The sequence below is a fragment of the Oryza brachyantha genome, chromosome 8, assembly GCF_000231095.2.
Source record: "Oryza brachyantha chromosome 8, ObraRS2, whole genome shotgun sequence".
Lineage (NCBI taxonomy): Eukaryota > Viridiplantae > Streptophyta > Magnoliopsida > Poales > Poaceae > Oryza > Oryza brachyantha.
The window spans coordinates 4,105,524-4,247,369 of NC_023170.2; the positions used below are offsets into that span (position 1 = coordinate 4,105,524).

Below are 141,846 nucleotides of genomic sequence, written 5' to 3' on the forward strand. Positions count from 1 at the left end.
TTGATCGTCACCACTACTCAGTGTATGGGTACAGATAGAGTCACCGCATAAAAACGATACTACAAAAAACTATTATAGGATAAGTGCTTGGCAGTTCAGAATTTAAACCGCTAAGAATACCTATGGAAAAGTTTTATTGGTAAATTATTTTTCATTTGTAAATATGTTATTTGAATTATTTTACAAACAACCATCTCTAAGTGTGTGGATCATGTTCATGTTTTGCTGTCTTCGCGCTAAATATTTTTCATAACTATATTTCAAAAGTAGTAAATAATAACTGAATTTTAACCTGGTGCAAAATATCTAGTCATGGATCCCATCATCCCAAGGAGTGATGCAAATTATTTTAAACACAGAATTGACCGAACTGAACCTGGAGCTAGACCAAAACATGCCATGCCCCTTGTCCATAAAGCCAAGAGGATCCAAAAAAACCAGAGAGAGACAGAGCGAGCAAGCAAAGCCAAGCCCAGGTACCACGTGGCACCTAAAATTCCGTCGCTTGGACGACGCGCACTGTCCGTACCAGGTGGGGCCCACCCCGGGGGCAGGTGGGCCCGGGGCGTCAGCGGCCGGCGGGCCCGAGCCACGCGCCCATGTCCACATGGTTCCGGGGAGGGGAGGATGGCAACATGGTGTCAACACGCCCCCTAGCAGCGAAAAAGGGTGGGGAACGCCATGTCACTGCTCCTCGCTTGTTCCGTTCCAGGTGGCCATTTTTTCCCGTATTTCTCGAACAGGCGAAACTATATACTCCCTTCCCTCCGTTCCATCCTCGAATATTGGACGCCGTTCATTTTTTAATATGACCGTTCGTCTTATTTAAAAAATTTACATAATTACTAACTATTTTTTTTATTATTATGTATACTTTTATACATATATAACTTTACATATTTTATAAAAAAATTTGAAAAAGACGAATGGTCAAAGGTGTATAAAAAAGTCAACGACGTCAAACATTTAGAGATGGAGGTGGTATTTATAAAGAAAAAATAACTTATAAATAAAATTTTTATACACATGTTTCTGACTATTTAAAAGTCGATGCTGAAAAATAAATTATGATAAAAAATCCAAATTAACTTTAAAATTAATAACTTAGGAAAAATTGTAAGGATGTCATTATAATTTCGTAAAATTTGACATATGTCATACTGACCCACATGTCATTGACTCATGCGGGTCCTACATGTCATTGTGATACCAATGACATATTTCCAACTTTAGAAAATTATAACGGTACGTTTGCAAATTTCCTAACTTAGGCTTAAAAGTTCAAATTTTAGCTTATAATATAAGAGAAATTATGAGGGTAAGTATTTTTAGCATTTGAATGTGACCCAAAAAATGCAATCATTTACAACAATATTCACGGCATTACTTGTTCCATTTTATTGTCCACCTATTCTACTATCCTTGTTCATTCCTTATTACTGAATGACACTATAGTCTTTTCTTCTTAAGCTCAACATCTACCAAAAAAAAACTGGAAATGCTTTTATTTTGGGAAAAAAACAGTATGAGTGATTACATGACCTAAACTTTATACCTACGTTCTAAAATATGTGTGAATTCTATAAATTAAGTTTCATATTCTACTAAATAAGTATTTTTAGGATTGAATTGTTACTCAAAGAGTATCACTACAAAATTGTAAAATACCTTTAGAAATGTTTTTCGAGTGACATAATTGTAAATAGAAAAATAGCCACGGCATATTTCCAAATTCCTCTAATATTTCTTTGAGTGCCGGTTGCAGTTAATATGCGAAATTCTTATTATTTTAATCCAATAGATGTTTGAGAGGAGAATTTATGTCGTTGAGAAACTCAATTTTTCCTTGTTCGATATATAGAAGCGGTGTGAAATAGTAGAGCGATAGAGACTACAACTTAAAATAAAAATGGATGGTTAGTGCTTACCTAGACCACGTAAAGAGGGAATTTCCTCTTAACTTCCATCCCACTTGAACTAGTGTTAAAACAGTGTTTTTGTCTTAATTCACTGTTTCATCGTGCCAAAAGTCATATAGTAGCCCCTAAACAAATTACGAGTGCCATTTAATAGCACCATTTCTCGAACTCTCGATCCCTCCTTAAAAATCATTTCTAGGAAGTGTCTAAAGAGTGATCCTTAAAACTGAATTTTAAACATTAGACTACAAAACATATCTTTAATATACAGGTTCACAAGTATATTCTTAATATTTTTGTATTTCTAAATTTGAGGCAGACACATGTACTCCCGGTACAAATTATTTAGTTTTATGTTTTTTTAAAGTATTGTGTAATCTTTATGTCTAATATTTTTTTCAATGGACCCTATACAAGGTTTTGAGGGGTAAAATATTTGTATTATCTTGTACAACCTTAGTGTTTGGTCGACAATCTAAAGTTAGTTACATATCGTCCCTAACAACTGGATAGGGGCAACGGCCATTCCATGCTAGCTAGCCCATTACACGTACAGTAACTAAACCCTATCAATATTGGTAATTAGGCTGTGGTGCATTGACAATATTTTAGTATAATTTCCTTCAAAGGTATCTCTAGCTTTTCTTTTGACCAAGAAGGTATCTCCACGTTACTTTCGTCTTCAGCTCTATTTGGTTGACATGGTCATATTATAGTGATTTTATCGTCACGTGGTATCAATGAATATATATTAGACAACGATGTTCTTTTTTTTTTCTTCTCCTCTTATATATTAGCCCTAGATCTGCCGACTACTAAATAAAAACATGACATCATATCTAGTTCATCATAATAAGTTAATACTTGACACAACCTTAATCATTAGGATGTGCAAGAACATGGGGTTCTCTTTCCATCATCTTTCATGTCCCTATCTTCTTCCTCTTATGCTGCTATGTTTGTTGTGAGGCTGATATGTACTACTAACTACCTTCATCCTGTTGTAGCTATGCTATCAACATCAAAACTGCTAATACCATACGTTTATATTAATTTTCACCCAAAAAATTGTTTAAGACAAAGCTTCAAATTTAGTAATTATTGAAATTTGATGCTCAATTTAAATTTTCTTAACCATACGTTTTTTTAGTTGATGCATAGTCTTGAGTTCACCGCTTCCGTTATTAAAAAAAGCTCCCCAATTTTGTTACCGGGATAAATCTAAATGACCCTACAACAAGTTATTGATATTTATATACCCTCCTAACCACAACTCAATTTTGTACATAAGAGAATTTGACTAATAGGGGGTTTATGTATGAACGAGGAGAGTAGAAATCCTATGCATCAAGCACAACCCTCTCTAGTTTCCTCGCCTACAACTTAAAAACTAGTAACAGATTCAATTTGTTTGATGAATTTTTTGCACAGTGTTAATATATATATATATGGATAAAATAAATAGTTTACAATATAAACACCAATATAATTCAAAACAAATGTTTTAAACAACTAATAGAGGAAAGTATATCTTTAAAAAATAAATATTCCTAAAGATGGTTATTATATAATAAATGTCGTTATATAAGTTGTAAGGATGGTCATTGTAATATTATTAGCTAAAGTAGTCCACCTCTATATGGATTGCTCATAAGAATAAATGTTTTTATATTTTTTTATTTGGGACACACTTTGTTTTCTACTTTATTCATAAGCATCGCAAAGTTTATCATAGCTAATATCTATATCTATACTAATATAAAAAGGAGAAGTTATAATTTTTTATGGCCACACCAACAAATGTACACATAATTTATTCGATTCATTTTTCACCGTTAGATTTACGTATCCAATGGTCCAGGATGGTCTGAAACAACTCTGTCTTGCAATCCTACATAGGACACACCCCTCGACTACTCTACCAAAATCGCCCCTGACTCCCTCTCTGACTCCTCCACTAAAATCGCCCCCGACTGCTCCACCAAAATCATGACGCTCTCCCGGACGCCAGCAAGCCGCCCAGCGCAAGCCGCCATCGTAGCCCGGCGCTAGCTGTCACTGTGCCCGCTCTCCTGACTGGCCCCGGTACCACAGCTGGTCCCCATCGATTGGCGACTGCCCCCAACCTCCGACCGGCCGGAGCCGCCACTTCCCACTATCGCCCGCCCCACTCCGACCGGCTGGCGCACACCTTCGGCACCCTAGCGCAGGCCGTCGCCGCCGTGCCCGCTCTCTCGACCGGCACTGGCACCAAAAATTTATTTGTTTTGGTTGGATCTCTTCCCCTTCCACTTTGCTATTTGATTTTGTCTTAAACAATTAGCAACAAGTTCTTATTTTATTGTAGATTCACTTTATATATAGTAGGTTCATAGACATGAGATGTTTAAGTATAAATATTGTGGAACGTGCATTGCACGTGCATCACCTATAATGGATGTCACCCATATAATGATATAAACCATAATGTATTTGTACATTGCTCATGCCCTACAAAAGAATCGGGTAAATCTAACGGCTGAGATCCATTACAGCAGGACGGGCATTCCCATCCCAGGCCGCAGAAGATCCGAAGAGCGGAAGCCATGCTGAAGCTGAAGCAGCCGTGGAGGAGAAAAAGATGAGCACACCATGGCACACCACCCCCGCCCCCGCTCACCTATAAAATGGCCGCGCGCCCAGCGCCGCCTACCTCCCCACACGCCACGCCGCGCACGCACGCACGACGAGACGCCATGGACGCCGCCGCGAAACAGAGCTCTACGCGAGCAGTCGTGCTCCTGTGCGCTGTGTCACTCGCTCTGCTGGCCGCGGCGCCGCCTGGCGCTGAGGCGACGGCCGCGGCGGTGGCGGCGGCGGGGACGGCGGGGTGTGGGTGCGGTAATGCGGCGGCGGAGGCCGGGGAGGACGCGCGCGGGGCGCTGCACCTCAAGCTCATCGCCATCGCGTCCATCCTGGCGGCCGGCGCGGCGGGGGTGCTGGTGCCCGTGCTGGGCAGGTCGTTCGCCGCGCTCCGCCCTGACGGCGACGTGTTCTTCGCCGTCAAGGCGTTCGCGGCGGGCGTCATCCTCGCCACCGGCATGGTGCACATCCTGCCCGCCGCGTTCGACGCGCTCGCGCCGCCCTGCGGCGGGAGGGCCCGGTTCCCGTTCGCCGGGCTCGTCGCCATGGCCGCGGCCATGGCCACCATGATGATCGACTCCATCGCCGCCGGGTACTACCGCCGGTCCCACTTCAAGAAGCCGCGCCCCATCGACGACCCCGCCGACGCCCTGCCCGGCGGCGGGATCGTCGCCGGGGACGAGGAGGGCGCCACCGGGCACGCCAGCCACGTCCACGTCCACACGCACGCCACGCACGGCCACGCGCATGGACACGTGGACGACCACGGCCACGGCCACAGCCACAGCCACGGCAGCGGGCCGGCTGCCCTCACCTCGCCGGACGATGCCTCCATCGCCGAAACAATCCGGAACAGGGTGGTGTCCCAGGTGAGCTCCTCACCAATCACCAGACAGCTCAATTTCTTTTTGCACATCACGAACAAAATACTGTAAAAATACAATTTTTTTAAAACATTTTAACTCTTCAAAGAAAAGTTCGAGTTTGGGATATTTTAAACATGAATGGTGAGTACTGGTGGCTTTAATTTGTCACCAATCATATAAAATGTCCATCTCTTTTACGCAAGAATCATTGGAAACATAGATAGAGATGTCATAGTGGCGTTCTGCTTTAATTACCCGATTTGATGGAGAAAAACCTGTCCCCTTTGTAAGAGATTAAAGGTTCAAAGACATGAATAATCCAAATACAGACAATAATATCAATGTTTTGTAGTTGCACTTGCGTGTGTCCACCAACTCTGCAATTGAGGATAAAACTTTTATCCTCACCCTCACAACTGAGCCCACTTTGCAGATACTGAACCCAATATCGCAAAATTGCGATGTCTGAAACTCTGAATGAGCCAACCCTGGGCACTCTTCAATGAGTAACTGACAAAAGAATTCCGTGTAGGTTCTGGAGCTGGGAATCCTGGTGCATTCGGTGATCATCGGAGTTTCGCTAGGCGCGTCGCTGCGGTCGTCGACGATCAGGCCGCTCGTCGGAGCCCTCAGCTTCCACCAGTTCTTTGAAGGCATTGGCCTTGGTGGTTGCATTGTTCAGGTAATATCACAGTTTCAGCTTACAGCCACGATCAACACTGAACATCTTACATTACATGTATCTCGAGGTATCTGGTAATTGGCACAGAAGGGTCGAAACCATAGCTGTGCTCTTGTTTTAGTTACATTGTTACATTGTAAAGTGATAAAATATCTACATGACAGAAAACAGAACGGGAATGCCCCATTAGCAAAAGCATGTGAAAGACGACATATAAAGTATAGACAGAGATATTTAAAGCTCAAATGATAGAACTTATCTTACACGCCTATACTGTACAAAGTAAACTTGAACTAGGACCATCAATCATTGATACCAGCATGTTTCAGAAGTCCTTCACTAACTGACAAGCTAAAACCAGTACACAGATTCTGATTGCCAAAAATTCAGGAGGCACAAACAGGAATTGCCGTGTCATATTTTGCCCTTCTGTTTTCCCAGATGCTTTTAAAATACTACCTCAATTTCACTTTATGATATTGACTATATATATGTGAATGCTGATGAATATATATATATATATATATATAATATGCATTGAGGGGGTAGGATTTAAGATTTAGCTTATACTACCTCTGTTTCATATTGTAACACTCTCTAGTCTTGTCTAGATTCATCCATTGATGAATGTATATAATTTGTATGTATGTCTAGATGTATTAGTATTTATATGAATCTAGGCAAGATTAGAGAGTCTTACATTATGAAACGAAGAGAGTACCTTAAATACAACGTTCTCAGAAACGAGTTGAGACTGGTCTTTTAAGTAAACATCATCCAGGATTCTCAATCGTTTTCAATTGTCATCCACATACTGTATCCACTATCGGGTGCTGGTCAATTTCCACGCAGATACTACCGCGTCACAGCAGAATGACAACATCAACAGTTTACTTTAGTTCATTCAATTAGCGGAAAATCCACTACGTGTTACTATGAAAAGGCGCAGACTTTGAAGTTTCCTTGTATAAGAGACAGTGAACTGACATACTTTTGTCACATTTTCTTGCGCAGGCAAATTTCAGAGCAAAAGCAACGGTGATCATGGCGACTTTCTTCTCCCTCACTGCTCCGGTGGGCATCACACTGGGGATCGCAATCACGTCCATCTACAGCGAGCACAGCTCGACCGCCCTCGTCGTCGAGGGGGTCTTCAACTCTGCTGCAGCTGGGATTCTGATCTACATGTCCCTGGTTGATCTCCTGGCCACAGATTTCAACAACCCAAAGCTTCAGACAAACACAAGGCTTCAGCTAGCAACATACCTGGCACTCTTCATCGGAGCAGGGCTGATGGCCCTGCTTGCCATATGGGCATGACATCTCAAGAACAGGGTTTGTTGCTGTTGTTGTTGTCATAGCATTACTGCAGAAGCTTAGTTTTGTAGAGTCGTCATCAACCATAATTGGAGGAAAAGATGGCCTAAATACGACCGGATTTTGGAGTTATCTGATACGAGTACAGAAGTCAAAAGTTTCAGGACAAATCTGATTCTTGGCAAAATGGTGTGCTTCCACCAGAATGGCATGGCACCAAATGAGGTGGACAGGAATCAAGTAGTAGACGAGCTGGTGGACCTTGAACAGAGTTTCTCTCAAAGTCCAAAAGCTCTGTATTAAAAAGGATGGCATCCTTTTAGGGTCTATGGCAATATACAGATTGTTAGCTTAGGGTAAATCCTTTTTGTATGGCAAGAGCTCTGCTAAATTTGTTCACTTATTCAGTGAAGAATTAAATAAATATAAAGCTCCTGCTTTGTCTCCCGGTCCTTCATATCATAACTGCAAATCTGTAACTTCTTGATCCTGAAATGTTTAGTTTGTTTTCAGACAGATATGCCACCCGCCTGAATGGCTCTCCTGATTCCTGAATTTTATTCCCGAAACCTTTGAAACCTGACACTGATGGTTTAAACTGTTGCCAGCGAATATTTGATTTGATCTGATTCTCTGTGTTTAAACACACACAATGCTGAAGCAAAACAGAAACATTCTCTTAATTCGCCGCGTTTGTTCCTCCCTGCAGAATTGTTAACTGGGGGGAGAATATATGCAGAAGGGATTAAACTGGACCATGATGAGATCAAAAGCCAAACGGAGAGAACGAGAACGCAACCATGATGCATGAATGACGACGTGCCTGCAGCCATACGCCGTCCAATGGTTTGCAGAAGAGAACAGGATGCTACTACTGGAGGACGTGAAAGATACAAGTATCGTGAAAATGGGTTCACGCGGTTTTTCGGTGTACTGATAAGGTTCTTTTGGAACACAGGATCTCAAATACAGGATTATAAAACACATGGGATTGGAGATGGCGTGTCAATATGGAAGAAAAACTACAGAATTGCTCAAAAACATATGTTTGAATGTAGAGCATTTTTCCTATCCTTGGGAGTTAGCATGAGGTATCACTGTTTTTTATATAAAATTTGATACCTTCTAGTATGTATCACATGAAAAACAGTGATACCTCCTAATACCTTCTCAAGAATGGTAAAATTGCTCTTGAATGTATCACATGAAAAACATAGAGAATTTAAGATTAGATATGTTGGTTTGTTCGAGATAGAATGGATAGAAAAAGAAATGAGATGCATTGGAAGTATCAAGATGTTATAAAACCAGCCTTGATTGAAATCGCCATCAAATAGCAAACGTAGAAGTACTAATACAAGATACAAGAAATATGACGAGGACACTAAGGCACAATATTTGTTAACGAGATTCAGTCATAACCTAATCTCGTAGTAATAGAATATGAATTCTCCTCCCTGAACTAGCATATTTATTGTGTACTAGGTTATCGATGTCTTGACCAACGTTACCGTGGGCCAGTCATATCCTTATCTACGCTACACTCGTTTTAGGCGTTATGTGGTTATAATAAGAGTACAAATTTATTTAAAAGAGAGCATATCATAGAGTTTGACTCTTCTACTGGCTTACGGCAACCAACAACATACACTTATTCAATATAAACCTCTAAGTAAACTCTGCTTCCGTGAATATGCCACAAACCTAAAGATGCATTGGAAGTTCCTATAGAATTTTAAATATGAGGTTGGATTCCTCCAAAATGTGGAGCAAAGTTTCCAATAAATTTATACTCCCTCTATAATTTTTATTTAACGTCGTTGACTTTTAGATCTATTTTAACTGTTCATCTTATTCGAAATATTTATGCAAATATGAAAAGTTATAGTTACTTTGTTAATAAATCAAATGATAAGAAAATAACTAGTTAATTATATATTTTTCTGAATAATATTAATAGTCAAACATAAATCGAAAAGTCAATTATGTCTTATGGGAAAATCCAACGTCTTAGAAAACAGAAGGAGTATTTGGTATATATTTCCTTTGAAGCATGCCTACAAACCAAATAACTCGTATAGGAATAATTCCTTTGGATTGGATTCATCCATTTTTTGTCAAAAAATCTTCTTATCCAAAAGAGTAATTAAATTATTGAGAATATATCACGTTTGGCATAACTATAGCTCCTAACTCCAACTTAACTAAAGTCGATGTTGTGCACAATATAGATTCTATATTTTATGAAGCGGAGTTAGCACAATTGCTACTGAGAAATGAACTAAGGGGTGGAGTTGGTTTTTTTACAGCTCCACAAGTCTACTCCTCCTCAAAATACACACCACTCTAATTTTTTGACATATAGTTACGTAAACATGCCACTCAACTGTCCCTAAACCCATAAGGATACTATTGTAACATACCCCATCTCCTCTCTTTCAGAAGTTATCAAGCTAAACAAACTAGCCAAATAGTTTTAAACTAGCATCCAACTCCTATTAGACTTCCCTCACATTGAAATATGAGTTTGAAACGAGCCCTACCAAATAGAGGTATCATTGTACTGCGAGCAAACCATACATAGGGATGGCAATGGGTATATTCCTATCGGGTATCGGTACTCCAGACACATACCCACCGCAAAATTTAATACCATTAAAATACACATACCCGTCACGGGTAAGAAATTTTTCCATACCCGTACCCGCCTAGGTAAATCTCACCCGGCGAGTCATCCATATACCCACAACGGTTTAAAACAATTTAAATTGTATTGTTTCCATATAGTATATTACAGTAGATATTAGATACTTAAGACATCGCACATTCATATAGTGGGTAGAAAATGGATGGATGGCTTAATCATCTAGGGTTTGGTTAATTGGAATGAGCTAATTTGATATTGGGCCAAAACATGCAATTAAATTTGTGGGTATTTATTACCCATGGGTAAATGGATATGAGGTTCATAGAAACGTCCCCATACCCGCGTATCCGTTGGGTGAAGAAATTTGTCCAATTACTTATCCATGGATGATATATTTAGTTTATAACCATAGTAAACACCCACGGGGTCTCGGGTCGCGGGTCCCATTGCCATCTTTCCCCACACACAGAGGGCACCATTAATGGGTAAAGTCGGCCGGCCCACAGACCAACCGGAATGTCACGAAAGACCACAAGGCCCAATAGTTTCGATGGCACGCGGCCCAAGAAAGCGCCACACTGCATTCCTTCCTCTCTTCCTCCCTCCCTGCATTTCTCTCCCCAAAATACCCCCCCGCCTTAAACCCTCCGCCTCCGCCGCCGCCGGCCGGCCACCGCCATGCGCCGCTTCGTCGGGGCCCTCCGCCCGCTCCGCGCCGTCGTCCTGAGCCCCTTCCCGACGCCCCTCCGCGCCCTCTCCACCGCCTCGGCATCATCTACCTCCTCTTCCTCCGCCGCCGCCTCATCATCGGACTCCGACTCCGCGGCGGCGGCGGCTGCCGACTTCGACAGCTCGGAGTTCGCGCTGCCGCCATCCGGGCCAGCCTCGCAGGCGCGTAACCCGGTCTCCGCGCTCCGGAAGCTCCGGTTCGACCCCTCCCTCCGCGCGCGCGCCGACGAGGCGCTCTTCGGGAAGGAAGGGGATGGAAGGGGTGGTGGTGGTGGTGGGATGGTCGAGGCGGTGGAGGAGGAGGAGCGGTCGCGGGAGGTGGCGCTGGCCCTGCTCGAGGCCGCGCTCGAGCCGCCCGACGAGGACGACGACGTGGGCCCCGGCGAGGTCAGGGAGGAGGACCAGATGTCGCTGTCGGTCGGCATCGTCGGCGCCCCAAACGCCGGCAAGTCCTCGCTCACCAACACCATGGTAAGTGTGTTCGCGCCACAAGATAGTACTATCGATGGCTTTAGTTTGTTCTAACATTTCTTAGAGCATTGGTTGTTCGAGGTGTTATTGTGTCAAACAATGATCCTATATTCGTTGGCATTATACAGTTCTTGTGCCCATTCCCCACTTGTATGATAGCACGAGAGTATAGTGGATTTTGTTAACGTTATACGTCTCAATCTCACATTCTTAACCATGTATACTTGGTTAATTTATCCTGGCGAAAATAAATTCTAACTTCGCTAAACCTAGAATTAGCCTAGTTAACAGGAACAACAATCCTGACACCACTACAAATGCACCTAATCTAACCAAACCGTACTTCAGTTCAACAGAAAAAACTGGTTAGCTAACCTACCTGGGTTAATGCTCCCTCCATTTGTTAGTACATGGTGCTGTTAACTTTATGTCATACCTTCGACATTCATCTTATTCAAAGATTTTGTGTAAATATAGAAGTCATGCTTAGTGTGCACTTAATGATAAACCAAATCACATCAAAATAAATGATCATTATGTGATTTTCTTAATAAGACGAATGTTCAAATGTTTGTTTGCAAGGCTTGGTGTCATTTATTAAAAACCGGAGGGAGCATTAACTAAGGTAGTTATTTTAACCTAAACCTTTTTGACGGACTGATTCCCAATGAGGTTTCAACATGAAGGGAATTTGATTATATTCCCTGGGGCTCCCAAATTTCCTCTAGCTCAATGTTGAATAAGTTTAAAAGGTGTGGGCATGGCCATGAGTTGTTGCAAACTGCTGCCTCATGGTATCCTGTTTTATTTGAGTGATTTAACAGAATCGTGATGCTGTTGGTTGTCCAATTTGCAGATTTGGTTTTTATTACTACAATACCTAAACATCAATATATTATTTTTCTGGGTTTAATTTGTATTCAGTTTAGTAAGCAGGTAGACTTACCAGCTGGCTGTTGTATCGAAGCATCATTTCTAGAGATTAAATTGTTAGTAGCAAAGACAACAAATGTAAACTGTGTTTTTTGTTGCCATTTCCTATGTTAATTTGGAACCTTTACTCTGTCATTAATTGAATCAAATGGCAATGCTCCTGTTGTCCTGCTCTTTCTTTCAAAACAAAAGGTTGGTTGTAGTGGAGCTTGATGTTCTTATTCATATTTTACTACAGGTGGGAAGAAAAGTGGCTGCAGTGTCCCGCAAGACAAATACTACAACTCATGAAATTTTGGGCGTGCTGACAAAAGGGAAAACTCAAATAGTATGATCTGTTACCCAGTATTTACTTGTGCTAGTATGTAATGAATTTCACATTTTGAACTTTTGATGGTACCATCATGGATATCTCAAAATAGTCTAACAATGTCTGATTGTATTTCATTTGCAAATAATTGGATTTAAGACAATGATGAATATATTACAGTGTACATTGTGATTTATTTCTGTCATTACTGATTACATTAAGAAATATGTTCAAATCAGTCAGTATAAGCACATTTGTGCCCCATAGGCTGATTATATTTTATTCATAGATGTAACTCAAAGTTATGGAATTTCTTTAAAAAATCTGAGGTGATTGGATTTGTCTGTAGAAGTTGTTAAATTATTGTTTGTAATTAAGGACCTTCTCTAAAAATGTATGCCTATGGTGTTGTCTATAAATTTTTGTTCAATTGTTAGTTGTTTTCACTGATAAAGTGATAATATTCTCTGCAGTGCTTTTTTGACACCCCAGGGCTCATGTTAGGCCACCATGGATTGCCTCATAGGGATGTCACAGTTCGTGTAGAGAGTGCCTGGAGCTCAATTAACCTTTATGATTTATTAATAGTCATGTTTGATGTCAACAGGCATCTTAAAACGTAAGCCTTGCCAAATGTTTGAATTAATCCTTCCCTTAGTGCTGACAGTCAATCTTTGAAATGCAGTTCTTATTTTATGTAGAGATCATGATAAGCACACTTCTAATCAATTTGTTCATTTATACAGCCCTGATTCGCGAGTAATAAAGTTAATCAAACGACTGGGTGCTGAGGTAAACCCAAATCAGAAGCGTATATTATGCATGAATAAGGTTGACCTTGTGGAAGACAAAAAAGACTTGCTTAAAGTTGCAAAGGAATTTGAAGATCTTCCTGGATTTGAAAGGTTCTCCTTAGTCTGCAAGAGTTCTTGCATCTTCCTATTGTTTCGTCTGCCTCATAAAAGAAATACTTGAAATGTTAGGTACTTCATGGTATCTGGACTAAAAGGCAAAGGGGTGAAAGACCTTGTACAGTTCTTAATGGAACAGGTATTTCAGTTTATACCCAGTGTTTTTTTACTTCTGTAAATTATTCAATAGTTGTTATCTCTGTTGCATGCTGTGACAGTTTCTTATTATCAATACTCAAATCATGTCTACTCTGTAGGCAGTGAGAAGACCTTGGGATGAGGAACCAACTACAATGACTGAAGAGGTCATGAAAACTATCTCGTTGGAGGTTGTGCGGGAGAAGATGCTGAACCACATTCACCAAGTAATTTATGGACATATTGCTACTGTGTGATTGAATACTATTTGATTCTGATAGAATTGTTTGTAAGGTATGATTGAAATGTCTGCAGGAAATTCCTTACGTAATTGACCATCGTCTTATGGACTGGAAGGAGCTAAAAGATGGTTCTCTTAGGGTGGAACAGCACTTCATTGCACCAAAGCAAAGCCAACGCCAAATTCTTGTTGGGAAAAATGGCTCCAAGATTGGGTAACTCATTCTCTTATGAAAAAACTGCTCATCACCCACGCCAAAAAAAAGACTAAAGAAAAGCTTTCCATCGCAGATGGTGCCTTTTGTGAAGTGCCTCCAATCAAATTCATTCTGACAGCTATTATTATGCATGATTGGTACAATATTATTGTGTTCTCTCATTTGTGACAACTGTTGCAGGAGAATTGGTATCGAAGCTAATGAAGAATTAAGGTCCATATTCAAGCGAGATGTCCATCTGATCCTCCAAGTTAGAGTTGCTAAAAAGAGGAATGCATAAACAGATTGTGAGTATCTTTCACATTTCATTGCTTCTGGTACAGTACCATGTTTTGTCAGCCGCTATGGTCATCAACTTTGCTTGAAAGGCTAGAAAATTAATATTCTAATATTACCAGCTGTCTTCTGTTGTAACGAGGTTACGGAATTTGATAGTTTGGGTTCTACCACCTTGCTTAATAAACAATATATTTCATTCATGCAGTTCAAGCTCCTGTATAGACAACCATTTCCCAATTTGGGAATATAATTGTGGAGTTTGCAGAATGCCCATTCATGTGACAATATCAATCTGGCAAATGCTTGGATTCAGGGGTTGATGACTATTTTAAATTAATAGCATCTTCGGCAAATCAAGATGCCCAAGCATTTGAATCATGAGCAGCGGTTCCGGATGATGAACTGAACTGCTTGGTAATGTTCGCGGCAATGTTGCAGTGGTAAAGAAATGGCTTGTCAAGTGTTGTGAGCTGCACACCCCGAGTATGTTATTTGTGTTGATATAAAGATATCTGGACTAGACTACTGAGATCAATTCTTTTAGTTCAAATAAGTTACCTTAGCCTGTATCTTGAAAGATGACTGATGCACTGTTGTGACCTAACAGTAACTAACAAAGAAATGGCATTGTATGGATGATGATCTCCGGAACTGTGCCTTGAGACAAATTCCCAAATTTCATACTGTTCTAGTTTTGGTGGAATGTAACTTCGGTGGAAATCTTGTAATGTTGGACATGCCCTTTTGATGATCAAGTGATTAATGTGACTGGTATCTATCTTGGGGGATCGATACTGTCTCGTGAGGCTGATGCTAATCACTGCACTAAACGCAGGTTTGTAACTTGATTTTTTTGTTAGACATGTCCCTGAAGCATGGTGTTCATGGCCAGCGGTGGGCTTCGGCGACGGCGACGGCGACGCTGTGCTGTCTGCGGCAGTAACCTCGGTGGCGGCGCCGCCGTCGTGGATGGTGTTGCCGACGTCGATGACGAAGCGGTACCTGACGTCGGACTTGGCGAGGCTCTCCATGGCCGTGTTCACGTAGTCCGCGCCGATCACCTCCACGTCCGCCGTCACGCCGTGGTTGGCCGCGAAGTCGATCATCTCCTGCGTGTCCGCCATGCCGCCGAAGCTACTCCCGGCCAGCGTCTTGCTCCCTGCCAATCATAAATCACTATTTATTTTTATTTATATGTGATAATTAATCTAGACAAATATACTAACATATATATGGATATATGTGAATCTAAATAAATTTAAAAAGTCTTATAATATGTAACAGATGGGGTACTATCATTGTTCACGGATTTTTTTTTGGCATTTGCTAGATTCGTGTTAAAATGGTCGGAAAATTTATCTCCTATTTTCATTTCCATATTTTTTTTGTTCAAAAACAAAAAATGAAATGGTAAAGACAGAAAAAGAAATGATATGGACGTTGTTGGAATTTTGGAAACGGTAGCAAAAAAACAAAAATATCGATATCAGTTAGTAAGCAAAAATGCATGTGGAAAATAATGATATAACAAAGCGGAGAGCGACGTGACAGCATGACACACGGAGCATCACGGGCACAGGGGCGTGGGCATGTTGCGCATGGCGCGTGGGCCCTATGGGAACACGGCATGGCACATGGGCTAGACCTGGACACATGGGCGTGGCCAAGAGGGGAACGTTCCTGGTTGTTCGCCCAAGTGTGGGTTTGTTGGACCAACGGAGACGTCGGGTCCTTTGAGGATGGGTGTATGTAACATTCTAGCTCAATGATTAATAGGATTTGACAGAATACTCATATCAACAAGTTGTAACTTTTTTTTTGAAAGTTTATCTTAAAAAATCCTGAAATTAAGTGTGCTTAGTCTGAAACAATCTTAGAATGAAAAGACTTGTGTTGGTTATATGGGAGAGATCTTGATGTACTAGAGAGCAGCCTCGTGTTAACGCCCGACGTAGGGTGGCACAACGGTGCGACGGCATAGGGCACGGTGGTGTGGACCAACACAGCGGTGGCATTTACCTTTTACCGGCTAGAACGGTTAGAAAAAATTGAAAACAGTAGCTGGTACAGTACGGTCGGGGTTTCTGTACCGTTTTCAACCGTACTTACAGTATAAAACGTTACAGTATAAAACGGGGGAGTAGCAATGTATAGCAAGTTGTTGCCATGGATATATATATAGAGAGAGCTTATGTATATATAGCTGCATGTGCATGGTGTTACCGATGATCAGGTCGAAGGGTGCAACCTCCAGCGGCATCTCCGGCAGGCCAAGCAGGATCAGCTTGCCGTTGGGCTTCAGCAGCCGGAACAGCGGCGCCATGGGGATGTTCGCCGACGCCGTGCTCAGGATCCCATCCATGGAGGACGTCGCCGCCTGCATATGCATCCCAACAAATTAAAGATCAACATCAGCATACGTGCTTCCCTCCCATCTGCACATATATATCCCGGCCAGCCAGAGGTTGACATCGAATTAATCATCCGCGTGCCTTCATCTCGTCGGCGTTGCTGCTGACCACGAAGGCGTCGGCGCCGAGCCTCCCCAGCGCCTCCTCCTTCTTCCCCGGCGACGAGCTGATCACCGTCACCTTCACCCCGAATGCCTTGGCGAACTTCACCGCGACGTGGCCGAGCCCACCGAGGCCGAGCACGCCGACGTGCTTCCCGGGGACGTTCAGGCCGTGGTGCTTCATGGGGCTGTACACGGTGATGCCGGCGCACAGCAGCGGCGCGCCATCGTCGAGCGGCATGGACTCCGGGAACCCGACCACGATGCGCTCGCGCACCACCACCGTGGTCGAGTAGCCGCCGTAGGTGACGGCGCCGCCCCGGTCGACGGAGTTGTAGGTGAAGACGATCCCGCCGGTGCAGTGGTTCTCGAAGGCCCGGTGGCAGCTCTCGCAGGACTGGCACGAGTCCACTATGCTCCCGACGCCGACGCGGTCGCCGGCCTTGAACCTTGCCACGTTCTTCCCCACCTCCGTCACCACGCCGGTGATCTCGTGGCTGCGTCCACACACAGAAAAATGAAATAGAGAGCAGTTTCACTTCACTCGCTTGCTTTACTCTACTTTGAACTAAGTTTAGGTTGATGCGGTGACTAAGTTTGGACTGAGCGGTGCACATACCATAAAAATTAACAATCTATGTTAGGAGAAAAAAAAATCTAGACCGGATTTATTGTCGATCCTCACCCTATGTAGCTCCGCTTTTGTTCAGTTGTGAGTATAGTCTGTGCATGGATGCAACCAATCGATAATATTGAGAAAAAAAAAGGAAACTGCATATATATCCAAATCCAAATTCACCACACCATGGCTAGTGCTGCATGCGTGAGTGGAACACGAAATAGCTAGCTAGCTCTAGCTAGAACCAATTAAACATACAGTAGTAGAAGAAATAGATTAAGCAGCAGTTAATTAATAACCAAAAGTACTTTACCCCCGAAATTGAAGTCCATTAATTCTCCTTAATTATGGCCGCGCCGCTGGTCAGATCATACCAGGCCAGGTGGCGGCGTGCATGCCTGCCAGATCGATCGAACATTCTAGCTCAAGCATGCGTGCGTGCGTCCGGGTGAGGACGAGCGGGGAGAGGTGGCCGGAGGCGTCGCGCGCCGCCGCCTTCCTCGCGTGCTGATTCCCCGCCGCCGCCGCCGTGGGAGCCATCGCCGGTGATTCGGTGCGACCAAAAAAGTGAGCGCACGTTCGGAGCGCTTTTAAAGATGGGTCGCTGAAGGCTGGGGCCCACTGTGGGCGGTGGGGAGATCCTCCGCGTTGATGACGTGTCGACACGGAGCACTAGTTCTTCGGCCTTGTTGTCATTTTCCTTCCTGCCTTGGCATAAGCCGGCCCCAGAAGCGAAGCGAATTTTTTTGGATTTTTAATTTTATTTAATAAATAATTCCCAAAATTGATTTTTTATTTCAAAAAATCACATATTTAACCTCATGCCGCCCTCTACGAGAGCAGAAAGCCTACGTGGAATACGACGTGGCAGATGGTAGCGGAGACGACGACGACGGCAAGGCGCATTTTTGCGTTTAGGGGCGAAAGGGGTTTTATGCAAAAATGTACATATATAATTGTTTAATCATAAGTACTTTGTTTTCAAATCCCGATAGACCTCTAGGATAGAAGAGAGTGCTGGTGACCACTGAGCTAAAGTAGTACTTATGCATTATAAATATATGTATCAAACCGCGGTTCAATCGAAAAGTTCTCGGACGCAACCTGTAGTTATTGCAAAATTGCCCCCGCGCTGTCATTGCCGGTCCGCAGCTCCCTCCCTATCGTTTGGCACGTCACCTTTCCGCGGAGGGTGGCAGGAGGTTAGATTTGAAAATATTGAAAAAAAATAAATTTTTGTAAATTATTTATTAAATAAAACTAAAAATTTTAAAAATTCCTCCTTTGTTCCCTTGCCTCGAACCGCAAGCCGCCCTAACTCCCATGGCCGGAGTCGCTACCTCCAAGCCCGGCATGCCAGAGCTAGGGTTTTGACCGCAACACCTGAGCTCCAAAATTCGTCGCTTGCGATCACCTTCCCCTCAAATTGAGAGTAAAAATGGGTTCCTCACTCCCCTGTACACCTTTTCCGTCAAATTCTCTACCCAGAATGCCTCCGGAATTCCGCCGGCGCCGCCTCCAACATGCATATGCCACCGTTTCTTTGATCTGATGCCACCTCTGGTCAGCCGCGCCATCGCCCTCGGCAACGCCGACCTAAGCCGCCGCCTCCCTTGGATTTCCCTGGACCCACCGGCCATGTGGGGACCTAGTTGGAGCACTGCCACCATGAGCGCCACCGCGCCTCCCTCCTACTGCTCACCGTCGCTAGGCAACTCCATCGCCATCGAACATGACGGCATGGTCGCCCCGACCTCCAACACCACGGAGCCAACCTCCACTCGCTGTCGGCGCCTGCCCAAAGAAAACCGAAGAAAGGAGAAAAATCGTTCGATTTTCTCTTTTTCCAAAAGAAAATAATTCAGAAAATTATCTATTCGTAGGTTCAAGTGGTTCACTGACTTTTGGACCTCAGATTTAAAATCTGAGACCTGTTCTGGGCTCCATGAATTATTTTCAATCCAATGGTGCTAGTTTCATCACCATCTGAGACTCTAGTGACATAACCCTAATTTTGAACCTACGGTTTACTATTCACTGAAAATGTCAAACTGATCCAAATTATTTCAACCACCCTTATCGTGTCCTCCATCCCTACCAAGGAGCTATCTCTAACCAAGGAGTAATCTCCACTGCCCCCATATTCATGTGACCATGCATCGATATATGAGGATAGGCCGGTTGTCAAAGAAGCTCGAGTTTTCCACAGGGAGGCATGTAAAAAAATACTGAAAAAGATCTGCAAGTTTAACCCATAGTCAATTGACAAGGATAAAAAGAGGATATTAATGGTCATGACTTTAAGGGGGAGAAGTATTCTAGACAAGGTACCATTAACATATGCACAAAAGTTAGCGCTTAGTGCTAAAGAGGACACACAATCAACGTCTCCTTGGTAGTCTCCAAGGTCTGCGGAACGGGAAGACCCTTCCTACTGAAGCACATATTGGATGAACTACCATGCCAAATGCACAAGTTTTATGAATGACATATGAAGGCGACTAGCAAAGGGTTTGAATTTGTAACTGTAAAGATCCATGTGACTGCATTCATGGCTGGACCTCATAGGATATATCAAATCGACCTTAGAGAGATTCATGCCATCTACACTTCTGAGAGAACAAAAATTTACACTTACAGAGAGTAAAAAATTAACACAGTCGGTGAATGGTGCCTGTAAGTGGCAAACAAAAATATTATATTATTTTTACCTATTGTCCATCAAAATAAATAAATCATTCATTATGTCTCTATGTTTTTTCTATAGCTCCCAATTCCATGACATTGAACGAACGTGATCTCCAGTTGGGTACCTCAACCTAAGTAGTATTCACAAGACACAACATATACATGTGCTTAGCAAAAACTCTACGGCGTTAAAGGACAAGACAATTGAGGAGTAGAGATAATACAAAAAATGACTACATGAAGAAAATTAAATGGTCAATGTTGTCACTACATACATGGCAGGAGCCTTCAAGTCAAAGAACTAATATTTGCTCCCTACAATTTCGAGTAAGTTGTACATGTAATCTGATAGATTATTTCGGAGTATTTTTTCATTACATGTCACTATAACGATTATAATACAACTATCATTTTTTTGAGACCACTATATTTTACTTATGATATATTACAAGGAATGCTTCACAGTAGTCCTTGACCAAACAGACTATGGTCAACAAAAATATATGGAAATCCTCGCTATTTTGAACTAGTAAAGTTCAATCTTCATGTACATTAGTTTTTTTTAACAATATTCATATTTCTTTATAAAAAATTATGGGTTTCCCGGATATGGGGTATACCTCTACACTACATGTATTCATATAGGAAGGAGTCATGAATTTTAAAGAAAGATGTAAAGATAGATATTGAGCTGTAACCGGCTAGGGATATGGTAAGGATTAGGTTTTCACGTTCGGATTTCTATAGCTAACCATGTATGAGTTAGATAGGCTTAGTCTTATCAGATTATGCCTCTATCTCTTGTAACCATATCCACCGATATATAAGGGAAGACAGGTGGCCCCTCAAGGATGGAGAGAGAGATAGAGAGAGTGTGGATGAGAAAGATGAAGGGGCACAATGGAATGGAAAGGATTTTGGGCCTTATCTAGGCCTGAAAACGCTGGCTCGTTTCAATGGCACATGATTCAACAAGTGTTATTGCATCCCTACTGGGCTTTGCGAACCATTACCTAGGCATGGTGTTGGTGATGTTTTGCCATGTCATTGAGAACTTTGCGATTTTTATGGTTTGCCCAACGGTAACATAAATATTGTAATTTCTCTCGTTAGGATACCAACGGTATACCCTTCAAATGGGCCGATTGCTATTTTTTTTTGAAAATGCAAATGCCAGTTGGACATATCCTAGGCACACAAGTACAGTTAAGTATGTGCGAGATTTGAGTGGGCCTAGGCTACTCAGGATTTTAATCACTTAGTTGATCTTTGATTATGCTATTTAGCATTATCTTTTATTTGGTAAGATAGTGTTTAATTATCTATTTGAGATGCTATGACATGATTCACATCTTCTAAACCACTCAGGTTGTTAGCACTCAGGAGAGAGCCACTCGGGTTTGTGAGCAATCAAGAGAGTGTTGCTCATATTGGGATTACATCCTATTCTGAGGATGCCTTAGGTTGTAAGCGTTTATTAGACTCTATGTTTAACTATTTTTTATTTAAGGATAGAGTTAGTGGCTACACCTATTAGGTGCATCTACTTGATGCACTTAATTCTTATTTATACTAATATAGTCTTTGTTAGACTCTATGTTTAATTGTTGATCGCTTAAGCATAGAGTCAGGGGCTATATCTAATAGGTGCATTTATTAATTTTCACTTTTTCAGAGCCTTGCACAACCTGTAAAGTCTTAGAGAGAACACACTCGGAGATGTCCAATATGTTATGTCAAGATATTCTCAGCCATTGATTTTTGTTTCTCGCTTGACACCCCTGTATTACTGTCGATTTCAATGATTGACACAAATGTTAATTAATTGCAACAATATCAATTATTACAAAGAAAGGGGAGGTGCAGCAGTGGAGCCAAACAGAAAACTTACGGTCAAAACCAAATGGTCGAAAATGACAGACTGCTTAAATGCATTATTTTATCTTAGTATCAATTCATATATATTTATAAATGTTATACTATAGTGCTTTAAACAACAACCATTTATAGTGCTTTAAATCACAGACTTCCTAAAGTGCTTTAAACAACAACCAGGTACACTATAGTGTGGATACTACGTCTGTGAGATGTTAAACGGAAGATACATTACAGGCCCCCAACACAAGGTTTAAAGTCAACCATTATATTTTGCACATGACTATTCAATAATAGTTGGTGTTTTATAATAACACCAATAATATTTCCTCTTATAGATTGTTCAAATCCCTATTGTAGCACAATGCTTTGATGATAGGACATTAAACAATCTATGCGCCGATATATGCCGCTTCCTCCATTTGGATATATTCAATGTATTAGCTAGTTGTTCTTTAATATGGTTCTGAGTTATATTAATTCATATATATTTGTCCTTTCCGTAATGATATGATTCATTATACATGCAATATTTATTTTTTATTAGAATTTGTTTAAAACTCTGTACTATTTACCATCAGAGAAACAATAAAACATAAAAAAGAGGAAAATTAACCTAGATTTTTATGTCTAAAGCAATTATCGTAGAAACAACTTTGATCACTGCCTGTGAAGATTAGCTATTGTACGTGGCTGCGTAAGTGGACCGCTTGCAATAATGATTCTTTGTATAGGCTCATTTTCACAAGCGTCCTAGGCAGGCGAAGAACAGTTCTCATATTGTGCAAAAAATTTCTACTGTAGTGTGGATTCCTATGTATGCATTACTTAAGAAAAGGGCCAGCTAGATGTCCTGTCCAGAGCAAAAATATGTGGCTTCATCTTCACCAGTTGAATCATTAGAAGGAACCATGTGACAAGAAAAGCATTGATCTCGGACCTCTCTTCGATCAATTCGTCACATTAACTGAAATCAAGTATATACAAGCTAGGAATAATGCTTGCATGTCAGCACAGCTTCTCTTTACTCTTTTGCTCTTTGCTCTTTTGTGCAAGAAATGCATGTAATACGACCGAGGTTACATGGCTCTTTACTCTTTTGATTTGTTCCAACTCAAGATAGGGATCATAGTTCTTGCAAAGGGCTATAAATATGTATTTGTGCCACAAGTAATAAGCATGCCCAGGAGGCACATACACAAACCACAGACAGCACACTTGGCCTGATTAAGGTAGTATGGACTGCACAAGTATTTTAGATTACTTTTTCTCCATTCCTTGTTAAGTTCGTCAACTAATCACTACTATGTAGGGATAAATTATTAATAATGGTTTTTCAGTGGTCAACAAATGTTAATTTTGACACTGTGAAATCCTTCTGGGAAGTGTTAATATATCTTGTTTTCTATGTTTGATGCTACCTTGCTATGTAGGAAATTAAGGCAGCAAGAGTCACAGGGATCGACTAATATTCCGAGTATGTAAATATGCATTTACCCTTGTATTATATCAGGCAATGAATCCTTCTATTTATATCTAAATTGTTACGTCTATATTTCTTTTGACATGTATATATGTTACATATTTTCTTAGCTAGTCGATTTTTATTTTCATGTTCATATCGTTTGAGTCTTCTGGCGACTGCGGAAGTTCTTGTTTGATGACAAATTTTGATCTATAGCACAAAAAACATTCCCGTACCATAATTTATAAAAAATACAAAACTTTTTGCTTCACACTGTTAGTGCAGCTCCTCATTTTTCTTGGTGTCACACCTACCATTAATTTAAGATAACGAATGGAATTATCATGGCTAGCAACATGCAAAGACCAAATTGCCCTTATTACATAGGGCACATCACATACTCATGGGCTTGGATGATCCGCCTCTCTCGTTCCTCGATCTTTCTAGAGCCATGTCTGTTGGCTCTCTCTTTCCCTCGACTTAGACGTCGACGATACACCAATATGGAAGGAAGCTCACAGGAAGCACCAAAGGCACGGGGGTGGGGGTGGGGGTGTGGTGGTGGTTTAGGGAGAAAACCGTGAGTGGCGTCGACGACACCATTGCTGCTAGGTGTTGGCATAAGTAGGTTTGCGGAATGTGGTCTTGGAACGTTCTCATGTTTGATTTATTTAATGGCCTATATACTGTTCAGTTGTGCACAAATGGACGATGGATATAGATAAGGCCAGTCTTGTGCAGAAAGGCTACTGCATGAGCGTCACGCATGGTTTCCATTTTCGGCTCATGTTAAGTGAACTTTTCCTTTTTGGCAAGATCATCAGTCTGATGCCTTTCTGGGCAGATAGAAACTTTCTCATTTCATAAAGTAAGACTTTCTAGTCTTGTCTTGATTCACATGGATACATATATATTCGACTGAAACAACATTGGAGCAACAAAGGATATGTTTTAAGAATTGTTTTCTTGGGCTTTGATGTAGGGTTTTCTTGTGCTTGGTGGAAAATTTTAGTAGTTGTAGAAGGGACTACAGACCTAGTGTGCACCACATCTACACGCTAGTACGAGAGATAGTTCAAACTATTAAAACAAACTCCCCTCTTAATAGTACGGTCTTTTAGAAAAACAAACATATATCTATTGCATTGACCGTACACCTTGAAAGAATTTTCGTACCAAGATTCCTTTGCCCTTTACAGTTTATCTTGACCATCATTGATCTTGATGGATCATTGGATGTCTAACCTTTCTGAATCAAACTTAAAATAAAATATTAGTCGGATTATTATATTGTCATCAATCACCAAAACATCAACACATAGGGGTCTAGAGCTTTCCGATAGTTGAGTGATCTAATATGAAATTTTCTCTTATTTATGCTACATCAGGAAAAAAACCCATTTAACTGTGTGAGGGGTAGGATTTATTTCAAAAAAAAGCAAATAGGAACAAATAGTTGCAAAAAAGCCTAGAAGCCATAGTTTCAAAACTACTTGCACGTAGAAAATAAAGGCATTCACGTTTAGAAATTGGAAAAGTGCCTAGAAGATAAAGTTTTGAAGCTATAGTATTTTACATTTGTTGTCCACCTTCCCTGTTTCTAGCTTATAAGGATAGCCAAAAAAACCCCTTTACTTTCCACTTATCCCCTATGTTCTTGCACCCTTTGCCACCTCCCCCTCTCACCACAAGACATGCCCTGAAGCAAGTGCCCTGCTTCTTAACTCCCTCATTCAAGTGCTTTGGCAGTTACAACCTACAAGCCTAGCAATTGGATATTTGGCTACTTATGGAACCATATGTAGCCATGCATGTGCAACAATTACAAAACTTGGATGAGTGCTTGCCATCTAATTTGCTCCTTGTGAATATTCCATATACCAAATGGATATGTCTATAATACCAACTCCCTTTGTTCCATTTTAATTTTTACATGCCCTTTAGGAAATGGGCATAGTTGCCAATACATGTTTTTTGTCATTATAAACTAAAGTACTTTTTATGACAAATATAAAATATCATTTTTAAATACCAATGAAATCTAAATAGGTTCCCATATACTCGTGATTAATTTTTTTAGATATTTCTGCATGCATCTAAAAATATAGTATCTTTGAGATTAGAAAATATCTTGTGTTTGGTAATTAAAGTGCCACAAATACTGAAATATATCTTGTTTATCACTATCCCTCCAGGGTCAGCAATATAGCAAATAATTCGATTAGCAATGGGTAGTTTGTTGGAACTACTTGATGTGTGGGAGATCCAGTTGCTTGTGCTTGTTAGCTTCATCCTTCAAGTGTTCCTCTTCTTCACCGGCAGTCTTCGAAAGCGAAGCACCAATGGATTGCTCAGGGGCACCATTTGGTTGGCATACCTAGGAGCAGACTTGGTAGCGATTTATGCTCTAGGTTACCTCTCGCGACACGTGGACACCACTGTCAAAAAGGGCTACAGCACATTAGGGGAAAGCCACCCACTTGTTTTCCTGTGGGCGCCTTTCCTCCTGATTCATCTTGGTGGGCAGGACACCATCACTGCTTTCTCCATAGAGGACAATAACCTGTGGCTGAGACATCTGCTAAACTTGGTAGTTCAGGTGACCTTGTCCTTGTATGTATTCTTGAAGTCCACTTCCTGGCACAACAATGTGCAGCTTCTTGTTCCGGGCATTCTCTTGTTTGCTGCTGGAATTATCAAGTATGGAGAGCGGACAGTGGCTCTCATGTGTGGGAGACAAAGCAACAACATCATGTCACCCGCTATTAAAATTAGCAAGGAGATGTTTCAGAACAGTTCAGCTGTGATGTTTACAAGGGACTTGTTTGTGCTGCCCTAGGAATGAAAAAAATGACCGATGTGTTTTTTGGAAGGCGTGCACTTGTGGATTATAAAAGTGAAAATTTTGTTCCCGAACTTGATCCTAGCATGGTGCCCAAAGTCTTGGATATTGAGCTTAGTTTGATGTATGATGATATGTATACCAAGGGTGCATTACTACAGAAAAGAAGTGCCATCGTAACACGGTGCATCTCTCAAGTATGTATTATTGCTGCCCTCGTGATATTTGCTGTCATGAGCAACAAACAAGCACCTGGCATATCACACAGTAGTGTTGATGTTGGGATCACCTACATGTTGTTTATTGGAAGTATTCTGCTAGATGTCTGTGCTTTGTTTACAGTGTTGCTGGCTTCACCTTGGACATGGTGGTGGCTAGAGGATCGAGGATATCATAGGTTGGCTCACATATCATGGTCTCTTGTTGGGAGGCCAGAATCAAGGCCACTGTGGTCAAACAAAATGGGCCAGTACTGCTTTCTAAGCTACCTTGGCTCGTACAATGAGCCAGTTACAGTGTCCCAAAGAGTGGTGGGAATGATGAGGAAGATAGCGAGAGCAGTCGGCGTTGAAAGCCAGGAGATCAACTGGAAATTATTTTGGGTGAGCAAGTTGGTTGACACCAGGTACGAGACGGTCGACAAAGAGGTGATGAAGTGTGTGGTGGATGAGATTCTAAGCCTCACATCATCCAGACAATTCAGGCAGAAGTATCGACACATGGGGCCATTTATCAACTGGTTGTCAGGAATGGGATCACAACTTGGCGGATTTGCTTTTTCCATTAAATTGCTGCATGTTATAACAAATACTTACTTGATGAAAGTCAGTGAGGCATCCAGCTCCTCCATCACCGCTTTGGCAAAAGTCTGCCAAAAATTATCCAACTATATGATGTACCTGGTTTCTGTGGACAAAGATGTTTCTACCTTATTGCAGCGGGGAATTATGAATACCAGATTTTTCTGGACGATTTTGGACGACATCACCGTCAATAGCATGGACTTCTCCCCGGATGATCTCATAGAGAAACTACGATATGGAGACGCCGGCAAGGTATTCCCTTGGATGGAGGAGCAGAACGAGGAGGCGCTGGAGGAGCTGAGAGACGTTTGGGTGAGGCTCCTCATCTACGCCGCCAGCAAGTCCCGGAGGGAGGCACACGCGGCGCAGCTGGCCAGAGGTGGGGAGCTCCTCACCTTCGTATGGCTGCTCATGCAACACCGTGGCATCGGGGATGGCATGCCGCTTCGGCTCGATCTGTCAGCTGCCCCATCTGGAGATGACCCTATATTCAAAGTAATCAACCTCTTCGATCTCTAGTTCTGATGGATCGAGCACGCGTGCGTGTGCGTGACTCTGATCGATCAACGACGTACAACAAGTAATCAGTCAACTGTATAAGCTTTTCAATATCGCTGTGTATCCATGTCGATCTATATCATGGTTAGTTATTACTACGTTCGTTTTTCTGTTCGAAGTTGTTGACTTCCAGATGATCATCCTTCATTTATATATATATATATATATATATATATATATATATATATATATATATATATATATATTATTGTAAATAAATATATTATAAGCATAACTTATATTTTTTTGTATATTTTTTAAAAAATAAATAAGAAAAATGGTCAAAATTTCAAAATCAATGAAGTCAAAAAGAACGGACGGAGGGATTACTTATTAACTAACTAGTGACATCATTCTTGTTTAAAGTGATTATATTAGTGGCGCACACTGCATTAATTTTGGGAATAGGATGAAAAGAGTTAATTTTGAGGTTTTTTCTCCGAAGTTTATTTTACAGCATTATCTTCTAAATTTCTAAGAATACATATATAGATCACAACTTATTTTTTGTTTGCAAACATGCTGTCACTCCAACAAGAGAGACATTGAGTAGACAAGGTATTGGATAATGTTTTCCCTTGTGCTTTTGGGTTGACGTCAAAAGCTGGCCCGATGACGTGTCACACACGAGGCCTTGAAGTCTCTAGGGCCGCTTCAGTGCAAAACCTAAATTCTTACAAAACACGAGCGGACCAGTCAATTTGATCCTGTAACTGACAAGATATGGAAAAACATAAATAAAATGTTAACCCTAAAGATTCTTATTTATACTAATATAGCCTTTGTTAGACTCTATGTTTAATTGTTTCTCGCTTAAGCATAGAGTCCGGGGCTATATCTAATAGGTGCATCTATTAATTTTCACTTTTTCGGAGCCTTCCATAACCCGTAAAATCTTGGAGAGAACACACTTGGAGATGTCCAATATGCTATGTCAAGATGTTCTCAGCCATTGATTTCTGTTTCTGGACTGTCGATCTCAATGATTGACACAAATGTTAATTAGTTGCAACAATATCGATTATTACAAAGAAAGGGGAGATGCAGCAGTGGAGCCAAACAGAAAGCTTATAGTCAAAACCAAATGGTCAGAAATGACAGACTGCTTAAATGCATTATTTTATCTTAGTATCAATTCATATATATTTATAGATGTTATAGTATTCTTCCTAAAGTGCTTTAAGCAATCACCGGGTACACAACAGTGTGGATACTACGTCTGCGAGATGTTAGAGTGAACGGAAGATACATTACAGACCCCCAACACAAGGTTCAAATACAACCAATATATTTTGCACATAACTATTCAATAATAGTAGGTCTTTTATAATAGCACCAATAATATTTCCTCTTATAGATTGTTCAAATCCCTATTGTAGCACAAAGCTTCGATGATAGGACATTAAACAATCTATGCGCCGATATATCCGCTTCCTTCATTTGGATATATTCAATGTATTTGGTAGTTGTTCTTTAATATGGTGCTGAGTTATATTCATATATATTTGTCCTTTCCATAATGATATGATTCATTATACATGCAATATTTATTTTTTTTATTAGAATTTATTTAAAACTCTGTGCACTATTTACCATCGGAGAAACAATAAAACATAAAAAAGAGGAAAACCTACATTTTTATGTCTAAAATAATATCATAGGCACAACTTTGATCACTGCCTATGAAGATTAGCTATTGTACGTGGCTGCGTAAGTGGACTGCTTGCGATAATGATTCTTTGTAGGCTCATTTTCGCAAATGAAAAGTGCTAGGCGGGCAAAGAACAGTTCTCATATCCTGCAAAAAGGGGTTTCTATTGTAGCGTGGATTCCTCCTATGTATGCATTACTTAAAAAAAGAGCCAACTAGATGTCCTGTCCAGAGCAAAAATATATACGTGGCTTCATCTTCACCAGTTGAATCATTAGAAGGAACCATGTGACAAGAAAAGCATTGATCTCGGACCTCTCTTCAATTTGTCACATTAACTGAATCAAGTATATGCAAGCTAAGAATAATGCTTGCATGTCAGGACAGCTTCTCTTTACTCTTTTGCTCTTTGCTCTTTTGTGCAAGAAATGCATGTAATACGACCGAGGTTACATGGCTCTTTACTCTTTTGATTTGTTCCAACTCAAGATAGGGATCACAGTTCTTGCAAAGGGCTATAAATATGTATTTGTGCCACAAGTAATAAGCATGCCCAGGAGGCACATACACAAACCACAGACGACACACTTGGCCTGATTAAGGTACTGAACTGCACAAGTATTTTAGATTACTTTGTCTCCATTCCTTGTTAAGTTCGACTGATCACTACTATGTAGGGATAAATTATTAATACTGGTTTTTCAGTGGTTAACAAATGTTAATTTTGACACTGTGAAATCCTTCTGGGAAGTGTTAATATATCTTGTTTTCTAATGTTTGATGCTACCTTGCTATGTAGGAAATTAAGGCAGCAAGAGTCACAGGGATCGACTAATCCAAGTATGTAAACAATTGCACTTGTATTATATCAGGAAATGAATCCTTGCTTTATATCTAAATTGTTATGTCTGTGTTTCTTTTGACATGTATATATGTGCCATATTTTCTTAGCTAGTCGATTTTTATTTTCATGTTCATATCTTTTGAGTCTTCCGGCGATTGCAGAAGTGCTTGTTTGATGACAAATTTCGATCTATAGCACAAGAAACATTCCTGTACCATAATGTAAAAAAAAATAAAAAAATACAAAACCTTTTGCTTCACACTGTTAGTGCAGCTCCTCGTTTTTCTTTGTGTTACAACAACCATTAAATTTAAGATAACGAATGAAATTATCATGCATGGCTAGCAACATGCAAAGACCAAATTGCCCTTATTACATAGGGCAAATCACATACTCATGGGCTTGGATGATCGGCCTCTCTCGTTCCTCGATCTTTCCAGAGCCATGTCTGTCGGCTCTCTCTTTCCCTCGACTTAGACGTCGACGATACACCAATATGGAAGGAAGCTCACAGGAAGCACCAAAGGCATGGGGGTGGGGGTGGGGGTGTGGTGGTGGTTTAGGGAGAAAACCGTGAGTGGCGTCGACGGCACCATTGCTGCTAGGTGTTGGCATAAGTAGGTTTGCGGAATGTGGTCTTGGAACGTTCTCATGTTTGATTTATTTAATGGCCTATATACTGTTTAGTTGTGCACAAATGGACGATGGATATAGATAAGGCCAGTCTTGTGCAGAAAGGCTACTGCATGAACGTCACGCATGGTTTCCATTTTCGGCTCATGTTAAGTGAACTTTTTCTTTTTGGCAAGATCATCAGTCTGATGCCTTTCTGGGCAAATAGAAACTTTCTCATTTCATAAAGTAAGACTTTCTAGTCTTGTCTTGATTCACATGGATACATATATATTCGACTGAAACAACATTGGAGCAATAAAGGATATGTTTTAAGAATTGTTTTCTTGGGCTTTGATGTAGGGTTTTCTTGTGCTTGGTGGAAAATTTTAGTAGTTGTAGAAGGGACTACAGACCTAGTGTGCACCACATCTACACGCTAGTACGAGAGATAGTTCAAACTATTAAAACAAACTCCCCCCTTAATAGTACGGTCTTTTAGAAAAACGAACATATATCTATTGCATTGACCGTACACCTTGAATGCATTTTCATACCAAGATTCCTTTGTCCTCTATAGTTTATCTTGACCGTCATTAATCTTGATGGATCATTGGATGTCTAACATTTCTGAATCAAGCTTAAAAGAAAATGTTAGTCGCATTACTATATTGTCATCAATCACCAAAACATCAACACATAGGGGTATAGAGCTTTCCGATAGTTGAGTGATCTAATATGAAATTTTCTCTTATTTATGCTACATCAGGAAAAAAAAAACCCATTTAACTGTGTGAAGGGTAGGATTTATTTTTAAAAAAACAAATAGGAACAAATAATTGCAAAAAAGCCTAGAAGCCATAGTTTCAAAACTACTTGCACGTAGAAAATAAAGGCATTCACATTTAGAAATTGGAAAAGTGCCTAGAAGATAAAGTTTTGAAGCTATAGTATTTTACATTTGTTGTCCACCTTCCCTGTTTCTAGCTTATAAGGATAGCCAAAAAAACCCCTTTACTTTCCACTTATCCCCTATGTTCTTGCACCCTTTGCCACCTCCCCCTCTCACCACAAGACATGCCCTGAAGCAAGTGCACTGCTTCTTAACTTCCTCATTCAAGTTCTTTGGCAGTTACAACCTACAAGCCTAGCAATTGGATATTTGACCACTTATGGAACCATATGTAACCATGCATGTGCAACAATTACATATCAGATTGGTGAAATATTTCCTCTAAAGCCTTTCAATCTTGAGAGTAACTTGTGAGTGCTTGCCATCTAGTTTGCTCCATCTGAATGTTCCATATACCAAACGGGTATGTGTATAATAACAACTCCCTTTGTTCTGTTTTAATTTTTTACATGCCCTTTAGGAAATGGCCATAGTAGCCAATACACATTTTTATAAGTTTTAACTAAAGTACTTTTTATGATAAATATAAGAGCAATTTTACAGTACTTGAGAAGGTACCATGAGGTAACAAAAATTCAATGTAAAATTTTGGTACCTCTTGGTACCAATGCTAAAATTTTGGTACCTTTCAGTACATATTTAAGGACTGTAAAATTACTCTAAATATAACATGTCATTTTTACTTAGCAATGAATCTAAATAGGTTCCTATATACTCGTGATTAAATTTTTTAGATGTGTCTGCAAGCATCTAAAAATATAGTATGTTTGAGATTAGAAAATACTGAAATATATCTTGTTTATCACTATCTCTCCAGGGTCACCAATATAGCAAATAATCCAATTAGCAATGGGTAGTTTGTTGGAAATACTTGATGTGTGGGAGATCCAATTGCTTGTGCTTGTTAGCTTCATCCTTCAAATGTTCCTCTTCTTCACCGGTAGTCTTCGAAAGCGAACCACCAATGGATTGCTTAGGTGCACCATTTGGTTGGCATACCTAGGAGCAGACTTGGTAGCGGTTTATGCTCTAGGGTACCTCTCGCGACACGTGGACACTACTGTCAAAAAGGGCTACAGCAGCACATTAGGGGAAAGCCACCCACTGGTTTTCCTGTGGGCGTCTTTCCTCCTAATTCATCTTGGTGGGCAGGACACCATCACTGCTTTCTCCATGGAGGATAATAACCTATGGCTGAGACACCTGCTAAACTTGGTAGTTCAGGTGACCATGTCCTTGTATGTATTCTGAAAGTCCACTCCCTGGCACAACAATGTGCAGCTTCTTGTTCCGGGCATCCTCTTGTTTGCTGCTGGAATTATCAAGTACGGAGAGCGGACAGTGGCTCTCATGTGTGGGAGACAAAGCAACAACATCATGTCACCCGCTATTAAAATTAGCAAGGAGATGGTTTCAGAACAGTTCAGCTGTGATGTTTACAAGGGACTTGTTTGTGCTGCCCTAGGAATGAAAAAAATGACCGATGTGTTTTTTGGAAGGCGTGTAATTGTGGCTTATAAAGAAGAAAATTTGGGAAATTTTGACGTAGAAAATTTCTTTGTTGCTGCTATGCTTGATCACAGGCTGCTGGCCAAGGTCTTGGATATTGAGCTTAGTTTGATGTATGATGATATGTATACCAAGGGTGCATTACTACGGAAAAGGAGTTCCATCGCAATACGGTGTACCTCTCAAGTATGTATTATTGGTGCCCTTGTGACATTTGCTTTCATGAGCAACAAACAAGCACCGGGCATCATATCACACAGTAGTGTTGGACGTTGGGATCACCTACCTGCTGTTTATCGGAAGTATTCTTCTAGATGTCTGTGCTTTGTTTACAGTGCTGCTGGCTTCACCTTGGACATGGTGGTGGCTAGAGGATCGAGGACATCATATGCTGGCTCACATATCATGGTGTCTTGTTGGGAGGCCAGAAGAATCAAGGCCACTGTGGTCAAACAAAATGGGCCAGTACTGCTTTCTAAGCTACCTTGGCGTGTACAATGAGCCAGCTGTTACAGTATCCTAGAGAGTGATGAGAATGATGAGGAAGATGGCGAGAGCAGCCGGCGTTGAAGGCCGGGAGATCAACAGGAAGCTATTCTGGGTGAGCAAGTTGGTTGACACCAGGTACGAGACGGTCGACAAAGAGGTGATGAAGTGTGTGGTGGATGAGATTCTAAGCCTCACATCATCCAGACAATTCAGGCAGAAGTATCGACACATGGGGCCATTTATCAACCGGTTGTCAGGAATAGGATCACAACTTGGCGGATTTGCTTTTTCCATTAAAGTGCTGCATGTTATAACAAATACTTACTTGATGAAAGTCAGTGAGGCATCCAGCTCCTCCATCACCGCTTTGGCAAAAGTCTGCCAAAAATTATCCAACTATATGATGTACCTGGTTTCTGTGGACAAAGATGTTTCTACCTTATTGCAGACGAGATGGTGGACAATGAGGTGATGAAGTGTGTGGTGGATGAGGTTCTAAGCCTCGGATCATCCAGACGATTCAGGCAGCAGTATCGACACATGGGGCCACTTATCAAGGAGTTGTCAGGGATGGGATCACAGCTTGGCGGATTTGCCTTTTCCATTAACGTGCTGCATGTTATAACAAATACTTACTTGATGAAAGTCAGTGAAGAAGATGAGGCATCCGGTTTGGCCAAAGCCTGCCAAAAATTATCCAACTACATGCTGTACCTTGTTGCGGTGGACACGGATGTTTCTATCAGCTTATTGCAGCAGGGACTTATGAATACCACATTTTTCTGGAAGATTTTGGAGGACAACATCACCGTCAATAGCATGGACTTCTCCCCGGATGATCTCATAGAGAAACTACGATATGGAGACGCCGGCAAGGTATTCCCTTGGATGGAGGAGCAGCACGAGGAGGTGCTGGAGGAGCTGAGAGACGTTTGGGTGAGGCTCCTCATCTACGCCGCCGGCAAGTCCCGGAGGGAGGCACACGCGGCGCAGCTGGCCAGAGGGGGGGAGCTCCTCACCTTCGTCTGGCTGCTCATGCAACTATGTGCCATCGGGGATGGCATGCCGTTTCGGCTCGATCTGTCAGCCCCATCTGGAGATGACCCCATGTTCAAAGTAATTAACCTCTTCGATCTCTAGTTCTCGTCGCGATCGACCACGCGTACGTGTGTGTGACTCTGATCGAGTATTCAGTCAAGTGTACATATATGTGCATAGTACTATAAGCTTTTCAACTTCGCTGTGTATCCATGTCGATCTCTGTACATTGTGTATCTATGTCGATTTATATCATGGTTAGTTATTACTACGTCCGTTTTTCTATTTGAAGTTGTTGTCTTCTGGATGATCATCCTTCATCATATATATATATATATATATATATATATATATATATATATATATATATATATATATATATATATATATATATATGAAAACTAATATGTGCACCCATAGAATAAAGTATTTTGCGCCCCCCTGCGCGCGCGCGACCTCTCCTCCCGCCCACCAGCGCGGCTTGCGCTCCCACTGGCCCACTAATAAAAAATACGAAAGATAATATGCTAGGAAAAAAACCAAAATCAGAAAAACCAGCAGTGGTGCGCCCGTGCTCGTGCGGTAAGGTTAGGGTTGGGCGATTTTCATCGGCGGCACGTGGATTCCGGCGGCAGCTACGGGCGGCGTGCGACGGGCAGAGAGACGGCAACTGGCGTCGGGGGCGGATTCCATCACGGGCGGCTGACATCGATGCAGGCCGCGCGCACGCGGGCTGAAATGGTAGGGCAACCGTTGCAGTCTGCCGATGGCAGGGCTGCAGGTGACTGCCGGCGTCAGGGCTGCAAGGGGTCGACGCGGACGGGGAAAATCTTGGGGGAAGGCATCCGGCATCGGGGGAGGTCGGCCATCTATGGTGAGCGGGAGGTGGAGGCGCCCAACCTTGGATGGTAATTTTTTTCTCCCCTTTCTCTTCGCCTCCTTTTTTTCAAACTCATGTTTTCATACCTTCAACTCAAAGTGGTTTTGGGTTGTGATTATTTTTGTTTCGGATTGCATCGCCACACTTTTTACCGAGGTTTCATCATCGGCAGAACTTGGCAATTAACACCATGCTGCATCGCTTCAATCTCTAGTGGAGAGGTAAGTCCTACATTCCACCGGCCCCAGCAATCTTGTCGACTAGATCAGGACTTTCTTGCTTCGGATATTCTGATCTAGTTTAATGGTTACTAGTTATCATATCAATTTTAGCTTAAGATACTTTTGCATCTTTGATAGCTCTGACAATCATCTAACAATTGTATCAGTTCAATCGGGAATTCCTTAGGTAGGTCTAATATTCCGATCAAAACCCATAATGTTGCTAGTGATTATATCGACTCAGCTCTAAGTTATTCTTATATCTTGGGTTGATTTGGTCAACCAATTTAGGTCATTTACATTGACTTGATATTTGTTGTTTCATATCTTCAATCTCATACTATCTCGGTTTAGTCCAATCTATTATATTGTGTTTATCAAATAGCTTATATTAGGTTGATTTGTCTTTCTCACTGTTTTATTAGAGTTTCAACTAATAAGTTATTAGTTATCGACTCATTGGTTTAATAGTAATCTTGATCTATTTAGTATCTTGCATGACATTGCCAAACATAATCATGATCTATCTCAGTTCGGTTCGACCTTCTAAGATTATTCCTAGTAAGTCAGGCTAGATATTTTATAGATCTTAGTCGATCATCAGTTGGTTATAGCTGATGATCCTTGCCAACCTACGTACTCATTTAATTATTTAAGTGTTCAGTAGTTATTTAAGTATTACATCAGCTTATAAGGATAACATGCAAGTTGGTTTCGGCCGATCATAATAAAGAATTCATTGTATATTTAATTATTCAAGTTTATTTGTATCGGAAGCCTAGCTGATCTAAGTCTTCAAAAACCGATTGTTCAACCTATCGGCTAAATGCAGCTACATCGATATCCTATCAAATGGGTGCTCAGTTATTCATTGGCTAGTTATTCATTGGCTCGATAGTCAATCGGCTTCTTTTTACTCTTTATCTTGTCAGTTGCATAATCAAACTGACTAGCTCATCTATACTTCATCAAGATTCAAGTCCTGCACTGGAGCAATGGAGGACTCATAGGCCTTTGCGTGTATTTAGCATGCCAGATTGATCAACAAATTCCGTGTCAACACAAGTACAGTATGGAACAGAAAAAACATGCATCAAATAGATGGAAGTACAGAAAAACAGAAATCAATTTATTTCCTTGATAACATACTACAAATCCAATATAATGGTAGTTTCCATCTCGGAAGGACATGAATAAAACATGAAATTCTATGAAATATCTATCCATCCAAGTGATCTAATATATGTATATATAATATATATATATATATATATATATATATGAAAATTAGATCCTACTATCAGGTGTAGCTACTCCCTATAGGTCCATGATGAAAAATATTTTCATAATTGTTTCTGCTCCCACCCAACAGAAAGTATAGACACTATTAAATCTTATATGAATGATACAACTACATATATAGAGTTTGTACTTTCTGTTGGAAGAGAGAAGAAATATATATATATATATATATATATATATATATATATATATATATATATATATATATAGCATACTTTAGGGGAAAAACATATATATTCAGCATCACCAAAACTGATCTGAAAGAACTGGGCACCATCCATGATAGAATTCTTTGCATGGCTCGTACCCAATAACAGATTGTGGACTTCTGATAGACTTCAAGTCAAGCGACATTTGAGAAAGAAGCGGCGCACAATTCCAACAAACAACAATGCACTAATGCTGGACTGGTGGACCGGCCTAACATCATCTCGCCGGTGAAAGAGGAAAGGCCAGGATTTAATGTGTTCGAATTGTTTTTTTTTTTTGAGAGAGAGAGATTTAGAGAACAGAGAAACAGTCAGATTGTTCGACATGAGGAGGGCAACAAACTCCGAATTGTTCAACAAATATGGTTGATGAAATCTAGTTTCTGACCATGTACAGTACCCTCATGCTTCAATATAAAAAAGCAGTGCAAGCTGATTCGTTTCCATATATAGCGGAAAAAAACGCTATCTTTTTGTAGCCGTATACCGATCCAACATCTTAATCCTCTTGGAAACAAAAACAAAAAGCAACAAATTTGTTGTCGCTCTATATGAAGGCATTTTTAAATGAGTAATTTTATGGTTCTTGAGTAGGTACCGAGAGCTACTAAAATTTACATGTGAAAAAATAATAGTACCTTCTTAAGTACTAGAAAATTACTCTTTTTAATAGGGGTGGCTTGTGCAATATGCCCGTTTTTTCCATAAGATTTTTATTTGTATCAAAAAGGCCACTTAATAAATAACTATTATAAATGATATTAAAAAGATAAAAAGTTTGTTAGACAAACAAGTAAACAACATCTCATTGATTGTTAAACACCAGAGAACAAGACATGGCTACGAAGCATTATACATACCATCCCAAAAAAATTAACTTAACTTGCATAGATGAGAATTTTTTACTTTTTAAACCCTTTTAAGAAATAATTTTATTACAAAACCTCCAGGGAAAATATTTTCAAATCTGAACATTTTGGCCACGCCACCAACATTGGCGTGGCAAGACAACGCTGCCACGCAGCCTTTTCGACGTCACGTGGCATGGCAGTGCCACTGTTGGTGGCGTGGCAAGACAATGCTGCCACACCACCGATAATGGCATGGTAAGCAGTCTGGCCACACCCATGTCGGTGACGTGGCCAAAAGGTTCATACGGTGAAAATATTTTCTCGAAGGTTTAGTAATAACATTATTTCTTAAAAAGGTTTAAAAAATAAAAAAATTTCCATGGATGATCTCGATGTTTAGGTTTATTCTCATCAATTAGTTTTTTTGGACAGTACAGTATCACTCTAATCCTATTGCTTATGCTTGTAAATAAAATTTAAAATTTTTGATTTTAGGGGTTTTCATCTCATCCAATCATGATTTTAGCTCACTAAGCACTTTTTATTCATAAATTATTTATAATTTACAAATATATCGCCACACAATCACCGTAATTTCAACAAAAGCATCTTCACAAAACATCACTCACGAGAAAATCAATCAGAGACCGTTTGTTTTTAATTTTGGCCCAATCCAGCAGAATGGACACAGATAGCAGTGGAGCGGACGTCCGGCCACGCCCGCCCACTCACTCGGCGGCGGCGGCGGCGGGGTCCTTGAGGGTGTTGCCGATGTCGATGACGAAGCGGTACCTGACGTCAGCCCTGGCGAGGCGCTCCATGGCCGTGTTCACGTAGTCCGCGCCGATCACCTCGATGTCCGCCGCCACGCCGTGCTTCGCCGCCAGGTCGATCATCTCCTGCGTGTCCGCCATGCCGCCGACGCAGCTCCCGGCCAGCGTCTTGTTCCCTGCATCATTCACAGCCATCATCCACATTAACAATATGTTAATTCCGTCCGTGTTATCTCTGTTTATAAGATGGCCCGATCCTCCTAAATTTATATGAATACTAGTAAATTTATACGCATATATAAAACATATTTATTACTTTATTTATATATGAATTTAGATATAATCAAAATATCTTATAATACGAAACAGAATAGACATTAACAAAGACGAAGGACCTGTTTCTTTCAGCTCGGGATTATTATAATCTAGATTATTGGAGTAAGCTAAAAGAAACAGATAACTTATTGAAGTAGCTTATTATAATCTGAAGACCAGTTTATTATAATCTGATAAGCTCATTTAGACAAGCTTTTTTAGTTTATTAGGTCAAAAATTACCCACCATGCCACCCCACTCCCTTTTTAGACTTACAAACCTAATAATCTAGGATCTAATAATCTACAAAAGAAATAACTCACAGCTTATTCAATCTGCTACAGATTATAATAATCTAGCTTATAATAATTTGACTTAATAATCTAGACTATAATAATCTTAAGCCGAAAGAAACATGGCCTAAAGAGTGAATGCCACATCATCCACCTAGCCCTGAGGTCTGAATACGATTGAGATTCGGAGCTAGAAAAGTGTGTCAATGGTTGAAAGGACTTACGCAGGACCAGAGCGAAGGGAGGGATGTCGATGGGCTTCTCCGGAAGGCCGACGAGGATCATCTTGCCGTTGGGCTTCAGCAAACCCAGCAGCGGCGCGATGGGAATGTTGGCGGACACGGTGTTGATGATGCCGTCCATGGTGCCCGTCGCGGCCCGCATCTCGTCGGCGTTCTTGCTGGCAACGAAGGCGTCGGCGCCGAGCCTCCCGAGCGCCTCCTCCTCCTTCCCCGGCGACGAGCTGATCACCGTCACCTTCGCGCCGAACGCCTTGGCGAACTTCACCGCGACGTGGCCGAGCCCGCCGAGGCCGAGCACGCCGACGTGCTTCCCGGGGACGTTCAGGCCGTGGTACTTCATGGGGCTGTACACGGTGATGCCGGCGCAGAGCAGCGGCGCGCCCCTGTCGAGCGGCATGGACTCCGGGAAGCGGACCACGAAGCGCTCGTGCACCACCACCATGCTCGAGTAGCCGCCGTAGGTGACGGTGCCGTCCTTGTCCACGGAGTTGTAGGTGAAGATGGTCCCTGGGCAGTGGTTCTCGAAGCCATTGTTGCAGCTCTCGCAGGACTGGCACGAGTTCACCATGCAGCCCACGCCGACCCTGTCGCCGGCCTTGAACTTGGTCACGCTCTTGCCAACCTCCGTCACCACGCCGGCGATCTCGTGCCTGCAAGTACGACGTCGTCCACGGTGTGGTCAAACAGCTGGCGTATCCAGGATTTTTATTTAGGTGGTTCAACTTACATAATTGTTTAGTTGTTATAAGTATAACCTACAATATATATAATATAATATAAATATAAAATTAATTAAATCTGCATTTTGCATATATTAATAAATTATATTTTTATTTTATATTTATTTATATATATATAAATATATATTCAGTTAAGTTAGGAATATTTTAGGTGGTCCTGGGACCACTAGGATCACCCTCTGTCTCCGTCTATGGGGTCAAAAATATGGAGAGTTCCGGGTTGATCAAAGAAGATGTAGAGATTCAGATGTATTAATGCAATTAGCATCAATGTTCAGAATCAACATGTTACCCAGGGATCATAGGGTAGACGGCGCTCTTCCACTCGTTCTTGATGCTGTGCAGGTCGGAGTGGCAGATCCCACAGTAGAGAATCTTTATAGCAACGTCATCGTCCCCAGTGCTCCTGCACAATTGCGACTTGTGAGTGATTGATACAATCAAGGTATTGTGCCTAGCTACCATCTTTTGAAAAGAAAAATCTCCCCTAAATCCTTTCTTAGCTAACTTTTTTTACGGTAAATTTGATGGAAGTAAGATTTATGGCAAACTTGTACAACTTTTTAGCTGAAAAAACTTTTACAGTTGAGATCATGTTGGGGTCCAAATATTTGATATAGGATTCAAGATTTTTTTTTTACAGAATTTTAGATCTATGATTCAAATAAACTTTGATGGACACATGATCCATCTCAAAGTTGTAAAGCTCTAGGATATCTATAACTTCACAGTTCATGACTTCTTTATTTGACATTATTTAGAGAGGCAAATAAGTTTGGAACTGTGGTGATCAAAACAATAGCATTCTGAAAATAGATGACAACTGCTCTATAGTGAGATGGTAATGTGATGTGTGTAGAGAGCAAGAACTGAACTCATGTAGAGAGAGATGTTTTGGGCTCGAATCCTACAAGTCACATACTTTGTATTTAATCCAATACATACTTTGTATTTAATCCAAAAAAATGCCTAAATTGTCAACTAGGATGCACTATTGTGTAATAAAAATCAAAATATTTTTTTGATTCTATTTTCATACCTAAAAATCAAAATAAAAATATGGAAAATAATTGGCATCCAACCATCATTGATCTTTAATAGCCAACGGGACATTTGGCCATTAAAAAATGTGTTTTAGGCGGCGGGAAAAATGTCTTTCATAGTAGTGGCAACGGTTTATAAGCCTAAAGTTATTTCTGAAACTGATTTTATGGTTTTTACCATAATTTATTTTATAACATTCACTTTTAAATCGCTATAAAAATATATATAAAAGTTTTACGTATAAATTGTCCTTCATCGATAAATAGGGTGTTTCTTTTTTGTTCTTCCAAAAAGCAAAATGATGGGAGATCGTAGCCCCCAACTGAAAATAAAGAAAGCATGTGTTCTGCTCAATATTATGCATGAGGATATTTGGCAAGCCAATAAAAAAAAAAGCAAAATTGTCTACACCATAAGATGAGTCGTAATGACGGCCGGCCAATTACTGCTGGCATCATGTGGATGGCACCACTCTACAAACAAGATGCCACCACTGTACAAAACAGAGACCTCTGATCTCTACATTATATGTAACACACAAATTAAATCCAAGTACGTGTGATCACACATGATTGAAACACAATTAATTAGACTAGTAACCCGGCCAGTAACATCACGATGAGCATCACTTTCAGTAACCGGTGCTTACACATCGGTGCGGTTTAGATACGAGGTGAGACGTTTCTGATCCATCTCGATCAATGAATGCCTCATGAGAACAGTGCAAAAAACATTGATTTGTTCCAAACTTTTTCACAGATAAGTTTTGATGAAAATGAAATTTCTAGTAAACTTGTACAACTTTTTAGTTGAACACTTCTATATATATATGCTTCCAAATATTCGTTAGAGGATTTCAGATTTGTCTTACAACATTTCAGATCTATAATTCAAATAACCTTCAATGGACACATGATCCATTTCAAAGTTATAAAGCTATACGATGTCTAAAATTTTATAGGTCATGAATATTTTTCATTTCAAATCATTTAATGAGGCAAATAAGCTTGGAACAATGGAAATCAAGACAATAGCATTCTTAAAATAGACAAGTTCTCCATAGTGATAGAGGCTAATGTGACGTGTGTGGCGAGAGATGTTTTGGGTTGGAATCCTAGAAGTCACATACTTTTGTATTTAATCCAAAAAAAATTATCTAAAATTGTCAAATAGGATGCACTGTTATGTAATAGATGTTCGGTAAAATCAAAAAAAAAATTGATATTATTTTCATACCTGAAAATCAAAATGAAAATATAGAAATTGATTTTTGCTGCCGGCTACATTATGTCGCCCACTAGTAAAACTCGATTTTTGCTGCAGGCATCTGACCGTTAATTGCCAACATGACATTTGGCCATCACAGATGTATTTTAGCCGCCATTAAAAATATATTATGTAATAGTGGCAACTATTCATAAGCCAAAAGTTAATTTTAGAATTAATTTTGTGCCTTTTTATTAATTTATTTTACAATATTTACTTTTATATGCTACGGAAATGTATATAAAAGTTTTACACGTAAATTATTTTTTATTGGTAAATAAGATGTTTTTTTCTTCCAAAAGAACTAAACGATGGGAGCGCGTAGTCCCCAGCTGAAACTCTGAAAGTGAAGCAAACACATGTCCTCTGCTCAATATTGTGCATGATGATAATTGGCAAGCCAATAAAAAGAAGACAAAAAATGTCTACACCATTAGATGACTGGTAGTGATGGCCGACCAATCACTGCTGGCATCGTGTTAATTGTTGATGGCACCTCGTACTGTACAAATTAAATTAATACAGAGACCTCTGATCTACTATATGTAACACACGATCAATCCAAGTACTATACGTGTAATCACACAATTGATTAGGCTGGTAAGCCAGTAACATCGCGAGTAGTTATTTGCGAGGATTAATTAAAGATATAAGACAGCTGAAGAGCAGGTACAATAGCAGGCTATAAGCCAACTATAAGTATATTTTAAAGAGATAAGAGGGGAGAGAGAAGAGAGGTAGACTACTAATTTACAGCCAACTGTACACGGACTCTAAGACAAAATATGTGTATGACATGTGGGATCATATATTGATGTTTTGTAGATAACTATTGTATGAGTTGACTATTAGATTGGCTATAGATGAATTGGAGCTAATCTAGCTCTAACTACACTCTCCACACGTACGTACGCACGTCAATTAACTGTTGCTGCCGAATTCGATCGGTCGATTGCGCCACAGACTTTATGACCCTGTTCAGTTCCCAGAATAAAAATTTTGACGCTGTCTCACGGAAAGTTTGGACATATACATAGAGTATTAAATGTAGAGAAAAAACTAATTATATAGATTACGTGTAATTTGTGAGATGAATTTTTTAAGCCTAATTGTATGATGATTTAGCAATGCGGTGCTACAGTAACATTTGCTAAATTCGTCCAACGGTTTTTTGCGGAATCTATAATTTATTTTGTTATTAAATTATGTTTAACATGTATGTATATTCGATGCGACAATCAAATCCAAAATTTTTCCACATTTAAACACGCCCTATATATGCATTCCAAATGTAAGTAGTTTAGTACTTGCTAGCTCCGCCCTCATCGAATCAACCATGTTGTTAATTAGAATGACAATTAAACGATCCTTAAACTGTACTGCTAGAAAAAAATTATACGACGTATCTATTTTACTTTTTTGGCTCTCGAAGCAGGCGGCGTACATGATCTACAAAAGATCACGCGCGCGAAGACGAAGAGTTGTTGACAGAGTTCATCACCTACCTAATTACGCCGCCGCCAAACCCTAATTGACATCACCGGATCCGGCGGCCGGTTTGCAGCGCCGCCGACGCGAGCTCCGGCGTGTTCGTGCAAGTGTAGAACAAGCATGTACCCCTAGAACCCTAGAGCCGCTAGCGTATAAATGCGCGCACCTGCGGTCGATGGTGATCGGGGAGAGGTGGCCGGACGCGTCGCGCGCCGCCAGCCCCGCCGCCTTCTTCCTCGGCTCCGGCCGCTGCTCCAGATCCATCCCGCCCCGCCGATGAATCCGAGGCGGACGGCGCGAGAAGGAGATCGGGAGAGATCGATCGGAAACCGATCCGATTCGATTCGATTCAGCACGTACGTATGCTGGGATCGAGCGAGCAGCTGGCGCCGTGGGATGATCAGGCGGGCGGTGAGCGAGAGACTAGACGAGACGAGACGCAGGCGGCCGGGGGCGCCGTTTTATAGCGGCGCGGCGTGGTCACTGCCGCGTGGGGCCTACCATCAGCCAGCGTCGTGCATGCAGTGCGTGGGCTCTGCAATCGCCGCAGGCTTGATCCGATCATGTGCTTCTGATTTCATGTCGATCGCGCGCGTGTCCGTCGTGCCAGACAGATGTCGATTTTGATTCATGTCGATCGGGTCACACGTGAAGAAAACTCCCTTCTTCGTAAATTCGTTTAGTTTTGTATAAAGTCAAACTTGTTTCGTTTTAATTTTGTCTAAGATCGCAGTGAATATATTAGCATCAACAACGACAAATTAGTTTCATTAGAGTCTACCGTAAGTTATATATGTTGTCTCCTGCGCACTTTTTTTAAGATAAAAAAAGCTTTTATTGATCTCAAATGATTATATCAAGGTAATACAATTACTCAAATACCACTTCCAGCCTCTGCATAACTAAGATGCACACAGTCAAAACTATACATAAGTGTAACTAAGTAATAAAAAAAGAGGAACTCCTACCTAACAAGAAACTCCAATTGCTGAGACACCATAAGCACTTTATTCCGTGATCTAGGCTTCTGGAGGATAGCCCATGTACGGAGCTAATGAATAATCCTGAAAATAACCTGTAAAGGAGAAGAAATTATCTTTTTGTCAAATACTATCTCATTCCAGCATAACCATAATGACCAATAAGTTGACGCAACCCCTAGCAACATAAGTCACTTTATATCCTTCGTAAAACCAAGTAACCAATTACCAAACAAATGAGTAACAGAACGAGGTTGTGCTAGACCAAAAGCCATATGAATTATGGACCACACTGATATTGTAAAACGACACTGAAAAAACAAATGAAGAATTGATTCATCTTTATTACAAAAACAACAATTCTTACTACCCTTCCAGTTTCGCTTTGCAAGATTATCTTTTGTCAGGATTACTCCTCGACGCAGATACCATAAGAAGATTTTTACTTTCAATGGAATTTTTATCTTCCAAAGCATCTTGTTGATATTGGGAACATCATTATGAACTAACACCAGGTAATGAGATTTCACTGAAAATTCTCTATTCGTAGTTAAATTCCAATAAAATTCATCTCGAAATTGCGTGAGCTCTAAGTTCGCGACTCGTGGTAAAAGATTATTCCACGCCACTAACTTATTTCCAATTAGATCCCTTCACCAAGATATATTTGGTGGGTGATCTTGTAGCACGTTCGCAATAGTATCGTGTTTATTTCTAACGATGTTGTAGAGGCAAGGATACTGCTCATGCAATGTTGTCCGATCTAACCAAATATCTTCCCAGAATCTTATTTGAGAGTCATCTCCGATGGTAAACGTACCAAAGCGTAGAAAATCACTCTTGACTTTCATAAGACTAGCCGAAAAATGTGAGTCCCTAACCTTCCATTGGACTTGTGACAAAGGTTTTGATCCCAAATACTCATTCCGAATCAATTGTTGTCATGTTCCTTCAGTTTTAAGTAACTTAAAAAGCCACTTACTAAGGAGGGCAATATTTTTCATATTCAAGTCATGAATTCCTAAACCCCCTTGATCCTTTGGACGACACATAATGTTTCACTTAGCCAATCAATACTTTTTCTTGAGATCACATTGCCAATAAAATCTAGACCGAAAATAATCTAGTTTTTTTAGTACTCCCCTTGGAATAGCAAAAAAGGACATCATGTACATAGGAAGGCTAGTTAGCACTGAGTTGATCAGAGTCAGCCGTCCACCAGAAGATATATGTTTACCTTTCCAACTACTTAGGTTTTTCTCAAAACGTTCTTCTACCCTTTTCCAATCCGCATTTCTCAATTTTCTAAAGTGAATTGGTATGCCTAGGTATCGAATTGGAAATTCACCAATAGTACAGCCAAAAAGATCTATATATTGGTCCTCTATGGTCGTAGCCTCGTCAAAACAGTACAACTCACTCTTATGAAAATTGATTTTAAGACCTGAGAGTTGCTCGAAAGCACAAAGTAATAACTTCATGTTACGAGCTTTATCTAGGTCATGTTCCATAAAAAGTAGTGTCGTCAGCATACTGTAGGATAGAAATGCCATCATCCACCAAATGTGGTATTATTCCACCAATCTGCCCATCGGTTTTGGCTCTATTGATTAACACATATAACATATCTGGTACTATGTTAAAAAGAATTGGAGAAAGAGGATCTCCTTGCCGAAGACCTTTCTTAGTTTGAAAATAAGGACCTACTTCTTCATTCACCTTTACGACAACACTTCCCCTTGATATAAATGATTCAATCAAGAGATCCATTTGGATGAGAATCCTTTCATTCGAAGGGCTTGTAATAAGAATGGCCATTTGACTTTATCATAGGTTTTTTCTAAATCAATTTTGAAAATCACCCCATTTGCTTTTCTTTGATGTAGTTCGTGTATGGTTTCATGTAAAATGACGACCCCTTCAAGGATATTCCGTCCTCTCATGAAAGCAGTTTGAGTGAGATTGACGATATGGTCAGCCACAACATTTATTCTATTGGTGGCAACCTTCGTAAAAATCTTAAAGCTGACATTCAATAAACAAATAGGCCTATATTGTTGAATACGATTTGCCTCTTTGACTTTAGGAACTAAAGTTATAACTCCAAAGTTCAAACCAAACGAAGGTAGTTCACCATTATGTAATTCATGGAATAAATTCATCAAATCTTGTTTGATGACATCCCAGAATTTCTTATAAAATTCTGCCGGGAAGCCATCTTGTCCCGGTGCCTTGTTAGGTTCCATACTAAATACAGCATCCCTTATTTCTTTCTCCGAAAAAGGAGCCGTCAAAAATTCATTCTCCTCTTCTGTAACCTGTGATATATCCTCTCTCCTAGACTCATCTAGTTGGAGATAATCGTTTTCAGGTGGTCCAAAAAGTTTTTTTTTGTAAAAACTAGTAATATAAGTCTTGAGAGCTGATTGTCCCTCTATTTTCCCCTCATCTTGATCTAGATAGAAAATAAGTTTCTTCCTTTGTTTGCCATTAGCAATCATATGGAAGTATTTTGTATTACTATCTCCAAGAGAGATATGAGAGACTTTTGCTCTTTGGTACCACTTTATCTCTTACTAAATGATCTTTAGAAAGAGCAAGTTGCTCTCTCTCAGTCACTGTCAAGCTTTGTACTTCCTTTATTTCTAGATGCTGCTCGCCATCTATCAACCTCCATATGTTTAATTTTATCTATCGATATCGCTAGATAATCATTTCCACTAGAGACTCCTAGTTTGTCTAAGTTGGAAATACAGCTATCATTTGGTAATTGAGAAAAAGTACCTAGAAGGGATGTAGACGATTATGGTGACTTTAATGTTTCCACCTCTTTGACATCATTGGGCCATCCAGATTCCTTTTAGTTGCCAATCGCATCGCCTTGGACAAAGAATCTTCATCTGATGCCACAATACCATCAAAGGATATCACTGCGTTGCAACGCCCACTTCGATGTACTGTTACTTTCTCTTCCTGCAGGTTTCCACGACCATCAAGATTATAAGAGTAGTCAGAATCAATAGACCTAGAATTAGGTCGTGCAGATTTACTTCTCTTACGCATGTATACCTTTAAAGGAATACTAGTTGGCTCTAGAATAGTGTTTGTCGAAAGTAAAGGAGGTGACGGTTGTAGATTCCTCTGTAGAGATGTCATCGGTGTAGGAGATTCCAATGCCCCTGGAGAAACCAATACTAGCGTGTGGATTGGTAGAGAGACAACTGATGAAGGAGTGGCTTTCTTTGTTTGAGTGCTACATTCCACTTGTGGAGATGACGATAGCACATCCTCAACAGAACCCATCTTCTCTTTCACCTTCTTGGGAGTTACCGCCAATAGATGTAACTTTGGCTCACCCCCGTCACAAACTATTTCTTTTCCACGTTGCATAGGGCAACAGTTCCCCACCGGAGTAAGGGCAAACTGCATAGGACTAGAACCTCCCACTGTAACATTGGAACTTCCAGATGGTGTTGTATCTGCCTTTTGTTTTTTAGTTGTATGATCAGCCTTATCTCCACCCGTCTTACCGTCATTTCTAGATGTGGAAGCATAATGATCCAAATTATCAGTCTGAGTTGAGACAGCCGGCTGAAATTCTTTGGGCTCAAGAGAATATGTTATGCCATATCCATGTTTCCCAAAGACTACATCCTGAGTGAAAGGCAATTGATCCCTGTTCATCAAACCAACCTTGATTCTAATAGTGCCGGTCTTCCGAAATGTGAGCATATCCACATCCAATGTTGCCCCAATTACAGTGCCAATAGCCCAGAACCCCAGATAGTGGCGCCAAGCATGTGGAACTCCAGTGATATGCACCCACACTTCATCAAGCTCATAAAGAGGAGATATATCTCCTGCATCTTGCCACTTTGATATGGACAAAGAGACACCATGATTTTTAAGACGAAATTCTACATCTTCCGTCCTTTTCAATTCTTCCTCTGATGGAAAAGTGACAAGAAAAGAATTTTCATCATGCGGCAAAGCCTCCCATGACCAGTCCGCTCTAACTAGCTTAGCAAGCTCTGTCTGAACTACCTCTGCTGCAATTTTCCGACCAAAAATAGAGATCAAACTATGTGCGGTAAGCGCGTGCTTTAACGCATTTACTTCGGTTCGGTTCTACGTTTTGAAACAGTTTTGTGAACAAAAGAACCCAGCATGCAGTTGATGCATGACTTTGGCCCAGCTAATTTTCAGATCTTGGCCATTCTGTCTGAGATTCTTTTGGAAAAAAAACTAGCTGCAAAAATGGGCTTTCTACGATCTAGACCAGTCTAAAACTGAAGCACAATGAGATTAAAAATAGTAAAAAATATATATATAAACAAGCAAGGAAACAAACTCCATTTGTGCACACCACAAAAGCCAGGAATGAAAATAAAAAGTGCACACAAGATCAAACTTTCAGTAGCCGGCCAAAGTCTCGGAGATGGAGCTTCTAGATGAATTGGGGGAAAGTGGGGAACAGACAACCTCGTCTTTTCGCTTATGTTTACGATGATAAGCCAAATTTTAAATTTGCAATGTTAAAAGTTTATTTTTCAATCGCAGTTTATTTTTTAGTTTTTGCTTTTAGATTGCTAAGAACACATATATAAAAGTTTTATTTGTAATTTATTTTTTATATGCAAATAGATCGTTTGGGCAAAAAATGACCCTCAAAGAAAACAGAGATATGTAACTATAAAATTTTAAAACAACCAGCTAAATATCATGCTTTACTATCGAGAAATATAAATTATATATGTGCTACTATTGTTTGGAACTTATTTGTAGAGGTGAAAAATAGAACCATTATATAGGACTATTTCAAAATAATATATATAGTTGGTGGTGATATATTCACTATCACCATCGTTGCCTTCTTTTAGAATAGTACAGATATAGATGTGGAGGTGGTAGAAACAAGACCGATTAGAACTTATACCTACTAGGTGAGATTATCGGTACTGTTTAGAGTTAGCATAACAAATATGAATACAAGAACTAAGTGCTACTTGCTCATAAAACTAGCAAAATTCACTTCATACATATCTGACAAAACTGATAGAACTCTTACTCTCTGACCTTGACATAGGCCGGGTTAACAATGGGGCGTGTCAGGGGAAGGGTTGGTCAAGAATGGCCCCGACACCAACGGGACCCTGTCCTCAATCGGGGTCCCCATGGGGACGACGCGCGACAGCAGCCACTAGCAAGCAAGGGCGAGCACGGGGAGGATGGTGGTCAGTCGAGGCAGAGGTCGGTGCGGGCGCAGGAGGGGAGGAGGGTGGCCGCCGACAATGGTGGCGGCGTGAGGGGAGGAGGGCGGCGACATGAGGATAGGAGGAGGCAGGAAGGGAGATGAGATAGGGTTTGGGGTAGTTGGGATTTACATATGAAGTTGCTAGCATGCCAATTTGGCTTTAAAACAAAAAAAAATAGTGTTGGGCTACTAGGCTATTTGGCATTTTGAGGAGAGAGAGTGTGTGGCCATCATGTTATTTGGGTTAGATTTTAACTTCTGATGAAAATTATGTGAGAAGATACAACTTCCAGAAGCTCCTTTAAATAGGTCCTTAGCAATAGTATTTGAAAACGTAATCGATAGCGTGGGATACCGGGGAAGTGAAGGGAAGGAGTACAATGGGGCTTATCTAACATATATTGAATCGAATCTCTTTAGAAAGAAGGCCGTTTGTCTTAAGGTAGTCTGCCCCTCTATGATGTGGGTTATATATTCCTCCTCATTTGTGAATTACTGCTCCCTCTGTCCCAAAAAAAAACTAATTCTTCGGTTTTTGTGCCCAACGTTTGACCATCCGTCTTATTTGGAAAATTTTTAGGAAATTAAAAAAAATTAGTCACAAGTAAAGTACTATTCATGAGTTATCATCTAATAAAAACAAAAATATCAATCGCAAAAAAAATTTAAATAAGACGAAGAGTCAAAGATTATATGTAAAAAATGAAAATTTGGTTTATTTTGGGACGGAGGGAGTACGTGGCAGCTCCTCCAGACATTTGAGGTATTAATAGTATATATATATATATATATATACTATTAAAAAGTGGTAACGATTCTGCCTGGATTTTTGGTGCGTCACCTGGGCCCACCCGCCGCGCGTGGTCCGAGCTGCTTCCCCCGAGAGTGCGTCCACCTGTGTTGACCAGGCCACCGTCGTCCGCGTCCACCTGGGCCGACCAGCCATGCGTGGCCCGCAGCTCCAGCAACTTAGCCCTTTCTCTGTTCCGTCATATGGGCCACGCTTGTTTGAAAAAAAAATCAAAAAGCCATAGATGTGGGGTATCGAACCCTCGCATGCTAAGCCAGCGCCATCTAAGCTACGGTACAACGTCTCCAACTTGATGGTAAGGCTACATCCCAACTTGAATTCTTTCGGATTACGTTATACTCCTGCTACCTCTGCCCCATATTAAATTTATTTTTTAGTTGTTAGATATAATGTTTTGACTCTTCGTTTTATTTAAAATATTTTTACGATTAATATTTTTAAAACATGAATAATACTTTATGTGTAACTAATTTTTTTTACAAATTCTTGAAATAAGACGAATGGTCAAAACATTAGACACATAAATCAAAAAATAAATTATTATGGGACGAATGTAGTACGTGATATCAGAGAGATACACTAAACTGAAATTAATATATGATTGACTGAACAAGACATACAGGCGCAGATAATCATCTAACAAGTCCATTTTGAAGTAATCCCCCTTCAAATATGCAGCATCTTGCAAAAAAAACCAGTGCAAATTATTAATAGTGTTTTAGTTCGTGACATTTAAGTCGTCGTCTTCTCCTTTTTTTCTGCTTCTTATAATAGTATAGATAAGCCAAAATTTATTTTTTTAATCTTAGATTTATAGTTGATTTTAGGATTTGTTTATCATTGTTTATTTAAGAGAAATTTACAAACGTGCTATTATAATTTTACAAAGTTAGAAATATGTCATTAAGATATCAATGACATATGGGGCCAGCATGAGTCAACGACATATGGGTCATGATGGCATATCTTTAATTTTATAAAATTATACTGACATCTTTATAATTTTTCCTTTATTGATATTTAAATACAACATCCCCTCATTCAATTTCTACCGCCTCTCGTAAGCTTCCAATTCTAAACAATGCCCACGAGCAATCACATCGGAAGCAAATAAAAAGACCAAGAGTGATTGTTTGGGTGTTTCATAAAAAATGCCAAACAATATATTTTTAAACAGAAAATAATTTATAAATAAAAATTTTATATACGTCTTTTTACCGATTTAAAAGCCAATGATATATATATATATATATATCATAGCTAACTGCACCGAGTGCGTTAGTGTACAGGGAATTTTTCTTGCCTCGTCATATGACCAGTTGAGCAAATATTTTTGTTGACTAATATGAAGTTTGAACTTATCAAGATTGACCTAGCTAAATGCACACTCTCGATTTAAGATACCACTGAGAATTGATAATGGTGCCATTTGTAGCTTTACAAAACAAAGTGGACCGACCAAACTTTTACAGATGGCATCGTTGATCATTTAGGATGAAGCCTTTGTGACTAAGGCCGCGTTTGTTTTAACCCTGGTAAGTTAACTTACCCTGGTGCAGAAAACTTACTAATAGATTAGTACATAATTAATTAAGAGTTAATTAGATCCTTGCCATTATAAATTTGCCAGTTTTGAAATATGTCATTACAATTCGGCTAATTATAAAGATGCCACTATAATTTTTGAACTATTTCAGATATATTATTTTTTGACCAAATTGCCCTTTGCACATGTCAAGGGTGCAGTAAATAGCACATGGGCAAATATGGTCCAAATTTTTTAAAAAATACACCGAAAGGGTACGGAATGGCATATTTCTAATTGTTCTGAAATTATAATGGCATCCTTACAATTAGTCGAATTGTAATGGTATATTTCAAAACTAGCAAATTTATAATGGCATAAATCTAATTAACCCATTAATTAATTATTAAAAAATATAAAATAGATTAATATGACTTTCTAAAATAACTTTCCTATAGAAATTTTTTACAAAAAATACACCGTTTAGCAGTTCGGGAAGCGTGCGCGTGAAAAACGAGGGAGGTAAGGGCTAAGAGGCAATCGGTGGAGGCACTGGACAGCAGTATACGTGACATAATGAACAAACTAGATCTTCCTTTTGGTGGAGAAACAGTTGTGTTCGGAGGTGATTTCAGGCAAGTTCTTTTGGTTGTTCCAAAGGGGTCAAGGGGTCAAATAGTAGACGTTTCATTGCACAGGTTTAACCTGAAAGTCCATGTGTATCTGGTGCACAACATGAGGACACAAAGCGATTCGTGGTTCGCGGAATACCTACTACGGATCGGTAATGGCACTGAAGATGTCAACGATATTGGAGACATACATGATATATGCATGCCACATATCGGGGATGACAGTGACATAGACAAACTAATTGAGAGTGCTTCTGTTCATTTTCATCCCTATATTTGGAACTGTCAAATTTCTGTGTTAAAATAATTCAATCTCGAATACAAAATCAAAAAGAGATTACATGCCCGCTATAATCTTTAAACAAGCATGAGTCAATCGAGCATTTTTACAAATTTTCAACTTTTGTTTTTAAGTCCGTTGCAACGCATGGGCATTTCGCTAGTGTGTGTGTATATATATATATATATATATATATATATATATATATGATTATATATTTCATCCCAACTTTTATAACAAAACCGTGTCCTAATTGTAAGTTGCTTCAAGCTGAATTTATTATTTTAGATGATTCTTCTTTTCTTCGGTTCAATGTTTTTCCAGTTGCAATGCACGGGCATTTTTGCAAGTGCGAATAAAGTTTTAGTTCATTCTTGTATTTTTTTTTTACTGTTATTGTCATTAGTTGAACGAATTTTCGTGGATAGTTCTTGCCTTTACTTTAAGCCCGAGGTCCTGGTTCCGCTACTGTTCATATGGTTGATCAATAATAAACATATATACACGCGCAAACGATATTCATAGAGGGAGTATTTAAAGATATCACTTGCGGCGATACTCGCTTTGTAAATGAAATTTAGGAAAATAATCAGTTGATAGATGATTAGACACCCTCTTTTATTCATCTGCATAAACGCTGTCACACGTATTATAAGCGTATATACTGTGCCAAAACAAAAGGTATTCATGATACGCTAACAAGAATGGATTACATACATACTCCATACGTATAGTTGTACGTATATATACTAACAGATACTCTCGTCGAGTCGGAGCATCACACGGTGGTGGTCTTGAGGGTGTTGCCGATGTCGATGACGAAGCGGTACCTCACGTCGGCCCTGGCGAGGCGCTCCATGGCCGCGTTCACGTCGTCCGCGCTGACCACCTCGACGTCCGCCGCCACGCCGTGCTTCGCCGCCAGGTCGATCATCTCCTGCGTGTCCGCCATGCCGCCGATGCAGCTCCCGGCCAGCGTCTTGCTCGCTGCATCATTTCCATCATTGTCACAGCTCGATCGCATCAGCCATGGTGTTTTGACATTGGTGGCAAGATTAAGTTGGAAGAAAGAAAGGACTTACTCGCAACCAGAGCGAAGGGAGGGATCTCCATAGGCTTCTCCGGAAGGCCGACGAGGATCATCTTGCCGTTGGGCTTCAGCAAACCCAGCAGCGGCGCGATGGGAATGTTGGCGGACACGGTGTTGATGATGCCGTCTATGGTGCCCGTCGCGGCCCGCATCTCGTCGGCGTTCTTGGATACGACGAAGGCGTCGGCGCCGAGCCTCCCGAGCGCCTCCTCCTCCTTCCCCGGCGACGAGCTGATCACCGTCACCTTCGCGCCGAACGCCTTGGCGAACTTCACGGCGACGTGGCCGAGCCCGCCGAGGCCGAGCACGCCGACGTGCTTGCCGGGGACGTTGAGGCCGTGGTACTTCATGGGGCTGTACACGGTGATGCCGGCGCAGAGCAGCGGCGCGCCCCTGTCGAGCGGCATGGACTCCGGGAAGCGGACCACGAAGCGCTCGTGCACCACCACCATGCTCGAGTAGCCACCGTAGGTGACGGTGCCGTCCTTGTCGACGGAGTTGTAGGTCAGGATGATCCCTGGGCAGTGGTTCTCGAAGCCATTGTTGCAGCTCTCGCAGGACTGGCACGAGTTCACCATGCACCCTACGCCGACCTTGTCGCCGGCCTTGAACTTGGTCACGTTCTTGCCCACCTCCGTCACCACGCCGGAGATCTCGTGCCTGCGCCAGTCAACAAAGTGCATGTTTGTTTCATCAGAAATCAGGAGAAAGTATTTTATAAACTCTTAAGGGGACATTTGCTCGTCTATTCCATGTTTATCAGGTGACATATCTCATGTTAATCCATTTTTATTTTTTTAATTTTTTATAACTATTTAGATAACGTACAATAGATGAGAAAATGTCTCTTCGGGAGTATAAAATCCACCCTCTGAAATCAACATGTATGTTATCTAGCAATATAGATTTGTTACGAGAAACCAAGAAGACATCTATTCCCTCCAGATCTTTTTACTTGACACTGTTGGCTTTTCAATTTATGTTTAACAGTTTATTTAATTTAATTTTTTATGTAAATATACAAAATTATAAGTTTTTTAAAGTGTTTTAGTAATAAATCAAAATAACAAAATGATTAATAATTATATAATTTTTTGAATGAGACGAATAGTCTAACGTAAACTCAAATGAACAACATCAAATAAAAAAGCAGAGAGAATATATGCAATTGCTCACCCAGGAACAATGGGGTAGACAGTGTTGTTCCACTCATTCTTAATGCTGTGCAGGTCAGAGTGGCAGATACCACAGTACAGAATCTTTATAGCCACATCATCGTCTCCAGTGCTCCTATATATAATTCCAAACTAATTAGCAGAAACGCCATGGTTGAAAAATAAAAACTAAGAAGCAAGAACTGATCAGGAACAAGCCTGTTCTTCTGAATATTAGGCAGGAAAGGACCCATTTGGCCATTTCCACTCCAAAACCGACAAAATTAATACAACTGGGCTAAAAAGGCAAATCGTATTCCAGTAATTCACACCATAATAATTAAGTACAGGACAGGTCGAAGAATACAGCCCACCAAACATAAAAATGCCAAGTACTCCGCACTACAACTCTATCAGGCCACTATGTATAAACATAGTGACAACGACAAATTGCTGATGTGGCCTCGGTGCATGTACAGTCATACAGAAAACAAACTATACATAAAACGTCCAAAGTCCAGATATGTAGCACAGTACTACACAAATGACTGATCCAAGAGGACATGATCACATAATCACAAATAATTGTATTGCTAACCTCCTCTACGTAATAGACCAGTGGAACTGACCTACTAACTTCGTCACATAATAACTTTATTTTTTAATTTATGTATCCAAAGTTTAACTATTCATCTCATTTAAAAATTTTATACAAAATTAAAAAAAATGTTACGTATAAAGTACTATTCATATTTACCATCTGCTAACAATAAAAATATTAATCACAAAATTTTTTAAATAAGACGAACAGTCGAAAAATAGGGGACAGATGCAGTATAACAGATAGTATAACAGTGCATGGATGCACTTTCTGCAATTAATGTCAGTTAATCAAGTTTTAATCAAGTGAGGTACTGCTATGCTAAGTTGGACGTGATCACGTGAACTAGACAGACTGTGCCATGAACTGACGTGCATGACTAAGCATGTCGCTAGGAAGAGAATCGAGTAACCCATAAACCGACACATATATACATTTTAAAAGGTAAACCGACACACATATCCATTTTAAAAGAGATTATGCATACTCAAATTAAAAGGTTATTATTTAATGGATCTGGTCGTATGGATAACCGAATAGATTAACTGAATAGCTACATATTGGTTCTATATGTTTCAAATAAACCAAAATTTGTATAAAGTTATTCTTCTATATAATAAATCATCCCTCTTAATTTTAGTTAAATTACAAATTTTTATAGTGTGAATCTGAGTTTAAAATTTTAGCTCCGAGGTAATAAATATCAAATGGGTTGGTAATAAATCACGTGACAGCCCTATGTATGATGTTGTCGTACACTATGCATGCACGATGAATCAAGTATTATATCTGTCATAAAATATAATTATTGCTATGTTATTTAGTATAGACTAAGAAGATATTAAAAGATTCCCTTTAGTTACTTTAGTTGTTATATTTTCAAACTTTCAATTGATTAAATTAATCCTCTTTCTAAACATCTAATTAACTCTAAAATCATTCAAATGATATATAATTTAAATCATATAAATACTTATATTTTGAGAGGGGAAGTAACAGTAGTATATTATTCTGATTAGTTACTCTTACACCACGCTCTTTTCACTTATGAGTTAAAATTTGAATTCAACCTTAAATTTAGAATTATTTTAGAGTTTTTTTCACCAAAGTTTATTTGCCAACCTTAGCTTTTAGATTGGTAAAAATACATATACAAAAATTTTACTTATAAAATTATTTTTTATCTGTAAATATGTCGTTTGGGCTTTTTAACCCCTTTATTTAGGGGAGTGCTCTCTTCATACGTTTTGAATGGCTTCTTACTGAACAAGGTTCGTACAAATTAGTAGGACATGTTAAGTATCTCAATGTACTATATTTTTTTCAGTGTAAAATTTTAGTACACGAGGTAAATGGTACCTCGTGGTATCGCAATTTTACACTAAAATAATTTTGGTACCACAAGATACTTTTTAAAAATATTAAAAAATCCTTATTATTATGTACTTGTTGGGATGAAATTAAGTCGTGTTTATTATGCTGATGGACTCAGTGATGGATCTGGTCAATGATATTGAAAGGTTAGATAGAGTTTCAGTCCTCATTTCTATTGATGTTTGTCATAAAATTTTAAAGAGGATTTTATATGGGCGAGCATCTGCCGCACCCACGTTAAAAGGCTTCAACTACAACAAGCACGCACCGGCGTATAGCTAGAATTATAGATGGCCATATGGGCCGGGCCTTATTGAAAGCACGAGCACCGCCCGGTAAAACATGGCCCGAACACGGCCCTGCCCAATACAATTCGTGCCCGTGCCGGCCCGACCCGAGGAGGGGTGCCGTGCTTGGGCCGTAACCCCAGCACGTTGGGCCAGCACGAGCACAGCCCGATAAAGCCGACGGCCCGATATGGCCCGCTTCAACGGTCGGATGGGCTGGCGGCAGCTAGCCTGGGAGGGGAGGAGGCCCGTTGGATCGGCCCGTTGGAGAGGGGGAGAGGCCATCCGCCGCCGTATAAAAGGGGGGCGCCGAATCGGCAACCCTAACCCCCCTGGCCTCGTCCCCCGTCTCGCCTCTCCTCTCCTCTCGTCTCTCCTCGGCTTTCTCTTCCTGTCGCGGCATCGCCGTCGCTGTCTAGCGACTCTAGCCCTCACATCCTTCCGCTCCCTCGTCATCTCTGGCCGGCTCCGGCAGCCCGACTCCTCCTGTGACCTGTCGGCCGTCGCCGCTGAACCTCGACACGACGCCGCCACGCACGGCTTCGTCGGTCGGCACTCGGCTGGAGTGAGCAAAGTCGTCGATTCGGCTCTTGTATCCCCAATCTCGGCAACTCCGGTGCTCCGGCAGCGCAGGTGAGCTCTCCCTCTCCCCTTCTCGCTGCTCTCGGGTCTCGGCCTCCTAACCCTAACCCTAACCCTAAACCTAATTTTCTAATTTCTTCTAGGTCGTTGGCCGATGCTCCTCAGAGTGTCTGGCGAGTGCGACGCGCGCCGTCGAGGAACCGAAGGGCCGACCTCGACATGTCGGACGGTGGTGACCCGATTTTGTGGTTGTTTTGCCTATGACTTGTGACTGTGAATTGTGAGTTTGTGACTGCCTAAATGGTTGAGTGCATGTGCCATTGTCTGATAAATGATAATTTTGTTATTTGCTTGAGTTGAGACGGTCTGGTTTGGCTGATAGCCTGATAAACTGATAATTCTATTATTTGGTTTACTGCCTGTTTGCCCGAGTTTTGAATTCTAGTTTCTATAATTCCTGTGATTGTGTCTATCAAATCTGGTTTCTGTATTGAATGAGTGAATATTGATTGTATTGCTGATTTGTGTATGTACTCGGACTGGCACGGCAGGCCAAACGTGCTGACACGGCACGCTTAAACCCTTTCTGTGACATGCCTGTACTTGCTAGTAAGCACGGCACGCGACACGGCATGGTCAGTAAGTCGTGCCTATCGTGCCCGTGCCTTACCGTGCCGTGCTTTGACGTGCCGGGTGGCCCATATGGCCATTTATAGCTAGAACTCAAACAGACAGCATTAATATATTATTTCTAGAACCCTAGGCTGGTCCCAAGCTACGCAGTACGTACGTATTCCGGTAGGTGTGTTGTACGCACCTGCGAGGGATGGAGAGCGGGGAGAGGTGGCCGGACGCGTAGCGCGCCGCCAGCCCCACCACCGCGTGCTGGTTCTTCTCCGCCTCCGCCGCCGCCGCCGTGGGAGCCATCTCGCGATTCGAACACGGGAGAGAGAGAGAGAGGAGAGATCCAGAAGACGGGAGAGAGATCAAACCGAGCCGACTCGATTCGATGCAAGGCCTTCGAGGGGGTGCGGGTGCGGGCCTCCCTTTTATAGCAGCGGCTCCGCCACGCCCACGCGCGTCGAGGCGAGCACGAAGGTTCGCATGGGAGGGTTTGCCCTGCGGGTGGAGTGGGCTGGGTCGGGCCGGGCTAGCTTCGTCGTGGGCCGAGACGGGACTCGTCCCGTCCCATCGCTCCTCAGGCTGTCCTGCTGCGGATGGATCGGCGTCCGTGAATCCGGCCGGCCGGCCGGCCAGCGTGGAACACGTATGATGCGGCGCGCCTCTGTCACGTTAAATTGGTTAAGGCCTCCTCGGATTCTCAACCCATCGTGAAAATGTGCGATTGGACTGTCCTACCAACCCAAATATTATGGATCGAACGAAAAAAAAGTATTACCTCCGTTATGCCGTTCCATAAGAGACTAATAATATAGCCAACAAACTAATTATAAGGCTTCTCGTTATTTTTAATGCATGATTCACATGTCTCTCATATAATTTTTTCGTTCTGGTATCCAAACTGGCTATAAGATTACAGCACCCTACTCCTCTCTCCTTCTCTCCCTCCTCCACATAAACATTTAGCCAGTCTGCTATTATACTTGCTCTAATGTAAGATGTTTGAATTTTTTACTTGCAATATTTAATCATTTGTCTTATTCAAAAAATTATGAAAATATCATTTATTTTGCTTGTGACTTACTTTATTATAAAAGAACTTTAAGCACGGCTTGTCCTTTTTATATTTCTACTAAATTTTTAAATAACATAGTGGTCAACGTTGCAGTCAAAAAAGTTAAACATCTTACGTTACGAAACGGAGGTAGTATGAATTAGAAGGGGTTGCACCTTATATTAAAAATCCTTTAAAGTACATGTGATTAAAAGATTCCAAAGGACAATATAAGAATTTTTTTCACAGAAATCTAATCATCAAAATTCCTTCGTTCCAAAAGAAACCTAAAAGGGTGTGACATAAAAACATGTTCGTTTTGTCGCCACTTTACTAATCAATTCATTCATGTGTGATATTACCAAATCGATCTTGGTAGATCAGTAGTGAACTAAATCTTGGTAGTTATGAAGTTACGTACCTCTTTAAAAAATTCACGATAATTTGGCGAAGATATCAAACTAAATATATCCAACACTAATAATTATCCCAACCTAACTATTACAAAATATGGCACCCATTATTTGCCAAAATTTAGTAAGCAATAAAGTGAACAAGCCTCGAGTGGCAAAATTAAATGCGGCTGGCAAGGAAAAAAAAACACCTTCTAGACTTGGAAAAGCTAGAAAAGATTGAATTGCTTCCTTCTGCTAGCTAACCGGTTGTATGCAAGACTTCCTCGGGTTTTCAAATAGACACACTTAACTTTTGATAAATATATTTTAATCATATATTTTATTCAAAGTTTTATGTGTGTCTATATATATCATGTTTAAATAAATTTAATAATAAAAATAAGTCACAACAAAATAAATACAAATTAAAGTATGTTTTTAATAAAAATGAATAGTTAAATATAAGTTCAAAACTCAATGATGCCATCTATTAAGGCCATGTTTATTTTAGCTTGGGATTATTATAATCCAGATTATTGGGAGTAAACTGAAAAAACAGATAACTTATTAAAGTAGCTTATTATAATCTGGAGCCCAGCTTATTATAATTTGATAAGCTCATTTAGGTGAGCTTTTTCTAGACTATTATGTGAAAAATTACCCACCATGCCACCCCATTCTCTCTTTAAACTTACAAAACCAATAATCTAGGCTCTAATAATCTAGGAAAAAACAACTCACGGCTTATTCTACTACAGATTATAACAGTAATCTGACTCAATAATCTAGATTATACAATCTTAAGCTGAAAGAAATAGGGCCTAAAAACAAAAGAGATATTCATATCCATATGCTTCGTTGAAAGTACATGGATTTATTGACATGCATAGTCACGAATCACAAGTTACATGCAGACATATAAAAAGCTTATTTATAGTATGATTACAATGTAAAAAAACGTAAACATGCAATTTGCAATATAAATATATGAACTGTTTTTTGAAAATATGGAAAGGTTTTCTTTTGTTCGACTACAAATCATATCAACACTCCAACGAATTCTATTTTCTCACCCTCCGATATAAAAAGTGACAGGAGTATAGATATTAGATAGCTGTCTATACATAACCAGCACTGCCGGCCTCATAAATTAATTTATTCTGCGCGGCAAATATGCATGCCGCTAGCTCTACATATGCCTTAGAGCAAGTATAATAGTAGACTATAAGCTGGCTATATGCTTATGTGGATGAGAGAGGGGATGAGAGAGAGTGTAAGCAAGCTGTAAGCTTGTAGTCAGCTCGGGCACATGAACCAAGAAACTCTGAGAGTGACATGTGGGTCCTGCATTAATGATGAAGAGCTAACTAGTATATGGGTAGGCTAAGAGAAGGCTATAAGAAGTCTTATAGCCAGCTTGTTGGCTATATTATTAGCCCTGCTCTTAATGGTAGACTATAAGTTGACTGTAAGCTGATATGGAGGAAAGATGTAATGTAAAAAAAGTCGGGTTGGCTCTCATACAAGAGACAACTATTCACCAACTCTAAGAAAAATGTATTAAATACAAAGGTAAGAGAAAAAGATCAGAGATAAAAATTATATGGGTTGACTATAATACAAGCTTATAGCGAGTATGTCCACGTGTGCACGTGTAAACGTACGACGGATGTTTACACTGCATGCTCTCACTTAATTACCGGGTCAAATATAAGGGGAAAAATATCCTTGTGTACACTCATTTGATTTAGACGTAAAAAGAAAGCATGCCTAATTAAATTAATTTCTTCCTCTCTCGATCGGTCGCGTGCGAGTACTCGTGAACGTCCGTACGTACGCATATGCACACGTACGTACGAGCATGCAGTATATATGCATGCACGGTCAACCATGCACGTGGCACGCGTGCGGATACACAATGTCGTCGTAGTCGTGTAATAAACTTCTTTACAGTATCTATGTATGTCAAGAGACTAAATAGATACGGCGGTGGCTGTTTGGATTCAGAGATTTTTTTCCCTTCTCACATTGGATGTTTGGATGTTAATTAGGAGTATTAAATATAGATTGATAACAAAATTAATTATATAATAAATGTTATTTCATTAGATAAATTTTTTAAGCCTAATTAAGCCCCGATTAGCAATTGTTTACTGTGGCAGCACATTCACTAATCATGAACTAATTAGGCTCAATAGATTCGTCTCGCAAAATAGTCAATAGTATGAAGTGAGTTTTATTAATAATCTATATTTAATACTTCTAATTAGTGTCCAAACCTTTGATGTGACGTAGAGCTCTCAACAGGGTCATAGAGTTGATTTTTATAGCCACGGAAAAAAATAAATTATGAATTTATTTGGCGTTTTCTGCAGCCAGCAGCCCAGCACATGCATCCTAGAGAGAGCTAGCTAGCTCACGTGTGGAACGTCAGCACGGACGTACGCAAAGCACGCACGGACGTCAGCAAGTAGCTGATTTGGACGTGTCTTTCTGGTGAAGATTAAGGGGTGTTTAGATCCAGAGATTTTTTAGTCCGTTGTCACATAAGATGTCTGGATATTAATTAGGTCTATTAAATATAGATTGATAATAAAACTAATTATATAAATAAAGACTATTTATAGACAAATTTTTTAAGCCTAATTAAGCCACGATTAGCAAATATTTACTGTAGCATCATCTTCGCTAATCATGAGCTAATTAGGCTCAATAGATTCGTCTCGTGAAATAGTCCAGAGTATAGTATGAGTTTTATTAATAGTCTATATTTAATACTTCTAATGTCCAAACATTCGATGTGATAGTGACTAAAAAAAGTTCTATGGATCCAAACAGGGTCTAAGGTCCCCCGCATTGTACACGTGGGTCTCTCGGCACTCCGGATGTGATCGCCACCCCTAGCCGCCTCCAGTTCGGTCTCTAATGCCTCCTCACAAGCCTCACAGTTGCTTTGAGCTCGCCGTATCGAGCAACGATGGCAGCGTCGTAGGGTAACAAAAGTCGCGCTAGCACACACGAAGGCATAGGAGAGATTAGGTTAACTCCAGTACCGGTAGTATCAACTTAATTAGCGTTCAGAGCATACAGTAAATTTCACCTCTGCAATTGACAAGGAGAACACAAAGAATTAAATCAAGCAGTGAATCAGTCGGTGTGCCAATAAGACTTGCTAAGACCAACCGATTGGCCTATGAGCATCATATACATAGTTAACAATCGACAAATACAATGATTATGTGGAGTGGCAATCGATCTGATAAACCGATGATTGATAACTTATCAGTTAGAACTCTGATAAAACAATAAGCATGATAAATCAACTTAATATAAATTATTTAATAAATAAAATTTAATAGAACATACCTAACTGAGACAAAAAGAGATCGAAGAAATCAAATAGTGAATAATAAGTCAACCAATATCACTCAAAGTGGTCATCCAGATAAATTCAGGATACATGAGTAACTTAAAAAATCGATTCTAAAATAATCACTAGAAATAATATAGGTCTCGATCGGAATATTGAACTGAACTAAGAAAGTCCCCATCTAGCTAATACAATTACTAGGTGACTAACCAAAATAATCAAAGATACAAAAGTATCTTGAATTGAAACAAAAATGATAATGAGTAACTATATAAGTTCGATCGTAATATTGGACTAAATCAAGAAAGTCATGATCTAGCGCAAACGATTACTTCTACGAAGATTAAACCTAACCGATATAGTCTAGACTAAGCTCGCTCTATCAAAAACTACTATGAAGGGTGGCAATGTGCCGAAAATTGTATTGATCAGTGGTGATAGGTTCAAAGGCCCCGAGGTGTACATTTTTATACCCTTGGGTTGATACAAATACGAGATAATATTTTCCTAGAAGAAAAACAAAATAACTAATCGTGTGTAATTACAAGAGATATTTTAAGGAAGTATAAAATTGTCTTGTCGTGGTTTTCACAATTTATTCTTGAACTCAACCTTTCTATACATCAATCGGCTTTTTTACTTAACCAAATCAAATAAAGAACCATACCAAATTTTGGTGGTAACAATATGATCCAACATCACCCTTGGCAGATCTACTACTTTGCGGTCAGATCTAGCTAGAGACGACAAGCACGACTGGCACGGTGAGTAAGGTGTCAATGCGAGCGACATTGGGAAGCCAAGGATGGCAAGAGGGAATGTGTGATGCAGGTTCTCGGTGTTGTCCCCGTATGTGGTGGGTGTGGTGACCTACGTCAAACGGATTTTCCTAAATTGGTTGGACCTGAATCCCAGGAGAATATTTATCTCTGAAGTTCAACCTATCCCTAAACCAAATAGAATTAGAAATAGATTGTCTATGTTCTAAGAGCAACTCCAAGAGTTTGCTACCCCTCTTCCCCATCCTTGATTGTTTGGCAATTTGAAAGAAAACACTCTTCAATGATCTGTCACTCCAATGGTTTGTCATCCGATTTCCTCAAATTTGCCAAGATCTCATAACTTCTCGTTTGCGCATATATTTGGGATTCGACATTTTGCGCGCATCCAGAGGGGAAACATGACACTGACTCTTTCCCGCGCGCATGCACACTCTTCTCGCACGCCCCGCCTCCTGCCTTGCGTGAGGAGGCGACAACAGGCAGCGTAGGGTGGTGGTGGCAGGGTTCGCGTTACCGCAGTGGTAACTGGGCTCTCCACCAGGGCACGACTTCGGCATGCTGTGGTTTCACCATACGATATTGATCCAAATTCAAAAAAAAATTAAGGAAATTTGTGGAATATATATATATGATGTAGAGATTGATTTGTAATGACGTTTGGTGAAAAAAATTGATGAAAAAAAATAAATTTATGAATGAATAAGAATCCAGTACGAAAAAATGGTTGGGTAAAATAAAAACCGGCATTATTCACACCACCTAGTTGAGTACGTATTTGATACATGTGGCACATATTTGGATGTTTGCAGCACTTAGTTGACTAAGTAGTTGATACTTGATACATGAGACATATTTTTATATTGCATTAGCAATTTGTGACATAGATAGCTAGTAATATTTTGTTGTAGGCTTTTTATTAATTCCCAATATCCAAACTAAGGTAAATTACATATATAGTCAAGTCACTTGTTTGTAAACATGTAATAGTTTTGAACGTAATATTTGGTCGTAGGTATACTTGCGATGCCAAAATTATAAAAAATTAGAAAAGATTATGCCAAAATTTTCTTTTTTCCCTATAACATGTCCTAAATACCACTAATATAGCTACGCACTATTTTCCTATCTTGTATTCTTACACTTTTTTCGAAATTAATTTGCATCTAACTGTCAAATTGAACTAGTCATGGTTTTGACCCAAAACTACGCGATAACCACAGATTTTGAATTCAAATTTATCACGGTTTTTACGGTGTCTATGGTTACCGCACATCCGATATGCCACGACATGAATGGGAAGGACGGTAACACGAACCCTGGGCGGCATGGCAAGCAGGCGGCGACGCGTGCAACATCGTGGCGTGCGACGGGTCCCGTGTGATTTCTTCTGCCACACGCACGATGGGAGATTTTTCAACTTTCCAGATGAAAATAACATATTATGGGCTCAATTTTATTTTGCTGAGTGAATTATCGAAACTATTAGAAATTAAACTTATTTTCCTTTATCATATTATTTAGAATTGCTCTAATCCATCCTAATCATGAAACCAAACTCACCCTTCGAGGCGGTCGATCCGCACGAAGCCCATACTTAGCCTGTGCCCTGAGTGAGACTCCTTCCTGGCGCCGGTGCCGCGACCCCCGAGCCGTCTCCTCGCGAGTTCGCCCCCCTGCGGCACCGACTCACCTCGCCGTCGCGTCGATCTCCATCTCGCCAGCAGCAGTGCCGGCCGTCTGCTGCCTCCTCCGCATCCTCGCTCGCTGGTGAGCATCCATGCTCTCTCTCTCTCTCATCCCGCTCTACCCACGCCTTTTGTTTTCACGAATTTGCGTTATCCGTAGCTGTTCTTCTAGATCTGGAAGCCTTTCTATTTCCCTTTTGCCTTAACCCTTTTAATAATCACAGTTTAGTAGTTTGCTCCCAAAAAAAATTGGGGGGCAGGGTGGTGGAGAGTTCAACTGAACTGAACCCCCATATCCCACTTAGGTCCTCCCTTGTCAATGGCGCTGCTGACCATTTTTCGTTATCTCCACTATTCCTAACCTGTCCAAGTGTACAATGCAATACGATAAGCTTTTGTTCCCTGCAGAGGCATGGGTCAAGAAAAGTTGGGTTCTTTTTGACTGGATGTGCTTAAGAACACCGTCGAATCTACCGGTTTCGCATGGTAGGGTCATACCTTTTTCTGACTAAAGCTGTTGATTTTGTCCAGTGTTACCCCATCATTTATGAAATGTTTACATGCGCCAAAGAACTTAGTTTTATTGTTTTCTCCAACCATTTAGAGACCCATGTTTAAGAAAGGTGATGACGCTACTGTAGACAGTAGAGACCTGGTAAATTTCTAATAATGCTTCTGCAAATGAAGAATACTGTTCATCTCACGCTATTCCTATGTTCTTTCTCAAGAATGTTTTATTCCTATTCTTTTCTTATCATCTATTTGTGTTATTCTCTTCCCATTCCTAAGGTGCTAACAAGTTCAATTTTTTATATCTTAGGGTAGGGAGGTTTTCTCTATTACCAGTGTTTGGATTTCCTCGAGGCAAATGAGCTTTCACGGGTGGGTGTAGTGAGAAAGTCCTGTTTTCAGGTATACTCTAATTGTAGTATTCTGGGGGTATATGCTACACTAATTAATCCTTATTACAAACTGGAGCTACCGTGGTAGTGTTTAGCCAGATTTGGATGACTAAGATCAAGTGTTAGAAATCATTTGGAATGTTTCAAAAAGGATCATTTGGATCACTATTCCGTAAATGCTCTCTTCCACTTTCTACTTTTCTAATGGCATAACTAATGTATCTTCCTTGATTGACACCATCAATATCTCATCCAACAGCTAATACTGGAGTTCATGTTCCATGTTCCTGAAAACAGTGGTCCTTCAATTTTGCAGTATCTGTCCTGTGAAGCAGAGTGATAGAGATGCCTTTATGATAGACAAATAACTAAGTTGGAGTTTGCTAGAACTGCTTGTGAGGAGGATGCCATTAACTAACCACATGGAATTGTGTTTTAGTGTCATTGCATAACGTTTATTTTAAAGTTTCTCCAATTGAAGTTGTATCTGAATTTGCATACTAATATTTTGTATATGTAATGTACTATTTTGAATTATAAACCTGTCTAGAATGTTGTTCACCAATCAGTTTGGGAAGCTTAGGTTTTCATCAAAGATTATTAGTAAAATTTTGGTCATTGTATAAAATTTGTGGTATGGTATAATTCCTTTAAAAGTATAGAAAAGTTGATCTTACAAACAAAAGTTAGGGCCATTGTATACTGTATCAAAGGATTGTTTTATTGTGTTGCTGAAGCAATAACAGTTGCTCTCTACCATAGTTTGTGTGGACTCCACCCAAGAGTGTATGAGTGTATCAAAAGATTGTTTTATTCTGTTGCTGAAGCAATAACAGTTCCTTTCTCAAAGAATTACTCTAGATGTTGTTCTCTACCATAGGTTGTGTGGTCCATCCAAGAGTGTATGAGCAACCTCCAAAAGGCATCCAAGTTTACAGGGGTCCCAAAGCCCTAGTATTGCCTTGTTCACTCTTCGTTTTTTCATCTGTGTTGAGCTACTTTCATTGGATGGACAATTGTTCAAAAACTTGGATTTGTTGGCCAATTGGGTCCTACACTCCAAATTTTCCTGAAACTCCAGAAGATGGTAGACTTCAATTTTGAAATATTTTTCAGCTGTAGTACAAAATACATGATTGAATTAAATTGGGTTTTGGTTGTCTTACGAAGTTATGAGTTGTCCATTGGATTGCTACCCGGTATAGTTAGTCTATTGTGTATGTGACTCAACTATACATTTTGTTGGTATCAGTATATGATACTATAAGTCTATAACTCATTGTGTTCTTTTGATTTCAATGTGCATGTTTACTCTGTCCTTTGCAGCACATTTGTTCTGTTTCTTTGCAGCACATTTGTTCTGTTTCTTTGCAGCACACTTTTCTTTCCTTATTTGTGTACTCATCTCAATTGAATCCTTGCTAGTTGGTAGTTGCTATAGGCTTGCACCTCATTATTCTATTTTCCCAGGATTTGTGATGGATTCAGGAAAACGTAATGGAATGAGCCTGAAGGACAGAAGAGAATTAGTATATGAAGTTTCACAATGGCCACAAGGTGCCTCTGAGATTTTACAATGTTGGACTCGCAGGGATCTTCTTGAGCTTATCTGTGCTGAGTTGGGCAAGGAGAGGAAATACACTAATGTTTCAAAATCTAAAATGATAGCTTATCTGTTGAAATTAGTTTTACGAAAGAATGGACAGCTAAAGAACGATAATGCAAATGCTTCAATTTTGGGACAGAATAACGAAGATGACACAGAGAAAGAAAATGGGGAACAACCACATCATTTCAGTAGTAGCACAAATTATGATTCATCAATGTGCAAAGAGGCCCAAGCTGGCAGCGTAGCGGTATGCCAAAATGTTGCATGCCAGGCCATTCTGAGGTCTGAAGATGCATATTGCAAGCGTTGCTCTTGCTGCATTTGCCATAAATATGATGAGAACAAAGATCCTAGCTTATGGTTGGTTTGCAGCTCTGATACACCTTACTCTGGCTATTCATGTGGTACATCATGCCACCTAAAGTGTGCACTAAAGAATAAAAAGGCTGGCATTCTCAAGAATGGGTGCAAGAAATCAGATGGTAGCTTCTATTGTGTTTGGTGTGGGAAGATGAACTGGCTAATGAGGTATCCCTTGGCTATTTTAATCTTAACATCCCAGTTATTTATGTGAAAACAAACACATCTAAAATTGTGCTCTGCAATCTGCATGGTATCTTAATTCTGAAGTGGCATGTGTGGTACTGATACCTGACAAAAACTGTCCTTTTGTTTTGGTAGAATGCATTGCTCAGCTGTAATATCATGCTTTTGTGTAAAGCAACTCTTATGCCACTTTATATTGAAAATTTGTGGCAGAGTTTCTCAATCTACCCATACTCATTTTGGCACTTGCAGTTTTGTCTTGTACTAAATGAAGAGTCATTTCTATTCCTTCACAGTGAGATAGCTCATAGCTCCAGTTTTCACCTCTTACCCCATTGCAGGAGTTTGCGTAAGCAACTGGCAATTGCAAGAGGAGCTAGAAGAGTTGATGTGCTGTGTGAGCGTTTGTCATTGAGTTGTAAAATGGTGAAAGGGTCTGAGCGTTACAGCGAACTAGCAAACATAATCAACTCAGCTGTGAAAATACTTGAGAAAGAAGTCGGTGGTGCATTAGATCAAGTGTCTGCAATCACAGGACGAGGCATCGTGAACCGGCTTTGTTGCTGTGCTGATGTTCAAAAACTTTGTTCACGTGCAATAGAAATGGTAGATTCCACATTGACTAACACCTTGGACCTTGAAATGGACAATAATCTGAAAGCGGGAGGTAATTTTCTTAATATTATTGACACAAAACTGCAGCTCTACTCTGCAAAATTATCTTTGTAGAATTAGGCATTATGACGCAAAAAGTTATTTAGGATCTTAAAACACATTCCGAAGTTTTGCATACTAAAGTAGACAATGATGTTACGTGTGAAGAGATGTTATCCACTTTTGCAGGTTCCCAGCCTCAAGTCTTTTTTGAGGAGATCACTCCATTTTCTGTGCTTGTTGTATTGAAGTACCAGGATAGTATTGCTGAGGAGATTGATGGTTGCAAAGTTTGGCACCGAAGTGCAGACATGGCAAACTATCCAGCAGAGCCCACTTACCACGTTCTGAGACCAAATACAAGGAGTCTTGTTTCAGGTCTAAGCCCTTCAACTGAATATTTCTTCAAGGTTTTGCCTTTTGGCTGCTCACAGGGATATGGCGACTGGGAGGGAAAATGCTCTACACTGAGCCTTGACCATGGCAGCAGCCAGTGCTCAACACAGAATTCTGGGAGCATGTGCATCAAGGTGGATTTGATGCAGCATCAGAAAAATGAGTTGAATTTGAAGAACAAGCAGCGGAGGGCCATTCAATATGACTCGCCCTCGACAAACTCGAGCGAGAACAATGTGTCTGTTGACCTGTATCCTAAGCGAGCTAAGTTCGCAAGGTTGGATGGTGCAAGTGACAATGACGAAAGCCAGCTGCTGCCAACATCAGAAGTTTTACCATTTGTGAGCTCCAACTCCTCTCTTTCAGAAGTTCCAAGCAAACCTGATTGGCTTAGCAGCACACCAGATTCTGTCTGCAAGAACCATGTCGAGAGGCAGTACGAGTACAGTGTGAAGGTCATCAGATGGCTGGAGCACGAAGGGCACATGGACAAGGACTTCCGTGTGAAGTTCCTCACTTGGTTTAGCCTGAAGGCATCGGCACAGGAGCGACGCATTGTGAATGCCTTCATAGATGCTCTGATCAGCGAGCCGGCTAGCCTGGTAGCACAGCTGATTGATGCATTCTTGGAAGTTGTCTGCAGCAAGGAGAAGCCTTCTCAACCGAATGGTGGGTGCTGCAACCTTTGTCATTAGAAAGTTCCTATGCTACCCAGAGTCCTACGGGTGTTGATATTTTTGCCAATAATCATCTGCATCGAAAGCTGAGCAATTCAAGCTATGGCTCATTGCTTCATTTAGTTAATTTAACACCACTTGCTGATTGCTAGCTAGTCTGAATTGTGGTAGTGGTGTTGGTTATGTTAGGCGCATGAACTAAGCTCTCAAGTTACTGACAAGTGATTCCTGGAATGCTATAAATGGAGGTAGCTTTAGATGCTTCAATTCTGGTTTTCTGATCCATAATGATTATATCATTGTATTTATTAGCAAATTTTATGAAACCCATCTTTTATAGTTGAAGTTGCATAAAACCTCATGTTTTATGACTCGGGACACAACCCCGGGTAAACCACATCCCTATACATAGTTCATTCTTAAAATTTTAAAATATAGTATATATGAAACTTTTAATTGTTAATTTTTCTATTAAGGTTGTTGGTTTAACTTTGAAAAATATTGTTTCAGATATGCTGAAATTAGTTGAAAAAGGTGTGGGGATTTTATGTGGTTATGTGTCATAGTCATAATATATCTGGGCCTGCCGGGGGAGCTTAAGATTCTAGGAACCCAAGTTTCTCAGAATCTGAAAAAAATCTAGGTTTTTCAACTTCTGGTTTCTAGTTCGTTTTTTGGATTCTGCAATTTTAGATTCTCAAAAGCTTATACTGTTTGAGAGAGACTGTTTGAGAGAGTTTCTAAAGCTTATGCGAGAAGCTTTATCTACTAGAAGCTTTCCCAATATCTACTAGAAGCTTTCCCAAACATGGGCATGGTTTTATGCAACCTGAACCATAACATGTTTGGTATTATGAAATTTACTTTCTTTTTTTTTTACAGACAATCTGGTTGTTTAGTGAATGCTGACTGAATCTTTCGTCAGTGACACCTATTTTAAGAACTTTTAGCTGCCGAGACAAAGCATGCTATCATTTCAGCTAAGGTTGCTATGTTAGCTCCGGAATCATTTCATCATGCATGTATCATGTATATACTCCACTTCCTAGTCTTGTCTAGATTCATATATTCCTAGTCTTGTCTAGATTCATATAGATACTAATGAATCTAGACATATATATATATATAAATTATATACATTCATCAATTGATAAATTTAGATAAAACTAAAAAGTCTTACAATTTGAAATTATCACTGAACAAATGCACCTAGACACAAATGCTTCATGTATCATCCAAAAATACGGACTAAGGTAGAAAGACAGATAAAACAATCAAATGTCTGTAGATCATCTCTCTTCCTTTTTGATCCAATGCGCTCCCGAGTATCCTGACTTCTAAGTTCTAACTGCTATAGGAAGTGCAAGGTTGCCAAAAACATAGTACATTGAATTTGTATCAGACTCCCTCTGACTTTTTTTATTTATGTTTGACCTTTCGTCTTATTAAAAAAATTATATAATTATTGACTATTTTATTATGATTTGGTTTATTACTAAAGCAACTTTAAGTATGATTTATAATTTTGTATATTTGGACAAAATTTTTGAATAAGATGAATGGTTAAACATAAATAAAAAACTCAACGACGCCAAAAAAACCGGAGGGAGTAATCCAGAATTTGGGAGATGTTGAAAGGGATTCAAAAGTGAAAAATGAGAAAGGAAAATGTGTAAACAAGTGGTTTGAAGTAGTTTCTGCGACATTCAGTGACGAAAATGCCGTTCCATCCTTGAGGCATGATCATGCAATTGTATAGAGCAACAGAAAAATGGAATTTTCTAAAATAAAAGTTATTACCTGCAGCAAACAACCTGCATGACTACTTAATTATAAAATCTTATGAGAGGCCAGGGCCGTAGGGCACTGTCCTATCAGAGCGAAAAGCTTAATGGACAAAAGAGGTTTTTAGTATATAAATTTTATAGATATATATTTTTAAGATGATATTTTCTATCTGCATAATTTTTTGCTAAATACTTTATATGTTACAAAATTTGTTTCTTTGTATAAATTTCTATCCATAAACTTTTCCTGTAGAAAGATGAAACTTTACACACACATATAAAAATTATGCGTTAATTATATCCATGCATTATAAATTTGTTATTTTTAAAATATAACATTACTATTCGACTAATTGGAAGGATGCCATTACAATTTTAAAACTATTCGAGATATCCCATTGCGTACTCCTTCGATGCATTTAGAATTTTTTTACCAAATTGCCCTTTGCACTTGCAACAGTGTCCCAAAGAAAGTAGTGAACAACACGGAGGGCAATATGATTAAAAAATATTTTAAAATTGCACTGAAAGAGTACACAATGGCTATTTTGAATAATTCTGAAATTGTAATGACATCCTTTCAATTAGTCAAATAGTATTAATATTTTTTAAAACCGATAAATTTATAATGACATGAATCTAATTGACCCTAAAATTAAATAAGTTATATATAAAAGTTTTTCAGTATATGAATATGTTCGTATGGATTAACGGGCGCGCGAATGTAATCATGGGCCAGAGATTGCAATCCGGCCCACACAAGCCCAACTACCAAACCCAAAGCGTCAGCCTAGAAAACCCGCACCGCAAGCAAAGTCCGAACCATTAGAGAGAGTGTGCGAGAGAGAAGGACAACGGACGCCGCCGCGACGAGCTCTACTCGCCGCCGCCGCCGCCGACGCCCGCAGCAGCAGCCATGGATCCGAAGCTGGTGGAGGTGACGCAGCTCTTCTCCCGCTTCAAGGCGGCCTTCGCCAGGAACGACTTCGACACCTGCGTCGGCCTCCTCTCGCAGCTCAAGGTCCGTCCTGGATCTCGCCGCGCCCCCCCCCCCTCCTCCTCCCTGGGGCTAAGAGATTGGGATTTTTCTTGCGGGGGCACTTGGATGTTTCGTTGGCTAGGGTTCGATCGGATGGCCACGGTCGCGGTGGGTTTGGGGCGCGCGTCGATTGCGTTTGGGTTTGGTTCTAGGGTTTCTTACCTCGGATGGAGGATGTAACGCCTTCTGCTTTATCTGATTAGATCCGAGTGCGTAGATCCGCTTAGGAACTCCTCGGCTTTGCTGTGTGCAGGGGTTTTTACTAGGGTTAGCTGAATTCCAGTTCTGATTTGGCACCGCAGGGAGTGAGGGAGGTGAATTTTGTGAATTTCATGAGTGTTGACATGTGGAGCCCTTTTCCTTTTGCAGGTCCTCCTCACCAAGTTCCCCAGCCTTCCTCCGTTGTTTCAGCAGACGCCGAATGCAGTGGAGGAGCTTAAAATAGCGAGTAAGATTATTTGGATTGTTTGCCTTTTGGATTAATTACTGCCTAAAAATATGCTGCACTTGCTACATTTGATTCTGTAAATGGTCTGTTAAGCTGCCCCTTTGCACACTATTATACATTATATAACTTCTGATGCTAAAATTTTGTGGCTGATTCATTAGCATGTTTGCTCACATGCTTTTGTGGTTATTGACCTTACCTATATTGATATCTGTTCTTCTCAGGAAACTGTGTATGTATATGTTTTATTGACTCATAGTTATAATCTAACTATTTAGCAATAGACATTTGAGCGAGTATTTTACTCAGTTAATTTTTAGGTAAGTCTTCCAGTTATCCATGAAAGAACACATACTAATATAGATGTGTAATCTTTCAGGGGACATATATGAGCATGCAGTTGTTTTGAGTGTGAAAATTGAAGACCAAGATGCATTTGAAAGGGACTTCTGTCAGCTCAAGCCTTATTACATGGATACATGGTTAGTTCCTGTGACTTCACATCAGTTCTCTTTACTCTTGATATTTATTCTGTAGGTTATCATTTCGATGCATGTAATTTTCTATTATCTTCCAATAGTTTTTAGCAATTATAAATGGAAGAAGTAATGAAGTATAATTTGTTTTCCTTGTGTGCAAGTTACTTAGTGATTCAGCTCATACTGGTCTGTTGGTTTATGCTACCATGGGTTTAAATGTTACATCTGGACTGTAGTACATTGGGTTTGTTATGGAAGTATCCATTGACTGAGCTAGTATTAATCTGTGATATCCTGGCCAGCATGTTGAATATTTCGTATGCTTTTAACACATACTAATATGTAACTATAAATGTAAATTGGGTTGAACACTTACGTTGTGAATAATTCAGGGGCTGGTTGGAATGGTTGTTTTATGTATTTCTCTGTCATTCCATACTAAATCGTACTTTTTCATGCAGTGGCGTAATTCCACCATCACCAGAGGAGTACCCAATTTTGGGTCTTAATCTTCTGAGGCTGCTGGTTCAGAATAGAATTGCAGAGTTCCACACTGAGCTAGAACTTCTACCTGTCACAGCACTAGAAAATCCTTGTATCAAACATGCAGTGGAGCTTGAGCAGTCATTCATGGAGGGGGCTTATAACCGAGTGTTGAGTGCTCGACAGGCTGTGCCCCATGAGACATATGTGTACTTTATGGATCTTCTTGCCAAAACTGTGAGGTCAGTGTAATTCTGTTAATGCTGCTTTTCATTTGATATATTGATTTAAAATTTATTCAGTTCTCATTCAATTCTTGTTCTGGTCATGCAGAGATGAACTAGCTGGATGCAGTGAGAAGGGATATGATTACATGTCAATAGCTGAAGCAAAACAAGTGCTGATGTTCAGTTCTGACCAAGAACTGCACCAGTACATCACAGAGGTAAATTGTGTTTCCGCCCCTTCTGCCCTATAGCCCTAGTCCCATATTATATTTATCTGTCAATTTACATGATATTCACCTTGAATTTATGTATGATGTTAACAGGAGCATCCAGAATGGGAAATTAAGGATGGCTGTGTCTTCTTCCAGAAGGCAAAGGAGACCCAGCCCTGCAAGGAGATACCATCCTTGCAGGTTATCAACCAAACGCTCAGCTACGCCAGAGAGCTGGAGCGGATTGTATGATTTGTTCCCCTTTCCCTTGAATAGGTCAAATTCTGCAATCATTTGGGATCATTTGGGATGCCATGTACTATCATCACGTTTAAGATGCCCATGTCTCAGCTTTGAGATGTACTCAGATACATTCTCTGAATTTCTTTGAATATGCTGGATCTGTCTCATGTTTGGTTGCCCAGTAACTGCGGTTGTGTTTTGATGTATCAGTTCCTTGATCAATTACTTTTGCTGTGCTGGAAATGTACAGCGTTAGTCGCGAATTGCTACATACTGTTGGGCTTACGATGATAAAATGATATCATAATTTCTTTGATGTGTTACCATTACCAGTTGTCATTTTTTGTATGATGATTGATGAGGATAATGCAGACTTTGGAGCAATATTAAAACTTCAGTTTGTTCAATTATAAAAAAATGCATTATGCATTCTCTAGTACTTTTGATCAACTTTATTAAAAAAATCCTCTTTTCTAATGCTAAAAGAATTTCATTATGTTGGGTTCTGTTACATCCAGATGGAGTAGAATAAAGAAATAGAAAATGGAATAGTGTTACGCCTTATATTTCCTTCCTGTCGATGAAATAGGTACAGAAGAATTATTCCACAAAATCTACAGTAAAGGAATGATTCGATACAAACTGCACTCTGCAAATAAACGACACCAAATCAGATCCAATCCCTTGGATTTACGCATGCGTCAAGAAGTTTCCATTGTTCAGTCCCCACGTTTACTTTCTGGAAACCAAAGTATTGAGTTAGTCTAGTATCTTTTTGTTTATACTTATAAAGAAAATTTAAAATTTTAAACTTAAGTTTATAGTTAATTTTAGGTATCTTTATCCTGGGTTATTTGTCAGCATTTGTTTTTGATTGTCAAGAACACATATATAAAAATTTTTCCCAAAAATTATTTTTTTATCATTAATAAACAGTTTTGCCTATAGCAAGTAATAGTAGACTGTAAGCCAGTTATAAACCTTAGTGGATAGGAGAAAATAAAAATTAAATGGTGTTGGCTTTCATACTAGAACTACATTTACACATTGATTCATTAAATATATATTAAAATATATAAGTTAGAGAAAAGATATATACATTAAATATATAAGTGAGAGAAAAGATATATGCATTAAATATATAAGTGAGAGAAAAAAGTTGGAGAAAAATATTGAAGCCAACCTTGTAACCTATAATATATGTTTAGATGTTATAGCCAATAGTTGAATCTATTATTAAACTTGATCTTATGTTTATAATAAGCAAAACAAAGGCTGCCATCAGGAAGCACCCTTTCTAGCTCACCATAATACAGAAAACAGATTAACAATTTTTTTAAAAGCCAATTGTACTTCCCCCAGTCAAAACTATATGTTTCTTCTAAATATCTTTTCAAGGAGGCAAAAATAAAGTTCTTTAAGACTAAGGAATACGAATTTCAATACTCAATCTTAGTTAAAATTAGGTAAGGGCATCTCAAATTACATGATCATATTCCCATCGTGGAGTCAGGGGCAGAGAAACAAGTATACTCTCAATCCTTCCTCCAGTCTTTAGGCCAAATGTGGTGCCACGGTCATACACCTTTTCAAGAGGCGAAGATCAGAACAGTGCCAACACTGACAAAAAAAAATATGTCATTGTTTCTTCTTAAAACACTTACAAGGTTGAACTCCACATAGCGACCTCTTCGTAGCTGCTGCCATGACCTGTGCTCCTCTGTAAATAGGGTGTCTTTCCGACGTTCTACGATGGGGATGTACGCAGGAATAACTGAGTCTGCACACTCTGAAGAGGATAAAGAACACGCGTTCGATTGTGTAGGGGTAAGTAACTTATCCCGGCATGAAAAACGTAGTAATAGATTAGTACATGATTAATTAATTATTAAAAAATATAAAATAGATTAATATGATTTTTAAAACAACTTTCCTAGAAAAAATTTGCAAAAATTACACCGTTTAGCAGTTCAGGAAGCGTGCGCGTGGAAAATGATGAAGATAAGTTATCTTAGGGAGGGGGACGAACGCGGCCTTAATATGCTGACTTTTAATAGCTATAGTAAGTGCAAGATCACCAAAAACATATTGATTTGTATTATGATCAAGTCTTTAAGAGATGTTGAAAAGGGTTCAAAAGTAGAAAAAAAATTGCATAAAGCAGCGGTTTGAAGTAGTTATTGACTTCTTGTGACATTCAGTGGTGAAAATGTCGTTTCATCCTTGGGGCATGTTCAGGTAATTGTATCGAGCAACAGACAAACACAATCAAGGGCACGCAATGATTCTAAAAGGAAGATGTTGCCTGTAGCAAAGTTGAGAAGTGTTTCTTGATCATAATCATTAAGATCATCAAAAAATATTCCACCCACTCCACGTCGTTCACCACGATGCTGCAATAAAAATGTTCAAAAGAAATAAAACCATCTCCATTCCTTGTTCTGACGACTAAACAGTCGGCATACTGGATGACAAATTATCCAATGTACAATATAGGGCCTTTCATATGTCTAAGCAAAGTATACATCAAATCAATCAAAATATATGTAAGTCAAACTATACTAGCGAACTACAACAAAACATCAAAGGAACAAATTGTTGGGCCAAATTCCCTCCACATGTACCATTTGCTCTCAGTCTATGTGTAGCCGAAAAGTCTAAAGAATCTGATTCAAGACTTGAATGGATGGTTGAGATTGCCTCATCCTTTAGGATGGGAAGAAAAACCCTAACCCTCTTGGAAGAGAGAGTGAGCAGCCAAGCAAGAACACAAGAGAGGAAAGGAGAGTGGAGAAGAGGTGCAGATTTTCAGTTTGGTGGCTCTAACCCAGTTTTCATCAAGTCAGCGATTGGAGGGTCAAACGATCGACACCAAACTTAGTGAGTTCATTCCTCACTTGGTGAGCTTCAATCTGGCCAGATTTGGTGAGGATTGGTTGAGTAGATCATCAGATTTGTGTATAGTTTTGTCAGCTCGAGTGTCTGCAGTTTCAGCAAATATAGCCTATGGTAGAACGTCAGTTTGAGGGGACAAACGTTTTCCGATTGAGCTGGTTTTTGGTCAGTTTGTAAGAGACTCATATACTATCAGTTCTGCGAAGTTTCGTGCAGTTTGCTTTTTTGGGAGATATGGGCTAAGAACCAAAGAGTACAGAATCTGCTAAGTCTATGCTTATCTAGTTATACCTCTTATTAGTTGTTGTGGTTGATGTTGTAAATGACAATACCTTATCTTGATGATATTGTGGTTGTTATGTACCTCTAGATGTTCTAGAGAAGAATCTATTTATACTCATTGTTGATAATATTGAAAGTTTGGAGTGAACCAGCTAGTCTCATGGTTTTTTACTCTCACAAGGAGGTTTTTCCACGTTAAATCCTTATGTCATTTATGCATGTGATTGTTGTTATTCCACTACTGATTTGCTAGTTTAAACTATTCTCAAAGTTCACACCAAGATGATGGGTTAATTGTGTGAAATATCACTTGCATACTATTATGTTTTGGTTAAGCCCCAACAAATTGGGTTCAGAGCTGAGATAAGTTTTCTTGTTGTGAAAGATGGAAGTGAATACTAGTAGAATGATATCTTTGAATGGTACAAATTACAAAGCTTGGAGGAGTAAGATGGATGATTCGCTTTATGTCAAAGAGTACTATAAGCCAGTGTTTTTCAGTGAGATACCCCTGACAAAGTAGAGGATGAATAGAAGGTTCTTCATTGCCAAGCTGGTGGGTACATTCGATAGTGGGTTGATGACAATGTTTTGAACCATATCATTGATGAGACACATGCATGAACCTTATGGCAGAAATTGATGGAGTTGTGTGCCCGAAAAGAAGGTGCCAATAAGATTCTTGATCAAGATCATCTTATTGGCAGCGTAGGCGAGAGAGGGAACGCACCGAGCTGACGCCGGCGGCGAAGAAGGGCACCAGGCCGGCCTTCTCCTCTCCCACGGCGTCGGCCGGCCTCGCCGCGCGGTACGCCTCGGGGGGCATGACCCCGTACACGACGGAGACGTTCACGGCGGCCTTCTCGAACACGCACCCCGCCCTGCAGCACGCCGCCGCCCGGCCGCGTCCACGCGTCCTCCCTGAACCGCGCGGCGCCGAACCCGCCGGCCTCCTCGACAGCCTCCAGCGCCGCGCACGCCTCCGCCGCACCCGCCAGACCGTGCGCTCGAACCGCGCACGCACCGACGCCTCCTCCCCATCCCCTCCCCGCAGGAACGTCGGCGGCGCCGCCTCTGCCTCCGCCGTCTCCTCCATGGCCACCTGCGCGATAGAAAGAGAGAGATTTAAACCAGTCGAGCCCCTCCCGCCACGTGTCCCACGGCTTATCCCCTTCTCACCGCGAGTCCGCCACCTCGAGCCTCCCTCTCTATCCCTAACAATGGCGGCGTCGGCGGCGAGGCTCCGCGCGGCGGAGCTCCACCACCCGCCCTCGCCGCCACCCCTCCGCCATCACCACCATCTCGGCAGATCCTCCCGCCATTTCTCCTCAGGTAAAGCGACGCTGCGGCAGAATCCAACAAGATCACGGACGGCGAAGCAGCCCAACTCGATTTGCAGGTAGCAACCAACCACAAATTCAGATGCAACTTCCAATGGGAAGAACTCTTCACTCCAGCTCACGAACATCCAGTGTCCCCCCAAAAAAAAAAAAACCTGAAGAGCTGCAGAGATTCAGTGCTCGGAGCAGAAGCCGCAGCCGCCACGGAGGAAGCTGCTCAGGGAGCCCCTGCGACGCGGCACGGTGAGCCAGCGGCTCCCGGTGCCCGACCGCATCCCTCTCCCTCCCTACGCCGGCACGGATCGCCTCCCGGACGTCAGCCCCGACCGCCAGCTGCACGACCGCGAGGGCATCGCGCGCATGCGAGCCGCCTGCGAGCTCGCCGCTCGAGTTCTTGAGCACGCGGGGGCACTCGTCGAGGTTACACACTCTCTCGCTCTCATCCATTTACACATCTTCATCTTCCTCTGCTTAAATCCCATGAGATCTTGCTGCGTTTCGCGTCAGCCATCAGTGACGACAGACGAGATCGACAGAGCAGTTCATCGGATGATCGTCGACGCCGGCGCGTACCCGTCTCCGCTGGGCTATGGAGGGTTTCCGAAGAGCGTCTGCACGTCGGTGAACGAGTGCATCTGCCATGGAATCCCCGACTCGCGAGCTTTGCAGGTCGAGAGGGCGATCCATGCGCCCTTGTTTCTGCTTCTTGATTCATATCAAGTACATTAGAGTTCAATTTTGCTGGTACTCGTTCTCATTTGCTGCTTGGTTTCAATGACTGATCACTCTGCTTGCAGAATGGAGACATCATCAACATCGATGTTACTGTCTACTTGAATGTATGTGATTTTTATTTTATTTTTTGTCTCTCTTCTGTCCTCTTTTCCTTGTCAGTCATCACCATTCACTTTGATGTTCATTTGCATTATCAAGAGAAAAAATCAACATTCAATTAGTTACTCATTTGGAGTGTAAATTAAGTGACCTGTAGACATGTAGTGATGTAGTGTGTTCATCTAGGGATACCATGGGGACACCTCGAGGACATACCTATGTGGAGAAGTTGACGAGTCTACTGTGCAACTTGTGAAGGTGTTGAATGGCCTTGCTGGTCTCCGCTGATTGTTTCATGAGACGACAAATGTTTCATCTTGTATCTGAAGAAACTTATCTGTTGCCCTGTAACTAACAGGTCACTGAAGAGTGCATGATGAGGGGAATATCGGCCTGCAAACACGGGGCTAGTTTTAAGACAATCGGTCAGAGAATAAGGTGTTAATTTCTTTACTTCATAAATTTCATGATGTTCTTCAGATCAATAAATAGTAATCACCATCGATCTGAACACACTGAAAGAAGAACTAAAAATAATAAGCAGCATGCTGTTTTTCCCGGTAATAAGAAGACATACGTTTTCCTCTAAAATTCACTGAGAAATTGTGTTTCATGTACTTATATGTGCGGTATATACTGTCAGCTATTTTGTCCAGCTGTTGCAGTCACATAAGCAGAAAAACAAGAAAAATCACATACTTCTGAATTTCAAATGCCAGGAATAATATTCGAATGCACTTATTCTATCAGTGACGGTGGTTCAGCTTCTACATATAATTTCATAATTTTCATTTCAGTGAGTACGTGGACGAGTACGGGTATGGCATCGATCCTTTTGTCGGCCATGGAGTCGGGCAAATATTCCATTCAGAACCAATCATTTGGCACACCTGTAAGTAACCATCATGGCAATCTAATTTTCTTGTGGTTTGTTCTTACGGATGAATAGACGCTCGTAACTCGTAACTAATTGATTCAACACAGATGATTACGAGCCAGGCTACATGGTTGCAGGCCAGACATTCACAATCGGTAGGTACATATACACACGCCCCCTCCTTAAACTAAAATAATTGTCCTTTTGCTTCTACTTATATTTATAAGCCAAAATTTAAATTTAAATTTTAAATTTAGAGTTGATTTTGAGATTTTTTTCATCGTTGATTATTTTTCAAACTTGGCTTTTAGGCTGTGACGAACATATAAAAGTTTTATTTATAAATTATTTTTTGTTCATAAATATATCATTTGGTTTTTTCCGTAAAAAAATCAAAAGATCACCCCTACGCTTCTTCTTGTTTGTTTTAGTTTGGTCTTTTGTTTTGGTTAATGGCAGAAATCATATCTGTTTCATGTCGTGTGTTCTGGGCTGCATATGTGCAGAGCCTACCCTGTCCATGGGAGACACCCAGTGCACCCTGTGGGACGACGGCTGGACGGCCGTCACGGTGGACGGCAGCCTCACCGCGCAGTTCGAGCACACCGTCTTGGTCACCGGCGACGGCGTGGAGATCCTCACGATGCTCCGGTGAGATGACGAGGTTGTACAGAGTTTGGAAGCAACATTGGAGATTTGAAGAAAAAAAAAGAATCATTTTGTTTCAAGGAGACTCTTTTGTGCCAGTGATATGGTGATTGGTGAGGCAATCATGAAATTGATTTAATTATATATTATGTTTACGGTATATAGGAATAAAGTAACAATGTGTTTCTTAAAATAGGTATGCTATTATTTATTTATATACATATATCACTTATTTAATAAGACTATTTATGTGAAATGTTGCTATTTCTAAATGATCATTCATGGTATGATGTTGATAAGTGGAGCTTATATGATTATAAGATCAAATACATATTAATTGATGATCACGTCTCATATAGAGATGTCAAATTAATAATATAGGCATATGTTAGAGTTCAATAAACCCAACATTAGATAAGCTATATGTATAATGAACCATTAGTTAGTCTCAGTGTTGATGTAAAATTTTTAGAGTTGAGATTGTTATTTTTTTTTATAATGGGTAAACCCGACTTTTATTTCAATAGAAGTTACATCCAAACATGGTGACCTACTTAGAGGATGCTAAACGCTACTATATACAGCAAGGTGGAGCTACATTGGGCTTGGGGTTCCGAGGAACCCAGTCCAGAAAATCTTTTGGCTAAAGTTTATTTATTTCACTGTATATACACCACCTCGATTCAAATTTAGAAACTTCGTAGCAACCAGAACTTAATTGAAAATACTAAAAATTAAATGAGTGACATCTCTCTGTTTCGTCCAAGCTCCCCTCAATGATCTCAACACGTATGTGTACAGCGAACCTCAGTCCACGTAGTATTGCTTGTGGACGCGCGTAGGGGTGGACAGAAAGCTCGTGACTCGTTAGCTCGCTTGACTCGAGACAAACTCGGCTCGGCTCGGCTCGTCTAGCATTTTAGCTCGTTAGAGATAACGAGCCAGCTCAAGCTGGCTCGTGAGCCAGCTCAACGAGCTAGACCAAAGATACACGATTCGCCAGCATTCATTGATTACACCCCGAAAAACATATGTTCAATACTTTATAGGTTCATTATGTGATTTGTTGGTTCAAACTTTAATATTTAGATACAATTTCATATGATTTGCATGTTTGAACTGAAAATTTGCTTGTATAATCTATTAAAAAAATTGTTTAAGTTAACTTTTCATGCACGGCTCGTGAGCCTAACGAGCCAGCTCGAGTTTTGTAACGAGCCGAGCCGAGCTGGGTTTTTAGCTCGTTACAGTAACGAGCCGAGTTGAGCCAGCTCGTTATCTTAACGAGCCAGACCAAACCGAACCGAGCTAGCTCATTATCCACCCTAGACGCGCGAAACCTGCTGGGTCCAAAGGCTGACGAGCCTCGTTCATCTATCTTGTCAGCACAGGCCGTCTCCAATATTTAAAGGCCATGGACGAAATGCAAATAGGGATCTAAAATACAAATATAGGTGACGTACATAATAGAACGGTGGCACAAACAGACGTCAAAGCAATCGCCGAGATATGACGTTTCACTTGTTACCGGTTGGTATGGGCTAAATCTTAGAAATATAAATCTTTATCGTTTGGCATGAAAAGATCAAATGGCATTGTTGTAAATAAAAAAAATATTTATGAATAAAATTTTTATACGTGTTGTTAGTCATCTAAAAGCAAATGTTAAAAAATAAATTATGATGAAAATCCTAACTTTTACATACATGTTCTAATAGTTAAAATTTTAAATTTTTGCTTATAAGCAAAAGCGAAAAGATAAAAGACCAACTAAACCTTCTTGGTAGATATTGGGGCCTAAGCAGTCGCTCAGATCGCCCAAGACAGTTCCATGTAGGAAAAATATTGTCGGACTCAGTCAGAGCCGCACGTATCCCTCTCGGTGTGGGTGGCCACCAGTAGATTCTCCGGGAATATGTTGCTGGTCGATGTACGTGAGGTATAGAAAGTCAAATAGGCCGCTCGGGCACGAGCGGACTCGGGCCGAGATCAATCGCGCTAACATAGCCTGATCAATACGCTGGGCCGGCCTAGGGCAGGCCTAGGCTGCACCAATAGCTAGGCACAACCCAACAAGACTTGAACCATGTCGAGCAACCCTGAAGACACAACAGTCCATTATATTTCTTCATGGAATAAGTCTAATTTTTCTCCCTTACCTCTTCCGATTATGTCTTTATGGTTAAAATAAGTCTATTTTGTATCTCTCTTTTCTTTGATTGTGGCTTATATGGTTGAATAAGTCTATTTTGAGCCCCTCAACTATTTTTCTTCTTTGCTCATTAGACCGTATTGTGCTGGGTCGACCCATGTGTCAAGGCATCAGTCCAACTGTTAGGCCAGTCATATCATGCCATGCTCGGGCCGAACCAAATGACCATGCCAACGGGCCTCGGGTCTTATGGCTATCTATGGCCGAAGGTGGCACAGGAGAGGCCGTACAGTACCAAGAACAACAAAATAAGATAAACTTAGACCTATTTGGTCGAGTTTAAATTAAATTAAACAAAAGATGGAACACATGATGGTAACGATCGATATGGCCGATTATATATCTAAGTCAAAGTCAGAGCATGGGCAACAAGTACATGCATATGAACGCGGCGAGGACGGCGGCGAGCCTCGTCGTCGGCGCGGCCGCCGCGCTGGTGGTGGGCGCGATCTCGACGATGAAGCGGCAGGAGCCGGCGGAGGGGTCGACGGTGGTGGTGGTGGCGATGCCCCTGAAGTCGCAGGCGCGGTCGTCCTGGTCGTTGGCCTGGTAGTAGCTGTTGAGGGCGTAGGACACGTTGCCCTTGGCGTCGAGGCCGCCGCAGGAGGTCTTGTACCCGAGGCTGGTGCAGTCGGCGAGGCCGCACGCGTAGCTCACGGCGTCGCCGACCTTCTGGTCGGCGAGGCTGACGGACGGCTTGAGGACGCACCACTTCCGGTCGAGGTAGACGACCCCCTTCGCCGGCGTCAGCGCGCTGCCGTTGTCGCCGCCGCCGCCGCCGCCGCGGAGGCTGAGCGGGTACTTGGGCTTGCCGTCGTAGTAGAAGACGCCCCAGTGGCGCTCGAAGTTGCCCGGCTCGATGCTCTTCTGGTCCTCGTCGATGAGGCTGAACAGGTAGGCGTCGACGGGGCCCGGCCGGAGCGGCGTGCCGCGGCCGGAGGCGATGTGGGTGAGGAACCCCTGGTTGAACTGCCGCGCGTACTGTGGGTTCGCGTTGGCATCGCCGTCCGTCGGCCACCCGACCTCGCCGACGACGACGGACACGTTCGGGTACCCGTTCCGCCGCAGCGCCGCCACCAGCGTGTCGTGGTTGGCGTCGAACGTGTTCTGGTACGTCACGCCGCCGTCCACCACCGGCGCCGACGAGCCCTCGAAGAAGGCGTAGTCGAGCGGGAAGTTCGGGTCCCTGTACAGGCTGATGAACGGGTACACGTTCGCCACGAACGGCGCCCCCGTCGCCGCGAGGAACTCCACGATCGTCAGCATCAGCCCGTGGATGTCGCCGCGGAAGTCGCCGTCCGACGGCCTCCCCGTCGGCGACTGGTACACGTCGGCGTTCAGCGGCACCGTCACCTTCACCTGCCCGGCGAGCCCGGCCTTCACCAGCGCCGCCTGCACGCTCTGCATCGCCGGGAACGTCGTGTTCAGGTACGTGCCGTTGAACGTCTCCAGGAACGGCTCGTTCCCGACGGCCACGTACCTGATCCGTCAGGAAAAAAATGCATCTCAGTTTCCGTCAGGTTAAAAATGCAATCTTTTTTAACAGCATCACAGCAGAAGATGATTTGCAGATAAACTAACAGTTATTAAGATTGAAGTAACTCATAATGATATGGAAGATTATGTGAGGCAAGGATCACTTCAGTATGGTCAGACATCTGCATCAGACTGGGAAGCCTGACCATGCTGCTAAGTGCTAAGAACTGGAGATCTCCATATGTATGTCTCTGTGCCAGGAATTTCCCACTGAAATTCATGATGTTAGGATGACAGAAATTGTGGAATGGTCCCATGTTCTTGTGACCATCGCAATTAATTGTAGCCCCACAATAATTTTGATAAATCTTCAAACAAATTGGCTCTAACAATAAAGTCGAATGATTGAAACATATCAGCTTTTAATAACCTCTGATTTTTGGACAGAGCTTCATAGGTAATACAAAGGCAATCCCTTCCCAATTCCTATGGATTTCTAGGTTCCTCTTCGAACCAGAACTCCAAGGCTGAATAAGAATCATTTGTTTTGTTTTAAGATAAGGTGAAAAAGATTAGTGATCAGTAAAAAAAGGAGGATTGTGGATGAAATTCAGAAAAGATTAATGCAGATGTGGCACCTGGCAGCTGCATGATCTTTCTGGATTTCTGGACAAGATGGTCAAGAAAGCCACATAGATTGTGAGAGGCAGGCAATAGGCCAAACCAAAACGTGTCAAAACCTCTGAAAAAAGTGGCTATCTTCCAGTTTCTTGAGCTTTAACCTTTTCCCCCCTTGATCTGATTACAACCCCAAGAGATAATGGTTTCGCAGAGCCAATTTGTGTGAAGTAGCACTGAGCAAAAAAGAAAAGAAGAAAGGAGAAAAGCATGATGCCTCCCTGACTTTGGTAGTTTGATATGCCATGCAGAATTGTTGCAAACCGTTGGGAACAAGAGGAAAGAATTCCAGTTGCTTCTGGCTATGGTCTTGCCACTAAAGAGAAGGGGAGCCTTAGCTTTTTATGTCTTCTGGAGCTTCTACACCAGTGGTTGGTTGTCAAAGAAGACAATGCTCATTTTGGTTTCGTTTCAGGAACTCTGCAGTGTGTGACAGTAACAATTGCTAATAGTTGCTACGTACTACTAAATGCAGTGTCTTGAGAGTGAAGTACTAATCCCTTAGCCTAAATGTGATGTTCGAGTTTTTCTTTAATTTATAATGTTATATTATTTTCTCAAATCAGTAGCATTTTTTTTAACTTCTGCAACAAAGATTCGTAGTAACATTTTATGAAAATTACGTTTACACCACAATATATATAATACTAGAAACTAGATTATCCAAAAATTTAAAATATGATAGAAACTGCTCCATCCATCCCGAAATAATGGTACATTCTTTTATTTTATATAGAAGAAACTTAAGATAATTCCTAACTTTCTAAGGAGTTAAAAGAGGAGGACAAAAGACCAAAATGTGTCTTACTAATAACAAAATGTATGTATGGGTATATAGATAAGGGGTACCGAATGTGTAAAATTTTTTGATTTGCAAAAAAATAGGTAAAAAGATACTAGGAATTAGTTTATCTCTAAAAATTGATTTATTTTGCGACGGATGAGTAGAGCCTACCCCCTCTCTACCTAGAGGCCATCTGGATCATCCATGTCCAATCCAACGGCCAAGATTATGTTCCATCCATCCATATCATGAAAACGAGCTGCGAGCCGGGGCTGGCTGACCTTATGTCGACGCCGTTGTTGACGTGCTTGGAGACGTTCTTGGCGACCCAGTCCTCGGCGGCCTTGGCGCCGGCGGCGAGGTCGGCGAGCATGTCGTTGGGGATGCCGACCATCACCTGGATCCCCGACCCCCTCAGCGCCGTCAGGATGCCGTCCTCGGCGTCGAACAGCTTCACCCGATCGAACCCGTTGTCCCTGAGCAGCTGCACCACCGTGCTCGCCGGCAGCGGGTGGCTCAGCTGCGTGCCCCAGTTCACGCCGATGCCCTCCGACCGCCGCGCCATGCACGCCGCAGCCACCAGCACCAGCGCCAGCGCCGCCCTCCTGCCCGTCGCCGTGGCGGCCAGCGGCGGCGCCATTGCTCTCACGGAGGCAGGAGACAGCGCGTTCTGATCAAGAACTGCACTTTGGTTGATTCTTTGTGGATCAGTGGATGATGGATTGTGAATGGTTTTCTTGGATCAAGAATTGATCAGAAAATGCTGGAAGGGTGAGTATGTTTGATTCTTGAAGCTGATCATGAACAGCCTCTCAAACCTTGTGACACACCAAAAAGATTAAAGAAAATATTTATGATCAAGGAGAAATTATGCAGAATTTGATTTGTTCTTGGTACACAACCAAGTGCCAAGTGTACCAATAACCAACTCAAATGGAAGGAAAAGGGGGGAAACAAGAAAAATCAAAGAACAGAGCAAGCCTTCCAAAATCAAAGAACTCATAAAACTAAACAGAAGTCAAGAGAAACTCCTTCTTTGTGGCCAAATAGCAGGGAAAAAAACCAGCAATCTGCAAAACCAAAAGGACCTCACAAATGAGACCACAAAATGGAGCTAATCTCTTCTCTGAGGAAGCTTGTGGGAGGCAGCAGAAGAGGGTGTCTACAACAGTGATCACAGCCTCACAGTAACAAGAGCATGACAGGGACAAGAGGAGGAGCCATTAATAGGTCACCACAAGTGGAGGCTGTGCTGCAAGCAAGAATCCTCAAAAAGGGGAAACCATGTGAGTAGAAAAATTTGCAGATGAACAGGGTGTGTCATGCCCTAGTTTGAGACCAAGGTGATAGGTTAGTTAGTAGTCTAGAGGAAGATCACAGCAGCAAGCAATGGACAGTTGGACACATCACCAGCATTTCCAGTGAATGGAGACAGGATAGTATATTACCAAGCAGGAGAGGTTTGCCAGGTGTAGGAGAAAAAAATAAGAGCAATTTTATAATTCTTGAGAAAGTATCAGAATGTACCACTGTTTTCTATGTAATATTTGGTACCTTCTATTTATATAAAAAATAATAGTACCTCATAGTACCTACGCAAGGATAAAAAAATACTCAAAAAAATAAATAGGCTGTGGATAACTAAAATGTGGTGAGGTATATCCACAGTGCTGTAATGTGTGTGTAGCAAGAGATCACACAATGAGAGAAAGGAATGTTACATGATGTATTATGGAAGTAAAAAAGGGAAAGGAAAGGATGAAACCTCACTGCATATGTGCAAAAACTTTAGATTTTCAGTTGTGTTTCATGTGAAGCCCTTTTAAATGGGAAAAAATGCTCAAAATAGGGATAAAATTGTAAGATTTATTTATTTATTTTACTGAAGGGTATGGCAATAATTTCAGTGTCAAAAAAACATCTATTGTAACATGGGATCTTCCCACCTGTGGAACATTTTTTTTCTAGAACCACAGAGAAAAAGGCGCCGTTCCCGATTCATTCACCAGAAACTAAACCTTGAGAACATTTGAGCATATAAATTAACAATGTGCATATTGGTAATTGAAGGATAAACTTTTCTTTAGAGCTACTCTGATTAGATACGTTAATGTCAGGAAACGAGGTAACCATTCTGAATTCCTGAATTGGGGAGCGATGATGAGCATAACAGAAGAGCAGGAAAAGCCACCAACGGTTTAGTAAATATATATTAGTATGAACTAAAGTAAAGTTTGTTGTGCCTTTTTTTCTTATCTGTTTCTTATCTTTCTCTCATGGAGTAAAATAAAAATAGAAAAAAAAAGGGCAGGAGATATGAGCAGAGCAACCGGCTTTGCTTCTTCCACTCCTCTTTATAGCCTCTTTTCTTAGCATTAGTGCATTGTTCACCTTCATCACCATCTGACAATATCTCTTGGTGTTTTTTAAACATAACAAAAACTCACCTGCATTACAATATTTTGGTAACTCAATCAACAACCGGAGAAAAGGATATTATCGTAAAAAAAGGAGAAAATAAATGTAAATGGTGATTAATTAAGCACCCAAAATCACAATTCTATTTTCTGCTAGGAGAAACTCAGATATACACATTTGTTTCATAACAAAGGTAAAGTTGTCAAGATGATAGGTGACAACAGGGAATGATTTGGATGAGGAAAGGGATCTGGTTCTGGAGTGGCAAGGCAGCTTAAGTATCTGTCTGCTTTTTTGTAAAACTATATATACACACTAAACAAATTAGAAAGTAAAGAGAGCATCTCCAATCTGTCCATGAAATTCTTGCCTTAGATAGGGGAGAGGAGCATCAAGGTGTTGGAGCAGTGTGGGGAGTAGGGTCTAATGGTTTGGTTAGCGGCTGTCTTAAACTGGAAAGTGTGTGGTTTGCAACAATTGATTATTAACAAGTATTTGGGTGATAAACCACTTTCACAAGCTCAGTTGAATGTTGGAGATTCACATTTTTTCGGGAAGTCTCATGAAGGTAAAAAGGAAGTTTATTTGTTTTGGAACCTTCGTAATCAAAGATAAATGGTTGGGAAAATGCAACTTTGAGGAATCAAACTCCTTGCCTTTACAATATTGTTAGGCATAAGCAAGTTACTATATAAAGAAAATTTCAAACTAATCACCGGAGAAGAGACAGAAGATCACTAGTGGCGTGGAATAATTTATTACCATGCATCACTAATTTACAACTAAGTCATGAGCATGACGAATTCCGTTGGAACTTGACCCCAAATAGGGAGTTCTATGTGAAATCTCATTGTTTTGCTTTAGTACACATGGATGTGCCTAATTTGAATAAACACGTTTGGGAACTAAATATGTGTCTTTGAAAGTCAAGATTTTTCTTTGATATTTACGATGTGGAGTGATTTTAACTAAAAATAACCTGGTCAAAAGAAACTGGAAAGGTAATAATAATTGTTGTTTTGTCACAAAAAGTAGACAAATAGACATCTATTCTATGAATATCAATCTGTTTGGTCTATTATCCAGGCAGCATCAGGACTTCCTCCACCGCAGAGGGTAGCAAATATGTTTGGGGGTTGGTCGGGGAGAATTTAGAACAATTTTTGAACACACGTCCTGTTAGGAGGCCAAGACCTTCTGGTTGCTTTGGTTATGCAAAAATAATATAGTTTTTAATAAAATATTATTTTCTCTAAAATGTTATTTTCTCTCCTGTGTAGGTTTTTCTCATCCACTGGTCCGTACATGGGTTATTCTTCAAAACCCTGGTTCATGCACCGGTGGCTGTGGTGTATCAATATTCGGAGAATATGGTCAAGGAGTGTTTTACCAAGAGACATGGGTAGCGATTAGTCTTATGATTGATGGTCCTTAACCATTTCTGTCATAATTGTTTTTCCTTTATAGTGGTGTGTTTGGTTGGGTGCATCTTAGCTAGACTAAAAGTGTTCTTAGAACAATTGTATCATCTTGATGTAATTGATCAATAAAACTTCCATTATCTAAAAAATAATTTTTGTTTAAAATAACAGTAGTATTAAAAGTAACAAATAGCACCTAAACTCTTCAGTTTAGGTTTTTCTTCAATCTGGCTTTTCTATAACTTCCATATAGGTAAGTCAAGCGAATCATAATTATGTTTGTAGGAGTTTTGGGGGTAAAAGATGCTTTGAGATAGGTGGACTTGTTCGAGCGCAGTTGCAGCAGCTTGTTCTTCAACGCTCGATGCGCCCGTCTTGCAGAATGAACATGGGTTTATATATTGAGATTGCACTCCACCCTCCAGGGTTTCACTTACTGTGCAAACCGCCAAAACCACGGCACCGTGTTCCTGCGGAACCCGCATAGTAACCTTAAAAACCGTAAAAACCGTGATAAATTTAAATTTAAACTCACACGGTTTTCGCGGCTTACCGCGCGGTTTTGCACGGTTACCGTGTGGTAACCGCGGTAAGTACCGGATGAAACAGCGCATGAAAACCGCGGTAACCGTGGTTTCCCACGCGGTTTTTGCGGCCGAAACCACGGTTACCGTGAGGAGACCGCGGGTGTGATGTCAAATGCAAAAAAACTTTAAAAAATCTAAAAAATACATAAAAATAGGAAAATATTTTGTCACTATATTTATGATATAGGAAAAATAGGACATGTTATAGGAAAAACAAGAAAATTTTCACATGACCTTTTCTAAATTCTTGATATTGCAACGTACAAACATACACCGTCATATCACTCTTCACTAAATAATTCACACCAATAATAAGTAACAACAACTTCATTTTGATGGCTGCGTCACAAGTCACAACTGTACCTACTAACAATTATTTCTAACGTGCATATATAATTTTTCTCCATACATATTTTCCATATATCCATCGTTGTATATTTGTATTTCAACATTATGTACCCTAGTGTCTAGTGTAAATTAATAATGAATTAACAACAAAATATTCTTAACCATCTTTCCATGAAATATTATTTGCAATAGCCTATTTTTTAATTTTGTTTCCCAAAATTCTCGTTTATGATTTTTAATTACACCGGAAATACATTTTTTTTCATGAATTTCTTTGACAAAACTACATTATATATCAACATATATAACATATATTTTTTTATTAAATTTTCTCAAATTTTTTAAATTCACCTCAAATTTAAACTCGGTTATCGCGGCTTACCGAAGCTGTGCTTCCATGGAGGGCGCGGTTACCGCGGCGGTAACCGCGGTTTCGGTAACCCTGCCACCCTCCAATTATTTTTATATTTGACACGGTTGATTTTTTAATTATCATAAAAGTTACATAATTATTGTTTTTATGATTTGTTTTATCATTAGAGAAACTTTAGGAAACAACTGAAAAATAGGGCGGGCGTTGTTTCATCACATGTCAAGAATTTTTTTTCATTATTCATTAGAAAATGTTCCAGCTATCGAAAAGGTGAAACACATTCTGGATATTTTCGCTGTATATTATGAAATATCAAGTTTTTTTTTGACACAACAAGTCTTGTTTATTACAAGACAAAAATAAAAAATATCCCAAAAAAGACCACCGTAACATTTTGATTTAACACTAGAGAACGTCAAAAAATATTGATTGAAACATCAATAAATCACAAAAAAGTGTCATTTTAGATTTGGTTCTTCCTCCTCTGCAATGACTATAAAAATACCAAATGGAACATCTCAATATAACACAAAGAAACATATGTTTTTATTTTAAGCATGTGAAATCTTATTATAACATTAATTACAATAAACATTGTGGTCAAATCGGATTATAAACTGGATAAATAATTGAGAAAAAAAATATTATTTCAAGGTCGCTAACAACTTACTACATACATGTAGGAGTGCCCATATCGGTACATGGTGTTGGAGGACATATGGAGGCAGAGTTCTGTATCACACACAGAGCAGTCGGTTGGTTTGTGACTTGGCATCTGGTTATTTCCTCACACATCAGACATCTGATGTCACGTTTAGAAATTTCTCACAAGAATTTTTGAACTTAATTGTGCATTAAAATCCCTGTCCAGGACCAGCCAGGGTAAGACAATGTTGATTACATAACCATCGTTCTTAGAAACAACTGAAAATAACACTTATTCTAACGAAAATGCAGCGGAAAAAAGGGTAGATTAGCTCCAGCAGCTACGGCTCCAGTCTACAGGCAAAGCTTCGACGGTGGACCAGCTCACTCCTGAGAGTCTCCTCCATCAGACTCAACTTCTAGCTCTGGAGGGGGAAATAGGGCAAGACTGAGTACAAATCACCGTACTCAACAAGCAGCACGGAAAAGAGGGTAATAAATGATGCACAAGGGTCATCAAGGGCATGCTAGGGTTAGTTGCAATAAAGCAGCACTTAAATAAATAACAGAGATTAAATTGAACAAAGACAATTAAATAAACTAAAGGATAAGTAAATAATAGTTGTAAAATACCACAACACTGTCCAACGTTACACCACGTTGTAACAGGCCCAACCACTACTCAATATTACACCACGTTGTAGTAGCCCCAAGTGAAAACCAGTTTACCCAAGTCATTAGAGGTTCGCTAATCACAGTGAAGCTGGCAGCTCGCCCTTAACCGTGGGCACGGCTATTCGAATAGATTATACTCTGATCAGAGGTATACTACTGTACCCACAAGACATAATCCCACTACCCTTGAACATGCGCTGATATACCACCATGGCATACCGGAAAGGGAACTATGATAGGACCCGTCGCATAACCCTCCCTATTCAATCACACCACACTTCAGGTTTCGCCCCCTCCTTTAAACCAAGTCGGGCAGCCCCCTCTTGTGCCTAGGTGAATCCGAAAGCAGCATAGGCCATCGTTACACCACGACTCCCATCCATACTCCATCACACTCACCCTTGCCTAGGTACATCGAATAGTTTGCAATTACACTTCAAATCCCACCGTTGCCCATTCTGGCTTGTGGTTAGCACGGAAATAACTTCTAGGGTTTCCTGCGAACCGGTCCTTAATTGTCATGGGCGCGACTCTCAAAACCAAGCACTCACGACCCACCATTAGCAATATTTTAGTTGGCATTAACCCGAACTGGCAATGAATTATTATTACAGCTATTCAGAGCTAATCATGATTATTAAATGTTCCCATGAGCTACTTGTTCTAAGCACGGCTAAGCATTAACCTAGGCCTAACTCTAGTCAAGTTACCTCTGGTCTAGCATGAATAAAGTTAGATAAACAACGGCATAATAATAAGGATTACCCGAAAAATAAATACAGTAAATACTTTAATTAAAACAATGCATATTTGAATAAATAAAGCGGGGATTTTACAATAATAGGTTCAATATGATCAAAGATGAGTGCCACTTGCCTTGCTCCGGTCCTTGGGGAACTTCGACAACGATCTCGAAGTAAACCGACTATTCGGTGGGGTCCGAATCTAAGCGACAAAGCACAAAAATAAATAAAACAGGCACAAACTCTACTGAAACAGTAAAAAAAAATATTTTTAATGGATTCTTGAAAATTTTATGAATTTAATGAAACTTGAATGGACCTAAACGGGGACTAAATGAATTAGATATGAATTTTAGAAGTTTTCTTGGTTTTAGCTAAACAGAAAAGGCCTAAATCAATTATTGCGCAATTAATAGGGCTGCTGACATCAGCGAGGAGAGAGGAGGCACGCCGACAGGTGGGGTCCACCTGTCGGTGAGGGAGAGAGGGTGAGGAGAGGCTGACGGGTGGGACCCGCCGGGAGGAGAGATGAGAGGGGGTCGGCGTGTGGCTGACGGGCTAGGCCCGCACGACAGAGAGAGGGAGCAGGGGAGCGAGAGAGGAGTTCGGCCGGGAGAGGGGAGACGGTGGCGACGATGAGCCGGCGGCGACGACGCGACTCGGCGGTGGCGACGACGGCGGACGCAGCGGCGACGACGCACCCGGTGGCGATGGCACGGGACGGTGGGTGCGGTGTACCGTGGTGACGCGACGGGAACGCCGGGCGGCTCGGGGAGGCGACGACGACGTGACGGGCGTGGCGGCGCGGCGACGCTCCGACGACGGCTGGGTCACGTCGGCGTTGACGAGGCGGGGGTGATGGCGGGTGGAGAGGCGACGGCGGCAGCGGTCTTGGTGGCGGCGCGCGGAGAGGAAAAGGGAGGGGAAGAGGGGACGGTGAGGGGTTACCGGCGGCGGGAGCGGGCGCGGCGAATCGGCGACGAGGCGAGACGTGGGGTGATGGCTGACGGCGCGGTTGATCGACGGCGACGGCGGAGATTGCTCGGCGGTGGTGAGGAGGTCGGGCGCGGTGGCGACGGGGACGAAGAGGCGGCGAGGGCGCTCGGGTGCCCACCGACGTCGGTGAAGGCCGGCGGAGAGTTGGCGAGGTCGAGGCGGAGGTGGCGACGTGAACGGGCGATGGCAAGCGGCGCTCGTCGGTGGGATCGGATGTGGTGGCGATGGAGGAGGGTGCAACGGCGACGGGGCTTGGGCGGACGGGGAAAAGTGGCGGCGACGCGCAGACAACGAGATTTAAAGGGGGAAAGCACCGGCTAGGGTGGGACGGCCGGTGGAGACCGAGTCGCACACGCGGGTGCGACGGCGGCGGCCGTTGGAGTCCGGTTCGGTGGCGAGGTGGACTCGGTGCGGCCGGTGCGAGGAGGCGCGGCGGACTTCGGCGCGGGCGATCGGGCACGGAAGCTGGGCCGAGGTGGTCCGGCCGGGAGGAGGGGAGGGCGCGCGGGAGAGGGGCGGCCGGCGCGGGGAGATGGGTCGGCTGGGCTGGGCCGGCCCGGGAAGGAGGAGAGGAAAAAAAGAAAAAGAAAAGGAAGAAAAAGAGAGAGGGAGGAAAAAGGAAAAGGAAGAAGAAGAAAGGAGGAAAATTGGACTTCGACCCAATTTGGGAAGGAAGGAAAAAAGAAAAAAAAGGAGGGGAAAAAAGGAAAGCTCCACTTTTTGCCGAATTTTAAATTAATTTGTTTGGCGATTTGGAACTTCGATTTAATTGAATTAATTCTTTTAGAGGGATTTTTCCTGAGTTAATTAAGCCAATTATTATTTACGGATTTCTTTTACGAATTTAGGCTTAGGATAAAACTCCGGACGTGACATCTGATCCAATAAATAATGTTTTCCGAAACTTTAAACATAACTTGTATCGTCAATGCACACATGAAGAATGAAGAAAAAGAGGGGAATTGGAAGGATTAAAAAAGAGAGAGAAGGGGATATGTATTGATTTATTGAATCCCTTGAGTAAGAAGCAATCACTATAAAAGGTAAAAAAATAGAGAGAATTTCTTGTATGCCACTCAAATTATACACTGTTCCTTCTATGCTACGCAAAAAATCAAACTTCCCTCTATACCATTCATTTGATTTTTTCTTCCTTACGTGTCACTGCGGTTAAGTTTTTCATCTAACTCTGTTAACTTATTTTGCTTACGTTCCTTCTGTGCCACTACATGCCAAATGACCCGAAACATAGAATTGAAAATTGGTATTTTCGAATAAAATTTAAAATTAAGACAGCAGAATTGAAAATTGATATTTTCGAATAAAACTTGAAAATTGATATTCGGATAAATTTGAAATGACCAGCAACATAGAATTGAAAATTTGAAAAATATCAATTTCCCTACTTAGAAATTTTCAGAGATTTTTTGTCACTTTGTTTACTCGTTTAATTTTTTTTTCAGAGATTTAAAACTATTTTAGTTTTTGAAATTTTTCAAAAGGTTTAAAAAAGACAGGCTGTGATAGTTAGAGACTGAGGTCAAATATTGCTCTTTAGTACTCTTCAAAGTAGGGAAATTGATATTTTTCAAATTTTCAATTCTATGTTACGAGTCATTTCAAATTTATCTGAAAATATCAATTTTTAAATTTTATTCGAAAATATCAATTTTCAGTGCTATGTTTCGGGTAATTTGGCATGTAGTGGCATAGAAGGAACATAAGCTAAATAAGTTAACGGAGATGGATGGAAAAGTTAACAGTAATGGCATGTAAGGAAGAAAAAAAAAAGTGAATGGTACAGACGGAAGTTTGATTTTTTGCATGGCATACAAGAAACTGGGTATAATTTCAGTGGCATGCAGGGAATTTTCTCGTAAAAATACCCTAAAGAACGGAGCCTTTAATTTCAATTTCGCACTTTCCATCTTTAGATTGCCATAATATAATATTATCTGATGGAAAAGCAATATATCCAAAATGTTTTTTCCCGGAAATGTTCTGACAAGAAGGAAGCACTGTGAGTCTGTGATTCAATCTGGATTTTCTATAACTTGCAACTAGGTAACTCAAGTGGATCATAATTAGTATGTTTGTAGGAGTTTTGGGGGTAAAAAATTGCTGTGAGATTGGTGGTCGCCAGAAATGTGGACTTCTTGTTCGAGCACAGTTGCAGCAGCCTCCTGTTCTTGGACGCTCGATGCGCCCCAGCCTCACCAAGTAAAAGCACCCGTCTTGCAGGATAAAGATGTATCTGTATGTTGAGATTGTACTCCTCCTTCCATTTTTTTTTATCTACGCACTTGATTTTTGATCTACATCAAACCATTTATCAAACAGTTGTTAGATAATTCAATTCAATCATAAACAAGAGATTACGAATTTAAACCCTAATCAGCACATGATCACCGATTAATTCAAATGCGGAAAACTAAATAAACCTGCAGATGAAGCCATCTGATTCCCTTCTTTTCTTTTCTTCAATTTTGTCTTCTTTCCTTCGTCTCTGGCAAGATTAGGTCGCCGGTGATCTAATTTGAATCTCCGACCTTCGGGTCTCCAACGGCACTGTCCTGGAATCGCCGCACGAAACCCTTCCAGCGCTTCTCTGATCGGGAGAGCTTGATTTCGAATTTCTAGTTTAGAGAATAAGCGACACGAGCGTCCTCGTGGGCTCCTCTTCTTTTATATAGCACTGGTGGGTATCGTGCGCTTTTCCTAATCCGATTCTGACCCGTAACCACCGATCGCAGTTACGGCCCATAAGGGTTACGAATTTCAGAGTTAGAGATGGATTACGGATAGGATTACGGTGGTTATATCCTTTCCTAAATATCGGCTAACCGATAAATCAACCAACATTCTCCCCTTGATTTAGAGGTTAATTACGAGTCCATCATACAATACAGCTCCCTAAAGCAATGTGTCACAACAACATTTCGCATCATTGAGACGACAAGACTTATAGTTCACAATATCATACGAATAAACCCTTGATTAATTAAGCGGGTGTTGATCGAACTTAATTGCCCCGGTTTCCAGGATCTTTATTCAAGGTCATTACACAATCCCATATTGGCCACATGTTCTTTGAACAAGTTGGGAGCTAAGCCTTTAGTTAACGGATCCGCAAGCATTGATTTAGTGTTTATGTATTCAATTTTGATTGTTTGATCATGTACTCTATCTTTCACAACATGGTATTTAATGTCAATGTGTTTGGCAGCTTCACTTGACTTGTTGTTACTCGTATAGAAAACTGCAGCCTCATTGTCGCAGTATATAGTCAGTGGTCTTTCAATGCTGTCAACCTCTTGTAATCCCGGAATAAAATTTTTAAGCCATACAGCCTACCCTGTTGCGTGATAACATGCCACAAATTCTGCCTGCATTGTCGACGATGCAGTCAGTGTTTGTTTAGTACTTTCCATGAAATGGCTCCCCCGCAAGAGTGAATATATACCCAGAAGTAGATTTCTTGGTATCTAAACACCCTGCGAAGTCAGCATCCGAATAGCCTATAACTTCAAGCTTATCAGATTTTTTGTATGTGAGCATGTAATGTTTAGTTCTTTGCAAATAACGCAATACTTTCTTTACTGCCTTCTAGTGGTCCATACCTGGTTTAGACAGATATCTGCCAAGCATCCCGGTTACAAACGCCAAGTCTGGTCGCGTACAAACTTGAGCATACATTAAGCTTCCGACAGCTGAAGCATATGGCCTTAGTCATTTCTTTTTCTTCCAATTCATTTCTCGGACTTTGGAATGAACCAAACTTGTCCCCTTTCATAATTGGAGCAGGTGATGTCAAGCATTTGCTCATATTATATCTTTCCAATACTCTGGAAATATATGATTTCTGTGATAAACCTAGCACCCCTTTGGACCTGTCTCGGTGAATCTCAATACCCAAAACGTATGATGCATCACCGAGATCCTTCATATCAAATTTCGATGACAAAAATTCCTTGGTTTCTCGCAGCAGATTCTTGTCACTGCTTGCTAATAAAATGCCATCTACATAGAGTACTAGTATAATAAATTTCCCACCTTTAATTTTGGTATAAATGCAGTTGTCCACCTTATTTTCCTTAAATCCGAATTTCTTGATAATTTCATCGAACTTAAGGTTCCATTGCCTTGACGCCTGTTTAAGTCCATAGATGGATTTCTTAAGTTTGCATCCCATATGGCTCTTTCCTTCCACAACAAAACCTTCCGGTTGAATGAGTCTTTCTTAGAGACAGTAGAGAATGTTTCATCGTAATCAATTCCTTCTCTCTGCGAAAAACCCTTCGCCACAAGCCTTGCTTTGAATCGTTTGATATTTCCTTTGGAGTCCAATTTAGTTTTGTAGACCCATTTGCAGCCTACTGTTTTTACTCCTTTAAGAATTTCTACTAGATCCCACACTTTATTTTGGCTCATTGATTTGAGTTCATCTTCCATGGCTTGAACCCACTTGGATGAATTTTTACTGCTTATGGCTTCCTTAAATGAGGTGGGGTCGTCTACCTTCCCAATATCTTCACCCATATAAATTTCATAATAATCAGGGATGGCAGATCTCCTGTTCCGTTGTGATCGTCTTAATTCTTGATTTTCATTATTGACCACAGACGGTTCAGGATCAGGTTGCGGAATTTCTTCTTCATTATGTATCACAGGACTCTGTTGAGGCTCATTATTTTCATGGGTTTCAATATTTTCCTCAGCAGTAGCCGTAGCGCCAACTGTGGGAACTACAGTTTGTGGTACATTATGAAAAATAGGGACATTATTCTCTTGGATTTCCGGAGGAGAAGAAACACTCACCCGAATTTCCTCAAGATTAATTTCCCTTTCCTGTGAGCTCCCCATTTCATAATTTTCCAAGAAGACAGCATGTCTGGTTTCTACAAATTTAGTGACACGGTTTGGGCAGTAAAATCGATATCCCTTAGAATGTGACGGGTAACCGATAAAATGACAGCTCACAGTCTTGGGGTCTAATTTCTTTAATTGGGGGTTGAATAATTTCGCTTCTGCACGGCAGCCCCACACTTTCAAATAATTTAGTGTCGGTTTTCTTCCGGTCCACAGTTCATACGGAGTTTTCGGCACAGACTTGCTTGGAACTCTGTTTAGTATGTGTGCAGCCGTTTTTAATGCCTCAATCCATAATTTATTTGATAAGTTGGAGTGACTAAGCATGCTCCGCACCATCTCCATGAGTGTGCGGTTGCGTCTTTCTGCCACTCCATTTTGTTGAGGCTCCCCAGGCATGGAATATTGTGCAATAATCCCATGAATCTGAAGATATTGAGCAAATGGACCAGGACTTTGCCCAAATGGAGCATGTTTCCCATAGTACTCACCACCACGGTCTGATCTCACTATTTTAATTTTCGCGTTGTGCTGGTTTTCAACTTCTGCTTTGAATATTTTGAATTTTTCGAGAGATTCAGAACGATCGCTTATGGGATAAATATATCCATAACGGGAGTAATCATCCGTAAATGTAATGAATGAATCAAAACCATCTACAGATGTCACTGGGAACGGTCCACAAATATCAGTGTGAATTATTTCTAGTGGACTCGTGCTCCTAGTGGCTCCTTTCTTAATTGATTTAGCAAATTTTCCTTTAACGCAATCTATGCAATGATCAGCGTTAGAAAAATCTAAGGGGAGTAATAATTCTTCTTTAATGAGACGTTCGATTTTCCCCCTAGAAATGTGGCCTAAGCGATAGTGCCACAATTTCGATGAAGTCTCATTTTTATCATTGCAGGCATTTATGACATTCATCACAGTATGATCCAAAGAGAGCAAGTAGAGTTTGTCTCGCACGAAGGTAAGACCAATTACTTTATTTAGATGCTTAATGTAACAAGTTCTCTTGGAAAAATAACAGTCATATCCTGACTCTGCTAGGACTCTGACTGAAATAAGATTTCTTTTAACGGAAGGAGCAACTAAGACATTATTAAGTATTAAATTGTAGCCACTGGGAAGCTTGAGGGTGAGGTCTCCAACAGCCTCCACTTCAATCTCCGCTCCATCAGCTACTCTTAGGATGTGGTCCCCCTTTCTTAGCGTCTGGACGCCATTCAATCCCTGTAATGAATTAGTGACGTGCACGGTGGCACCTGAGTCAACCCACCAAGAATTCCGGGAAAACTCAACATATAGGGATTCATTAACGTTGGAAATTTCATTAATTTCATTTATACCTTTACGGGCCAACCACTCCTTGAAGCGGGGGCAATTTTTGTGCCAATGTCCATCACTGTCACAGAAAGTGCAGTGAGGATTCTTGAATTTTGGCCCAGCTGAAGGTTGAGCAGTTGATTGAGCAGCCTTACTCCCTCCTTGTTTCGGAGGGTGAGGTGGCTTGCCCTTTTTCTTTGATCCAGAGGCTTCTTCTTGATGGAACTTTCTCTTGCCCTTAGAGTTGACGAGGTTAAGCTGGTCAATGTGTTTTTGCCTTTTGGCCTTTTGACGCTCTTCCTCTTCACTGCATGGGAGATAAGCTCTAAAATGGTCCACTTTTCTTTTTGAGTATTGTAGTGAATTTTGAACGGATCATAATCAGAGTTTAGTGAGTTCAGGATGAAATGGACAAGATAGGCTTCCGAAATTTCCATGTCCATCGTTTTTAGTTGATGAGCCATGTGTGACATTTCCATGATGTGTTGTCGGATGCCTTTCTTTCCATCATAGACAGAAGAGCCCATTTTCATGATAAGAGTACTGGCATAGGTTTTGGTACACGCCTTGTAGTTTGATTCAATGTTTGCCAGATACGTCTTAACATTGTCAGAGTCAGCAATCCCCCCTATAATAGAAGGAGAGATGTTGCTCTTGATGTACATTAGGGACACTCTGTTTGATTTCTCCCAAGCGGGCCACTTTTCATCGTAAGCCCACTTGAGATTGATGTATTCCTCATCATTCTCATCCATAAAGTCAGCTAATTTTGGTTCCACAGGTGGATCCTCTCTAAGTGCGAGATCATTTTCCAACAGCCCCAAATTCAGGAGCATGTTGTTTTTGCATTCAGCATAATTAGCCCCATCAAGTGGCTCAATCCTTTTAAGCTGTGACAAAGCTGCAGATAACAATTTATAATATAAAACATTTGATCAAAAATAAAATAATATGTGTATAATACTTCTCCAAATCTAATCACCGTTGGAAAATCCTCAATTATATCACCGTTGGGCAGAAATAATCAAGGAAGAAATAATCAAATTTAAATTGACGTGAAATCATAAATAACGTTGGTCAATAAATAACTTCACATCATAAATTCTTTCTAGCAAACTTCCCGTTGGTTCCATTTAACTAGAGATAATTTTCTGAGCAATAAAATATATTTTATCAATTTTATTTTATTTTATTTTTTTTGCAATTTTAAACAGCCCATAACAAGGTATAAACTAATTTCTGGAATTTTAAAAAAATAATTTTTTTTGGCCTATCCATTTACCGGGCCGACCCACGAGAGGCCGGCCCGTTAGGCAGCTCGCAAGTGCGTAAGGGGCGTCGGCCCATGCGGCCGAGTCGGCCCATGCGGCCGAGTCGGCCCATTAAGTGGCGGCGGCCCAGGAGTGAGTAAGGGGCTAATCGTGGCCGTCCGATCGAAATCAACGGCCGAGATCCGGCGCGGCGAGGATAACCCACCCGTCGGCTGAAAACCCTAACCCTAGCCCCTGATATTTCCTCTCCTCCCACTTTTCTCCTCTTCTCCGGTGGCGGGCGGCGAGCGCCCGGCGCTGGATGGCGGCGGCGGTCCGGCGGGGAGGGCGGGCGCCAAAAGCGCGGACCATCACCCACCGGCTGGGGGGGTCGAGCGCGCCCGAAGGCGGCGGCGCCCAAGCCGGCCGTTCCCGTCGGGGCGGAGACCCGGCGACGGTGACGGCGCACGCACGACGGAGCTGGCGTGGCCGGAGGAGGAGAGCGGAGGCGGCAGCACCCTCGCGCCGGCGCGCGGCAACTACGCACGCGCGCGTGCCACGCACGGGTCGAAGCCCGCTCGGCGGCGGCGACGGTGGATGGCGATCGATCCCCGGCACAAATAGCGGCGGCACAGGCGCGCGCACGGATGGGCGAAGCCCACCCGACGGCGACGGCGACGACCGTTATTGCTCCGGTGAGCTTTCTTCAATCCGAAGCCGGATCAAATAGTTTTGGTTGACTGTAATTTGATCTAGGGTTTGAGGTTTTGATTTCTCGGTCTGGAATTCGAATCAACAACAGTGTATGCAGCTAACTCGAATCCTTCACCGATTAGATTAATTAACAGACCGAAAACAATCAATTGATTCATAATCAATCAGTGATGGGATCAAATACGACTAGGATTGGCTCTGATACCACAATGTTAGATAATTCAATTCAATCATAAACAAGAGATTACGAATTTAAACACTAATCAGCACATGATCACCGATTAATTCAAATTCGAAAAACTAAATAAACCTGCAGATGAAGCCATCTGATTTCCTTCTTTTCTTTTCTTCAATTCTGTCTTCTTTCCTTCGTCTCCGGCAAGATTAGGTCGCCGGTGATCTAATTTGAATCTCCGACCTTCGGGTCTCCAACGGCACTGTCCTGGAATCGCCGCACGAAACCCTTCCAGCGCTTCTCTAATCGGGAGAGCTTGATTTCGAATTTTAGTTTAGAGAATAAGCGACACGAGCGTCCCCGTGGGCTCCTCTTCTTTTATATAGCACTGGTGGGTATCGGGGGCTTTTCCTAATCCGATTCTGACCCGTAACCACCGATCGCAGTTACGTCCCATAAGGATTACGAATTTCAGAGTTAGAGATGGATTACGGATAGGATTACGGTGGTTATATCCTTTCCTAAATATCGGCTAACCGATAAATCAACCAACAACAGTTACATAATTACTTTTGTTATGATTTGTTTTATTATTAGATAAACTTTATAAAACACCTACGAATCGGAAACCCGATTGTTTAAAAAAATCAGGCACTGTTTCATTGCATATCAAGAAATTTTTTAAAACATTTTCGTTGTATATTATGAAACATCGAGTTTTCATTTATGGAAACAACAAGTCTTGTTTATCAAATGAAAAAAATAAAAACATCACAAAAAAACCACTATAACATTTTGATTTGATACCAGGAAACATTGATTTTGTCAGAGTGTTATTTCAGATCAGACTCTTTCTCCTCTGCGGATAAAACAACATCAAAATATCCAATGGGGGGCATCTCTCAACCTAACCCAACCCAAAGAAGCATATATTTTTATTTTATTTTAATATAATTATGTGGAATCTTGTTATAACGAGTTAACTACAATAACCGATTATACAGTGATTTTGTCAAATAATTTTACCATTTGGATTTGGATTTGACTTTGTATGTGATAAATTGATGTAAATCATATGTCCATTAACGTCAATTTTTTATATGTTATTTTGTCTATAGTAAGATTTTTTTTCTTCATATAAATCGGTCATATCAATTAAAAATATATAGTTACTCGTGTATACGGTATGCAATCAACCAAATAAAGTCACTTCTCGACCAGATCTCCAATACAGTCAACCAAATATAATCTTATGTTAGCTAGGCTATACTGATATAAACAACCAAAACAGCTACATATATACCTCACAGTCAGACCACACAATCTAGATAGAAGAAGAGATGGGCCAGGCCAGGGCGATGCGAATAACTATACGATTATTTTCTTGTGCATTAGGCGTGCTCTCTCCGATAAAAACACTTGTTGTTTAGGATAAGATTTGATCGAACTAATAAAATTTCAAAAAGCAATTTTATGTTAAATTAAATTTACAAATTCTAATATGTTTACAATATTATGTTAGTATTTTTCGAGGAGAAAATCAATGTATGTTATTTGTTTTATATTTAAAGTAAGCATTTTAAAAATAATTAATTATTGAAATTCTAGAAGTTTAACCAAATCTGGTCGTAAACGAGAAATATTTTTTAACAGAGTAAGTGTCAACCTTTTATTTTATGCATATTTTAAGAAACTACACCGTACGAATGCTTAAACATATAGGTAAAGTAACATTAAAAGTTAAGAAAATCTAAAAAATATCATTGACAAATGTCTAAGTCTAAGAAATACCATTGACGGGTACGAGTTCTAGAAAACGAATCATATGTCTAAGAAATACCATCGTTGTTAGGAATCTGTTTACTTTTATTGTTAAATATAATGTTTACACTATAGAACTTAATGGAGAAATATGGACGGAACCCTAACAATAATGGTATTTTTTAACAAATTTATTTATGTGATAATATTTTATAGAACTTATACCCATCGATAATATTTTTTTAAATTAAGCATGGGCAGATAACATTTGGTAGAAAAATCTGATCCAATACCATTCTATGTAACCCAGGCCCAACAACCGCAAAGCGCGGAGGCGGAGAGTCGCGCCATCTCGAAACAGGCGTCCCCTTCCCGTCCCGTGTCTTATCCACTCCGCTCAAGATTTTATTTTGTGGATGCCACCGACCACCAGCAACCTCCCCGATTGCTTGCTTGCTGCTGCTAGCTCAGGCAAGGCATTGCGCTTGATCCCCCGCCGGCCGGGGCCGGACACGCTTGGTTTAAAGCTGCTTCCTTTTTTTTCCTTTCTGCCGTTGCTTGGATTGTTTTGAGGGGGTTCTTGTTGGCAATTTGATGGTGTCTCGATGTGCATTCCCCAGTTTGTTGTGAGTGCTGCTTGGGGAAGAAGAAGAAGATGATGATGACGATGATGCGGTCTCGCTCAGTTTCATGAGCTTAATTGATGAGCTATTCCGCGGCCAGCTCTCAAGGCATCGCGCTCCGGCTCCTGCTGGGCTGGAGGATCCGCCGCCGGAGGGTCTGCTGCGCATGCAAGATGTTCGGCGCTGGTTCCGAGAGGGGCATGGTGGTGTTCGCCGCCAAGAAGGGGAGGGGGAGGAGGCGGCGGCCCAAGAGGCAGCCGTCGCCGCGGCCGTGGTGGAAGGCGTGGTTCTCCGACTGGAACGACGACGAGGAGAGCCTGTCCGGCTGGAGGGAGGATGACGAGCTGCTCGAGGAGGTCGGCGCCCAGGAAGCGCTGTCGGACGACGACAAGTTCGAGACGTGGAAGAGGAAAGCCGAGGCTGTTGTCGAGCTGCGGGAGGCGCGGCAGGACGCCATGAACGCGGAAGGCCGGTCGTGGGAGGATTGGATTGGTGGAGGCAGCACGTCGGAGGATGGCGCCGGCGCCGGCGGCTGGGGTGGGGATGTGGATGTGGAGGACTTGATAACCGATGATCCTGCAGAGATAGTGAGGGATAAAGGCTTGATTGAAACTTTTAGGGACTCCATCGATGAAGATTACAATGACATGTTGTTTGAAGACCGGGTTTTTCTTTATGCTTCAACGAACTCGGTGAGCTCTTTACCCATCTAACCATCTTGTTTGCTGTTACCAAATATTGTAACCTACTATCCAGCAATAACCATGAGATACCTGACCTTAATCTTTATGCCTTATAATATCATTGAATGCTGAGGGTTCATTGTGTTGGTGATGATTTTGTATCTGGTTACTGATGTATCTCGACCATTTTATGGAGGAAAAATAGAAATGTAAAAAACTATGGTAACATTTACTTATATTAAGACCCTAGCAAATTGGATCTAACAAAAGAAGGTTCGCACTTTCAGGCCAAATTTCTAGCATTATTGATTGTGATTCCATGGGCGTTGGATTTTCTAGTTCATGACTATGTTCTGATGCCATTTTTGGAAAGGTAAATCCTCTCTTGGTGTTCCATATTTTCTTTGTCAATTCTTTCTCCTTTTTAATGGAAAAAATGCATTTGATGTACACCCAGTCTGATGTTAGGAATTTATAGGGTGAAGTTTCAAGCAATAATGATATTCTCAGTTTCTCACTCAAAGTTCTTCTGAAATACATGCAATCAATAATCATCTATGCTAAATGCAGAATTGATTACATGGAACTTACACAATAACAGGTATGTCCAGAAGGTACCACTTGCTGCTGAGCTGCTTGATGTAAGGCGCAGCCAGAAACTCCTGATGGTAAAGGATATAAAAACTGAGAAAGCAAGATATCGTTTTGAAGTAGAGATTGGTCAATCTCCTCCACTTTCTGATGATGAGCTCTGGTCAGAGTTACGGGAAAAAGCGTGAGAAACATTCTAACTACTATGCTTTCTTGCCTTGTTGTAACATCTATTGATGCACTAGCATCTTCTACTCTGTTAAAATGATAGTGGCAATATTTTGCTGTGCAATTTCATCTGTTCAATCTTAACGATCTGCTCTGCTACTTGATCAGGATAGAGTTAAGAGATGAATGGAGATTAGAAAATCGAAAGGCATTTGCAAATATCTGGTCTGACATGGTTTATGGGGTTTCCCTATTCCTTCTTATGTACTTCAACCAAAGCAAAGTATGTTTTATCAGATAAGCAGCATTGTTTTCTCCATCATTGATTATATTCCATTAAAATTTTCACCTTTCTGGGTGTGCATGTGGGCTAGATGATCAGTTGTACATAGCACCACACAAGTTGACAAATGTCTGCACTAGTTGGCATCTTGCTATCCAATTTCTGCTGTTAGTACATGGTACTACCTCTGTCCGCCCCCCCCCCCCCCCCCCCCCCAAAAAAGAAAAAAAAATTCACTTTTAGACACGAATCTGGACAAGCGCTTAACCAGATTTGTGTATAAATGTGAAGTCTTTTGGTGCGGAGGCAATGCATGATGAATTTGTGCCAAAAAACTGCATGGGTCAACTTGCCAGAGTATTTCTCATTCTATTTGTACTTGGCTGTACATCATTGTATCATACTTTTGTGACCCAGTGCAGTAGTAACACCACCTCTTCTGCAATATGATTCTACTATCATTTAGCAACACATACCTGGCATCCATGATTTATGTACTATGCAGCCACTAATTTATATTATCTATCATCATAGGCTATTTTTCTCTCCCAATGAATGCTTGGAGTTATCCTGCTATCATACATCTTACTCTTACTGCCTGCTAAGCTTTCAGGTTGCGATGCTGAAGTTCACAGGATATAAGTTGCTAAATAACATTTCAGACAGTGGGAAAGCTTTCCTTATAATTCTAGTTTCAGACATCCTTCTAGGGTGAGTTGCAATTTATTTTTCTTGAATTCATATCTACATTTGCTAGTGTGACAAAGCTACAATAAAACTAAACAGCTGTGTCATTTCTTTTGCTGGATAATGGATGTCAGCAATTAAACTATAGGTGAATAAGATGAGGCCTAAGTGCCTAACCTACCTCTCTCATATGCCACCTGCATATGACATGCTACACACAACTCCACCAGCAAACTTACATGAAAAAAAAATCAAATTTTTAACTAAGTAATTCTTGTTGAAAGAGGGTTTGTCCCAACCGTTCCAAAAAGTTAAAGAAAGGAGGCCCACCAGGGGAGAGTACCTTTTCTTTCTAGAAACTAATATCAAGGGGTGGGGGGGGGAGGGGGGGGGGGATATCACTTATTCAGCAACATGTTTTAGGAAGCATTATTCATATTATCTTATCATCATGAGTGATCTTTTAAGTAATATCTCTCATAATGTAATCTGGATATGTTTACAAAAATACATGGAGGTATTTTGTATGATAACTATTTTTATCAGGAATGCGGCAGATAGTTCTGTGAATGTTCTTTGTTCGCACGTTAGATATGATCTTAATAGTTCATCATTCTTTTCTCTCTTCAAAGATGTTTGTAGCACCTTTCATATGGCATAATCTTATTTACCATCTAGTTAGAAATATTGAACCTAAGTGGTATGGTATCTCCTCTTAGAAGTCGATTCACACGAATACATATGAATTGCTTTGCTAATAATGGAGCTCCTCCTGTCCATGTTTGTATAATTGTATTATACTTCATGATACCTTTGCCATTTCAAACAATTTTGGGTCGTTTGCAATTTTATTTCTGTTTTTGTTAATTTCATGTAAAGGCATCACAAGGTTAATGCTGTTTTGGTTTGTCTGTGATCATGTTGACTATATTAACATCATTTAGCTGCATTTTCACAGGTACCATTCAGAGTCAGGTTGGCATTCCTTGGTAGAAGTCATTCTCGAGCACTATGGCCTTGAAGCTGATCAAGCTGCAATAACCTTTTTTGTTTGTTTGGTTCCCGTTGCGCTGGATGTATTTATAAAATTTTGGGTCAGTGTACTTCTTTCCTTTGCACAGTCAAGCTAATAGGATTATGAACATTTATCTTTTAAATAAAAAGGCATATATATGTTTTTTAAAGCCTCATAATTCCATGACTAGTTTCAGCCATAGTTGATAGAAGGATAGATTCACATTTGGCTACTCAGTGCTAACATTTCAGATCACATGAACTGAAATTTTAGTCTTTTGAACTTTTTTGCTGGCCTTAACAATTATTTGGGAGATAACCTTTGGTAGAGACAATTCCATTTCCTGACACTGTTCTTAAATCAAATGTTCACCTTACCTTGCAATTGTTTATTACTGGAAGTACCCATTCACTCAATAAGATTGACATAATTTTGTTTTCTTATTTTTCAGGTATACAAATACCTTCCAAGATTATCGCCTAGTGTGGGTAACATTTTGGATGAAATAAAGCGTCATTAGAGAGTTTCCATCAGGAAGTTGATCTGCTTAATTCTTTCCATTAAGGAATTTGCAGGGAAGGCAATCCTTCCAGGTATATATTCGTTGTTATGTACCTTTGGCGTATTTGTTTTATCACCAAAGGTTGAATAACAACTTAGAAATTAGTAGGAAAATTAGCCATCTTTGAATCTTGATACATTAATTCCCACATTGCCTATTATGGGGATAAATGCTCATCTTTGGATTCTGATGATATGGATGCACCTTTCTATATGTTAAGCTTTTGTCACTTTGTTTTTGAATTAAAAGATAGCAAAATAGCAGCTTCGAAAATTGCATGGTATAACTTTTGGGAACTCATTTATGATGATGTATGCAAGGAGCTTATTAGTACGATATCACTTCGTGATTATTCTGTTGGTTTTCTTTCTTTCGTTTTGAACCAGACTGAATGAAACAGGCACAAACATGTCTGACTGCTAAAAGAATTATATTGCAGTTAACAGTTACCTGATCATTAAGAAAACAAAATTGGATCTGAGTTTCTGAAAAGAGCTACCTTCTGCAGAGCTCACTTGGAGCTAATGTCCGATCAATGAAATGTCAACATGTTTTGCCCTGTCTAGCAACTTCAGAGGTTGCACTAACCAGTGCTTACCCTACAAACTGCATACAGTACACTCTGTAGTATATATATACTCTCCACATAAAATGAAATGTGCTGATCACAGATATCTCCAGGAATATTCACATTCTGTCTAATGCGGTATTCACTTACCAATAAGGAGCAATTTCATCCCAGATCACAGCTGGAACCTTGTGTTTTCATCTTTCTGTTATACGAAATCTGAAACAGCTATGTATATGTATACAAACAGCAGAGGCTGCAGTAGGAATTTGCTTTCCCTCTTTCACCAATCACCATTGCAGTTCCTTGTGGCATTTGTAATCCATCAAGGAATTTAGGGCCAATCTAAAAAAAGGAATTTAGGTCCAATTTGGTATGCAGGATGAGGCTATTTTCTTGTTCCTGCAGGAAATTATTCAATTCATGCATGTGAGGAAATACCTATGCTTCAAACAGAAATTACTCCTTTTTTACGTCCGGTGGATTCAATCTATCATTGGATTTTTTTTTAAAAAAAACATCTTTGTGCCTGGTTTAATTGCATTCCGCAAAATGTAGCAGGACTTCCCTCCGATGAAGAACAGAAAAGGTGGGTACCAGCCATACAGGCCAGTTTGCAGAAGTCGATCTGAACATTGCTGACTTTCCAAAAACATTGAAATATTGTTATCTTTTCGCTTGAGCTTATGCGTAGAAGCTAAATTTTAAAATTGATTTTGAGGTTTTTCATCATAGTTTATTTTTCACTCGCTAATCATGGACTAATTAGGCTCAATAGATTTGTCTCGCGAAATAGTTCAGAGTATAAGGTGAGTTTTATTAATAATCTATATTTAATACTTCTAATAAGTCTAAACATTCGATGTAACAGAGACAAAAAAAATCCCTGAAAACAAACATGATCTAATATGAAAGTCCTTGAAAACAAACGTGATCTAATATGAATGGAAGTAGACTATAATTCTGTATATTAAAAGCTAGGAGAAATGGAATGCGTCCGGGAGGTTTTGCGCAGGCGTGGAGCGACCCGTTGCGCGACACGTCATCGGATTGGCGTTGCTGGTGTGTTTAGAGGCCCCTCGTTCTTCATGCTGTCTGTCGCCCGATTGCCATCGTGTGGCCTATGATGGTTTGCTGGGATGCACAAGGATACAGGATGCGGCATGTGCAGGCAGCTACCAAGCGCGTGAGCTTGTTGTATCACTTTGTGTCTCTATTCGGTGGGCCCATTAGCAACCACGTGCAGGCAGCCAGCATGTGTGTGACCATGGTGTATCGCTTTGTCTCTCTGCTTGGTGGGCCAATTAGCTTTTAATTTACAGGATTTTTGTAGCCCTGCTTTATTTCGCGTGTGCTTTGCATGCCACGTGCAGCTTGCATCCATGGGCCGCACTGCTCAGCTCATAATTTCAACGGTGGGCCCTACTCATAGGATTGCTAGGCCATGCATACATGTGCAGTCTGCCTTTGACTATCTAGGCACGCACATGTGCACCGGTAGACATGGTTTATGTCTTTGCTCTTGTGCCATCGTGGGAACCAGATTGATGGAGTGGTATTTGGATTAAGGAAGCATTCATGAACACGATACAAGTACTTCTGATCCAACAGGACTAGCCTCCGCCGCCTTCGCTGCCGTCGTGTTCCCAGTCCCCTCAGCTTGTCTTGCTCTACTTCCTTTTATACACATGATAGCTCACGCAGGACGCAGCCCGCTTACACGGCCCAATCTGGCCCAAGGTACTTAGTATTAGGTTTGCTTGTCCTCCTCCTCTGAAGCGCCTCGTACTGTAGCTTGTCCGGCACGTCAGGTGGTGGCGCGTCTGCATCGTCAGGCTGTACCCCTGGAGTCCTGACAAGCCCCTCCTCTTGAAATCTGGCTTGTCCCCAAGCCAGTGCACCAGGAAAGCGATTCCACATATCATCTATGTCTTCCCAAGTAGAATCTTCGACTGCACCGTTAGACCAGTGAGTTAAAACCTGAGAACGAGTGCGATTACCTCGGCGAACCACTCGCTGATCCAGGAAGGACTGCGGCATTTGAAATATGTCAGAGGTGTCAGGTAAACGCCGCTGGACAACAGGAGAAAATCCATGAGCTGATCGCAACTGTGACACATGAAAAACTGGATGAATTTGACTGGAAGCTGGAAGCGCTAGGCGATAGGCGACAGAACCAATTCGGCCAACGATCTGAAATGGACCAAAATACCGAAAGGCAAGTTTATGATTGGCACGAGCAGCGACTGAAGACTGAACATAAGGTTGAAGCTTAACATAAACCCAGTCATCCACAACGAATTCCCGAAAGCTGCGCTTCTTATCAACATAGTACTTCATCTGCTGTTGAGCGCGTTGCAAATGTTGTTGAAGTAATTGTTTGTAAATCAGATACTCCACGGTCAGAATTAGTAATACCAAAATGGACTGGGCTGGAGCCATACAAAACCTCAAAAGGTGTCTTGCCCAAAGCTGAATGGTACGAGGTGTTATACCAAAATTCTGCTAAATGCAACCAAGAGAACCATCGCGTTGGAGTAGCATGAACAAAGCAACGCAAATAAATCTCCAAACATTGATTCACACGCTCAGTCTGGCCATCAGATTGGGGATGATATGCAGTACTCACGTTTAGTTTAGTGCCAGCCTTCGCAAATAACTGTCCCCAGAATTGACTGGTGAAAATACGGTCACGGTCAAAAATAATGGCAGAAGGTAACCCATGCAACTTATAAACATGTTGCATAAACAATTGAGCCACCCCACTAGCTGTGAATGGATGAGCCAAAGCAATGAAGTGCCCATACTTGGAAAACTTATCAATCATCACCATGATGCAGTTGTGGGAACCAGATTGATGGAGTGGTATTTGGATTAAGGAAGCATTCATGAACACGATACAAATACTTCTGATCCAATAGGACCAGCCTCTGCCGCCTTCGCCGCCGTCGTGTTCCCAGTCCCCCTTCATGGGACTGTGCTGTTCTAACCAGTCCATACCCAAAATGACATCATAAGTACCCAAAGGAAGCAATCTGAAATCATTCTTGAAACTATGACCCTGCATCCACCAAGAGCATTGAGGAATGCCACGAGTGCAAGATAACTGTCCACCATCTGCCACTTGTACTCTAACAGGTATTAGCAAAGTCACTAAACCCTGCATTTGATTTCCAACTGCTTCATCTAGAAATGAGTGTGTACTACCAGAATCTATTAACATTGATAACTCAACATTCTGAATCCAACCCCTTAACCAAATCGACTTTGATGACTTAGTGCCAGAAATAGCTTGCTGAGAAATAGCCATCAAATTATGTTCTTCTGCCTCCATTTCAGCTTCTGGCATATGAATTTCATCATTTTCCGGTAACAGGGCTCCCATTAATTCCTCCACCACATGCAGTTGTACTGTGGTAGCACATCAATGATCTTTACCCCAACGTTCTCCACATGTAAAGCACAGGCCCTTGGCTCTTCGATATGCTTTTAGTGCGATCAACTTTTCTTCTCTGGCCTTGTTACTCTCCACCATTTTCTTATCTTCCAGAGCCAGTACACCTGGACTTCGACCTAAGCTTGCGGGACTTGACACTGGTGTTCTGGCAGCTGATCGTACATAAGTGGCACTCTCAGGTTTACGGTAGGGAACAATCATTAACCCTTCTAATGCTTCCTCCTGTAGATAAGCTAGAGCACATGCAGCATCAATATCAGGTGGTCGTTGCACCATCACCACAGAACGAATATCAGGCCTTAGCCCATCCACAAACTTAGTCACAAAACACAAGTCAGTGAGGCCATTGTTGTAGGCCAGAAGTTGGTGCATAATAAGATCAAATTGCTCCACATATTCAGCAACGGATGAAGTTTGTTTTAGATGGAACCATTGTCGAATTAAGGCTTGTTGTCTGTCCTTGGTAAACTTGCTACACACCTTGTCACACAAGTCAATCCAGGAAACACCCTCCATCTCATGATGAACAGATTGAAGCCAAAAAGCAGCAATACCAGTAAAATTCAGAGTAGCCACCTTAACCCAATTACCAGGGTGAACTCCATAAACATCAAAGTATTTCTCACAATTCACACGCCACATCTGAGGGTTTTCTCCGGTAAACTGAGGACAGGACATAGGTGGAACACTGCCGCCTAAACTCATCGACACCGTGCTATGCAGAGGCTCATCATGCACTGAAAAAAAATTGGAAGAGTTGTTACCGTCTATGGTCGGAGCCTTCTGTTTGTAGATGTTGAGTTCCAGTTGCTCCACCTTGGCCGTGAGAGATTGCAGAACCACACCGATCTCGTCCACGCGCTTCTCCACCGTAGGTAGTCGCGTCTCCATCACCTTCCGCAATTCCGTGAAATCCGCTTGGTTCCGCTCCTCCGATTCCACCCGCTTCCTCTCGTTCTCCTCTACCACCTTCAGCAACAAGTCCAATTTACTCTCCTGCGCCATGATTTGTGCAGCCTGCTTGGTGATATAGCGTGGCTTCTCCAGCTTCAACCCGATCCCTAACCAATTCACTCCGCTCTGAACCCAATCAACCAGAGAAGGCAAGTTTCCTTTTCGCGAGCAACGATCAGGTGATCGCACTCAATCCTTCACTAGAAATTTTTACGATCAGATCAAGAGATTGAGGAGTGGATTTGGCTCTGATGCCAAGTTGTGGGAACCAAATTGATGGAGTGGTATTTGGATTAAGGAAGCATTCATGAACACGATACAAGTACTTCTGATCCAACAGGACCAGCCTCCGCCGCCTTCGCCGCCGTCGTGTTCCCAGTCCCCCCAGCTTGTCTTCCTCTACTTCCTTTTATACACATGATAGCTCACGCAGGACGCAGCCCGCTTACACGGCCCAATCTGGCCCAAGGTACTTAGTATTAGGTTTGCTTGTCCTCCTTCTCCGAAGCGCCTCGTACTGTAGCTTGTCCGGCACGTCAGGTGGTGGCGCGTCTGCATCGTCAGGCTGTACCCCTGGAGTCCTGACAGCCATGTGGGCCTGCCAGCTTATTCTTCATTTCTTTTTCATGGGATCAGTTCATTGGTGCATGGATGGAATCATGTTGCCCTTTTTTTTGGGGCTAGCTCTGCGTCATGGGTGCAGGCCCGGCCTACCGTGGCCTGATGTGTTGCACAGCGCGAGTAGTCTCTGCCTTGGTTGCGCTCAGCTCGGTTGTGCCTGCCTATGTTTGTGGACATGCTCTATGAGCCATGGCTACCTGTATGGTGGGCACCACTATCATCCTTCGGTCTCTTTGGTTCATGGGACAGTGTCTATTTACTCTTTCATGTTGTTTGGCTGCCAATTATTGTATCCGGTTTTTATTTCTACCATTTGCAGTTTGGTTTGTCCTAGCTTATATCGCTGTCATGTGGCCCAATTTTACTGCTTCTACTACGTCTGAGGCTTTTTCAATGGAAGGTTGGTATCATTTCTGGTGCTAGAGAACGAGCATGCTTGTTTCATCCTAGCTTTTGGCTTCATAAATTTTCACGGCACACTTTTTAGCTTTCCTCTTTCCTTTTCCCATGTTTTCCTCTCTTGTTCTTCGTAGCTTGCGTATTGAACTGGCGACTCCATTTTTCCTTGCCTGCTCGTCTAATCCGTCCCTATCTATTTTGTCGGCATGGCGTGGTAATCTTTCTGTGTTTTTTTGGGTGTTCTTAGTCACCCTTGTTTTTTTTTTTGCTTTCTCTTGTTTCTTGCTTTCTCACCTGCTATTTTGCTTTCCGTTCGATGCATGCTTATTCTTTCTTTTCGATTTTTCTTTGTAGGACTGGGGATTTAGGCTGATCTCCTTCGTGATATAACGATTGCTATTGTGCTATCTATGCATCGGGATTTCTCAGGTGATGTTGCCTCATTTTCCTTTACTTTTTTTACATGTTCTTGTTTTTGCCTTGTGCGTGCCCTGTATTTACGTATACTGCTTTTCCTTTTTCTTCCTGCAGTCTTGCTATTTTTTGTTGCTGTTCAGTGCAGAGCACTCTCCTTGTCCTCTCTTATTTGGTGACCTAAAGCCTGACCTACAAGGTATGTCTATTTGCCTTTTGCTTTGTCTTTTCTGGCTGATTCTTGCTTATGGTGCGATCATCCTTTGTTTTTGGCCCGTATTCTTTTTCCTTTTCTGTTGAAACTGTCCTATGGTGTTGCATTACTATCGTGTGCTACATTACTATCGTTTGGCGGTTACAAGCCATCTTGTCGATTGCTCTGTGTAACCAACGGCTTCAATTTACTGCAACACTAGCCGTTATATAGATTTGTGTGTGCGCACGTGTTCCCTATCGTCTGTCTTGCTTTTATATTTCTGCTGGCCACACCATATAGCTGCCTTGTTTGTTTTAGGCACTCACAGCTTTCTATTCTTCTCTTTATTGCTTCCTGCCTTGTCTTCATCCATGGATTTCTATCTGTGCGTCCTTATTCCAATCTTTCGCACACCGCGGCCGTTATGGTTACCATCAAGGCTTCACATGTGCTGCTTCTGAATGCTGCTACGTCTCAATGCATGCTTCCATCCCTGAGCTATTTGTGGGAATTTGATCATGATGATAGGTTGAATGTCTGGCATAGAGCTCCTTGTACCATCGTTTATAAATCCGACACAGATAGAGAGCTTTTTTTTCTAGCAGTCGGTCTTTGATAGGGTTGATTATGCGCATGAAATTGTCGCTAGACATGCTCTTAGGTTCCTGCAAGAAAAATACGGCTTTGTTGTGCATGATTACAACTTTAGTGCGATGGTTGCTTATAGGAGGATAGCTCGTTCTGCCATTGCAGCAGCGATGTCTGCCGCTAGCTGCATCGCTCGTATTAGATCGTCCAGCGCAGCGGTTCCATCCCATTCAGATGATGTCCTGCATATATGTAGCTCTCTTTGGTTTAGGTTCTTTGTCGAGGATAATGAGCAGCTAGGTTATTTGCCAGAGTAGATTATTGACATATTTAGTATTTATGTGTTGTTGTTTCCTTGTAGTTCAATGTTGCAGGCTATTTTAATAGGCAATGTTTGTTCCGTTGCTTATTGATTGGTTTTTCTCCATCATGTCAGTGATGTTGTTGTGTGTATTATTTGCATTTATAGGGTATCAACAATGCCTCATGTCTTTGTGGTGATAAAATATGTCGCTCATTTGATCTGTTGCGGTGTTTTCGTGCTTTTTGATAGATGTCTACTCAAAGTACTGACAGAGTGAGTAGGGTTCGTGCTAGCCGAAAAAGAAGGGCTACTAATGTATTGTTTCGCCAATCTGCGATGCATATAGAAAATACAGTGCCCAATGCATCCCAGCTTAGCTCTGTGTCACTATCAAAAAGACCACGTTCCCTACTAGTGCGCTCTAAATTAAATAGAAAGCACCGATGCTTAGTGCGCTCTAAATTACCTCCACCGCCCCCTACTAATATTGGTAATAAACATTTGATATAGTCTGATATGTATGTCTACCAATTTTTGCCATCTCCGGTGATCGCTGACTTGAACACGTGTCGCTATGCATTTATTTAAATACAGCTCATAGTACGGAAGTTGTTGGTAATTTGTCGCGAGGAGATAAGGCGTATATTCAGTTATTGAAGGGTGCATGGCCTCCTCTAGATATAAATATTCCCATGTTTATTCGTACCATATGTATCTTTTGATTCCATCTGTTGTTTATGGCAGCATCATACCCAAGCCATTCATACTATGACCCACCTACATATGAGTGCCCATATTGTGGGGCTGTGTTTTGGTATTAGGAACGGGTTAAAAACATGTCTGCTATATCAAAAAGAAAAATTGTCTATAATCTATGCTGTAAGAGCGGAAAAATACAATTGCCTAAAATAAAACCACCTCCTGAGCCACTTGCCACGTTACTATCTAATGGTGATGCTAAATCGAGAAGGTTTTTAAGACAAATCAGATCTTATAATTCGATGTTTGCTTTTACCTCCATGGGTGCATCTATTGATAAATCAATAAATACTGGCAATGCACCCTATGTTTTCAAAATCAATGGTGTTGTTCATCATAAAATAGGAACCTTGCTACCATCGCGCGGGTCTGTGCCAAAGTTTGCACAGTTATATATTTTTGATCCTGAAAATGAGGTACAAAATCTATTAAATATTTTCCAGAATGACTGTGATAACACAAACAAATCCGATGCTGAGATTGTCAGTGCACTATCAGCAATGCTACAGAATAATAATACACTTGTTCAAACATTCCGATATGCAAGAGAGCGCTTGTCAACTCATAGCGATGAAAAAATAACGCTTCGGTTGTTAGGATGTAATGCCAAAGATGAAGTTCAATATAATCTTCCAACAAACAGTGAAATAGCAGGGATAATAGTTGGCGACTTCTTAGCGAAAGAATACAAGTTTGATGTTTTAGTACATGTTAAGGGTCGTGGTCTTCATAGAGTATCTTCATTACATCCATCGTATATGGCACTACAATACCCTTTATTATTTCCATATGGTGAACGAGGTTTTCATTTAGGTATCAAATATGCTATTTATGATGGAACCGGTAGAAAATATGTCACAATGCAAGAATTTTTTAGATACTATATGCACTACAGACTTAATGAACCAAACCCATTGACATGCTATGGACGATTAAGTGATCAAATCGATGTTGACATATATTCTACTATCGAGGCTAATAAGCTTCAGTTCATAGTAGAGCATCAGGATGACTTACGCTCTGAGACAGTAGATGGCAATGTTGATGCAATTGATAAAGGTGTGACTGATGCAGATTCAGTCGGTAAACGTGTTATACTTCCCGCTAGCTTTACTGGGGGTAGGAGATATATGGTTATGAACTATCAAGATGCGATGGCAATATGTTGTGTCTTTGGTTCGCCGGATCTTTTTGTGACATACACATGTAATTCAAAATGGCAAGAAATTGCTGAATCAATAAGATTTGAGCCTGGCCAGCAACCATCAGATAGAGCTGACATGATTGTTCGTGTTTTTAATATGAAAGTCACTGATTTTATTGCTGACATTAGAGAGGGGAGAACATTTGGGAAAGTCCTAGCAGGTAAGTAAATAGTAGCGCTTGGTGCTCACACCCTTTCCTTTTTGATGCGTCCAGTCCTGTGTACACTGTTGAATTCTAGAAGCGTGGCCTCCCACACATACATTGCCTGGTTTGGCTTGCTGCACCAACCGCTGACATCTCTGCATCTATCATTGATGAATTTATATGTGCTGAAATACCTGACTTCGATACTGATCGTCTAGGCTATGAACTCGTTAGTGAATTCATGATGCATGGTCCATGTGGATCTGATAACAAAAATTGCCCTTGTATGAAAGACAACAAACAACAAATGCTCTAAACATTACCCCAAAGATTTTCAAGATGAAACTTTTGTTGATGAATCTGGTTTCACAATATACAGATGACGAAATGATGGCCGACGCATAGTAAAAAATGGCATTGCACTGGATAACAGATCAGTTGTTCCATATAATCTCAAACTGCTCAAAACATATGAGGCTCACATAAATGTTGAGTGGTGTAACAAATCTAATCTAATTAAATATCTATTTAAATATGTAACAAAAGGCCAAGACAGAGCCAAGGTATATTTTGAAACAACTGGAAAAACATCTAATGCATCTCCAAATCATGATTTAGCCCCGCGTAATGAGATATTGGAATATATGGATGCTAGGTTTTTGTCTACCTGTGAGGCGCTCCATCGATTGTATGAATTTGATATACACTATAGAGTGCCTCCAGTTCAACGTCTCGTTGTGCATTTGCCTGGTCAAAATTATGTTATATATGAAAAGGGTTCTGATTTGCATGCTGTCCTTAATAGCCCTATAGCAAAGCGATCAATGTTAACTGAATGGTTTGAAACAAATAAAAATATCCTAACGCTCGCTCGCTTACATATTATGAATTCCCAAAAGAATGGTCGTGGGAGCCATCATCTAGAAAATGGCGTACTCGAACACCTGCTCCAAAAATTGGTAGAATATATTATGTCCATCCAGCGACCGGTGAATTGTATTACTTGCGAATGCTTTTAATGATTGTTAGAGGTGCAACAAGTTATGCTGGACATATGTACATACAACGATATTGTGTACTCAACGTATAGAGAAGCATGTGAGGCAAGAGGACTTCTTGAAGGAGATAATGAATGGCACCTCCTCTTTGATGAAGCCATTCTGTCTGCATCAGTACGACAACTTAGGCAACTCTTTGTCACCATCATTCTATTTTGTTCACTTGGTAACATTAGTGCGCTGTTTGATAAATACTGGTTATACATGACTGATGATATTCATAAAAGATTAAAAACAGCCCTAGATAACCCACGGTGTGTTATTCCCAATGAACGTCTCAAAAATCTCCTTTTACACGAGCTTGCTACTGTCTTTGGCAATAGTGGTGGTAACATAAGAGATTTTGATTTGCCACAACCATCTTCTCTTCCACAAATACCAGGATGCAATAGACTAATTGATGAAGAACTATCAGCTGATCCATTTCTTTTATTGATGCATGCAGAATCATTAGTAACGCAACTAAACAATGAGCAATCCGACATCTTTTTGAAAATTACTTCCCGAGTGCTCAATAAACAACCTGGTTTTTTCTTTGTGTGTGGCCATGGTGGAACTGGAAAAACGTTTTTATGGAATGTAATAATTGCAAAACTGAGGTCACAAAATAAAATCGTGTTGTTGCTTCATCAGGGGTAGCATCATTGTTGTTGCCAAAAGGTCGAACTGCGCACTCGCGACTTAAAATACCAATTGATATTGATGAAAATAGCATCTGCAATGTGAAACGAGGGACAATGCTTTCTGAGCTTTTAATAGAAACTTCGCTTATCATTTGGGATGAGGCTCCCATGACACATAGACGATGTTTTGAAGCTCTAGACCGAACTATGCGAGATATACTTTCTGAAACAGAACGTTCGATCTATTGTGCCATTTGGAGGAACCCCTATTGTTTTAGGAGGTGATTTCAGGCAAATTCTACCGGTTGTACAAAAAGGATCGCGCTGTTCTATCATAAACGCATCGATAACAAATTCTGATCTATGGAATCATGTGTCCATCTTAACATTGAAAACAAATATGAGATTGCTTGATAACACACTCCCACTACATCAAAGAAATGAACTACATGATTTTAGCCAATGGGTTTTATCTGTAGGCGATGGTACTCTACCAATGGACATAAATCTGGTGAAACCTATCCATCTTGGGTCACTATCCCCGATGACTTGCTAATAATGACCAAGGGCGACAAAGTTGCTGCTATTGTTAAAGAGATCTATCCTGGTTTTATTGAATCATATAATAACCCAGATTACCTTGCATCTCGTGCCATTGTTTGTCCTAACAATTCGATGGTTGATGAGATGTTAGTCTAATACCTGGAGACCCCAAGATATACCTAAGCTGTGATTCAATATCCAAATCATCTGAACAGATGCCAGATTTTGACTTGCTATACCCTACTGAATTTCTGAACTCAATCAATGCCACCAATTTTCCAACTCACAGGCTTATTTTAAAACAAGGAGTTGTTGTTATGTTCCTACGGAATTTAAACCAATCGATTGGTTTATGCAATGGAACAAGGCTATTAGTCTGTGTTCTAGGTGAAAGAATATTGCAATGCACTATATTAACTGAATCAAATATTGGTGAAACAATTTATATAGCAAGGATCACATTACACACAACAAAATTAAAATGGCCCTTTACACTTCAGAGAAAACAATTCCCTATTCGAGTATGCTATTCAATGACAATTAACAAGAGCCAAGGACAAACCCTAAAAAAAATAGGTGTTTATCTTAGAAAACCGGTGTTTACTCATGGACAACTATACGTGGCAGTATCAAGAGCAACAAGCAGGGATGGCCTAAAAATATTGATTGAAAACGATGATGGCACTTGTGGAAACCAAACCAAAAATGTAGTGTATACTGAAGTGTTGTCCGCTACAATGGGACCGATGCTTGCCTTGCCTCTCATATTTTACATGTCTTGCATTCCTAGCTATTGTTTAGAAGAACATGGCAATAAATTTATTTCCATCTTGCAGGCGGTGTCGTCCCAACCGTAGCAGCCTATCCCAACTAACAACAACAAAAATATATATGTATATGTACATATACATTATAATACTATGGGCTATATAAATTACACATTTGTACATTATGTTATGCGTTTGTGCCAGTGACTTCATTTGTGCTACAAAGTATCGCTCTCCTCTTGCCTATGTGTGCCATTGCTAATATTATATTGTTTTATATAATAACTCTCTATTTTTTGGTTTAAGGTAAAGAATGGGTCACATACTCATTTCACATATTGTGCCCGGAGATTCAAGTTCAAAGCTATGCGCACGTGTTTCAAGGTTGTGGCACTTTTGTGATCTTGCTGATGAGACAAAGCTCCTACACACTGACCTTGTCTTGCTTGATGAAGAGGTAATCCTAGCTTACATGTCTTTAACGTGCATGCATCTGCTTATCCTGCTAATACGTACATTTAACTATTTTTGTATGCACATAACTCATATGCAGGGATATAGTATTCATGTTCAGATATACCCACCAGTAACTGATTTGCTTAATCCTCTCTTGCAAGAAGGGAAAGTGTATTACATTGATTCATATGCTGTCAAGCGAGCAATAGAGCATACAGAGACCAGTTGCAAATGAATTGATGATACAATTCTCTAAATGGACAGAACTGCAGGAAAGCATTAATGTTCCAGACAGGTTTCCTGGGATCACTTTCTCATTGACACCATTTGAGGAGATACCTTCTCTTATTGATAAAACTCAGTTTTATGTGGGTATGTCAAATTATCCCTAATCTTTCCTTGATATTTATGTTCATTGCTCACTGCATTATATAGTGAAGCTATGCATATCCTATGCAGACATCATGGGAGTCATCACTGAGTTTGGACCTCCAACTCTTGTTCGCCCTAAATCAAGAAACACTGATAGTCTGAAAAGAACACTCTAGCTCTGTGATGCTAAGTCAGTTCCCTGTTCTATGGGTCTTTTTCTTTTAAGGCAATAATATTAATTATCTATTTGCACCTAGCTCTAATGATCTCAACAAATTTGCTCTGTTCACTAACATATTTGGCTATTGTAATGATGATAACATTGCCACATTTGCCACTAATATCCACAAGGCAACTCAACTATAGATATCACACTATGGGGAGAAAGAGCGACTGCTTTTGATGCTGAGAAAGTATATGCTGATGGGCAGACACAGCCACAGGTTATCGTCTTTGTTGGAACACTTGTCAAAGACTATAGGGACATAGGTGAGACCTTATATAGGCATCCAAATATATTTAAATTGCCATCATCTATACAATGCAAGACTAACAATGCTACTGACTATTTACAGGCCTAACATTAACCGGTAGCTCACCATGCAAATGGTACATAAATCTAGACATGCCAGAGGCAATTGAGCTAAAAGAAACATAATACCAAGTATTTATGCATACATCAAATATCGTCCATGTGTACTTATATGTGTACAATAATATGTCATTTGTTTAGTTTTACCACCTCATTTTGGCCAATCAAATGGGTCGAGACATCAGCACCAACGCATATATTCAGCCCACCTGAGGAGAAAACGGTTAAAGAGCTGACCACTATGAATCCACACAAGCATAAGGTATATAGTCTCTTTACATTATCTTCCTTAAAAGAACAGCCATATGTTGTTGTATTAATCCCAGTTACATGTATAACTTGTTTGCAGCGCCTACGCTTCATAGTGCGTGTTACTATTAGAAAAATTTGCGGCGAATCAGGGTGGTGGTATGATGCATGTGGCAAGTGCTACAAAGGTGCAAGAGCATATGGGTCATCATACAGGTGCACAGACAGTGATTGTGGCCACATAGTAACTCCATCTACCGAGTTTTATAATACAATACTCTCAAGATTTATATATCATGTTTGCCTGTATCATGCTCTAATAACTTTCCCCTTAAAAAATAAAAGGTATAAAGTTGTTGTCGTGGCTGGAGATGACACTAAGGATGCTCCGTTTGTCTTATTTGGAAGAACTGCACAACGTTTGATTCGCAAACCTGTTGAGGTTCTATTAGAGCAAAACCCACATGACAAGGACTTTATCCCAGATGAGATAACATCACTTCTTGAACAAGACTTTGTGTGGAATGTTAGCTTCTCAGAGAACAGTTCAATGAGGATTTCAAGGGACATGGAAACATTTCAGGTCAACACTATCGTATCATCTGGCAACATCAACCAACCACCACTGCTAATGGCACCGCCTAACTCGCAAGCTTCTTCTGAGCTTGTTGTAGCCAGTCCTACTAGCTCTGCGTACACATCACCAAAATCAAGTGATAGCACCCTTGGCTCCCCCACCTCAAGCAAAGGAAAGAGTATTCTCTCAATGTATGAAAGCCCATCAGGACAACCCAAGTACATTGGTGCATCTGAAAAAGATGAAACACCAACAAGCAAACCTTCATATGAGAGAGGATCAAAGAAGAGGTTTGTATTATCAGTGCAACCCACGCCACAATAGCCTGCTCAGGTAAGCATATATATATATATATATATATATATATATATATATATATATATATATATATATATATATATATATATATATATATATATATATATATATATATATATATATTATATGGAACCTCCAATATGCATATATCTATTTACCAATATAATCTATTTTTTTGTGAAACCTTACAAGGCACCCAGCAAGACAAGCCCCCAACACAAAGATTCAGGGGATACATCTTTTATTGTGCCTACAACATTACAAACTGAAAACACGGTAACAATAGCACTCACTCCACCAATGAAGCACAAATAAAACCATTCAATGCTCATCTTGCTTGTAACTGCTGCAGATCCCAACCACCTATGATGAAAGTCCACCTGTCAACCCATCGGTCCCTATCAAGGCATTAGCTAAAAAGAGGTAAATTTCATAGACCTGCTTACATTTCTTATAGTAATTATGTCACTCATATCATCCCTATTTCCATCAAATGGTTAAATAGAGGCAGAGCCAGCAGCTCAGCTTCAGCTACAAAGAAACTCTTCAAGGAAGATAACCAGCAGGAAGAACATGGCAGGTCCTCTTTTCTTATACTCATTATGTGCTTCATATTCACTTCAACAAATGCAATATTACATCACATGGATATATGACTTAAGACAATTTTCTCCTGTAACAGTGAATGAAGGCAACAACTCCCCTGAAAGTAGTCATTTTGGTTTTATCTGTACATAGCAGCAGGCCACCTGCAGAAAAAATGATGTACGCACATTAGCTAGGCTTTTGTTCAAGACATAGCGTTCTTGATTATCAAGGTACATAACTAAGACTCCTGCCTTATCTACTATCCACCTATCAGTTTGTCGTCGGCCTACACAGAAGGATGGGCTAGACAAATCCGTTGGCCTTTTGTTCAAGACATAGAGTTCTTGATGATCATTGTACATAGCTAAGACCTCTACTCTCTGTGTTACTTGCCAGTCAATGTGTAAACCAGCTATAGACAAAGATTATCTAGCCAATACATCAGCTGGCCTTTTATTCAGGGCATAATGTTCTGACTATTGTTCTATGCATGCTATTTATCACTATATACAATGCGCATCACACAGCTCCTATATAGAGATCCCACCGTTATGTCCATTGAACATGGCTGTCACTTCTATTAAAAAACAATCTTGCAACACCATGAAACATATCCATGTATAGTTAATGTGCTAATCTCTATATGCATGGTAATGATCATATGCGTCCTCTATGGTAAACCTCTGAAATACATCTTTATGCTCTTCTTGGATAACCACGGCTGCGCGCGAAGCGTGCGTCCACTTAGTAGACTATAATGGAGAGAGGTTCATGGCCTTAGCAGCAAATCTATACTTTTCTATATTGTTAGAACCGAACCCACTAGCAATTGATTATTATATCAAAAGCTTATGCACACGATATATATTATCTATTACCTCCCTCCCCTAATAACGATAGTTCTTTTGTTCAAATTTAACTATAGGCCTACATTTATTATGGGACAGAGATACTATAATTTATTATTAGATTCCAAAGCTAAGCATGTCAAATAATTATCATTTATATTAATTCCACAATATTTCAACGTTATATATATATATATATATATGTTTATCCTGTTTTATAGTTAAAGTTGTATAAAACCCTAGGTGTTATAACTTACTGGCATGGAAACGTAGATATTTTGTTTCGAAAGTTCCACAAACCCCCACATTTACACATGTTGACATGTTGAGCACATATATACCTAGAACTTTATGTCATTATTTAATATTTTGATTCCTTGATTAAGATTGTTGGTTTATTTTTCGCTAATTAATATACTGCTTTAACCTCTAGGTATGCTGGAATTGACTGATATTTATATCATGGTGGGGATATATGAAACAGTTGTACCATAAAACCTATATATGGTACAAATAACAATGCATATGGTTTTCAAATTTTACTCTAAAATGGACACGTGTATTTTAGTGCTATGAAAGTAGAGAAAGGGTGAACTTTATATGCTACACAACTAAATTTCCTTCGAACTCTTATTGTCACATTCATGAAAGGACAAACCGAGCAATAAAACTATGCATTAAAAAGGCTTCATCGTCGAAACAACAAGATCACCTTATTGGCTTCTGCAAAAATAAACGCTATAACGAAAGGACATCTCTCAGTGGTCTATTTTATTTTATACTTGATAAACTATTAAATTTCTGCATAAGAGTATAATCAAATATGTTATACAAATTGATGTATGAGAGAAAAATAAGAGGTGGAGCCCGCAAGGGATCCGGATGAAAAAAATGGTTGGCCTCAATGGTCTTTCATTCAGCTTTTATTTGTTTGGAAACGACGCCACGGGACTTTTACTGGGATGAAAGGGTTCTCTTATATTTCCTAATTCATCAAAAAATCTGACGTAGCATCTAATTAATGCTAAATGAAATGACCATCGAGAATAGCCTAAACAGAATACGAAAGAGATTAATTAGTGGTTTATTGGAAACGGAAAAGCGGTGATCCCAACACTAATGAGAAAAAGGTGAGCAGCTCATGTCACTAGCACACATTTATAATTGATAGAGATAAATCTATATTGGTATGATTTATCAATTATCATATCTATCGTGTGCTTACCACTTTTATTTTGTCCTATTGCACTAGTAGTTGACATTGATGGCAAGAAAAATGATCGTTGCGTATGACTCTTGGTATACAACAGTGGTATAGAAGAATAAAGATGCTTCCTCTTGTCATAATTTTATATTTCTAGTTTAAATTTAAACTAAAAATGTGAAGTTATTTTGAGACACAGAGAATACTCAGTAATAATAGACAAGAAGTCGATTATAAATGTGTCCGTTGAGGCATCGGGTAAGTTGGACGGGGAAGAGGACACGGGAACAAATTTTTAGTTTCACACTATGCTATGATAAGAACATATTTTTGTCAAAATTCGTGAAAATTATTAATATTATTAAATTATTTATAAATAGTTCGTCGTTTGTGGGGTTGGTAGCTAACCCCTTTTCTTATTTTGCTCTCAAAGTTCTCTTGGCACGTTGAGCTAACAAGTAACAAATGCCCTCGGTTTGAATCAAATAGATAAGCAATTTGACTAGATTATTATCAAGACTAGCTATATTTATGTTGTCACATTTTTCAAGAATAAAATTCAAATATTATATTTAAAATTTCATATCCTACACTTTAAATTGCATATATTCATACTATAATTATTAATCTTACGTTGTAATTTTTCAAGACTTACTGAACAAACAATTGGTTATGTATTTGGTTTTGAAAAGAATATTTGTGCAAATTTAAATATAAGTAAGAAGAAAAAATGTTGGGAGATACACTAATATATTTACATATAGATAAGTGAGATAACCATCGTATATAATGGAATAGGTTATTTTTTAAGGGAAAGAATGCATTTTCAGGACCTTTGGTACTCTATGGTCAGACTGCTCAGGGGAACTAATCGTTCTCTCAAATTTTAACAAGTAAAAAGGACAAGTAAGTTACGGTTTGATGAAAGCAACGCAAGCAAGGTTGCTTGCTTACTCTCTATTTAACATGTGTTGGTGGCAATAGAAGGATGATGTAAATTGTAGAGATTAATTAGTACAAGAAACAAGCATTTGATAACTAGTCATCTCTGATGTGCTATGAATTAAATAAAAAAGATAAATGGTTGATTTGAATTACAAGAAAATTATATGTTCCGTTGTGCCAAGATGTGAATTGCAGGTGGTAATTGTTACCCAGATGTATGTGCTAATGCGCTTGACGGGCACTAAGGAAAGCTTACGATCATGAAAACCTAAGCTGATTCTCCAACCAGTTCATCATGTTTATCTTGCTTCTTATTTACTTGAGTACATCACATTTTTAAGAGTTAAAACCAGCTCATATTTCAATATATGCTAAAAGTATAAAAATAAATTAAGTGACTATAACGTGTTTTTTAAAAGAAAAAACTCTCAACGTCCAAAATCATTTTTGGGGGAATTTAACTATTTGCCACTATTAAAAATGACAACTCTTCAAATGTCATTTTTACATTTGGTGTTACATTTTTGCCATCAGACAAAAAAGACTTTCGCCTACATGGCATACCACATCACAATGCCAACATGAACACGATGCCTAAAAAAATCTATTTTGCCTATGCTCCAACGTATTTGATCTCCCTCTCTCTCCGTAGTGGTGTATTCAGGATTTTTATTTTGGTAATTTAACTTATATAATTTTTTAATTGTCACAACTCACAAATATAACATAGAATATATATTTGATCAAAAGTTTATTTTATATATGTAAATAAATAATATTTTTATCACGGTGCTTGAAAAGTCCATTTTGCCCATGGTTCCACCGTTACCCTTTTTCTCTTATTCATGTCCTTCACTATCTTTTTTTTTTTCATCATGGAGACGAAAATATTGGGTGCACTGCCCTGCTTCTTCTCGAAGCCTATCATTAGCGCCGCCGTCAAACACAATCAATGATCAAGCAAAATCAGTACCGGTGGTATGCATAACCATGAAACGCTAGAAGAGAAAGAGAGAGGAGAGGCATGGACGGATAAAGGGATGGACCTGGCGGTATAACGGGACCACCCAAAAAATCTGCATATATATATAATAAATATAAAACAAAAATATTATTTATTTACATATATAAAATAAATTTTGATCAATTTTATATTACAGTTATATATATTATATATTATATTTATGAAAATTAAAAAATTATATAAGTTGAATCACTAAAATAAAAATCTCGAATACGCCACTACGGAGAGAGAGGAAGATCAAATACGTTGAACCATGGGCAAATAGACTTTTTTGGCATCATGTCTATGTTAGTACTGTGATGTGGCATGTAGGTGATGATAAAATATTAGACAATCTACTCTCTCCGATGACAAAAATATAAAACCAAATAAAAAAATAATATTTGAAGAGTTGTCACCCGTCACTTTTAATAATAGTGAAAAGAGTTAAATTCCCCTCATTTTTGGGGTCGGTCCGGGAGACCTGGACGACTCCTGCTCCGGACGTCCGGTCCCTGGACTTTTCACATGCAGTCCCTCCTAGAAACAATAATTTATGAACAGACCCCCAAAAAGGCTTATCCCTAAAATACAACTTTTCTGAGAGGCCTACATGCAAAATAAATTTTGTAAAAGGGCTAGATTGCGAAAAATCCAGTCTTCCCTTCCGTCCCCTCGGCGTCGCCTCCCCGTCTCGTCTCCTCGCGACTCCGCCCGCCGCCGATCTCCGTCCCCGCGAGGAGGGGCGCCGCCGCCCGCCCGCCCGTACTTCTGCTCCGGCCAAATCCTGGTGAGCATACGCGCACCCTCTCTTTGTCTCTATCTACCTACAATTTTTTTCCTCCGGTCTGCGTCAACCCTAGCTTCTGCTCTAGATCTGGAAGCTTCGCTTTTGCTCTCGATTTGCCTTAGCCTTGATACTATTTGGCATCTCGTTTGCTCCCGTCTCCCACGGTGGATCCGCCCCTGGGAGCTCACGCACGCGTAGAGGAGGGTTTTACTTCGGAGGTGGGGGTCAAAGTTTGGAAGGTTAAATTTAACCCGTAGCTGTGAAATTTGCGCCGGTACGAGTATGCTGGTAATTTAGTGCGGTTAGAAAGTTAGAGCATCCCCAACAGCTCATCTAAATTTAGTCATCCATATCTTTATTTGGATGATCATCTAAAACACTTTTATCTTTCATATCCCTTTGTACTCCAGCAGATCATCTATATATGGCATCCTCTATATCTATTTAGAGGATTGGAGGGAGAAACATCTATTTCTCTCTCCTAATATGAATGATCCAAAAAATAGATGATAGGATAGATGTTCTGCTGGAGCTTAAATCTTACTCTTCATTCTCTATTTCTAAGATGGAGGATGGGATAGATGAGCTGTTAGAGATGCTCTAAAGCGTCCTCTGAAGTTTGGCTGATTGGAGGTGTTTGAATAGGCTGCTGCTGCAGAGGCGTTGATTGGAGCATGTTGGTTATGGCCCTGTGTATGCAAGGCTGGTTTGCAGTGCTGATGAAAGGACATGTGGCAAACTATGAAGGGGTTCTGGATGTGCAATTTTGTACAATGTTTATTGAGTGCTTGCTCATATGAAACGAGCTGATAGTTTTGGTGACGAGTAAAAACCATTTACGCATTTTGCTTAACTTGCTGGTACTATAGTTACTTTCTAGATGTATAGCTGCAATTACTTTGTTTAATTTTTGGAGTTTTGATAGCTGCTATGAGGATGTAATCTTTGTATCTGTGCTCCTTATGTAGATTGCATGATTCCACTGCAAACAGAAATTGTAGTTGAGAACAGCGCAACCAAGGGTGCTGCCAAAGAGCAGGTAATTCTCTATTGTTTTTTTTTCCTCTTCCGCAAAGATGTTGTTCTATTTACTAATGGTTGATATTTTTTTCCCTTTGCATCAGATTCTTTCTAGTACAAATGAGAAAATGACTACTAGTGTTCCCCAGGGTGCTAGCTCCTCAAAATCGCCAAAAGGTGCACAAGAGAAGGCTGGTTTTTTGGGTAAAGGTGGAGAACAACCTTTCTACCCACCCAATGTGTACGCACCTCAGCCACAAACAATCTATTCTGGAGGTTAGGTTATGTTCGTTTTCTGTGTTTTATCATTAAGGGACAAGAACAATTGTGTTCTCGCCCTGCTTTATTAACTATTGAGCTCTGTTTGACAATGTAATCCCCAAAAGTACACAACCAAGGTATTAAAAGTTAAAGTTTTTGATATTTAACTATAAATTTGTTTTTCTCTGTACTTGCATGATTGATTGTAGCTTATCGGTTTTAACTGTTCATCAGTTATCACCATTTGATCTTACTACTGTTTAACTGGCTCTATTAAAATCTTATGAGAGAAGTGGGTGTATTATTCAATTTTGTATCTATTCTTTAACAAGGCAACTCCTTTTGAGGTGTTATTATTTAATATTCTTTGTTTCTTCTTTTTTCATTGTAGGATACATGAACCATTTGGGCCAATGGGAAGAATACCCCCATTATGTCAATATGGAAGGACTCCATTCTGTATCACCTGTAAGTAGTTTGACTACTGAAGTTGTTTTCCATTTTTCATAGTTTAGTTTTTTAAAAATTTTTTGCTGAAGGGAATCTACAACGACAACCAGTCAATCATGTTATCTCCTGGATATGCAAACAACCCTCAAATGATGTATGGAGCTTATTCTCCTGGCATTGGAGATGGCCAGCCATACCTCCCCTTGCACTTTCCCTTCTCAAGTCCTTACTACCAGCCACCAGCCTCTCCTAGCATGGGATACTCTAATTCCGCCACTGGAATGTCTCAAGATCCTATGCTGCAGCAAGAGTACTTCCTTCCTGACGGCCTTCTCTACTCGCCAACACCAGGGTATCATCAACCATTTGGGTCTTTTGACAGAGGTAAATATTTCCCCTTCTGAATCTTTGCTGTTCTTCAAGTCAAACTTTTGATGGTTGCAAGCGATTTGTATTGTAAAAGTTGATTAGGCCCATGCTAAACATATCATGACTTTCTTTTGCAGCATCCACACAACCAAGCAGTGCTCCTGGTATGTTTGGTCAAGGGAACACACCGCTGGCTTTTGGAATGGTATGCAGTTGGGCTTTGGCAAATACTTGTTGAACTAAGATTTTGTCGGTCCTAATTTGTATTGTCCTCTTCATTATCCAACACTGATGGTTTATGTTTTTGCAGCATCATGGGTCAATGTATGCCCCTGGATCCTATAAGTCACGCCAACAAGGTGGTAAGTTTGGAGGTACTACACCAAGTTGGGGTTCTGGTCGCAGATTTAGTGCTTTTGAGTTAAGTGCTAATCAACAAAAAGGGAGCATGCCATTTGGGATTCAGAATGGTGCTCTCGAGTTCCTGAATGAGCAAAACCGTGGGCCACGTGCTACAAAACCAAAGAAACAAGACACAGAGAACTCTTCAATAGATGAAAAAAATGAGAAAAGTGTTTCACTGGTTGATAGTGAACTGTACAATCGCCCTGATTTTGTCACTGAATACAAGGATGCAAAATTTTTTGTAATAAAGTCCTACACTGAGGACCATGTACATAGGAGCATTAAGTACAATGTTTGGGCCAGCACAGCTAGCGGGAATAGAAAGCTGGATTCTGCTTATCGTGTGGCCAAAGAAAAAGAAGACTATTGCCCTATTTTCCTGTTTTTCTCGGTAAGAGAAGCCCCTATTTTTGGTATTTTATTCTCTTTACCATGGAAAAATGCTAGTGACAAAAGAAAAAGGATCTTCTATAAGAATGCCTTTTGATTTATGCCCTGTATTTTTAAATATTTATTTAAATTGATCCATAACTGCATTTTTTACAGGTTAATGGCAGTGGTCAGTTCTGTGGTGTGGCTGAGATGATTGGACCTGTCGATTTTGACAGAAGTGTTGATTACTGGCAGCAGGACAAGTGGAGTGGCCAGTTCCCTGTGAAGTGGCACATTATCAAGGATGTCCCGAACAACCTGCTGCGGCACATAATTCTTGAGAACAATGACAACAAACCTGTAACTAATAGCAGGGACACCCAGGAGGTAAAAGTTATCTTCAGCTTCTGTGGATTTAATCTTCATATTTCCTCACAAAATCTTTTCTGCTTTTCTGAAACATCTAATGAGTGTGACATTTTCTGAAAATAACTTTAACTTGAGAGGCAAAACATGCAGGTGAAGCTGGAACATGGTTTACAGATGTTAACTATCTTCAAGAACCATGAATCTGAGACGAACATTCTTGAAGACTTCGACTTCTATGAGCAGCGGGAAAAAGCCTTGCAGGAGAATAGACGTCAGCAGCAGCCTGCCAACATAGAGCCCCAGAAACCAGCAGAGAATAAGGCCCTAGGAGAACTTATGGCCCACATCTCGGACACGTTTGCGCAGACTGTCCAACTAAAAGAAACTGAGAATAGCGGAAGCAAGCCTGAAGTTGAGGGTGTTACTTCAGCTGCTGATGCGTCTACTGCAACCACCAAGGCTGAAGATGGAACGGTGAATGCAAATGCAAATGCTACCCCTGTGGAGTAAAGAAGTTGATTTTCCTCCTCATATCATTTACTAATTTGGAGCAGCAGTTGGATAATATGATGCTTTTTTGGAGGTGAGAAGGGAAAAAGAGCTGGTTGATTATGTCAGGTGTGGCTGCTGCTTCAGTTGTACAACACCATAGGCTTTGTTTCACCTCCCTTTAGGTTATAATTTCAATATCATAGTTCCAAAATTCTTCCTCGATGTCATCTTCTTTCCTTGTCTCAATGTTTCCTTTCGCATTACTTGTGTTTGGGTCATGAATGCTGTTCAATGTGAGTGGTGGGTTTAGCCATAAGAAGCTGCATAATTATGCTGCGGTAGCTGTCCAGTCTCTTTTCTCTCTGGTTCCACCCTTGTATAAGAGCCATTCTTTTCTTGTGAATTTGGAGCTTGTTATGCTCTCATGTAAGAGGCTCCTTGGTCACATGGTACTTCATGACTGAAATAATCAACTTGTGATACTAGCAGAACCTAGTAGAAATTGGGAGGCATTCAGAACTTAAAACCAGATGCTGTACTGTGCAAACCTGAAAGCATTTGGCACAGTTAGTAGCAATGAATTTTAACTATTTACCACAGCATAGGATATAACACATACCAATAACCCACAAGAAGGCAATTTGGCAGGACACCATGACAGATTACATACTTGACATCATGCAGAGCTGTTGACTATTGAAACACATATGACAGATAACTGTACATTCAGAACCATGGAAACATACATGCCTGACAACTGTACAATCAAAACTATGGAAACACAGAGACCAGATGGACCATTTAAACTTATGAAGTGCAATCATTCAGAACAATAGAGGTGCATCATTCTGAACTATGGGAACAGGGTGAATAGAACTATGGAAACACACATACCAGATAGACCATTTAAAACTATGAAGTGCAATCATTCAGAACAATGAAGGTGCATCATTCAGAACTATGGGAACAGGGGAAAAAAAACATGCCAGTAAATTGTACTACATGGTATATACCATGAAGGTGCATCGAATCAGAACTACGGAAGCAGGTAAAACACATGCCAGAACTATGGAAACAGGTAAAACACATGCCAGGTAATTATACATGCTATATACTATTAAGCATCAAGCCTTGCAGCCTTGCACATGTTCCAGCAGGATGATTACAACAGATAACAGACAGCAGGAACATGCAGTTGTTACAACAAGTGCCCTGCATGATGTTTTTGTCAAGGATAAAAAGCTACCGCTAATACATTCCAGTCTGATAGTAGGTACTAGGTATTGTCTAGGGTAAACGAAGAGAACGCACGGCTGCCGAGTATACATGTACACTCAGCTTGGGCTTTCAGCTTCTGCAGAACAGACCTATTAATATGATAGGTACACAGGATTTAACTTTTCTTGAGGCCGCCTTTTCCACCCTGGATCCTGGCTCTCAGTCTAGGGTCATTGGCTGGGAGATGCAACACCGGAAGCGGGCCTTCCGGACAGTGTTAATGACCTCCATCTCCACTTGCTCCAGCATCCTGACAACCTCAGTGAATGGAGGGCGGGCATCAGGATTTGCATCCCAGCATCTGGTCATGATCTCGGCAAGGGCAGGGAGGCAGTCATGGGGTATGGCTGGACGGACGCCCTTGTTAACCACAGCAAATGCAGCTTGCACCGCTGTCATGTTCGCAAAAGGCAGGTTCCCAGTTACTAGCTCCCACAGGACTATGCCAAAACTGTAGACATCAACTTTTTGGTCATATGGTCTGTGCTGGATCACCTCACTGCAAGTCAAAATAAAAAGTTAGCGCAATTGGAAACAGTGAAAAGGAAACCACAATGAGCAATAATTGATCCAGTTCTAGTATACTGCACAAGATTTGAACATGAACATAATACATGCTATCCACCTATCCAGGATAGGCACTGTAATCACCAACACTAATTCATACTCTGAAAAATATGATGGCCCAATCTGATGGATAAAAAAGGAACAAACTTAGGTGTGTGAATCTCTATACAATGAATATGCTAAAGGCCAAGGTTGTAAGTGAATAACAGCTGAAGCTTTTTTTTTTTGAAGTGCTAGTTATAACTGTAGTAAGTAAAACCGCCAAACACAAAACGCTACTTTGCAGCAAGAACCAAGCAGTATACTTTCCCACTCTCTGAAAAGTTTTAGATAAAACCCACCACTTTGTGCTAATTTTTTTTTTTTTGATATAGTAAGACAAGCATTCATTATTCATGCAGAGCAGAAACTCCATCAATAGGAATCTTTAACTTCAAAAAACACATTTAGCAAGGTAGTTGCTTGCGTGCAATTTACTGTTCAGGCAACATTTCATAGGATTAATCATAGTCCCATGGAAGGGGTTTGATGATTGTGGATAGTCACGAGGAGTATTGGAGTGTATCGTGTTTAACATTTTGCTCAGTTGCTCTAAAGCTTTCCTACCTAAACAAGGCTCTCTTGGAGGTGCAGAATCTTCCATTACCCATGAAATCACTCTTTATGGGTGAAACTAGTCTTCAACATTCTACACACCTTACATTATTGATACCTTACATTATTGATGGAGTACCCTAGAGGCTAGGGTTTTTGCATTATTAGGTTAGGGTTGATAGTTTTTGCCCAAATTATCCATTTATATGGCACTAATGTCTGGATTACCCCATTAGTTAATATTCAATGAGTATTGATCGCCCATTACATCCAGCAACCATATCCAAATAATCCGATTCATAAATTCATATGTTTTCGCTTAAATGATAAATGTTTGGTGTAGCCACTGTAAGGATAGGCCTGAGTCAGACGATGCAGCCATATTGTATTCTCAGCTGAGTTAGCAGCCAAAATATCTTGAACAAGCATCTAACTAGAAGATTCAAGTTACAATCTCAATGCTATTAAGATGAGCACATCATGCATCTATCAAAAAGAATGAGATTTAGTGCATAAATGCTTTCAAAGGAGATGATGGATGCAATCCAATACCTTAAACAGCAATAATTTATTAAAGATTAGCACCCATCAACCGATTATAAGCATATATAAGTAATGTAATACAATTCTAAAATTAGATGTTTCGGACTGCCTAAATAATGTTCATATATTCTCAGCCACACATGAGAATTTCCAAGACATCTATTGCCACCGCATGCTTGTTTCACATAATTAAAAAATTGATCTACCAAACCAGATTTGAAGAGAGAATAAGGAAAAACAGAACAGAAAAGGTCAATGAGAAATATTACAGTTCAGGGCAGCACCAGTAAAAAGTTTTACATGCAAATTACCACGCAACTCAAGTATTTGATGCATCCAGAGAGTACTAAAATGAAGGAACTTCCAAGGAAAAAATCAATGAAATTATAAAAAATCCAGTCTTTGCAAAAACAGGATAAAATTAAGCTAACTAGGACTGTCACAGTGGCATTGCATGTTATTAGAACAGATATACACATCCACGCACCTAGCTAGCAGCTACTAATGCACATGAATAGGTTACTGTATTTTACAAACAGGACTTGCAGATGTGCCGGCTATATCATTTGAGAAATACCATGGCCTTGGATAGAGAGAAATAAAAAAAAATTCTTAACACAAATAACATAATGACTGATTAAAATAAACAAGATAAAGAGCAGATCTGCCAACTTACGGAGCCATCCAGCGGTAAGTTCCGGTTTCAGGTGTCATTCCCTCGGTCTTCACTTCAATCCTAGCCACCCCAAAGTCAGCAATCTTGATAGATTTGTCTCCAGAAATCAATAAGTTGTCAGACTTAAGATCTCTGTGAATAAATCCAAGGCCATGAACATATGCCATGCCACGTGCAACATCTAATGCTTGTTTCACAGCAAGCTTCAGTGGAACAGACCTATTCTGCCTTCTATTCAAGAAATTCCTAACAGATCCACCCTTTGCATACTCTGTCACAATACACCAAACCATTGGCTTCCTGCAGGCACCAACAAACTTGACAATATTTGGGTGCCTCAAAGTTGCAAGCATCATAACTTCTTGCACAAATTGCTGCTCCAACAACCGAGCTTTCTCAGGGTCAGCCTCTGGCCTCTCCAAAAGCTTAATTGCAACGTCGCCTCCATTATAGGTTCCTCTATAGAGCTTCCCAAAGGCACCTTGTGCAAATGGCATTCCTAAGTGCAGCTTCCCCAAATCAATGGTCCAATCATCGTAATCCTTGAGTGTCTCAGTGGGAAACCTAGAGTCCATTAAAGCCTGTGCCAATGCATCCTCACTTAAGGCATGCGACACCCGGCCAGGACGGAAAATGCTGTTCCCAACAGAATAACTAGACACAATGACTGGACCCCTGAGGCCAGGGTGATTAAGCATCGCGGTACGAGAATCACTAGATGCAACACTGCTGTTGTCCACGGACATTGCAACCGAACCACCATGCATGCTTGTCTGCATGCTGTTAAGGCTATCAACCGACATGTTGGAGTCCTCCCCTAGCTTCTGGTAGTACCCCATTTCACAAAAGTTCCCACCAACATCATGCACGCCCATGGCGCCAACGAGCCCATGGAATTTAGCACCTTCCGCCATCCTCCAGCAAAACAAAACCTCAGCTTCAAGAGCCGCTCCACAATTCCTTGTGCCCTCACACAGTTCCCCAGAGGGCAATTACCTGCAAAGGGGGAACCCAACAGAGATCATAAGCATGCATACTCATACAACTCAAACCGATCAAAGTCTCCATTCCTACAAGCATCATAATTCTTCCACAAAAACCATCCATACAAAAGCATAGAAGCAACAAAAAATCGGTTTCTTTTTCTTTTCTTTTTTTTTGGAAACCAACATGGATCACAAGCAACATACTACCGAAACAAACAGCAAAAGATCACAGATTTGACTCCTACCAGCACTACAACCTGCCACACGGTGACGGAGCAAAAGCAGCATGCGGCTCAGCTCAGCTCAACCCGCCCCCCCCCCCCCCCCCCCCCACAAAATTTTCTTTTGGAAATAAACCGCCATTAATACTCCACCACCCACGCATCAAAAAGGGAAATCGGGAAGGAACTGGGCGGGTTAATTGGGGAAAGCAATCAACCCATGTCCGAACGAACGGATCCCTAATCCAACGCCATCCATGCAGCCTCCCATCCGAGTGGCGCGGGAACAAGAGTGAGCTGCGATGCGAGGTCAACCGGACTACCGGGGAAGAACAAATACCTCCAATTCGAGAAGGGAGGAAGCCGGTGGAATGATGACGCCCTGCCGCTGCCGCGTCGCCGAACCTGGTCGCCGACGCTCCGGCCGTGCTCGCTCGCGAGGGAGACAGGAGAGAAGTCTAGGGGCGGGGGGACGATGGAGAGGCCGCCGCGCCTGCTCGCCGGACGGCCGGGCAAGCGAGCGAGCGAGCTGGAGGAGGCGAGCGCGGGGAGAAGGCTCGCGGTGCCCCCGGCTCTCCGCCGAGCTGCGAGGAGAGATGGAGAGTGGAGGAGCTGCGAGGAGGGTTCGCTTCGCGGAAAGAAAAAGAGCGGAGGTGAGAAGAGGCTAGGGAGGTGGAAGCGGCGGAAAAAAACAGAAAAAATACTATAATACTACTTTTAATTTCAAAGGAAAAGAAAAAAAAAGCTTTGATGAGTTTTGCTTTCTTTGATTTTCGTTAGGAGAAATGGAGATCACTCCAAAATGTTTTCTTGCATTGAGCGGTGGTGACTAGGGTTTCATTTATCCCGGAGTCACCTTAAACTGTTCCTGGTGGAGGTGTGATAAATCGGCAATTATTATGGTAATCGCTCGAAAACCGTAAAAATTCAAATTTGAAAATTTAAATAATATCGTCATGGTTTTGTCCTTCATATCGTGCGATTATCGTGACGATATGGAGATCGCATTTTGAAACGATTGTCACACGGTTTCAGACGATTATCGCGACGATATGGAGATCGCGGTTTGAAACGATTATCACGCGGTTTCAGGTAAAAACCATGGCGATATGAGCAATAATCGCACGGTTTTAGTTAAAATGTATAGAGATCGTTATGCATCAAAATTAGAGGGGGAAATTAGGGAAAAAGGAGGTGATGCTTACGGTAAAAAATAAACTATACCTGAGGAGTCATAGAGTAAACATAAAAAAAT

General features: G+C 40.6%; 14 protein-coding genes, 1 long non-coding RNA gene and 1 pseudogene across 20 annotated transcripts; 10 read left to right on the forward strand and 6 right to left on the reverse strand.

Annotated features, from left to right (window-relative positions):
• Positions 1-4,634: 4,634 nt before the first annotated feature.
• LOC102703711 (zinc transporter 4-like) lies at positions 4,635-7,907 on the forward strand. Its single transcript, XM_015840038.2, has 3 exons — positions 4,635-5,410; positions 5,940-6,089; positions 7,104-7,907. Exons 1-3 carry the CDS (start codon positions 4,655-4,657, stop codon positions 7,407-7,409), a joined length of 1,212 nt encoding a protein of 403 aa, XP_015695524.2. The 5' UTR covers positions 4,635-4,654; the 3' UTR covers positions 7,410-7,907.
• Positions 7,908-10,663: 2,756 nt separating this feature from the next.
• LOC102703994 (GTP-binding protein ERG) lies at positions 10,664-14,926 on the forward strand. Its single transcript, XM_006659870.3, has 9 exons — positions 10,664-11,253; positions 12,425-12,514; positions 12,970-13,115; positions 13,243-13,401; positions 13,480-13,546; positions 13,665-13,772; positions 13,861-14,000; positions 14,184-14,290; positions 14,488-14,926. Exons 1-8 carry the CDS (start codon positions 10,732-10,734, stop codon positions 14,281-14,283), a joined length of 1,332 nt encoding a protein of 443 aa, XP_006659933.2. The 5' UTR covers positions 10,664-10,731; the 3' UTR covers positions 14,284-14,290; positions 14,488-14,926.
• LOC102704272 (probable cinnamyl alcohol dehydrogenase 5) lies at positions 14,636-18,990 on the reverse strand. Its single transcript, XM_040526731.1, has 6 exons — positions 18,875-18,990; positions 16,775-17,291; positions 16,506-16,659; positions 15,104-15,441; positions 14,841-14,882; positions 14,636-14,752 (listed from the first exon to the last, which is right to left on the reverse strand). The coding sequence occupies exons 1-6, from the start codon at positions 18,988-18,990 to the stop codon at positions 14,636-14,638; spliced, it is 1,284 nt and encodes a 427-aa protein (XP_040382665.1).
• Positions 18,991-25,668: 6,678 nt separating this feature from the next.
• Positions 25,669-27,605, forward strand: LOC102704546. The gene is made up of 2 exons (XM_015840440.2): positions 25,669-26,264; positions 26,369-27,605. The coding sequence occupies exons 1-2, from the start codon at positions 25,669-25,671 to the stop codon at positions 27,603-27,605; spliced, it is 1,833 nt and encodes a 610-aa protein (XP_015695926.2).
• Positions 27,606-35,524: 7,919 nt separating this feature from the next.
• On the forward strand, positions 35,525-37,709 carry LOC107304824. Its single transcript, XR_001550872.1, has 3 exons — positions 35,525-35,608; positions 35,753-35,801; positions 37,421-37,709. It is a non-coding gene; the product is annotated as an uncharacterized LOC107304824 (long non-coding RNA).
• A 941-nt stretch (positions 37,710-38,650) lies between these two features.
• Positions 38,651-44,743, reverse strand: LOC102705097 (probable cinnamyl alcohol dehydrogenase 5). The gene is made up of 4 exons (XM_015840678.2): positions 44,494-44,743; positions 40,819-40,932; positions 39,769-40,436; positions 38,651-39,112 (listed from the first exon to the last, which is right to left on the reverse strand). The coding sequence occupies exons 1-4, from the start codon at positions 44,589-44,591 to the stop codon at positions 38,892-38,894; spliced, it is 1,101 nt and encodes a 366-aa protein (XP_015696164.2). The 5' UTR covers positions 44,592-44,743; the 3' UTR covers positions 38,651-38,891.
• A 9,620-nt stretch (positions 44,744-54,363) lies between these two features.
• LOC102705369 (probable cinnamyl alcohol dehydrogenase 5) lies at positions 54,364-59,898 on the reverse strand. The gene is made up of 4 exons (XM_015840677.2): positions 59,715-59,898; positions 56,076-56,189; positions 54,892-55,559; positions 54,364-54,796 (listed from the first exon to the last, which is right to left on the reverse strand). Exons 1-4 carry the CDS (start codon positions 59,822-59,824, stop codon positions 54,588-54,590), a joined length of 1,101 nt encoding a protein of 366 aa, XP_015696163.2. The 5' UTR covers positions 59,825-59,898; the 3' UTR covers positions 54,364-54,587.
• A 6,833-nt stretch (positions 59,899-66,731) lies between these two features.
• LOC102719034 (VIN3-like protein 2) lies at positions 66,732-71,990 on the forward strand. 4 transcript variants are annotated; one of them, XM_015840734.2, is made up of 5 exons: positions 66,732-66,886; positions 67,213-67,290; positions 69,177-69,843; positions 70,203-70,528; positions 70,705-71,990. In XM_015840734.2, the coding sequence occupies exons 2-5, from the start codon at positions 67,251-67,253 to the stop codon at positions 71,604-71,606; spliced, it is 1,935 nt and encodes a 644-aa protein (XP_015696220.1). In that variant the 5' UTR covers positions 66,732-66,886; positions 67,213-67,250; the 3' UTR covers positions 71,607-71,990. The 4 variants fall into 4 exon arrangements, with proteins under 4 accessions (XP_015696220.1, XP_015696221.1, XP_006659217.1 ...); XM_015840735.2 differs by lacking the exon at positions 67,213-67,290 and adding an exon at positions 67,625-67,716; XM_006659152.3 differs by lacking the exon at positions 66,732-66,886 and adding an exon at positions 67,625-67,716 and having other exon boundaries at positions 67,212-67,290.
• A 2,209-nt stretch (positions 71,991-74,199) lies between these two features.
• Positions 74,200-76,835, forward strand: LOC102719696 (26S proteasome non-ATPase regulatory subunit 8 homolog A). The gene is made up of 6 exons (XM_006659155.3): positions 74,200-74,396; positions 74,784-74,862; positions 75,242-75,344; positions 75,803-76,066; positions 76,158-76,269; positions 76,375-76,835. The coding sequence occupies exons 1-6, from the start codon at positions 74,292-74,294 to the stop codon at positions 76,513-76,515; spliced, it is 804 nt and encodes a 267-aa protein (XP_006659218.1). The 5' UTR covers positions 74,200-74,291; the 3' UTR covers positions 76,516-76,835.
• A 174-nt stretch (positions 76,836-77,009) lies between these two features.
• Positions 77,010-80,858, reverse strand: LOC102705654 (the record flags this gene model as incomplete). Its single annotated transcript, XM_015840041.2, has 4 exons — positions 77,010-77,245; positions 77,993-78,091; positions 78,171-78,295; positions 80,414-80,858. Coding segments are annotated over 4 exons (738 nt in total), but the record flags the coding sequence as incomplete, so codon positions are not given.
• Positions 80,782-83,578, forward strand: LOC102705937 (methionine aminopeptidase 1B, chloroplastic-like). 2 transcript variants are annotated; one of them, XM_015839970.2, is made up of 9 exons: positions 80,782-81,082; positions 81,185-81,443; positions 81,531-81,692; positions 81,821-81,862; positions 82,044-82,115; positions 82,216-82,295; positions 82,655-82,749; positions 82,842-82,893; positions 83,241-83,578. In XM_015839970.2, the coding sequence occupies exons 1-9, from the start codon at positions 80,904-80,906 to the stop codon at positions 83,392-83,394; spliced, it is 1,095 nt and encodes a 364-aa protein (XP_015695456.1). In that variant the 5' UTR covers positions 80,782-80,903; the 3' UTR covers positions 83,395-83,578. The 2 variants fall into 2 exon arrangements, with proteins under 2 accessions (XP_015695456.1, XP_006659938.2); XM_006659875.3 differs by having other exon boundaries at positions 80,783-81,082; positions 82,842-82,889.
• Positions 83,579-85,901: 2,323 nt separating this feature from the next.
• On the reverse strand, positions 85,902-89,699 carry LOC102706219 (glucan endo-1,3-beta-glucosidase 6-like). The gene is made up of 2 exons (XM_006659876.3): positions 88,814-89,699; positions 85,902-87,074 (listed from the first exon to the last, which is right to left on the reverse strand). Exons 1-2 carry the CDS (start codon positions 89,170-89,172, stop codon positions 85,949-85,951), a joined length of 1,485 nt encoding a protein of 494 aa, XP_006659939.3. The 5' UTR covers positions 89,173-89,699; the 3' UTR covers positions 85,902-85,948.
• A 17,480-nt stretch (positions 89,700-107,179) lies between these two features.
• LOC102706497 (chloroplast envelope membrane protein) lies at positions 107,180-111,773 on the forward strand. The gene is made up of 7 exons (XM_015840230.2): positions 107,180-108,148; positions 108,427-108,512; positions 108,741-108,914; positions 109,067-109,181; positions 109,795-109,892; positions 110,827-110,962; positions 111,335-111,773. The coding sequence occupies exons 1-7, from the start codon at positions 107,537-107,539 to the stop codon at positions 111,401-111,403; spliced, it is 1,290 nt and encodes a 429-aa protein (XP_015695716.1). The 5' UTR covers positions 107,180-107,536; the 3' UTR covers positions 111,404-111,773.
• A 12,586-nt stretch (positions 111,774-124,359) lies between these two features.
• Positions 124,360-125,532, forward strand: LOC102707053 (annotated as a pseudogene).
• A 6,358-nt stretch (positions 125,533-131,890) lies between these two features.
• On the forward strand, positions 131,891-136,080 carry LOC102719979 (YTH domain-containing protein ECT1-like). Of its 2 annotated transcripts, none has more exons than XM_006659156.3 (9): positions 131,891-131,988; positions 132,957-133,027; positions 133,113-133,284; positions 133,661-133,737; positions 133,809-134,103; positions 134,226-134,293; positions 134,399-134,884; positions 135,040-135,252; positions 135,385-136,080. In XM_006659156.3, the coding sequence occupies exons 2-9, from the start codon at positions 132,962-132,964 to the stop codon at positions 135,742-135,744; spliced, it is 1,737 nt and encodes a 578-aa protein (XP_006659219.1). In that variant the 5' UTR covers positions 131,891-131,988; positions 132,957-132,961; the 3' UTR covers positions 135,745-136,080. The 2 variants fall into 2 exon arrangements, with proteins under 2 accessions (XP_006659219.1, XP_015696011.1); XM_015840525.1 differs by lacking the exon at positions 131,891-131,988 and adding an exon at positions 132,831-132,848.
• A 729-nt stretch (positions 136,081-136,809) lies between these two features.
• On the reverse strand, positions 136,810-141,240 carry LOC102720260 (serine/threonine-protein kinase STY13-like). Its single transcript, XM_006659157.3, has 3 exons — positions 140,932-141,240; positions 139,385-140,380; positions 136,810-137,503 (listed from the first exon to the last, which is right to left on the reverse strand). The coding sequence occupies exons 2-3, from the start codon at positions 140,296-140,298 to the stop codon at positions 137,164-137,166; spliced, it is 1,254 nt and encodes a 417-aa protein (XP_006659220.1). The 5' UTR covers positions 140,299-140,380; positions 140,932-141,240; the 3' UTR covers positions 136,810-137,163.
• Between the last annotated feature and the right edge of the window lie 606 nt (positions 141,241-141,846).

Coding starts and splice junctions, on each gene's coding strand:
- LOC102719034 (XM_015840734.2), top strand. CDS start 67,251: ATGTGCTTAAGAACACCGTCGAATCTACCGGTTTCGCATG. Junction 67,291..69,176: donor GAATCTACCGGTTTCGCATG/GTAGGGTCATAC, acceptor CTATTTTCCCAG/GATTTGTGATGGATTCAGGA. Junction 70,529..70,704: donor CAATAATCTGAAAGCGGGAG/GTAATTTTCTTA, acceptor CCACTTTTGCAG/GTTCCCAGCCTCAAGTCTTT.
- LOC102703711 (XM_015840038.2), top strand. CDS start 4,655: ATGGACGCCGCCGCGAAACAGAGCTCTACGCGAGCAGTCGTGCTCCTG. Junction 5,411..5,939: donor GGAACAGGGTGGTGTCCCAG/GTGAGCTCCTCA, acceptor AATTCCGTGTAG/GTTCTGGAGCTGGGAATCCT. Junction 6,090..7,103: donor TTGGTGGTTGCATTGTTCAG/GTAATATCACAG, acceptor TTTCTTGCGCAG/GCAAATTTCAGAGCAAAAGC.
- LOC102706219 (XM_006659876.3), bottom strand. CDS start 89,172: ATGGCGCCGCCGCTGGCCGCCACGGCGACGGGCAGGAGGGCGGCGCTG. Junction 87,075..88,813: donor AACAACGGCGTCGACATAAG/GTCAGCCAGCCC, acceptor CTGACGGATCAG/GTACGTGGCCGTCGGGAACG.
- LOC102705937 (XM_015839970.2), top strand. CDS start 80,904: ATGGCGGCGTCGGCGGCGAGGCTCCGCGCGGCGGAGCTCCACCACCCG. Junction 82,116..82,215: donor CTACTGTGCAACTTGTGAAG/GTGTTGAATGGC, acceptor TGTAACTAACAG/GTCACTGAAGAGTGCATGAT. Junction 82,296..82,654: donor ACAATCGGTCAGAGAATAAG/GTGTTAATTTCT, acceptor TTTTCATTTCAG/TGAGTACGTGGACGAGTACG.
- LOC102719979 (XM_006659156.3), top strand. CDS start 132,962: ATGATTCCACTGCAAACAGAAATTGTAGTTGAGAACAGCGCAACCAAG. Junction 133,738..133,808: donor GACTCCATTCTGTATCACCT/GTAAGTAGTTTG, acceptor TTTTTGCTGAAG/GGAATCTACAACGACAACCA. Junction 134,104..134,225: donor ATTTGGGTCTTTTGACAGAG/GTAAATATTTCC, acceptor TTTCTTTTGCAG/CATCCACACAACCAAGCAGT.
- LOC102704272 (XM_040526731.1), bottom strand. CDS start 18,990: ATGGCGCGGCTGACCAGAGGTGGCATCAGATCAAAGAAACGGTGGCAT. Junction 16,660..16,774: donor GCAACGCCGACGAGATGAAG/GCACGCGGATGA, acceptor ATGCATATGCAG/GCGGCGACGTCCTCCATGGA. Junction 14,883..15,103: donor ACAAACCTGCGTTTAGTGCA/GTGATTAGCATC, acceptor AGTTACTGTTAG/GTCACAACAGTGCATCAGTC.
- LOC102719696 (XM_006659155.3), top strand. CDS start 74,292: ATGGATCCGAAGCTGGTGGAGGTGACGCAGCTCTTCTCCCGCTTCAAG. Junction 74,397..74,783: donor GCCTCCTCTCGCAGCTCAAG/GTCCGTCCTGGA, acceptor TTCCTTTTGCAG/GTCCTCCTCACCAAGTTCCC. Junction 76,270..76,374: donor TGCACCAGTACATCACAGAG/GTAAATTGTGTT, acceptor TGATGTTAACAG/GAGCATCCAGAATGGGAAAT.
- LOC102703994 (XM_006659870.3), top strand. CDS start 10,732: ATGCGCCGCTTCGTCGGGGCCCTCCGCCCGCTCCGCGCCGTCGTCCTG. Junction 11,254..12,424: donor CCTCGCTCACCAACACCATG/GTAAGTGTGTTC, acceptor ATTTTACTACAG/GTGGGAAGAAAAGTGGCTGC. Junction 13,402..13,479: donor GATCTTCCTGGATTTGAAAG/GTTCTCCTTAGT, acceptor TTGAAATGTTAG/GTACTTCATGGTATCTGGAC.
- LOC102705097 (XM_015840678.2), bottom strand. CDS start 44,591: ATGGATCTGGAGCAGCGGCCGGAGCCGAGGAAGAAGGCGGCGGGGCTG. Junction 40,933..44,493: donor CCGATCACCATCGACCGCAG/GTGCGCGCATTT, acceptor GCAATTGTGCAG/GAGCACTGGGGACGATGACG. Junction 39,113..39,768: donor TCCCTTCGCTCTGGTCCTGC/GTAAGTCCTTTC, acceptor TGAATGATGCAG/GGAACAAGACGCTGGCCGGG.
- LOC102720260 (XM_006659157.3), bottom strand. CDS start 140,298: ATGGCGGAAGGTGCTAAATTCCATGGGCTCGTTGGCGCCATGGGCGTG. Junction 137,504..139,384: donor ACTTACCGCTGGATGGCTCC/GTAAGTTGGCAG, acceptor TTTGACTTGCAG/TGAGGTGATCCAGCACAGAC.
- LOC102706497 (XM_015840230.2), top strand. CDS start 107,537: ATGAGCTATTCCGCGGCCAGCTCTCAAGGCATCGCGCTCCGGCTCCTG. Junction 108,149..108,426: donor TTTATGCTTCAACGAACTCG/GTGAGCTCTTTA, acceptor TCGCACTTTCAG/GCCAAATTTCTAGCATTATT. Junction 110,963..111,334: donor ATGTATTTATAAAATTTTGG/GTCAGTGTACTT, acceptor CTTATTTTTCAG/GTATACAAATACCTTCCAAG.
- LOC102704546 (XM_015840440.2), top strand. CDS start 25,669: ATGGGTAGTTTGTTGGAACTACTTGATGTGTGGGAGATCCAGTTGCTT. Junction 26,265..26,368: donor GTGATGTTTACAAGGGACTT/GTTTGTGCTGCC, acceptor ACTTGATCCTAG/CATGGTGCCCAAAGTCTTGG.
- LOC102705369 (XM_015840677.2), bottom strand. CDS start 59,824: ATGGCTCCCACGGCGGCGGCGGCGGAGGCGGAGAAGAACCAGCACGCG. Junction 56,190..59,714: donor CCGCTCTCCATCCCTCGCAG/GTGCGTACAACA, acceptor AATTATATATAG/GAGCACTGGAGACGATGATG. Junction 55,560..56,075: donor GTCTACCCCATTGTTCCTGG/GTGAGCAATTGC, acceptor TGACTGGCGCAG/GCACGAGATCTCCGGCGTGG.